At 46.5% G+C, this 143,714-nt stretch overlaps 8 protein-coding genes, 1 long non-coding RNA gene and 1 pseudogene across 14 annotated transcripts; 7 read left to right on the top strand and 3 right to left on the bottom strand.

Moving 5' to 3' along the window:
* Positions 1 to 30,657: 30,657 nt before the first annotated feature.
* Positions 30,658 to 31,836, top strand: LOC130384206 (uncharacterized). 2 transcript variants are annotated; one of them, XR_008895870.1, is made up of 5 exons: positions 30,658 to 30,845; positions 30,952 to 31,022; positions 31,339 to 31,516; positions 31,629 to 31,740; positions 31,820 to 31,836. It is a non-coding gene; the product is annotated as an uncharacterized LOC130384206 (long non-coding RNA). The 2 variants fall into 2 exon arrangements; XR_008895869.1 differs by lacking the exon at positions 31,820 to 31,836 and having other exon boundaries at positions 30,670 to 30,845; positions 31,629 to 31,741.
* Positions 31,837 to 32,701: 865 nt separating this feature from the next.
* Positions 32,702 to 43,750, bottom strand: LOC130384204 (BTB/POZ domain-containing protein KCTD9). Its single transcript, XM_056592308.1, has 12 exons — positions 43,183 to 43,750; positions 42,731 to 42,852; positions 42,582 to 42,625; positions 42,354 to 42,450; positions 42,209 to 42,267; positions 41,970 to 42,098; positions 41,766 to 41,833; positions 41,575 to 41,670; positions 40,539 to 40,688; positions 39,240 to 39,345; positions 38,710 to 38,843; positions 32,702 to 34,397 (listed from the first exon to the last, which is right to left on the bottom strand). The coding sequence occupies exons 1-12, from the start codon at positions 43,228 to 43,230 to the stop codon at positions 34,281 to 34,283; spliced, it is 1,170 nt and encodes a 389-aa protein (XP_056448283.1). The 5' UTR covers positions 43,231 to 43,750; the 3' UTR covers positions 32,702 to 34,280.
* Positions 43,751 to 43,772: 22 nt separating this feature from the next.
* LOC130384205 (ankyrin repeat domain-containing protein 39-like) lies at positions 43,773 to 47,736 on the top strand. The gene is made up of 4 exons (XM_056592309.1): positions 43,773 to 44,024; positions 44,163 to 44,266; positions 45,000 to 45,203; positions 45,903 to 47,736. The coding sequence occupies exons 1-4, from the start codon at positions 43,931 to 43,933 to the stop codon at positions 46,047 to 46,049; spliced, it is 549 nt and encodes a 182-aa protein (XP_056448284.1). The 5' UTR covers positions 43,773 to 43,930; the 3' UTR covers positions 46,050 to 47,736.
* Positions 47,737 to 56,745: 9,009 nt separating this feature from the next.
* LOC130384068 (fibroblast growth factor receptor 1-A-like) lies at positions 56,746 to 88,408 on the top strand. Of its 4 annotated transcripts, none has more exons than XM_056592069.1 (18): positions 56,746 to 57,353; positions 61,820 to 61,971; positions 66,051 to 66,299; positions 67,753 to 67,842; positions 68,817 to 68,989; positions 70,820 to 70,943; positions 71,581 to 71,771; positions 72,377 to 72,527; positions 76,386 to 76,582; positions 77,071 to 77,216; positions 77,380 to 77,501; positions 79,340 to 79,450; positions 80,320 to 80,510; positions 81,063 to 81,185; positions 81,838 to 81,908; positions 82,272 to 82,409; positions 85,312 to 85,417; positions 85,671 to 88,408. In XM_056592069.1, exons 2-18 carry the CDS (start codon positions 61,881 to 61,883, stop codon positions 85,872 to 85,874), a joined length of 2,478 nt encoding a protein of 825 aa, XP_056448044.1. In that variant the 5' UTR covers positions 56,746 to 57,353; positions 61,820 to 61,880; the 3' UTR covers positions 85,875 to 88,408. The 4 variants fall into 4 exon arrangements, with proteins under 4 accessions (XP_056448044.1, XP_056448045.1, XP_056448046.1 ...); XM_056592070.1 differs by having other exon boundaries at positions 76,386 to 76,576; XM_056592071.1 differs by lacking the exon at positions 72,377 to 72,527 and adding an exon at positions 73,586 to 73,730 and having other exon boundaries at positions 85,671 to 88,407.
* A 5,086-nt stretch (positions 88,409 to 93,494) lies between these two features.
* Positions 93,495 to 106,460, top strand: LOC130384350 (leucine-rich repeat LGI family member 3-like; annotated as a pseudogene).
* Positions 106,461 to 108,105: 1,645 nt separating this feature from the next.
* Positions 108,106 to 112,272, top strand: chmp7 (charged multivesicular body protein 7). The gene is given in 12 exon segments (XM_056592474.1): positions 108,106 to 108,298; positions 108,301 to 108,334; positions 108,433 to 108,604; positions 108,683 to 108,868; positions 109,154 to 109,244; positions 109,247 to 109,286; positions 110,022 to 110,070; positions 110,842 to 110,961; positions 111,130 to 111,228; positions 111,309 to 111,363; positions 111,462 to 111,704; positions 111,800 to 112,272. Coding segments are annotated over 12 exon segments (1,320 nt in total). The 3' UTR covers positions 111,838 to 112,272.
* A 244-nt stretch (positions 112,273 to 112,516) lies between these two features.
* Positions 112,517 to 119,945, top strand: LOC130384853 (ectonucleoside triphosphate diphosphohydrolase 4-like). 2 transcript variants are annotated; one of them, XM_056593230.1, is made up of 13 exons: positions 112,517 to 112,573; positions 112,873 to 113,000; positions 113,114 to 113,311; positions 113,395 to 113,600; positions 115,990 to 116,140; positions 116,655 to 116,758; positions 116,887 to 116,946; positions 117,085 to 117,239; positions 117,732 to 117,898; positions 118,385 to 118,697; positions 119,089 to 119,174; positions 119,473 to 119,634; positions 119,714 to 119,945. In XM_056593230.1, exons 2-13 carry the CDS (start codon positions 112,993 to 112,995, stop codon positions 119,943 to 119,945), a joined length of 1,842 nt encoding a protein of 613 aa, XP_056449205.1. In that variant the 5' UTR covers positions 112,517 to 112,573; positions 112,873 to 112,992. The 2 variants fall into 2 exon arrangements, with proteins under 2 accessions (XP_056449205.1, XP_056449206.1); XM_056593231.1 differs by lacking the exon at positions 112,517 to 112,573 and having other exon boundaries at positions 112,714 to 113,000; positions 117,085 to 117,215.
* A 1,686-nt stretch (positions 119,946 to 121,631) lies between these two features.
* Positions 121,632 to 128,148, top strand: slc25a37 (solute carrier family 25 member 37). The gene is given in 6 exon segments (XM_056592477.1): positions 121,632 to 121,864; positions 122,776 to 122,978; positions 126,191 to 126,419; positions 126,595 to 126,651; positions 126,726 to 126,865; positions 126,867 to 128,148. Coding segments are annotated over 6 exon segments (1,029 nt in total). The 5' UTR covers positions 121,632 to 121,854; the 3' UTR covers positions 127,257 to 128,148.
* Positions 128,149 to 133,395: 5,247 nt separating this feature from the next.
* nkx3-1 (NK3 homeobox 1) lies at positions 133,396 to 136,303 on the bottom strand. The gene is given in 3 exon segments (XM_056592475.1): positions 133,396 to 135,051; positions 135,053 to 135,108; positions 136,120 to 136,303. Coding segments are annotated over 3 exon segments (573 nt in total). The 3' UTR covers positions 133,396 to 134,718.
* Positions 136,304 to 139,287: 2,984 nt separating this feature from the next.
* Positions 139,288 to 140,552, bottom strand: nkx2.7 (NK2 transcription factor related 7). The gene is made up of 2 exons (XM_056592476.1): positions 140,396 to 140,552; positions 139,288 to 140,015 (listed from the first exon to the last, which is right to left on the bottom strand). Exons 1-2 carry the CDS (start codon positions 140,550 to 140,552, stop codon positions 139,408 to 139,410), a joined length of 765 nt encoding a protein of 254 aa, XP_056448451.1. The 3' UTR covers positions 139,288 to 139,407.
* Positions 140,553 to 143,714: the final 3,162 nt, after the last annotated feature.

Genomic DNA, 143,714 nt, shown 5'->3' on the forward strand with positions numbered 1-143,714 from the left:
TGGGTGGCTGGCTAGTGTACAAGAGAGGCTAGACATAGCCAAGCAGATAGACATAACATCACCGATAGATGTATTGCATGTGTCGCAACGTGACGAAGGGGATGGTGAGGGTTTTCAGGAACCCCTGGCGGCTGTAGGGGGTAGGACTGGTGACTCTATAGAGTCGAATATACAGGACGGTGGCGGGGGTGGTGGTGGTGGTGGCGGTGTTGTTGACGTTGATGGTGACGATGGCGGTGCTGATGTTGTTGGCTGTGGTGATGATGATGATGGTGGTGATGATGGTACACCTGTGCCTATGGCGGCGGGTGATGATGATGACGAGTTGCATACTAGATTATTTCCCCGCTTTAACGGTTTTGAGGTTAGACAGACCATTGATCTGAGAAGTATATCCCTTGAAAATGTACAAGAGGTCCCTGATTTGATCAGGGAGAGGCTGTCGGGGGTTATAACAAACTGTTCACAAAGTACAGCCGACGGTAGTGTCTTAAACGTTGTTTTGAGAGGGCCTTCATTGGCAGCTGATGTGCAGGCTGTGCTCGTGGCGGGTGATGATTACAATGCGGATTTGTTTATGGATCATATTAGCCATGTCATACAGAGTAACGACACAGGTCTGACGGATGATGTGTTAGAGCTGGTGGTCACAGGGGTCCATAACAAACGGGGTGGTGGGCGTTTGAAGTTAAAATCAATTCCCTATGATGAGATCATAAACAAGAAGAAATTAAATCTCTACACACCTAGTAACACACATAACAATTTGTGTTTCTCACTATGCATGATACATTTTCTGCAGGAGGGGGTAACTGGAGGCAGTACAGTGCCCGACGAGACTAATTTGGAGGCGGCTCGCAAATTACACAGGGAGCTGGGGTACGGTCCAGATCACTCTGTGGGTTTCTCGGATGTTTTCAAATTTGAGAGACATCTAGATGTTAAAATCTTGATATTTCATCATAATGATGCATTCAAGAAGCTGGAGATGTTCCAGACGCATATGGGCCAACATCCTAAAACAATATGGTTGTACCTGCATGATAACCATTATCATTGTATAGTGAACCGCACAGCTTTCTTTGGTACGCGATATGTGTGTGAATATTGCTACAAGGCCCACGAGACAATTCTATTCCACAAATGCCCGATCCATTGCAATGTGTGTCTGACAGTGTGCGATAGCCAGGGAGGTCGTACTATAAAGTGCACGGACTGTAGTCGTATATGCCGCTCGCAGGTCTGCTATGCCATACATAAGCAACATTCGGCCGTACATAAAATGATACCGTGTGAAAAGATCAAATACTGTAATCAGTGTTGTAGACAGTATATCATACCGAAGAAGAAAAAGAAGAGGGGGGAGGAGGAGGAGGAGGAGGAGGAGGAGGAGGAGGGAGGAGGGGGAGGAGGGGGAGGAGGGGAAGGAGGAGGAGGAGGAGGCCTATAAAGGGCATGTATGCAGCGTGTCAAAGTGTCATCACTGCGGTGAACCGATACTCAGCGACACTGTGCATGAATGTTTTATTCAGCCGTACGACCGCCTTAAGAAACGCAAGCGCAAGGGTCGACGCAAAGGTCGGGGGAACCGTTATACGACGGCTGCACCTGTAGATGATGATGATGATGCTGATAATAGCCGTTTATCTGATGATTACATATTTTATGATTTCGAAACGCGCGTGCATGAGGGTCGACACGAAGCAAACTTTGTGGCTGCTAAGACTTCTGAAGGCGAGGAATGGTATGCTAGCGGTACAGATTGCGTGGGAAAGTTTGTGAGACGCTACAGAACAGGGGCTTATAGGTTGTTTACATTCATTGCGCACAACGCATCAGGCTTCAACAGCTATCTCGTTCTGGAATACATGACCAAGCAGGGTATTGTACCCTTTATAGTCATGAAGGGTAGCAGAGTCGTTATGATGCGCGATGATGCCTACAGCCAGAGATGGGTCGACTCATTCAGCTTTTTCCCCATGCGGTTGGCTAAAGCACCGGAGGCGTTGGATTTTGAAGATATGGCGAAAGGTCATTTTCCTCATAAATTTAACACGCGGGCCAACGAGTCTTATGTCGGTGCATACCCTGAGATCTCATATTATGGTTATGATTCCATGACTAGCGATCAAAAGACAGATTTCGCTTTATGGTACAGATCTGTAAGGCACAAAAAATTTGACATTCAGAAACAGCTGCGCCGCTACTGTGTCAACGATGTGAGGATCCTGCACACGGCGTGCGGGATCTACAGGGAAAATTTCATAGAGTGTGCAACTATAGACCCCTTTGCATATGCCACTCTGGCTTCGGCGTGCATGGCCACCTTCAAAAAGTCGTTCTTGAAAAAATACGTCTTGGCGTTGACCTACGAGGGGGTCTATCGGAAAAAGCAAAAGTCGTTCTCATGTGCATCCATCCAGTGGCTTGAATATCTATCCCACTCCAATAACCTGGAGATTCAGCACGCTCTCAAGCATGGGGAGGCTGAATATGGTCCATTCTTCCTAGATGGATATGCCCCGGCTATAAACACAGCCTATGAATTTGCAGGATGCTTTTATCACGGGTGTGAACGGTGCTACAACGCTGGTCATAAGAATCCTGTCGTCAAAAGACCTATGGTGAATTATGGTTGCAGTTTCACCTCAAAATCACGGCCCTCAAAAGAGATCATGGCTTAAGAGTTGTGGTCATGTGGGAGTGTGAGTGGCACAGACTGAAAAAGACAGATGCTACAGTGCAGGCCTTCTTGGCTACTCTGAAGATACAACCCAGGATTGATCCTCGCGACTCTCTCTATGGGGGTCGCACCAATGCCATCAAAATGTACCACAAGGCCGAGCCCGGTGAGAAAATACGCTACTATGACTTTACCTCTCTCTACCCCACAGTACAGGCCCGCTGTCCATATCCTATAGGACACCCCAAGATCATTTTCAGGAATTTTGGTCCTTTGGACGGGTATTTCGGCATCGTCAAATGCACTGTGTTGCCCCCCAGAGGTCTTTACCATCCTGTGCTCCCTTACAGGTGTCATGGAAAGCTGATGTTTCCCCTCTGTGGTACATGTGCCACAGAGCTCAATCAGACAGACGCATGTCATCACGGCGACGATGAAAGGGCTCTGACAGGTACATGGGTGACTTTAGAGGTAGAAAAGGCCGTGGAAAAGGGGTACGTGATAATACAGATGCATGAAGTATGGCACTACCCCAAGCAGTCAAAGTCTCTGTTTAAAGGGTATGTCAAAACGTTTCTCAAGCGTAAACAGGAGGCTTCAGGATACCCCAGCACAGTGGATACTGCGGAGAAACAGCAGGCATATGTGCAAAACTATCTGGTTAAGGAAGGCATACAGCTGGATCACGACAACATGAGCGTCAACAAAGCCATGCGTAATTGCAACAAGTTGATTCTCAACAGCCTGTGGGGTCGCTTTTCGCTACGCCCAGACCTACCCACTTGTGAGCTAATTGCAGCACCTGAAAGGTTCACCCAGCTCATGTTCAGCGACAGCTATCACATTAGCCACTTTTGTTTTGTTTCTGATGAGGTGGCCCTTGTACAATGGAAACACAAAGATGCCCGTCTCGAAAGGGCTCGGGATGTTAACGTGATTGTGGGGGCTGTGACTACGGCCCATGCCAGGCTCATGCTCTATGACCTTCTAGACAAATTACAGGAGCGTATCCTCTATTGTGACACAGACAGCATCATTTTTGTTTCTAAGGAGGGTGATTGGGTACCCCCTTTAGGTCCTTATCTGGGCGACTTGACCGACGAGATAAATGATGGCGATCGGTACGGTACCGAGCAGGAGGATTACATTAGCGAATATGTCTCAACAGGTCCTAAAAGCTATGCCTACCACACACGTCAGCACAAGTCTGTAGTCAAATGCAAAGGGGTGACTTTAAATGCAGCAAATGCTAAAGTGGTCACCCAGCAGACACTGAAATGTCTAATCGATGATTTTGTCAACAATCGACCACAAACCCGCGACATCACCACCACGGTAGATACCATTCAAAGGAATAAGAATAAGCTTCTGCTTAAAAACGCTACTGTGGTTAAACGACTTAGGGTGGTTTACAACAAACGCAGGGTTTTTCCCGACTACACCACGCTTCCTTATGGCTATTAACCATTTTGTTTTATAGCGTCCAAATGATCCCTGTTTTTTCTTCTTCTTCTTCTTCCACATAGTTTTTTATGTCTTTTTATATTATTCATTTTGTATTTTGAGGTGGTATGCATATTGTGTTATGTTGTGTTGTGTTATGTTATTAACTATTTGGTTTTGATTTATTGTTTTCAAATTGATCCATGTGTTTTTCTCCTTTTAATCTTTTTTATTTGAATCATACATTTAACAATCATGTTAAATGTATATGTATCATGATGTATATGTATATACTTTTATACTCGTCATGCATTAATGATGAATGTGTTAATAATCATGCATGTGTTAATAAAGAATGTTAACTTTCACATGTTTCACTGTTCTATGGTCACAAGGCAGCCGGCCGTCAGAGGGGATGCACACAGACCGCAGAGATGGCTGTTGCACACGCTACGTTTGATCCTAGGCTACAGCACCCGTTCAGCATGGTAGTATCGGGACCGTCAAACAGCGGCAAAACCTACTTTGTCAAAACAGTCATTGAAAATATGGATCGGTTATTCTCAGAAAAGATTGAAAATATAGTATATATTTATTCATGCTGGCAGCCCATATACGATGATCTGCTTAAAATAAGGAACATTCACTTTATAGAAGGGATCCCCAAATCTCTATGCGATGATACAGTCTTACCAGTCCATACTAGAAATCTGCTCATTATTGACGACTTGATGAACGACGCATGCAATAATTTAGAGGTTCAGTACGTTTTTACCAAATATGTACACCATCGTAATCTCAGTTGTATGTATCTGGTCCAGAATTTATTCATGCAGGGTAAAACCAGCCGTACAATTAGTCTAAATACCAATTACATGGTTTTGTTTAAGAACCCACGTGACAAATATCAGATTATGCTGATAGCCAAACAGATGTTTCCGTGTAAGACAAAATATTTTCTAGAAGCCTTTAACGATGCTACCGACATGCCTTATGGGTATCTGCTTGTAGACTTTAAAGCCATGACCCCAGACAACATGAGACTTAGAACAGATATATTGTCGGACCGGCATGTTGTATACACTCAGAGAGTAAAGTGATTAGCCCCAAAAGACCATGTCCTCACGTATAAGCAGAAATCGTGAACGTCTTAAGCAACTATATAAAGCACCTCCAGCACAGCGTAAAGCTATCCTCAGGACAGCCAACACCGACTTTATCAACTCACTGTGTGAAATAGCCTTGAACATTTTACAAGGCAAAATACCACTAACCCCCCGTCAGCATACGAAATTGCGTAGACGAAAGAAGGACCTCAGAATACTCGCCAATAAAAATGTACTAATATCTAGAAAGAAAAGACTAATTAATCAGACTGGTGGATTTCTTCTACCCCTGCTGTCTGTGGCCGTACCGTTGTTTACAAGCCTGTTCTCAAGAGGAGGGTGATTATAATGGATCATACGCACAAGATGTATCTAGTTCCTCAACATCAACTCGATGCCTTAAAGCATACCCAACCCAGGGATTCTGTTAGACAGACTGCTGAAAATGAGCTGGATAAGGCCATTGCGACGGTGTTGAACACTCCCGATACAGACCTATATGAAAAAGCTGCCAGGTACGGAGCGGTCCTGCAGCGTTATCTATCCATGGTGAAACAAGGACAGCGTGAGCATGGAGAATTAACTCTGTCACTTGCGGATGGGGGCCCAGTTCATACACCTGTGGCGGCACAGCATGGTGTTGATGACGATGATGGCATCGGCGATCATATTTATAAGGATATAATGAAACATATACCCGTCAGAAGCAAGAGCAACACCAGACATATCCTGGACTCTTTAAAGAAATCTAAAAATGTCTCATGGACGGACAAGGGGGAACTCGTTTTACAAGGCGAAACTATTAAGGGGTCCCATATGTTTGATCTGTTAAAGAATGTTACCGCCCCATACCATGTTGTCGAATCTGTCAGACCACAGGGATGGAATGTATTTCTGAAATTTTTAGCCAGTAATAATATACCGCTATCGGCTATCCCTAATAAACAGCTCAGACAAACTGTAGACATGTATAAGTATACACCCTCAACTATGGGTGACTCTGCGGCGGCAGCTATGCCTGTCTCATCTGGTAAAAGGAGGAAACGTAATCAGACATTGCCATCTATTACCTCCCCTGGAATGCCTATGGCCGAGTGGATACCATTTTGATTTTCTTATGTATCTTTATGTATATGTTATAGCCGTAAAAATAAAAGAAAAAACAGTACGACTGGAAATGTAATCAAATCATTGTTTTATTTTTTATTATCATACCAAACACAACACATGTTACGTGCTACATCCGCATATACATGACTGCACACATGACATATCATGTTCATCACAGACACTAGGTTGTACACGGCCAACAAAATCATAAACCTTTTCATCATTACGGGGTAGATTATCTCCGTACATTTTCAAAAACTTTTGATAGGATACACCTTTTTGCATATTAAACAAGAAAAAAACACAATGTTGCCCACATGCGGTACTTGATGGATCTTGGACCTGTTGTGTAGAATGAACTACATCTATACAGTGCTGATCGAGAAAACGCTGTATGGTCTCAGGAAACTCAGAGTATGAGGGAGGGTTGCCGTAGGAGTCGAAAAAGTATCCCTGGCTCTCAGCCGTAATATATATAGCTAGCCAATGGGCCCCGGCCATGTGTGAAGGTTCGGTGTTGATCACCAGCATTGCAGGCCTCTGACGAATTTCCCGGGGTAGATGATTACACGGCAACGCACCAAGAAAATAAGCCTTGTGGGCCATTTTCTGACACACTGCTGTCAGCTCTATAGTATTCATATCGCAACGTCTTTTCAGTAATAGTCCAACAACACCTGCCGTCTATTTGATATCTCTATAACAGAATCATAAACTGCATAACATATCAAATTGACCGTTGTAGCCAGCGCTGCTCTAAATCGTGCTTCTAGCCTCACATTCCCTGTTCGGACTAGCGATACATGTTGTCCACAACCCTCGTCCGCCTCAAGGTTGAAACAAAATAATGCATACCCATCTCCAAATTCCTTATGATTAATTGCTATTTCTCTATCTTTGAGCTGACGACCTGTAGCCTGAATGAGCTGAAAATATTCTCGGGTGTACAGTCCGTTTCTAAAGTCAGGCTGGAAGGGTTTAGCAGGATAGGCCTGACCGTCGCAGTATAGGGATAAAAACTCAATGCCGAAATGCTGGAATCTGAAAGGATTCCTAGCGTAACTCCCTGTGAATGCTTCGTTATTCACAAAACCTATAATAACCATCTTGGGTATTTGTCCTAGAAATAGATTATCCTGTGTGCATATTCTGCTGCCTGCAGCAATGGATACATTCTTTAGACACACCCTATCAACGGGGTATTTGACATTAGCTTGGTTTAACGCCCTGGCATGGGCCAGCTTGATGCCTGGTGCTATCGCTACCTTTTTAATGAAAACATTTGCAGACACTATAGATACACGGTAGTCCGCAGCACCATCGGACATCAGACAGAAATTATTTTTTGCTCTAATGAATCTCATGCGTAGATCAACTCCGTTAATCAACAGTTTCTCCTGAAAAAACATATCGACGTGTATAGGGGCTATTAGTTCGACTATACGACTTCGACCCGTATATTCGCTCCTAGTCGTTAAGCCTAGATTGAGGCCTCCAGGAAGAATATCGTCCATATGACCGTGGGTGTCTTTCTGGAATAGACCACATCCAAATTGGGTGTCTAATGTCCCGTTTCCATAGTTTAGCAAGCATTCTATAATGCCTCTGTACGGATAGGTGTTTGACGACTGGGTGATAAGCCTATCACCCAGAGTAATATCTACTTGGGAGAATAACGTGCATCCTGGATAGTTAATCAGTCCCACGGGTGCCGCCGGAGCCAAGTCTGTTCCATCAGGATTAGTAATCTTGATCCTCAGGTGTAAATATGTATTGTTTAGGTCTATATAGTCTTCGCTACTGGCCGATACAAAGAACTCTATGGGTCCACCATCTGTTAGCGCCGATAGCGGGGGTATTTCAATATATGTACTTTTTTCTATCGAAGTCTGCGTCATCGGCAGGGAGAAGAGATCCAGTTCGCTCTTAATACATTCGTCTGACATGTTATGTAGCAACGCCATTGTTATTCAGCCCCTGCTATACTAGATGAATATATCGTTAGCCGCCCCTCTAAAACGACGGTTTGACACCTTCCTGATCCTTTTAGGTTTGGCTCTCTTTTTGATAGGTGCCGCTCTTTTATTCTGTTTACGACGTCGTGCCGGTGCACGGGTACGCCCAGCCCCTATAGGAGGATACTTTGTTGCTCTTCTGGCATATACCCTCATGCCTGACCCCTGCTGTTTGGGCGTAGATGCAGCATGGGCTATGTTGGTCATAACGTCGCCTATAATATGTTTAGCAGCAGTCTTCAGATGAGGCTTTGCTATGCTAACTCCTCGCCTAAGTAACGGAATAGCCATTCTAAAGAGGCTACGGAACATCCCTCCGATGCCGGCTCCATATTGTGTGCTGCTACCCTCATAGCCAGGTAGCCCACTCCCTGCTTGGTTTAAATAATACTGAACATATTTGTTCTCGTCGTAAGGCGGTCTATACCCCCTCATCCCTAGATAGAGCTATGAATTCTACTGTTTTACAGGTCTAAAATGCAGCTTGAGTATCACTTTACCATATGTGAATTTTATATTTGTATTCTGGTCAGACTTTAGATCGATTTCAATATCTCCAAGAGGGTCTCGGGCTACGTGTACGTAATGCGGCTTGTCGAACATGTGAATGCAGTGTCTCCTGCTGGTGTCGGTTATATTAATACTCCTTAGCAGGGGGACATAACTATCTCCGACCAACTGATGGTCGACAATGTCGCTATATATGAACATGTTGTAACACCCCCCGTGTATATCGGTGGGATGGGGGGCGTATGTTGCATACGTTTTATGGGCTGGTAGCTTGACCCCTGCATCGAAACCCAACATAGCAGCCAGTTTTCCTCTAAAGACGATAGATAAGTGATCGTCTCCTTCTACATAAATGCGGTTTCTAATACCTTCATGATGTAGTATAACGCTACCGCCAGGATCATATTTGGCCCAAGTCTTGTTGATTTGTAGTAATAACGATCCGATACTCTCATAAAGCCCACCAACTAATAGACATGATGTCCTATGACCCGTTTTACCATCGTGAACGGTCATCGTAGCGTCCTCGGTAGGAAAACTATGCCAGCTGCATGGGTACTGAGCTTCAATTAGGCCTACTTCATAGGGCTGCTTGGTGTGTATAGATTTTGCTAATTTAGTTCTAAAATTCCATATCTTATTTTGTGGGTAGATCCCTGCCGATGCATTACTCGCCAGAGTCACATAGAAACCCCCAGACACCTCCTTATCCATAGTACACTCTGGATATACTGGGTTGTATGTCTCTTACACGTCGACTAGTGTCTTTTCAGCTACCCATGAATTGAAGGCATCCGGCCATCCCAGCCATTTGACATATAATAGATTCTTAGACCCCGCCCTTTTTCTATCTATAATCTTTTCTATTTTATACACTTTGTTTTTAGACACTATAACTTTTTGTAGCTCTTTCTCATAAAATGTTCCATGGACAGGGGCACCTGCATAGTCTTGCAGCTTATAGACTGGAGGACACCTCGCTATGCGCTGCGATATTACAAAATATTCATCTGTAAATGTCTGCTCATACCCCTTTCGAAATGTAGCTCTGGCTTTTGAAATTCTAACCGTGTCACCAACATCATATCTAAACACCACCAACGGCTCTTGAGTGGTTTTGTATAGTGTGTTAAACACCATTTTCTCATTATTTTTATCAACACTGACAGGTGTCATTTTTATCGATCTATGGTATGAATGGTTATAAGCATGGACCATATCCTGTAGTTTATCCACATATCGTTTGGAGTTGGCAGCTGTTAAATATCTCCACATGCGGGTTTTCAGAGTCCTGTTGAAGCGCTCCACTATGCTGGCCTTGGTCTCGTTAGATGTAGAGAAATGGTTGACATTGTACCGCTCCATCAAACGCTGAAAGATCTTGTTATAAAATTCTTTGCCAGCGTCAGTCTGCAATTTATCGGGGGTACGCCCTTCGCTGAGAATATCATCAAAAGCTTTAGCGACGTCGATAGCCCTCTTGGACGGTAATGGACGAACCCATGCATGTTTTGAGAATACATCGATGCACGTCAACAGAAAATGCACACCATCATTTTCGGGTGCGTACTCTGACATATCCACTAAATCAGCCTGGAACTGTCTATCTACCCCACTAACCAATACTCTATTTCTGCGGAAATGTATCGGTGCAGGTACATGCAGAGTGTAGGGATCCTGTTTCAGCAGCCATTTCTTGATATATTTTAGAGGAGGTACTACACCCTCACTATGCGCGAGGGCTGTTTGTAGCTTATTGATACCTCCGTAACCCCCTGGTCCAGCGGGGTCATAATAAGTCTTATGCAGCCGTTTATCCATGTCTTATGACTGCAACAAAAACGAATACTGAAACACTGATCAGAGTTATCCATCCTTTTATTTAAAATTTCTGGCCACGCGATACAATGCGCAGATAAAGTTTACAGGCAGTTTTATTTCTCTGCACCATTTTACAAGACATCATTCTAGCAGTTCTAATACCCTCGGCGTTTGAGGCATTATTCGAGCTTCAAGACATCCGATACAAAAGCACATATACACATGACATGGCCGACGGTAAAACAGTCCCCATCGGGGAAATGGGTAAATATTTCAGCTAACATTTGATCAGTAGGTTTATCATACAAGAATTTCATGACCAAATCATTCCAACCCTTATGCATACATTTGATATGATACGTATGCTGGACATACGTATCATTTTCTATGGCAGCATACATCAAAACGGATAGTCTATCTGATACAATCTTGCTATCCGCATCATAGGCATAAGAAAACAACACCCCCATTATAAACGCCACCCACCACCACCAGGCTTTGGTTTGCCAAATGACAATGTAGGACGCCACATTTGTATGGCTTCATGTATCAGAAGCAGATGTTCATCGGACACTTCTACGGCAGTTATTTCGTCCAGTTTTTCGGTATCATAGGTGGTGCCCAATAAATCACATAGAAAACAATCGACCACACCATTGATTTTTCCTGGGGACACAGTCAACCCTATAGTCTTCTTTAAAACAGTTTCTAAAAGTAACAGGAATGGGGGTCTCTCCAATATATCACGTATGGTATCGTAATGGGATTCGTAGTGATGATGTGTCGATCCATGCATGCAGTAATGGCGTCGTTGACTTGGGCAATCACTTTGGCACCCCCAGCAGTCCGCTTGCTTCTGATGTTTGATGATGGCTACCACGCAGATACCAGTGGTAAATCGCAGAACACCCAGCACCGCAGGGTTTAAACGGATCTGTGTTGATACAGGCCATCCGTCAGCTCTCATAGCAGTGTCCACCTCCAGCTCACTGTCCTCTCCGAGGTGTAGGAAGGACAGATTCAATCCGGCCAGATAGACGGCATACTCCTGAAGCCAGTGTTGTACGGGTTGTACGGCCTTTAAATCACCAGCCTCCATAGCCACGCCCCCACTTTGTACATGTTCATCATTGTCCTGTGCTGCATAGCGTATCAGAATATACCATTAGAATATGAACAAAAACAAAAACACACAACGCATATATTATACACACTTAATACTACTAACATGTATCCCACTTTCTTATACCTCTAAGACATTTTCTAATGATAACATAGCCCTAAACATACTCAAACACACCATATACCCCCTCATCAGTACCAGTCGGCTCAAACAGGCGCATTCTGTATTCATCAGATGTGCACCCTGGCTCTTCATTCGTCTTAACCAATGAATCAATCTCTGCAAAAATTGCACGTAGTGTTGACAAATCAGCCCACTGTATGAAAAAGACATTATCAAAATAATCAGCAACTTTTAAAACACTGTTGCGTAGAGGAGAGCTACCGATACAATGCATATCATAGCACTGTGGTAGCTCGTCTGTATCAACACCGCGACTGAAAAAAATGAACTCCTGCGGTCTCTTCGTATGATGGTTTGCATCCATGCGATGAATCCTCGATTCATGCTGAAAAATCCATTTGATTACATGGGTTCCTGCATGCCAAGTGCCCCTGACACCGTCTAGCATGGGGCATAAAATCTCAAAGAAAAAATTCCACTCATGAACGTTCAACCGCCACTCTGTAGCACAATCTTTAACTCTCAAAATTATCCATCCATCGACCCTTGATATTACGTACTCCAAGCCGTATTCGCCAACGTGTGTGAATGAATCCCCAGCAGTCTGGTCTCTCAAGCCTGGAACAGGCCTCGTCTTTTTGAGCGGTGCATTTAGCAGTGCCTCATCTCCACACCTATTGACATAGTTAGACACAGGTGTACTAAAGCCGGACATACCCTCAGACAACTGGCTTTCATTGTCCACAATGCTCGATGCAGAGTAGTCCGTGGTGGGCGAAGACCGGGGCGACAGGGTGCGAGGGTCCCTATACATCCAGTTAGCGCTGTTTGATCCTTGGGTATCTTCTGATGAGCAGTCCATGTTTGAACGAAAAGAACACTGACGACAATCTGTTGAATGCTATGGCCCTACAGCAGGCGTCTCACCCCTTTTTAAACTATTTGAGGTACACACCCACAACACCAGCCGGAAGTGCCGTCATTAGAAACACCCTGCCCCCCTCCCCCCAACCGGATGTTGATGTTTTAAAAAACCTACCCAAGTGGTGGTAAGTATTAACTACTCTCGTGTGTCGCTGATGACATCATGGCTTTGCAGAAAGTGACAGAAGGAGCTGCAACTTTGCAAGCCTCTGCAACATCAATATTGAAAACACCATATTAGGACACAGAATTACAATTCTGCACATTGGTTTGAAATGCAGACGTTTTAAAAGCTACGCTTGGTCAACCAAACTAATGACTTAAAAAATTATGCATTTGTAAAATTGCAAATGTTTGCCTGCAGCTCTTGCGTGCATCATTCGGTTATAGCCCCATAGTTCAGATCTAGATAATGCTGTCCTATCAAATGTAGTTGTGCAAATGTGAAGTGATCTCAATCTATGGAGAGCTTATTAGTCCGTTTCTGCTATCGATGCTCGTTGTAGACTACTGCAATATTTTATATCGTAGGCCTATATATAGGCCTATGCGTTTATAAATGTATTGTGCCATTATTTAGACTTATTCACACAGCCATAAAAGAAAATATATATATATCAATTCTCAATATATATATTGCCCTACTTCCTCGTCCGCAGCCAGCCAGCTACACTCCTCACCAAATTCATGACCTGCAAGAAACACCAAACAGAACTTGTACTCAGTATACTGAGTGACAAGTATATGTAGCCATGTAGACTTTTTGTGACGTAGTGACACTTAGTGAACAAATGTATCCGTCATGAAGGATGACTTAAGTCTCAAAAGAGCCCTAAGGCCTACCAGCATAACTCTTAATTGAACTTAAAAGAAATGCAGATGTTTGAAATTAAAATCATCAATATGAAATTCTTCATATAAACCTTTAAACATACACATATTGCATTCCTCTCACCACATGAAACAGTCATCACCTCAGTAAACAATAAATGAATTGAAAGATTACAATAAATTCAATGGCAAATATTGCAAATTAAACAAATTATTTCCTATTAGTTTACTTGTATTTTGTGCTAAAATTCAAAGTATCTCATCTGTATTTACAATATAGCATGATTCTGCATCACCATTTACAGCTCATTAGTCAATGTCAATGTTTACTGATGCTATGGCAACAAGAGACTGCTGACGTTAGAGGCTGTAGAGCTACCTTAGCTAAATCATCTGAACAATAATAACCCATATTAATATCACAATTCGGCATATTTAAACAAAATCCACCACAACTACCAACAGTCACAGCCCTTCAACTCTGGGCTAATATGTTGTCACAAGTATGCAGTTACTTAGGTCACATCAATTCACCTAATTTCATTGTACAACTGAGAACATCTCTTTTGTGCATATGACAATAAACACTTTGAATTGAATTGAATCACATTCAATGTAAAAAGTTTTAGTTTGGACATGTCTCAAATGTAGCCTAGCTAGCCCCAGGCTAACGTTACTTAGCATATATGCCTCCACTCGCTCGTCTCCCGGCGCAGCAGCACCAGCTGGGGTGTTGACCCCGGCACCAAATAGATCTGTACATTTTGAACATTTTGCAGCTTCCACCTCCAGAGTCGCAGTTTTTCAGCGCCACCCGGGCTTTTCTTACGCTTATCCATTTTCAGCTCCGTCCCGACTCCCACGACTCCGGCCCATGCCATGCGGTCCAGCCCACCCTAGTTTCTGTTGTGATTGACAGCACTGTCAGGGCTCTCTGAGCCTGTCAGCCCATGATTGATTGACAATGACAAACATAGACCAATAATATGTGTTGATGCTGGCCACACACTGCTAGCCCTCTGTTGCCCATTGGCCGGCACAATTGGAGGGAATTTAGAGAGAGAAAAAAACAAAACATAGCGGACCGGCCCACATTTGGTCAACGGCCCACCGGGACGATGCCCAGTATGCCAGATGGCCAGTCCACCTAGGGGTGTGACGATACACTCAGCTCACGAGACGAGACGAGACACGATATTCGGTTCACGAGAACGAGATGAGATTTTAAGAAAACTACAATGACAAAATATGGACCGAGAGTTAAAGACTGGACCAACAGACTTTTATTTAACCGAGTTGCACATGCATTTTGAAATGTCTTATTATAACTCTTTACATGCATTAAATTGAAACTAAAACTAAAATTGAAAACTAAAGTAAAATACATTTAATTAAATAATTAAATTTTTTTCAAGTGCGAACAATATTATCTGCAAAACCAAATCAAAGTTCTACTCCGTCAATACAGAGTGCATATAGTGCAAACAGAGTCTGACCAAGTATGTCACTGACAACTTGGTATTGTCCGTGTCTTATCAGTCACTCTACTGCCATTCATCATTTCCGCCGGGTACCCAAAATGCTGCCAAACAAATGATTTAAAAGTGGCGGGGGCATCTTCGACGGTAATACGGGTATTTTCCGACGTCATTCTGACTGCCTATGGCTGCTTCCCCCATAGACATCTTATAGATAGACGGAGCATTGGCTGCTGGGACGCGAGAAATACGGCCGCCATCTTGGAGTGGTCAACCGGGAGCAGCAACAGCAGCAGAAACAGGATGCCGGGCTGTTGTTCAGCGTATTCCTGCTCAAATCGGCGGACAATCCATAATAGGAATCGGGGGATTACTTTTCACAAGCAAGATTTAACATTACCGTACTATTGGTATAATTAGTATTGAATAATAAAACACGCCAAACCATGTGGCCTTTATCATAGCTACACGTATGACAAATAACCGCATGAAAATCTGTGGTATTCAGTGAGGTATGATTAATTAAATGCGCTGACAGTTCATTGCTCCAGCCAAACGGATTACACTGAGTGGAGCGGATGACCACTCCAAGATGGCGGCCCGCGTCTCGTCAGCGCCAGTAGGCGGTAGCATTCGATGCTCCGTCTATCATATAAGATGTCTATGGCTTCCCCTGCTTCCCCTCCTGCTCCTCCTCTTCTTCTTCTATTCCTTCTCCTTCGTTAGGTTCTGGCAGTCTAGACGTAGCAAAGGCGCATTACTGCCCCTACAGGCCACAAATAGAAGTTTGGATAGCTCACAAATCTCGCGTGACAGATTTTTAACGCGACGGGTAATATCGTTGAGTTTAATCTCGCGAGATCTCGTGGCACGAGATCTCGTCACACCCCTACGGCTGCCATCGTCCAGAGACTCTGTCGAATGAAAATTACCTGGGATGAAGAGATTCCAGAAGATGTGGCAAACAGATGGTTCGCCTGGCTGTCTGATCTGAGCCAGTTCGCTAGCTGTTCTGTCAGGAGGTGCATCAAGCCAGAGGGATTTGGTCCAGTAACGTCAGTAACGTAATTTCTCAGACGCTAGCGAGAAGGGCTACGGCGTCGTCACTTACCTCCGCATCGAGAACAGCCACTGTCGAGTTCATTGCTCGTTTTTTCTAGGAAAAGCCAGAGTGACACAGCTTAAACCAGTCACAGTCCCACGCCTCGAGCTCACCGCGGCTACCATTGCGTTAAAAATGCATAAGATCATGAAGCGAGAGCTTCGGATGGACCTCGAAGAGTCTGTGCTATGGACAGATAGCACCACCGTCCTCCGATACATCGACAACGACGGCGCTCATTTTAAAACATTTGTTGCGAACAGAGTGCCAACAATCAGAGAGAACACAAGGCCAGCACAATGGAAGTATGTCAACACGACTTCTAACCCAGCTGATCACGCATCAAGAGGATTGAATGCAGAGCACTTCATAAAGGGTCAGAATTGGATTGAAGGTCCTGACTTCCTAGCCAAGAGTGAGTCTCACTGGCCTGTCCTATCAGGGTTCTCAAGAGAGATAAGTGAAGACGATGCTGATGTGAAGCGTACGACCAGTGTGAACATCATCAAGACTGTCGACTCAAGCACAGGCCCTCTCTTCAAGCTGACTCATCACTACTCCGACTGGCACAGTCTGAAGAAGGCGGTCACCTGGATGTTGAGGCTGAAGGAGCTGCTTCGAAGTCTGTGCGTAACAAGGAAGACGTAAGAGTCTCAAGACCAGTCTTCAGAAAGTCAAGATGTGAAAATCAAGACAGTTGAGAACCACATGCAGAAATGGAGATCCATCCTGAAAGGAAACCGTTTGACTGTCAAGGACGTAAGAAGAGCAGAAACTGTGATCATTCAGTTCAGCCAAAGTCACACCTTCCGTGAGGAGCTTCGCGCTCTGCAGAAAGGTGAAAAGATCAAGAGAAGTAGTTCTATCATAAAACTGGATCCCTTCCTCCAAGATGGGGTTCTCTGGGTTGGTGGAAGATTGCACCGGGCAGCCTTGCCAGAACACACAAAGCATCCAGCTATCCTGGCCAAGGTTCACGACATCACGACCCTGATCATCAGGAACGCTCATGAGGAAATCGGAAATGGAGGGAGAAACCTTACCCTTGCTCAGCTGAGATAAAGGGTCTGGATATGCAAAGGAAATGCAGCGGTGAGAAGTGTGCTTTCAAAGTGTGTGAAATGCCGGAAGAGCTGCTGTGAGTGAACAGAAGATGGCGAATCTACCACCTGATCGTCTACTGCCTGACCATCCACCGTTCACTAACGTCGGTGTAGACTATTTCGGCCCCTTTGAAGCAAAGCGTGGACGCGTGCAAGTCAAGCATTATGGAGTCTTGTTTACTTGCCTTACAGTCGGAGCAGGTCACATAGAAATCTCGCACTCTCTCGACACCGACTTGTGTATAAACGCAGTGAGACGTTTCATAGCCAAAAGAGGACAAGTGGAGGTTATGAGATCCGATAATGGAACGAACCTGGTAGCTACAGAACACGAGATCCGCCGGGCGATGAAAGAAGGGAACCAGTCCCAGATCCCTGAGGCTCTACTGCAAAGAGGAGTCACTTGGATCTTCAACCCACCTGCCGGGTCGCACCACGGTGGTATCTGGGAGCGACAGATAACAACAGTCGGGAAGATACTTACCAACCTTCTGAAGCTCCAGTCACTGGATGATGAATGTCTGCAAACTGTGATGTGTGAAGTAGAAGCAGTGATCAACAGCAGACCCCTTACCAAGTCATTTGATGATGTGGACGACCTAGAGCCACTGACGCCGAATCATCTTCTCTTGCTCAAGGGAAAACCAGCACTCCCTCCAGGTGTGTTTCAGAAGGAAGATCTATATTCAAAATGAAGATGGAGGCAGGTGCAGTATATCTCTGACATCTTCTGGAAGCGCTGGTCCAGAGAATACTTGCCCTGAAAGAAAGGCAGAAGTGGCTGGAGAAGAGGAGAAATGTCCAAGAGGGAGACATCGTACTAATCGTGGACGAGAGGGCTCCAAGAGGGTCCTGGTTAATGGGAAAAGTGGAGAAGACAATCCCCGATGCCAAAGGCCAAAGGGTTTGTCCGTTGGGTCCTTGTCAAAACAAAGACCAGCACCTTAGAGAGACCCATAGATAAGTTGTGTCTCCTGCTCGAGATGGAAGAATCTCATGGACAATAAAGGACATTATTATCGAGGACTTTATTATTTTCCATAGTTGCCCATCTTGTAGACCTCACCTAGATTGGTCGAGGTTGTTTATGTTGTTTTAGACCTATGAAAGAGGACAGAAGGAAATTAGAATATGCAAAATTATTCTTTAGTTTTAGTCAGGTAATTGTCATCCCCATGATGAGCAATTAGGGGCCGGAAATGTTAGTGCCATTTTGCCATGTTGTAATTTAGACTTACATATTATTAGGATTTAGATATTATATATTTAGATTAATATTTAGTGATTGTTTATAATATTGATGAACTAATTGTTTTGCATAGTTTTGCATTTTTGTTTAATAACTGTTAAGTGTGCTTTTTTTCATTGCTTATAACTATAAGAGATGCATAGGACATTGGTTGCTATAGAGGGCGCTGTTATGCCGTAGCATTGAGGGAGAGTAAAACTGTGTTTTGTATCATTTTGTGGCATTCACTAAAGACGAGCGAACGCACTGTTTTTCTACCGTCGTTTCAACAGGAAACACGTGTAGACCTCGTTCTTTCTGTCAAAGAGTGGTTTACGAATGCACAACAAGGGAGGTTTAGCCACTACAGACCGTTCATGGTGGAATTTAGTTGAGGGGGGGCTGAACGTTTGCATTCCAAACCCCTGTAGGGGGGTCTGGGGGCATCCTCCCCCACACGATTTTTTTTGTGATTTTCACAAACAAACGAAGCATTCTGGTGCATTCTGACAAAATAGTAAAGGCAAAAAAAGAACATTTACTTACAAAGACGAATGGGGCCAGGGAACTAAGTTTTAAGTGCATTTTTTGCCTTGTAGAAATCAGCAATATTAAGAGTGCAGATACATCAACAATAACTTTGAATTACACACAAGGTAACATTCTCTCTCTCTCTGTGTGTGAGTGAGAGAGAGAGAGAGTTAGAGATAATGGGTGAGTGTGCTACGGCCAAGCAATTGTGTTGGTAAACGTCACTCATAAATATGTCTACAGTCTGCATTAGTATGCATTTAGACAAATACAATGAAATATAAATTCCACAAAATTTATGTAAATGTGCAAACTTTTGTGTGTGGTTGTTGAAGACACACTTAAGGCATGATACCAACATAGGTTTGCAGAGGACTACATACAGTAAGAATATGCACACTGAAGGGCTGATGCCACCATGATTGCAGAGAACTATATACACAGTATGTACACTGAATAGGTTTGCAGAGGACTATATACAATATGCACAATGAGGCCTGGTCCCACCATAGGTTTGCAGATAACTATATACAGTACTATGGAAGCATATATGTAGCAAAATTCAAATGGCAATGCAATTTGGAATTACATTATGCATTTGACAATTCATTATGCAATTTTATAATGTAATTTGTAAATACGTTATTCAAAGTGTATTTTAACATGCAAAGTGACAATGCAATCCTCAATTAAATTTGCAAAAGTTATAACAATACAAATAGAATAACATTTTGTCAAATTCTTTGAGTTCCTTTATACAAATTGAAAAGCTATAGCGCCCCCTTGATTGCAATCCACTTCGCCACGCTCTGTGTGTTGCGATATTCAAATGACATTTCAATCCGCAAAACGGAATCCAAAACGGAATCCAAAGAGGAATCCAAAAAGTCAATATGCAAAGTGGCAAACGTATCAGCCAATCCGCGTCTGGGCGGGAACTACGTCACTTGCTCGTAATTTCCTTGTTCACTTCTAGTTCGTATGTATGGAAGCCCGTTTCCGCCACGTAAAAGAAAAAAAATGCAGGTCACAACTCATTATTTTGAGATAGTATCTCATTATTTTGAGATAGTATCTCGTTATTTTGAGATAGTATCTCGTTATTTTGACATAGTATCTCGTTATTTTGAGATACTATCTCGTTATTTTGAGATAGTATCTCATTATAATGAGATAACTTCTCAACAGGACCAGACCAGTCATTGTAGCCTAATTGTAGCTTATCCATAGGTGCTACATATAGCCTATTATTACAGTAGATTAGCTGGAGATGATGAACTCGATTATTAAAGATTATTTCAGACGGAGGTATACAAATGCTGAAATTTTGGCTCGATTATCTATGGAGCACAACATAAACATTAGTAAAAGAACTCTAGAAAGAGTGCTTCATAGAAATCAGCCGTACACCACCAGCGTTCAATACGTTGGTTCCCCGTGCTTGGACCTAGAGGGACAGTCTGGGGAAATGCCGTTTTCACTGCTGTGAATAAAACTTTGCATTGCGGCAATGTGTGTGTTCGCCGTCCCGCGATCCAATCTCACTTTCAATGGGCGACCATGCTGCATCACTGAATCAATGAAATACCCCGCTATAAGACGTAGGTCGCTGTTAGTTGAGTGGGTGTTTAGCCAGATCATCTTTGGCGAGAACCCATCAATGCAACCACTGATGCATATCCCATACGGCTTCAATTTGTCATATCCATCTATGTGCCACACATAATTCGGGCCACGACTGACATAGACTCTACGTCTCAGACGGTGCCGTGCACGGAGATCCACGCCACCACCATCCATTTGACGCAGCAAGAGACGAACGGTCTCTCTGTCCGTGATGATCCCTGCCATCCAACACTTATGTTGCATCCACCTGTAGCCATGTTGTTGGCCAGAGGACTGTAATTGGCGATGTATGAAATCGGCTACTTCTCCGATGTCCGCCTTATTGCGTCTTCGCCACAGCTGATTCCTATGAAGCACTCTTTCTAGAGTTCTTTTACTAATGTTTATGTTGTGCTCCATAGATAATCGAAATTCCCATCACTACTCCCACCCCCCACACATAAAACAGTCAGACACAATAGAAAGTGAAGTAGTTCCCGCTCAGACGCTGATTGGCTGATACGTTTGCCACTTTGCATATTGACTTTTTGGATTCCTCTTTGGATTCCGTTTTGGATTCCGTTTTGCGGATTGAAATGTCATTTGAATATCGCAACACACAGAGCGTGGCGAAGTGGATTGCAATCACGGGGACGCTATAGCTTTTCAATTTGAATAAAGGAACTCAAAAGAATTTGACAAAATGTTATTGTATTTTTATTGTTATAACTTTTGCAAATTTAATTGAGGATTGCATTGTCACTTTGCATATTAAAATACAGTTTGAATAACGTATTTACAAATTACATTATGAAATTGCATAATGCATTGTCAATTGCATAACGTAATTACTTATTGAATTGCAAATTGCAAATTGCATTGCCATTTGAATTTTGCTACATATATGCTTCCATACAGTACACTTCAAAGGGGTGGGGGGAGGGGTCTGCAACCAGTCTCCATCTCAAGGGAAATACATATAGGCTAGTGGAATAAATAGAAGTTGCTTACCTCTAGCAAGGCTAGCTGTCACACAGTTTTTCATATGCACTCTTGCTCGCTTGTGTTTTTTTAATCCGTTCTGACAGATGTTTCAGGTCTGTCAACCCTGTCTGTATCCACGAAGTATCACACGCACTTGTTTTAAAAAGTATACAAGGAAAGCAAAAAATTGCATTGGCATACACACAGCTATTTAGCCAAGCCTGAACCAAACTCTGGAAAAACTTCTCTTGTAGGCTCTATCCTTTTCTCTTGCTTGTTGGGTTATGTTCACTTTTGGCTTTTCTGCTCCGAGTTCTTTTACTTACTCTTTTACTGCAATTATTCTGCAAATGTTCTTCTTTCGAAGGGATTCATAAGCAAAGACTAACTGAATTTGGGGCTAGCTGAACTCACAGGGAAACAGTGGTAGCAGTACTCAAAGTCGCCATCTGGCTGATCTCTGAGGTAATGGCAAATGCGCGGTTACGCGCAGTGGACGGTGCACTGCGCTTGGGGCTATATCTTGAGCGCCCCAAAGCCATACAATTCGACTACGCTGATTGGCGAAATTATGTACTTTTCTGCCTAGCAACGGGGGAACCATTGGCTAATAATTCTGGCATGTGGGGCTGAGCGAACTGCGCCCCACGGAAGACGTCTACTTCACCAAAATGAACGTTGAACATGTAAGTGAATGAAGATTTAATAATGGGGGATTCTAAATATCTAAATAAATTAATAATGGGGGATTCTAAATATCTTCTATCTTCTAAGGTAAATGCATTATTCGAATGCAATTAAAATAGATTAATTCTCAAAATGAGAAGATTATTAAAAATTATACAACGGGGGACCTAAATCCAGCGATCTGATTGGTTCCCAACTGTTGTATAATGAGCGTATACATAACTGCTATGACGCCCGATCATTTTGTGAAAGTTTGCATATCACTCCGCGCCTGGAAGTAGAAACAGTTACAAAGTAAAACATATGTTGGATGATGGAGAGCGTGTAAATGTTGTTACTCCGGGAGTGAGCAAGGCGATTGAGAGACTAACGAAAGCTTAGGCACACGGCGAGTGAACTGCTCCATAGGATAAATTGCCGGCGAACCGCTCTATCGGAGCCTTCTCTTGGAGGGACGCTCAAGTGTGTTGCATAGCGACCTTCGATGCATAGCGGCAGCCAGGAGGGACTACTTTTTTGTATTCTTTAATTAAACGGCTATTTTGACATTCTTGGTTTCTTTTTAAATGTAGTGTGTCTATGACTTTCGTTTCGCCATAATAGTAACCGTTGTATAAAAGCAATAGATCACTTCAGTCAGTGGCATGTGCACAGCCATATCAAATAGTGACCTCTCCCATGCACTTTGGCCATATTGCCGAGACGGTTTTGCTTGTTCGATAAAGTGCTTCGACAACAAGTAGGACAGTGATTCCCCCCAATATAAAAAAAATCCTAAAATGTAGGCTAATTACAACCGAGAACAAAAAACCCTGCATGCTGTAGTAGTTGAAATATGTTTCACTGATCTGGATCTGCAAATCATGATCTGCACTCATTCGTCACATTCAAAACAAATAGACATTGGCGCACAGGGCTAATTTGCATACGTGCACAGGACTGGTTGGCTCCGCAAGGCAAATAATGGAACATATCTATCTATCTAGGCCTTTCTGTCTATCTATCTATCAACGCGTGTCTAGTTTTAATGTGATGTATTGTGTGAATGTCCAGTCAGACTTGTTCTGTGTGGTCTTGTGTGGGCCGAAACACCTAAATGGATTCCCGACGATATGTGTCGTTTGGTATTAATAAAGATTTGACTAGGCTATCTATCTATCTAGACTATTTAATTAACAATTATTCACCTCAGGCGATTGGTTGGTTAGATTGGTGGGATGTAGAGCAAATTAAAATGATTCCCGCTTAAATACGAACGTTCTAGATGTAGCCTATAAATACTCCCGCTTATCATCACTTGATATCCAAACCACTATGGCGTTTCGATCTCTGAACTGAAAAAGGGTGGGTTCGTACAACACCGGGTGCCCAGTTACAGCCGCGATTAATAGGCCTACTTCAGCCGACATTTTGTTCAGTGAGTGAATAAAGGAAGGTAGGAACCAAAGTGCCTGCCGATGTTCCCTGGGATCCACGCAAGCGAAGAGCGTCTACATTCCGATTGGCTGTCAGTGTTTGGCCGCTGAAGCGAATAATAGTCATTTGCATAAAGTTAAAAAGTTTTCAACTTCTTTTTGACGCTCTGGTCGCTCAACTTTGGCCGCTGGTAGCGTTGGTCGCTTTGGTCGCTTTGGTCGCTCTTGCCCATAGAAAGTGAATGACTTCCGGCGATTTGGTCGCTCAATTCGCTTCTGGTGTGGACGTACAAGCCCCATGCTGCCAGTGTCCTTACTTACTCTTTGCACCATGTTGGAGAAATCAGCCAGGTCTCTCCAACCCCCTGGACTCAGGCCATAGGACCAGTGCTGACCGACGCACGGCTACATCAACGCCCCCAGGGACAGAAGCCACAAGACCAGAGGGGTGTTCCACGAACGGAGGTTTAACAAACACTGAGTTAACGCTGAACTCTAGGTTGATTGACCCTGTGCCGACCAACCCAGAGTTTTCGGTTCCACAGCAGCGGTTATGCATTAGTTCAATCAACTCAGGGTTGGTTAACACAGGGTTGTGCGCGTCCACGCCAAACTTAAAAAGACGTGATGTATGGATCATGGAAACCCTGATCGATATGGCGAAACGGGCCGCTTATTTCAATGAAATGGAACTCCAAGTTCTGTTCACTTGAATGGACAGAGTCTCTGGTTCCTAAGCAACCTCAACGTCTTGGCGGGCTATATATCTGCTGATCAACACTACGAATGCTGGAAACACACCAGACACACCATGTGAAGTTATTTAACCCGATTATTATTATTTATATCCGAGATTATTTAACCTAACCCGATCTAAACTCTATCACCCAAACACGGCGGCGTTTGGGTTTCCTACCTCGGACTCCAGCGCAGCCACGGCCGACAACTTTCTTTATTCTGGGTGGAAATAGTAACAAAGTTACGCCATTAAATGCGTTTATGGAAACATTTTTAGCGAGAAATGTGCATTTTACTTTCGTAATGTTCGCTCGGTGAATGTGAAGGATGTTTGGTTTGATAGTTATGACGAAGAGGGAACGCTCCGTTCACTTGCATGGACATGGACTCATCTAGGCGAGTGACGTAGGCGCGTATGGCGCGTATGCGACCATTTTTGACACAAAATGGTCAAGCAACATTTTACGCGCGTATCTCGCGTAAAAATTACGCGAGATACGCGTCTGGTGTGGCCGCACCTTAAGCAACATTTTACGCGCGTAACGCGCGTATGAGGCGCGTATATTTACACGCTATACGCGCTATATTCGCGTATATCGCGTACATTTTAAGAGTTCAAAAAATTGAACTTTTTACGCTCATACGCATGACGATTAGCCGCGTTGCCCAATCAGCGTTGAGCTTGACCCGACGTCACTGGCAGAGAGTAGTGAGCTTGGACAGAAGCATACGGCCGACATCTTTCTTTATTCTGTGTGGAAATAGTAACATAGTTACGCCATTAAATGCTTTTATGGAAACATTTCTAGCGAGAAATGTGCATTTTACTTTCATAATGTTCGCTCAGTGAATGTGAAGGATGTTTGGTTTGATAGTTATGACGAAGAGGGAACGCTCCGTTCACTTGCATGGACATGGACTCATCTAGGCGAGTGACGTAGGCGCGTATGGCGCGTATGGCGCGTATGCGACCATTTTTGACACAAAATGGTCAAGCAACATTTTACGCGCGTATCTCGCGTAAAAATTACGCGAGATATACGCGTCTGGTGTGGCCGCACCTTAAGCAACATTTAACGCGCGTATGAGGCGCGTATATTTACACGCTATACGCGCTATATTCGCGTATATCGCGTATATCGCGTACATTTTAAGAGTTCAAAAAATTTAACTTTTTACGCTCATACGCATGACGATTAGCCGCGTTGCCCAATCAGCGTTGAGCTTGACCCGACGTCACTGGCAGAGAGTAGTGAGCTTGGACAGAAGCATACGGCCGACATCTTTCTTTATTCTGTGTGGAAATAGTAACATAGTTACGCCATTAAATGCTTTTATGGAAACATTTCTAGCGAGAAATGTGCATTTTACTTTCATAATGTTCGCTCAGTGAATGTGAAGGATGTTTGGTTTGATAGTTATGACGAAGAGGGAACGCTCCGTTCACTTGCATGGACAGAGTCTCTGGTTACTAAGCAACCTCAACGTCTTGGCGGACTATATATCTGCTGATCAACACTACGAATGATGGAAACACACCAGACACACCATGTGAAGTTATTTAACCCGATTATTGTTATTTATATCCGAGATTATTTAATCTAACCCGATCTAAACTCTATCACCCAAACACGGCGGCGTTTGGGTTTCCTACCTCGGACTCCAGCGCAGCCACGGCCGACAACTTTCTTTATTCTGGGTGGAAATAGTAACATAGTTACGCCATTAAATGCTTTTATGGAAAAAAAATTAGCGAGAAATGTGCATTTTACTTTCATAATATTCGCTCGGTGAATGTGAAGGATGTTTGGTTTGATAGTTATGACGAAGAGGGAACGCTCCGTTCACTTGCATGGACAGAGTCTCTGGTTAAGCAACCTCAACGTCTTGGCGGACTATATATCTGCTGATCAACACTACGAATGCTGGAAACACACCAGACACACCATGTGAAGTTATTTAACCCGATTATTGTTATTTATATCCGAGATTATTTAATCTAACCCGATCTAAACTCTATCACCCAAACACGGCGGCGTTTGGGTTTCCTACCTCGGACTCCAGCGCAGCCACGGCCGACAACTTTCCTTATTCTGGGTGGAAATAATAGTAACATAGTTACGCCATTAAATGCGTTTATGGAAACATTTTTAGCGAGAAATGTGCATTTTACTTTCGTAATGTTCGCTCTGTGAATGTGAAGGATGTTTGGTTTGATAGTTATGACGAAGAGGGAACGCTCCGTTCACTTGCATGGACATGGACTCATCTAGGCGAGTGACGTAGGCGCGTATGGCGCGTATGCGACCATTTTTGACACAAAATGGTCAAGCAACATTTTACGCGCGTATCTCGCGTAAAAATGCGCGTCTGGTGTGGCCGCACCTTTATGGTGCGGCCACACCAACCGCGTTACTCGCGTTGGACAACGCGAGTACCGCGCCTAACCTGACGCTTGACCAGTGTGTGGTGGTTCAACGCTTCCAACGCGTCAACGCGTGTACCGCGCCTAGACCAATGGTTCCCTATGCAAAAATGCCGATTTTCAACGCCCCTAACGCGAGCAACGCGGTTGGTGTGGCCGTACCTTTAGTTACACGTCAAAAGCATGATCATTAATATTTGAGCCATGAATATATAAATATCCCAGTTAAGCATTCTTAAAGATCCTACCACATAACCCCTTTCTTCTAAACAATATGTAGGCCTACTCCGATTGCTTCCAAACGGTCAGAGGATCGCTTCCAAACGGTCAGAGGATCAAGTATAAAAATGAAGTATAAAAAACATACAAACTGGTAAGCTTTTCCCACCATCGTATTGATAGCCTATAAATTTAAATAAGCCATTTGTTTAAGCCAATCGTGAAAAGGCCCACAGTCGGCAGACTGGATCTGGCCCTCAAAATTGTCTTGACCCCGGTGGAGGAGCTGTTAATAAACATAAATTCAGGGCGCCCTGGCATGGAGGGGGTACCTGGAGGTACCTACCACCTCAGAGAGTCATGGGCCATATACCCACACTGGTTGAATGTAGGTTTTTGTGTTTTCTTGTATTTTTGATTTTTTTTGCCTTCGAAGTAACACATGCAAACCGTGTGCTTGCCACAGCGCATACTATTCGAAATGTTTCTTTTTTTGGTAACCTGGTAGAAAACCTAAAAGTGACAATTCATCAACTTCACAGATCAAGATGGATCAGTGCTTGTAATGAAGCCGCCGGCTACGATCGAACATTCTCCAGTGGATGCAAGTCCGTTAGGACTATTTTATACTTTATGTTGTAAATGCCTCTCGGCATAGTACTCAGACAATATTGCTCTATGATAGGAGGCCGATACAAATCTTGGATGGGTCATCTGAAACGACTGTGATGTGCTCAGCATCTCCAGCATTATAGCCTAGATAAAACTACCATTGGAAAAAAACGGAGGGCTACGCAAATAGTCTGGAGTGAACTGAGGCCAGGTCCTCGATTGGTAGTGTTGGCTATAAGGCTATTAAAATATATTAAAGATTTGCGCGAGAATCTATACCTCTCCACTCCAGCAAAAAGTCATCCAATATGCCAAGATGTCGAGCCGTGGTCTTATCAATCGCTCCCGGTGGATTGCACGTATAATATGCGCTCTGATGTCAGCAGTTCTCGCATCAAAAGGGCATGCCATTGTGAACACATGAAATCTGCGGTGAACGCCGGTTGAAATACCCAAAACCGGGTTATGTTTCAAACTTAACCTGCGCAAAACCTGGTCCGACCAGGTTTGATTCAGAGCATATGTTGCTATAGCAACTAACATACTGTGATCCTTTTGGAACGGAAAACCTAGGGTTACAGCAAACCCTGGGTTAACTTACCCGGTTATGTGATAAAACCGGCTTTGTGGAACACCCCACCGGTACCTCTCCATTCTGAAACCCAGCACTCCGCCGTTAACAATAACAACACCATAGGCCGGTTCTTTAAGAGTCCACATTTGGACCTACCATGTCAAGGACACACCGGGGAGCTTATGCAGAAGGCTTTCTGTCTCAACTTGTTGGGTACATGGAGATCTTATTTGCCCGAGCCCTTTATACACACACACACACACACACACACACACACACACACACACACACACACACACACACACACACACACACACACACACACACACACACACACACACACACACACACACACACACACACACACACACACACACACACACACACACACACACACACACACACACACACACAGCCATCAGAGGCCTGTTTCAGGTAGCTGGTTTAACATACTCTGAGTTTAATCCTGCGCTCTGAGTTGGTTGATTCAGAGTTCAGGGTTGAAAAGCAACTCTGGGTTTTCGGTTTCAGAACAGTGGGGTGTTCCACAAAGCCGGTTTTATCACATAACCGGGTAAGTTAACCCAGGGTTTGCTGTAACCCTAGGTTTTCCGTTCCAAAAGGATCACGGTATGTTAGTTGCTATAGCAACATATGCTCTGAATCAAACCTGGTCGGAGCAGGTTTTGCGCAGGTTAAGTTGAAACATAACCCGGTTTTGGGGATTTCAACCGGCGTTCGCCGCAGATTTCATGTGTTCACAATGGCATGCCCTTTTGATGAGAGAACTGCTCATATCAGAGCGCAAATTATACGTGCAATCCACCGGGAGCGATTGATAAGACCACGGCTCGACATCTTGGCATATTGGATGACTTTTTGCTGGAGTGGAGAGATATAGATTCTCGCGCAAATCTTTAATATATTTAAATAGCCTTACATAGCCAACACTACCAATCGAGGACCTGGCCTCAGTTCACTCCAGACTATTTGCGTAGCCCTCCGTTTTTTTCAAATGGTAGTTTTATCTAGGCTATAATGCTGGAGATGCTGAGCACATCACAGTCGTTTCAGATGACCCATCCAAGATTTGTATCGGCCTCCTATCATACAAAGAGCAATATTGTCTGAGTACTATGCCGAGAGGCATTTACAACATAAAGTATAAAATAGTCCTAACGGACTTGCATCCACTGGAGAATGTTCGATCGTAGCCGGCGGCTTCATTACAAGCACTGATCCATCTTGATCTGTGAAGTTGATGAATTGTCACTTTTAGGTTTTCTACCCAGTTACCAAAAAAGAAACATTTGGAATAGTATGCGCTGTGGCAAGCACACGGTTTGCATGTGTTACTTCGAAGGCAAAAAAAATCTAAAATACAAGAAAACACAAAAACCTACATTCAACCAGTGTGGGGTATGGCCCATGACTCTCTGAGGTGGTAGGTACCTCCAGGTACCCCCTCCATGCCAGGGCGCCCTGAATTTATGTTTATTAACAGCTCCTCCACCGGGGTCAAGACAATTTGAGGGCCAGATCCAGTCTGCCGACTGTCGGCCTTTTCACGATTGGCTTAAAAAAATGGCTTATTTAAATTTATACCAATACGATGGTGGGAAAAGCTTACCAGTTTGTATGTTTTTTATACTTCATTTTTATACTTGATCCTCTGACCGCTTGGAAGCAATCGGAGTAGGCCTACATATTGTTTTAGAAGAAAGGGGTTATGTGGTAGGATCTTTAAGAATGCTTAACTGGGATATTTATATATTCATGGCTCAAATATTAAGGATCATGCTTTTGACGTGTAACTAACGCATTTACGCGGTCAGCGATCCGCTGCCAGGCTATGGTTCTCCGGGTTCCAGAGGTTTTAGCGTTCCCTTTTCTTGTGATAATGTCCTTCTCCTCGTCATAGCTCTCCAGGAGAACCTGGGGTTCCATTTCATTGAAATAAGCGGCCCGTTTCGCCATATCGATCAGGGTTTCCATGATCCATACATCACGTCTTTTTAAGTTTGGCGTGGACGCGCACAACCCTGTGTTAACCAACCCCGAGTTGATTGAACTAATGCATAACCGCTGCTGTGGAACCGAAAACTCTGGGTTGGTCGGCACAGGGTCAATCAACCTAGAGTTCAGCGTTAACTCAGTGTTTGTTAAACCTCCGTTCGTGGAACACCCCTCAGGTGATCAGCGTTGAGTTAATCAACTCTGAGTGTGTTCACGCTGGGTTGGGGGCGTGCCTGTTGACTATAAAGAGCCATCATCAATGGATCTCTGATAACATGATCAATATGGACCAAAAACGTAGATCCAGTTACTTTTCACCCACGGAATTGGAAATATTAATGCACGCATATGCCGAGCAGGAACACATTTTCACCAAAAAAAGCAATACCGCCGCGGCAGCGAGAGCACGAGAGAGAGCTTGGCAGGAAATAGCCAATGCGTGAGTCAAATAAAATAGTAAACTAAAATAAGAGGAAAGTTTAATATCTTCCACTTATTCAATATGTAAATTGTGTGTGTGTGTCTGTGTGTGTCAATTTACACAGGAACAACCCGAGTTGCCCCAAGAGGACTTGGCAGCAAATGAAAATGAAGTATAAAAATATAGTTCAAACAGGTAAACTAATGTTTAATTGAAATCAAATCAATTGTGCTGTTTTGCCTGCTCTACCTAATTTAACAGCTATATTCAACATGTGATGGGTCTATATTTAAGCAGTAAATGTAAGTAGTAGGCCTACATTTCTCAGCCACCCCAACACTGCCAATATTGAATAGGATTTAGATATATTAGAAGGCTACTCCTAGGCAAAATGCATTATATGTATGTATGTATGTATGTATGTATGTATGTATGTATGTATGTATGTATACATATGTGTCTTCAAAATAGCGCTTACTGAATATTAGGGTAACATTTTCCTCCACGTTAGCAAATCGAAAAAAAGCAGAGGCCCGGAAGACTGGAGGGGGTCCACCACCTGCAGCCCTCACAGTGGCTGAGGAGATGGCCCTCAGCCAACAGAGTATGCGTCCTGTGGCTGAGGGCATCCCTGGAGGGAGCTCCTCTGATCCCCCCCACCCCCCAGGATAGAAGTGCCTTTATCAGAGGTTGGTTATTCAAAATAATTAAATATGTACACGCAACCCAGCGCGTTGCAAATTAGATGGGGCAATATTCTGGCTCAAGTAATAATTTCACTGTCTAATCATCTTCTTCCAGTTACTGATGGCGTCATCGCCCTACTTGAACCAGATGCCCTCACCAACCTCCATGCAATTGTAACAATTCAAAGGATGCTTTGGAGATCCAAATTTTGGAACATAAGTTAAAGGTGAGTGAGGTGCAAACTGGGATACTGTTCCCTGCTCTAAAAACATACCCGATATGAATGACTTTTTTTGTGCTTTCAGGAAATAAAGAAATCCTCATAAAAAGTAGATTGTCTTTGTTAGAACACGGGCTGTGGTGGGACAAGTTATTTTGTTTCACAGTTTACTCAAAGGGTTTTATTTCAGTGAACAATGCAGACGATTATGCTGAGCATGTGCATGTAGAGAAGAACAGCATCTGGTTAAAAGCAGTACCAGGGTCTTTTCTGCCTTGCATTCTTAAAATTAGTTTCTTGACTTGCAGCAGTTATAGGTCCGTGGTTAGTCAGCTACTCTGATCATGGGAAAGCCACAACGTTGAAGTGACTGTAGTACAGAGCGGGTGGGATGCACGGGGCGGATCATTCTGCACATGCGTTAATTGCGATAAAAAAAAAAAAAATTAAACTTAAAGCATGCCCCCGGTGCGTTTGACAGTTAACATGGGGACTGAGAAGGTGGTCTAAATAAATGATAGATTGCGCTGAAAAACGATAGCGGTCGTGAAGAAAATTATCAGGAAAATAAAGTATATCCAACCGGGGTCTTAATAATCGTTCCTCACGGAGATTCCTTCTGAGGATCGCAGCCTCTACATCCACAGGCTCTCGTAGAAAAGGACATGCCATTTCTAACACTTCCTTCTGTCGGAGAGCTGCCTTCAGCCTTATAGACAACCAACTCAGAGTAGGTCTAACCACCTCCCGAGCAGGTTAGGTCCACGGCGTATGTTGCCGCAGCAACTAACTCTCGGTTGCGCTGAACCTGCTACCTGAAACGGAAAACCCAGAGTTTCCACTAACTCAGAGCGAACAAACTCGGGGTTGCCTCAAAACCAGCTACCTGAAACAGGCCTCCGGTCTAAATTCACCATGAAGTACAATGAGTTAATTCAAAATGAAATGTACACAATAAAGTAAAATAAAGTCACAAAACATTCAAATCCTTTTTGTAACCGTTTATTTATTTTTTTCCCACTTAACAGTCATTCATGGAAATCTATATTTCCATAGTCAAGTGAAATGCTTATAGACATGGTGCTTATATGACCCGTCTTCTGCAAACCCCGTGCCCCCATCTTCAACCCGGCACCATGTATGAAAATAAATATTGCAGCCTCTGATTCTACGCCCTCGCTGAGATATTAAGTCTGATTGCCTCGTCGATCACTCCCACAGGTAGAGTACCTCATGGTGAACACAGTGAATAATATTGCATCTGAAAAGCTTATAGCCAGAAGATTAAAAAGAGAGAATAAAAGAAAAGTCGCTCTTTAAATTGTGCACAGAGATGCTTTCCAGCAGCGACTGAATGGACGTTGCTAAAACGTCTGACCCCTCTGTGGGGCTTTGGAAGAACCGGACCCTTTACAACATGAGAAGACGTATGCTTGCTTTTTTTTTGGTGTCACATGTCAAGATATGATAGAATTATTTGTGCAAAGCGCAAGTCAAACGAGTACATGATATGCAGCTTTACATGTAGAACATTGCAACAATAACTAAAACATTAACACAACGGTGACATGACGAAAAATGAAGAGAAACTGTTCCCTAGAACATTGGAATCATAATAATTGACATACAATGGTTTAAAGTCCCAACCCCAGGTAAGTGCATGCGATACAGCCGGTCCCCCCCAGGACCCTGGAGGTAGGTCAGGTAGAGAGGTGGGCCACAACTTAAATTATTCAAAAAAGATAAAGATTCATATTGCATACCAACGTTGAGCTGGGAAGTATTTCTGCAGCATATTTTTAACCCAAGATAGCAGCCCGTTCAGCCTCTCTTTACGTCCTATTTAATATATAATATAGAATATGGCTTTGGATCACATATATCTGGCCACTGACAAAGTATGGCTGCAGTATGTTTCCAGCTTACCCCCTTCCATCCCTAAACGCAGGCCTACAATCCGTTCATATATGGAGAGTCCATCGCAATGTTTTCTTAACCAGGAAACCTTAACCTTAAACAGGAAATTACTTTTAAGAATTTCATATTTAGGACAAACTGATATATTTTCCTGAACTTTCTCAGGAATTACAGACGCATGTTGATGTCTAACAAAGCAGTCAGAATCAGGGACAACGTGTGCGTTGACCCTGAGATGACCTTGAGATGACATGTGATCACTAAGATGGAGACCTTACGGATTGTAGGAATACATTGGTTAGAAGTTTGACTACACACCGGAGCGTCCGGTCATGTGTGGCTCCCAGTAAAATGTAAAGTACGGTATAAGTAATGAACAACACAACACCAACACCCCTCACATGGTCTCCAGACGCACAGAACCACATGAGACATTACATTGATTCCTTGACAAGCACGAATATAGAGCTGAACTTCTAAAATAAAAATAACAGGAAAAAAAACAAGAACATTTATACACATAGAACCCTGGGTAAACTGTAGTGCAAGGTGTTTAAAGCTAAACTTAAGAGAGCTGGATGCATGGAGGCCCGCGTGGTACCTCCTGTATTCCAGGGAGGGAGGGAGAATCATCTGACGCTCTGGGACATGTGCAGAGGAGTGAGCATCTCTTCGAAGATGGCTCCTTTCACGTTGGACCCTCGGAGGTTGGCTTCTTGGAGATCACAGCCCGACAGGTCACAGTTCTGTCCAGAGATCAGGACATTTATATCAATGTTAAGTGGACTGCATTCATATCGCACTTTTCTTACCAGTTGCTATTCAAACTGCTTTACATATTGCCTCAAAATACATTCCCCAATTCATACACCCATTCTTACCAATCACACAGCGACGGCTGTATCAGCCATGCAAGGCCACAGCCAGCTATAAAAAATAAAAATCAAGTCTATGAAGAGATCTGGCTGTCAGGACTACATTCGGAAAGCTTTTCCATTGCAAGATCATTAAGATCCATTTACTGGAGTAGGAACAAGGGGACATTTTCATTCTATACGAGTTTCATATTAACTGACTGCATTCCAGACGTTAGTCAGACCCACATCTCTCAGTTGGACCATTTGAGTTTCCAAGAATACAACAAAAACTGAGAGTCTATTTTATTTATTGGTTTATTTCAGTTTAAAGTGGCAAAGACTTCCGTTTAGTCCAGTCTTTGGCATCCCTATCGACGATAAGAGGTAATGGTTCCCATAGATCCCAACAGTTTCACCACAGACACCCAGTTCATTCATAAAATCGTAAAAATCAATGTATGCTGTTTCCGCTTTTGAGACAGCATTAAACTAAATGGACGGTATATATTAACCATAAGGAGAACAAACAACTTAAGGCTTTTGTTGAGAAGAAAGAGTTTTTTCCACTCATGTTTCTTTTACACTGGGCAGCGTCACTCATTGATTATAGCCAGCCAGCCAGCCAGCCTGCCTAACACACACACACACACACACACACTCGACCAAGTCTGGACCTCTATTTCTGGTCATTTTAAAAATACTAAAACATAATACAAACATTAAACTGCAATACTGAAACTTAACCTTTACTTGTGGTTTTCTTTCTGATTATTACACAATTTATCAAGTAATGATGAACACGTACTGATGAATAAAGAAGTGAAACAATTTCAAGGCTGTCAAAAATTGCAGAAACGCAGAAATTGAGTTCGCATGAAGTGGAAGGCAAACAACACATGCAGCCTTTTTTTTTTTTAAATAATTGTTTAAAGGTCCCATGACATGCTATTTTATGTATTCTTTAATATAGGTATTAGTGGGCAACTAACACAGTATTCAAAGACGTTCCCGAAATTCAGCCGTGGTGCAGAGTTACAGCCACTCCGAGCCAGTCGCACATTGAGCTTCCCCCAAATGCGTTGTTTTGGCGTCTGTAGCTATAATGCAAATGAGGAGGAGCGAGGCGGGTCAAGGAGGAGGGTGGGGTTGTGGCCCTGAGGAGCTTGCAGCCACGGTACAATGCCCTCTGTTTACAGTGGATGTAACGCAATGGCGAGGCGCGCACAGCCTTTAGCCGTGTTCTGTAAATATTCTAGAACACACGGGAGTCCTGGAGCTCTATATTTAAATATTATCATATAGCCTACATAGATATCTATATCATATAATATAATATATATTATCACAGCCAAAAGCTGTGTGAGCCGATATTATGAATCTCAAATGACCGCGTTGGGTCCTCCGACGTTCCTGGTTCTTCCACGTCCACATCAATGTGAAATAGACTGAACCGCGACAAGGAGGAGAAAGGGATTGTTGCCGGGCAGCGCTTAGGCACTTCCGCCTCCGGCGGTGGTCCCTCAGCGGGGCTCAAGCGGAAGACATTTGCCGCCAACAATCCCTTTCTTCTCCATGTCGTGGTTCATGTTCTTGAGGGAGTCAAAGCCAAAGTTCCTTTCCCCCCCAATTCCTTCTCAACCATGGCTGAGATAACCCCCACTACAGTCTCGTTGTGGAAATACAAGAGACGTCAAAGAACCGATAAGAAACACTTGCGTTACAGTGTGTGTTTTCATTCACACACACACACACACACACACACACACACACACACACACACACACACACACACACACACACACACACACACACACACACACACACACACACACACACACACACACACACACACACACACGTCTCATTGGCGGGCCAAATTCTCTGGGCGGGCCAGGCAGAGTAAGGGGAGGAGCTTAGATGCTATGTGACGACATATAAAACCACATTCCAAATCAGCGCGCTTGAGCCTCCGTTTTTTCAAAGGCGAGCAGAACACCTACACCGAACGCAAGTTTTAGCCACTGGGGGACCATAGGCAGGCTAGGGGAACTCATATTACTCATAAGTTAGAAAACCTCATAAAGTGAGATTTTCATGCCATGGCACCTTTAACAATATTAATCTTATGCTTTGTAAACTGCCATTAATACTTTTAGGCATATTGTTGACACCTAAAATGTAGAATTGCCTTTATTAGTTGAGAGAAAAAAAAAATTAAGTTTAGAAATGTGTATTCATGTCCTCTTTTAAATAAAGCCATCCTCTAGCTGACTTGTCCATTGTATCTCAGACAAACTTATGATTTCTGGGCCTCTATCCTATATACCATGCTAAATTGTTCTCTGGCAATATCCAAAAGAACAAGTTCTGTTGCCCTGTAAGTTAGATATCTAAGGATAGCAAAAAGCTGCAAATACTGCTCACTCAAAAAGCCACAATGAAAACATTGTTGGGGCAACTTTACACACACACACACACACACACACACACACACACACACACACACACACACACACACACACACACACACACACACACACACACACACACACACACACACACACACACGACTGGTTTTCTTTCCAAGTAGCCTGTTTAACAGCCCTCTACAGTCTGACAGACCCTCTGGGAGGCCGTTCACACAACAGAGGAGTGTTTTGCCGCTTTTCCACCGCACATGTAGCTCGACTCGACACGGTAGCAGCGCGGGTCCTTTTCCACTGCAAATAGTACCTCCGGGACGTGGGCGGGGTCGTCTGCGTGAAAGGGTTGTGACGTATTTTTGTACGCGACGCAAACAACACCTACGTAACCCACACATGGACAGAACCCACATAACAACAATGGAGAACATCGATGCGATGGTATTCGTGTTCGTATTATTGGCTGGCATGTTGAAGAAGTGGAATATGTTGGCTGCGGCGCTGCTATGGCTGTTACCAGCATGGTTGCCATGTCGCTCTCGTGACTTCGTCACACTCTCTGGCCAATCAGTAGCCGGCCGTCTGCCGACGTCACCTTTTAGCATCGGCTCAGCCGCTTGGAACCTAGAGCGAGGCAGTACTAGAAAAAGCAGCCACTTGAGGTACTAGATCGCGGTGGAAACGCAAAAAAGGCGAGCTGAGTCGAGTCGAGTCGTGTCGAGCTGGTACCATGCAGTGGAAAAGCGGCATTTGAGGCCCCGTCCACACGGAACCGATTTTTTGGTGAAAACGAATAAGGCTTTGCGTTTGGGGCGACCGTCCAGACGAATCGGCGTTTTCGGTGCCCGAAAACTCACTTTTCTGAAACCAGGTACCAGGGTGGATAAGTTAAAAACAGACCTATGCGTTCTCGTGTTAGGATTCGTGTGGACGCCTGAAATGCAAACGATGACGTCATCGACCCCCAGCATCATTTTTTGATTTGTATTATTTTTGTAGATTTAAATACAGCCCCTTGGTCAATTTAATTACTAACTGTACATTAGTACAGTACATACAATTATTTCTGCTTAATCTAAAAGGTTAAACAACTGCTATCTCCTCCTCGACTGAATGCTTGTATACAGCGCGCAGGCAGGATGCGCGCAGGCTTGATGCGCCCCCACTTCTTTTTGTGGAGAATCAGCGCCTTGACTAGTGTTTCTACAGCGCGATGCGTTTTCGCAATGAGTCCGTCTTTATGGAGATACTCCTGTAAGCAACAAAGGAAAACGGAGGGGAAAAGATAGTTATCGCCCGTGTGGACGGGGCCTGAAGCGACATGTTTGAATGGGCTGCTGAAGTCCCAGCTCTGGCCAGCAGAGGCGCTGCCGACTATGGACTAAACACACACACTTTCAGGTCCCATCTTGGGAAAAGTTGAGTAAATGCTCCAAAATATTTTAGACATGTTTTTAGTTTGATTTAAAGCATGACTGGGAGGTCCCCTATTGGTGAGGTGTTATGACACCGAAGTCCCCTGTTGGATAGCTAGGCAAGTGCACGCACGCACGCACATGCACACGCACAGACGCACACACACACACGACGATGGGATTAGGAAATGGGATTAGGGTTGTGATTGGATAATGGGTGGGACGTGATTCGCTCGTGCGTGAATTCAATATTACATTAATAATTTAACTGTTTTTCTCCACTGTACACACTACTCCCATCTCTAGTGTACACAATGTTCTAGGGAGACATCCGTTGTCAGGACCATCGCCTTTGCTTCTCACCTCCAAATCTGTTCCGGCCAGAGTGGCGCCCCGCAGGTTGCAGTTCTTCAGTTTGGCGTTCTTCAGGGTGGCCACGCGCAGGTTGATGCCCGTCATCTGGCTGCCCTCCATGTCGACCCCCTTCAGGTTAGCACCTGAGGACAGGTTCAAGGGGAGCGGTCAAATCAGCACTGAAGACAGGCAGCACAGCGAGGTCCTCCAAAAACATCACAACAGTGAGTGTTCAATAAACGCACACCGAACGTTTGAGACAAGCACGTTGAACATTGGAGACAATGACACTGAACATTGGAGACAAGCACACCGAACACTGGAGAAAAAGCACACTGAACACTGGAGAAAAAGCACACTGAACGCTGGAGACAAGCACACCAAACGTTGGAGACAAGCACACTGAACGCTGGAGACAAGCACACTGAACACTGGAGACAAGCACACTGAACGTTGGAGACAAGCACAGGCAGATATACCCCTTGATACGAATCCTTAATGATGGGTAAAGGGGGCACGCCGTGGTCTCAGGTTCTTACCCTCCAAATTGGCCTTCAGACCCGATGGATCCTCAAAGTTGCACCCCCGGAGAGAAGCCCCCTCTGCGTTGGAGCAGAGCATCTTCACCCCTTGTAGATTACCACTCTTCAGAAGAAGAGATACAAAGAGCAATATCCGTTTAATTAAAAGAGCAACAGCAGAAACTACTGCACAATTATGCCCTAAGAAATGATTTCTATACGTTGGAGAACATGTAATTAGGCTGGTCTAATAATTTAGCCAGCCACCATTCTTGCGCACTTAACAGTCATGTTATTCCTTTAACATCTTAGTACTGAGTTGTCAGGGTTTAGAATTATATTCTTATGAAAAAGGCGTATGGATTCATTTGTTGTGCATTATTTGCAACCTTTCTGGGTTAGCTAAATGCAGATGCTAAATATCCAGATTTAGATTAAAATACAATTAGTAGTGTAGTGTCTAGGGATGAGACAGAATGTTCGATTATTCGTTCCCGAGGTGTTGGACAGGTGTCCAAGGGCATTATACCGCTTATACCATGGTCACTTGGCATAGAAAATAAATGAAGACCATTCATTTATAGGGGGATTATTTGTTTATCAACACGGCGGGTGTGCGCGCAGAATTATCGCCATGAGGAAATTAGTTTGACCGGTTGCCATGGATATCTCCGTGTTAACTAGCGATGTTGTCAGTTTACTGTTACATTAAACTGTAATCAGAAAACGCGGTTATATGCTAGACCATATAGTAGTATTACTGGTATTAAGGTTGGGACGAATTTCAAATTATAAATACGTACTCTTGATGTTGAAAGTATAGACCGTCGCGATTCAGCCTTTATACCACAGATATTATAGGGACTATAGCATATAACCGCGTTTTCGGATTACAGTTAAATGCATTTTTCACAATTTACCAGCTCTCGTTTTGAGGGCTGAACAGAAAATTTGACTGGAACTACTTAGCAGGTAGTTGTTTTTTTGAGTTTAAGATATTAAGTGATTTCTTGCCGATGATCCATGGCTGCCTTTGTGAATGTCGGCACACATCGAATAATCGATTATTCGTTCACACCACCCACCGACTATTCGACCATGAACAAATTGAGTTATTCACATCCCTAGCAGTGTCTAGAATAGGAAGAACTGCTCCTTCATGGCTGAGGGTAGAAATTCGATATGGAACCATTTTTGTGAAGATAGAAATTTCCATCAGTGAATAGATATCATGAATTGAATGCCAAATTAATCTTGAACAATAAGCCAATATGATTGACAGAGATAATGTTGAGGACCATCAGGTCTCTAGCTCACGTCCAGGTTGGCCCCAGAGAGGTCCGCCCGCTCCAGGTTGGAGCAGCAGAGGTTGGCCTGGGTCAGGTTGCAGCGGCTCAGGTTGGCCATCTTGAAGTTGATGTAGCGCAGATCCAGCCGAGAGAGGTCCGCCCCGCTAAAGTTAAGACCCTGAATAAGTGTGTGCAGGGGGGGTCAGAGGATCAGACTATAGCTCTACAGCGTTACAGTGAACCAAACAACACCATAACTTTACCTCTACACTGATACAGTGAACACATTTACATTTACATTTAGGTCATTTAGCAGACGCTTTTATCCAAAGCGACTTACAATAAGTACACAATAACTTTAGCTCCACAGTGATACAGGGAACACCATTACTTTAGCTCTACAGTGATACAGTGAACACCATTACTTTAGCTCTACAGTGATACAGGGAACACCATTACTTTAGCTCTACAGTGATACAGGGAACACCATTACTTTAGCCCAACAGTGATACAGGGAACACCATTACTTTAGCTCTACAGTGATACAGGGAACACCATTACTTTAGCTCTACAGTGATACAGTGAACACCATTACTTTAGCTCTACAGTGATACAGTGAACACCATTACTTTAGCTCTACAGTGATACAATGAACACCATTACTTTAGCCCAACAGTGATACAGGGAACACCATTACTTTAGCTCTACAGTGATACAGGGAACACCATTACTTTAGCTCTACAGTGATACAGGGAACACCATTACTTTAGCTCTACAGTGATACAGTGAACACCATTACTTTAGCTCTACAGTGATACAGTGAACACCATTACTTTTGCTCTACAGTGATACAGTGAACACCATTACTTTAGCTCTACAGTGATACAGTGAACACCATTACTTTAGCTCTACAGTGATACAATGAACACCATTACTTTAGCCCAACATTGATACAGGGAACACCATTCCTTTAGCTCTACAGTGAACATAAAAACGTTAGCTCTACAGTGATGCAGTGAACCAAAGAACAGGCTGAACCAGTGTGACCTCCCATCGGTCCGTACCTGACATCGGAGCTCAGACTTGGTGGGCGTGGCCAGTAGAAAACGAACAAACTCCTTGCGGGAGATGGGAGAGTGGTCATCTGGGGGCTGTGTGTTCTGGAAACAAGAGTCAAGTTTACTGCAATGAAAATCCATTCCAAACAATGTGGAGAGAAATGGAGTTTCTACACATGATTCAGGACTTTAGTTACCTTTAAAGCTGCTTCCAGCTGGTCGCCTAGCTGCTCAATCCCAAAGAAGCGAGCCTCTTCCAGGACACCTTGAGAACCAATCAGACAGGACTTAGCTTCTCCAGTATCATCCTCCATCACACACTCAAATCAATAAAAACCCAAACCAAACATACTTTTGTGAATATGAAATGGAAAGACTTGTGGGGCCAAACAACATTTTACCGCGGATATTAACTCCTTCGTTGATAATGAGCTGTCCATGTCGCAGGTAGTTGAGGATGGGCTCAAAGTACTCAGGGCTGCGGTCGATCAGGTAGGCTCCATGCTCATCCTGCCTGTTTCCCCACACACCTGAGGCAGAGATACAGACAAGCTGGGGTGACACACATCAGGGTTCACCTCATGACATGAAGGAAGACATGGTAAGTTACTGGTCAAAGTTGATCCAAAGATGGACTTACATTTGTCTCGGAACATGTGGGCAAGCATACTCTCTGGCTCCTTGGAAACCAGGGTGCTTCTGTAACAACAGAGGGGTACCATTTAATCCATTGATGAACAACAACTCATGAAAGGGTAAGGGTTTACCCATACATAGGCTCATACCGCGTGGTGGTGAACAGGCGACCCCCGATGTTCAGCGTCAGCCAATCAGAAGGGGCTCCAGGCTTGACCGACACGGCGTTGACCTCATCCTGAGGGTCTGAGAGGTTGACGTTAACACAATGAATACGAACGGACACGGCAGATAGGAAGAAAGTCTGGATTCTTATAAATGACCCAGCAGTTATACGCTACCCAGTTGGAGTAGGAAGAGGTTATTAAAACACTCACCAACAAACGAGTCTCCCTCCGAGACGTACAGCACGTCGTCATCTCTGGGTGGGGAACATTTAACAGAAAATTGAGCCAATGCATGCTTCTGTTAGAAAGGTACTATAGATACTTTTATAATAGATAGTGAACATTTCATTATAGATTACCTGATCAGAGAGATGTCATCAATCAGACCTCCTTTGCCGTTGAACAAACTGGAAGCTCGGATCCCTAACTTATTGCTCGCTGCGGACAGAAGGTCTGACAGGGTCCCGTACACTGCTACAACCTAGAACAACAAGTTTAAAGCATTTTAACAGCCACGGTTAACATCTGAACCAAAATGAAGGTTTCCTGGAATATATATAGAGACAATCCTGAATAACCGGGTCCAGGTCAGCGTCATTGTCTCAAGACCCCTGGTCACTTTAACCTGCAGCCATTTACATGCTTCGACCTACAGATCCTTCTTAACAACACAAGGTGCACTACTTCGACATGTATCATGAAACAGATATGATGATAGATGTTATGAAGATCATGGTCCAGGGGCATGGACTGGCCTCCAGGCTGAAGCCAGCCCATGATGAGCTATCTGTCCATGAGGCACTTCACCCACCTTCCCATTCTTGGACGTCCCGTTAACAAACAGAGTGACTCTTCTCATCCTTCAGGGTCTTCTTCAGAGTCGAGGATAACGACTCTGTAAGACAACAACACCGCCAAGCGAACTGGATAACTATCTCTCCCTAACAGGCTGGATAACTAGTTATCCGGAAAAGCTGTATAACTATCTCTCCCTGCCGAGCTGACTAACTATCTCTCCCTGACGAGCTGACAAACTATCTATCCCTGTCTAGCTGGATAACTATCTATCCCTGACTAGATTGTTAACTACCTCTCCTTGACTCGCTGGCCTGCCAGCTAGTTTAAATGAGCTAAACATCGACTGATGACGGGCGGAGGTTCGCTCGTTTCATCCTTCAGGGTCCGTCGTGGATCAGGTTGTCTGTGCGGAGCCAGAGAGCAAAGGCTTCATATCGTGGAAAGATAATGTTGGTGTACATATATTAAGAAATTCAGACTGCCCTTCCTTTAAACTAACCGATTTTTTTTTACTGATTTTTAACTTAATTAATTGTCTTGTTACAAATTAACTGATGGTTAAAGACGTGCGTAGCAAGACAGAAGGGGCGGGAGCTGCGAATTAAAGAACAGTAGAAGAAGAAACACGGAAGTGAACCAGTAAACAACAGGATATTCAGTGATTGGCCCCTAAACACTAGTAGTATATTTATGTATAGAGAGAGAGAATCTTACATGGGTGTTCCTCTCTGTTAGTAAAACCTTTTCTTTGAAAGTCCCTCATGGCGTGTGACCAAGAGCACAGTTCATGCTGCACCCATCCATGTTCTGCACCGAGTGTTTGTCAAACCTTGGATGAGATGGACTTTGAAAGAGGTTAGAAGGCAAGCAGTCAGAATACCAAGTTCCTAACCCAGGCAAAAAGATGTCGGACTACTAGTTAAAAACTACTAGTTAAGACAAACTGAATTTATCTAATTAGGACATAACTAGGTAAACTTTTTTTATGTACAGGTATCTGGTGTGCTGCAATGGACGGTGACATGGACAGGGTGAAATCCCTGATAAAGACGGGTGTTGACCCCAACCTGAGGGACTCCTCCAGATACACCGCTCTGGTGAGGATGCCCAGGGCCTCTACGAATTCTCTTTTTTGCATAGGAAATTTATTTTTCTAACGAGATGTCCCGGAAGTATTTGGAGGAAAGGTGGTTTGAAAAAAAAGATAATGGATACCAATTCGAGAAACATATCATTTTAATCGAAATGAACTCATTTATTGCTTGTTATTAAGCACACAATATACACCGTAAGAAAAGAAAATGCCGACTTCAGATTTAAGAAAGACTACTGGGGGCAGTTAATTTCAACATCAACATAAGTTGAGCCTATTTTCTTTCACATGTGAATTGGGATTCAAGTGGCCCAAAATATTTCCGTTGGCCAAGTCCGACCTAAGTGATTATCGCTATTGGTGACAAACTGATTGAAAGCAATACGACAAGAACTCATCGATCGAAAGAGCGCTTGTTGTAGTCCAACTTCGGAAAACTGTAGTTCCACACTAGAGTTCAGCAATACTCGCCGTCTGACGTTGGTTGGGAAAAGTGGAGCCGAATTAATTTAAAACAATGCTATCTTTTCCTATGTTCGAAAGGAGGCACCTTTTCATATCTCCTTGAACCGATGACGTTATTCACAAAGGTTAAGGAAAGGGGGCATATAGGTTAGGAGATTTGACTATTCATAGAGGCCCCCACTCTACTCTGTGCACCAAAGAGACCCCTTCCCTCTATACTATGAACAACTTGTGTATATTCATCTCAAGCTCTGCGTCACCCTGTGCTCCAGCACTACGCCAGTCGCAGCGGGCGCCTTGATGTGTGCGCCTTCCTCCTCCAAAGCGGCGCCTGCACGTCTCCCCAGACGCCAGGGGGCGCCACACCGCTCCACCGTGCAGCTTACTGCGGTCACCTGGACGTGGTGGGGCTCCTGCTCCGCCACGGGGCAGACCCGCGGCTCTGTGACGACGACGGAGCGTCCCCGCTACACAAGGTGATGCCGGCCCGCCTGGGGGTGGTTTGTGGGGCCGACTGTGTTGTCGGTCGGGGGTTTCAATCCGAGCAGAAAGGGGTTGGGGGAAGGCAGTCTATATACCAGACCCCCGATCTGCCCATTGCGGTGTCGATGCGTTCCGACATGGGCAATTGGCCATCGACTCACATCCACTGAGTACGTAGAAGGAGACCAGCCACTGACCACAAACCTTACGTTCCCACACTGAGCTAGTCCATTGGATTGGGAGGTTGAAGCAACACAAACTCCATAGTTCATCTGATAATCATTGATCGATGAATCAGTAAAGAACATCAAATAAAGAACTACTTTGATATTTTCACATTTGGGGTTTCGAGATGAACTAATATAATACTAATGTAGATTTCCACAGTTTGTTTCCTCACAGTAGAGTCAACGTCTTGGCCCAAGAGTACATTGCTGTAGTAGATCCATACCCTGTCCACGTCATTGGCTATAACTGCCCATGGCATCAAAGATAACATAACATTTTTAAAGTATTTTGGACCTGGTTTCAAAGGCAATATTTTCAGCTAAACATGGAAGTTATTGTAGAATCTTCGCCTCAACAGAACAACTGATTGACTCATATTTCCGTTGACGATATCATGAATAAATCGGTGGGCCTTTTAATATAATTTAAGCCTCTAATTAGTCTGTGTGTTGATGTGTGTGCAGGCAGCCGAGCGCGGTCACACGGACGTGTGTGAGCTGCTCCTCCAGCACTTCCCCGCACTCCGTAGCCTTGCCAACAAGAAGTTCCAGCTACCTCACCAGGTGGCCCTCGACGGCCCCCTGCAGGGGCTCCTGAGACCCCCGTCATGACCCCCTCTGCGCTGACCACTGGCCCCAGGGGGTCAGGCGTTGAACTAGAACCGAGCACAGAAGGGATGACCGGTGAAGAAGACAGAAGCAGGCGTCCGCGGCCCTGGAGGTGCTGGACTGTGATGGTGGTCCTGGAGCGAAACAGGATGACTGACAAACTGCTGCTATAAGACCCCTTAAACAATTGTATTTATTGAAAGTTGTTTCCATTGTGTTATCCTTTAATTCTACCCAGGAATTTAGTGGTTATTTTAATTAAATGACATACCTATAAAGTGTGAAAATAAAACCAATGTAGAGCAGTGCATGATTGAGGCCTAGTTTAATTTTGTATAAATTATAGGCTATTTTCAATAAGGCGAGTTGAAGGAAGGACAGCTCAACCCTTCCTGTTCATCCTCAGTTCTGCAGAAAAATACAAGTTTTCAGCTTCTTTGCAAAGTAGACGCTTTTTACGAAATTGCAGAACCATTAGTCAGCGATTAGTAAGTGAAATGTGCTCTGATAATAAGTTTTCAAGCAGTGTGTGCAGACAGTGCCGATGTTCTGCCAATTGTTTTTGGTAGCATATTTGATCGGTAGACCAATTGCATCTATCAAACGATGCTCCCACTACAGTATCACGTTATTTACACCATTACTAACTCCGTGTGTAAGAACAGGCCCGGAGTGGCTAATCGGGAGGACTGGGACAATTACAGGGCCCGGTGTTCAATTATTCTTATTATTATTTATTTATTTACCTCCTTTGAGAAGCGGTGTGAGTCTTACATGGGTGTTCCTCTCTGTTAGTAAAACCTTTTCTTTGAAAGTCCCTCATGGCCATGAGACATCATTGTGGACTGGTATGCAATAGGAAAATTTCCTTTGTTCCAAATTGCTTGATATTGAACATCACGTCTAAAATACCAAGGATAGCTCTACACAGTACATGATCAGAGTAATGCATCATTAATTCTTGACTCCGAGCAGCCCTTTCACTCATCAGAAGGGGGAGCTATCGTTCCAACCTTGGCTCTGGTTCCAAGTGGCTGGCCCGCTGTAATTGGAACTAGGTGTTTTACCAATTGACGATGTGCACGAAGCTGGCGGCTCTCCGGTTGACCTCGTGCCGCTTTTCTGTTGAATATAACTTGTTAGAAATGAGCAAGGTAAAAATAATTCTGCCACTACATTGAGGCTAAGAAAATGGCAGCTTGTTCCTCAAAATAGGCTACACTTTAATGTCGATGTCCGACTTAATACTAGCCTATCTCAATCACCAACTCTAAGAACAATATTTGTCTTTCTAATGTTGATGTTGAAGTCCTGAAGGATCGGACATTGGGGAGATTAAGTGGTCACATTGGCTTTGTTTCACATTTTCTGCGAAGGCCTCGGCTAAATAAGGGAAACAATGTATTCTACCATCTGGGTTTGTGGAGGATCATAACCGCCTATCAGGTCGCCCGCACAATTAACAAAGTTGTCTGGACACAGTCTATTGATTTGTTTTTTATTTGGTTCTGGTCTTTTTTAATCATTGTTTAAGCCTCAGCCCGTTTTGTAAGTGTACACTGACAACGGGATTGATCTCAAAGCGTTCCGTTGCAGCAGGCATCCAAACTCATAGGTTCAGCGCTTTTTCTTTAATAAACGTGATCAGGATTGTGCGTCTTGGCTGATTCACAACAGATGCGTCATTTGTGTTTTTTTTTTTAAAGAAATGTGTTCAAGGGACTGCAGCACGTCGTTGTTTCTGAAAGGACTAAAACGAGAGGAAGAACTTATAAAACAGTCACTGAAAAACAAAGTAAATGCGGGGTTCCCCTCCGTATTCCCCCCGTCTTTTGCCCTCCTTCCTTCTTTCTCCTTTGTTCATGCCATTTTCCAGACAGAGTCCAAGAACGAAAGGAGAAAAAAGGCAGCAAGCAGGCAGCACACTGCAGACTAGAGACTTTCATTGGGTCCGATGGTGGGTGGCGTTTCCATTGCAACCTTCCAACCACATCCAGTGCCGTGACTGGAGTGGGGCCAGCCACATCTGGAGCTCATTGCAGCTGACGCCACACTGAGGAGGAGATGGGGTAGGGTGGGCTTGTGTTTGGGGCACACGGTTTGGGGGTGGGTGGGTTTCTATGTCAGTTTGGAGAACCAGGCCAAGCTAGCTGTTTACACTCGTTTGACAAGCACCTCCTTCCACCAACACATGGAGTTGTTTGTTGAATTGTCTTTCTCTCTATGCCCCTACATTAATGATATTGAAACCTTTAACATTATGAGACCCACAAGCCTGAATGAGAACATTGTTGCTTGTCATTTGTTTTCAGAAAGGATGCTATTTCATTTCTATTGGATAGCGATTTTGATCCCATCGGGGCGACATCGATTGATCCTCTGCCAAAGTAAAATAATCAAAGTCGAAGTGATTTGCTGGGAGTTCAGCGTGCTAATGAAAGCCCTGTGTGGTGGAGCCTATAGCAGAATACGGTTCAAAGGCCTCACTGGAGCGTTGATAGGGTTTCATAAGCGGGCTTCAGACGCGGTCGCCTCCACTACGTGTTGGGGGGGGGGGAATGAGCTCAGGAGAAAAGCAGAAGAGAACTAGACATCTTCTCTCTCAATTCTCCTTGCAACATTGAAGATGAGTTGAGTTGGTCCGGACCTTCATGTTTCAGATGAAACCACGTTCTTCTCAATGTGTTATTGAAGGATTTCAGGACTCTGGGTTTTAAGGCTCCGCTGAAATGAGGAATTTGGATTGCTGCTCTGTTTGCTGAGGTTTATTTGGAAAGCAATGAAACTTCCTGGCCCTGAAACCCACTTCCACCATAATGAGCCCGAGTTGAACCAGGACTGATGTTGTTCCCTCAAATAGAAGGGGGTTTGAGCAACCCATCAGAGCCGGACCTGGAGCAGCAGCAGGCTGTGTTCAGGGGGGCCGGTGCTGTCAGGTTCCCCTGCGTGGCTGTAGTCTCCAGAGTGATGGAGACAGGAAGTCTTCCTGTCCTCACACACACATCATACCAGTGTTACGTTTCAGCTGTTTACTATACACATGTTTTCTTCTTCCTCGTTCCTTCCAAACACATGTGTTTCAATATTTCCATTCTAGGTTCATGTAATTGGGGCCATCATTTCTACTCCACCAAGTTCATTCAATGCTTTTTCTTTAGGGAATCAGTTTCTTTTTGGAGGTACAATATCTTGAAGAGATTTTTGTGGTAGACAGACCCTGTACACTGTCATCTTTGACACACACACACACACACACACACACACACACACACACACACACACACACTTAATTTGCTTGGTCCATCTTCTTTGATTAGGCAGCGACGGGGAAATTAGGTACAGGCCAGAGAACAGACCAGCAGGCATTAGGTGATCCAGACAGTATATAGGGCAATCCCCAAGTACCTCATCTAGATTGGGGAGGAGTGGGGTGTGGGAGGGAGGGTCATGACTGATTGTGTGTGTGTGTGTGTGTGTGTGTGTGTGTGTGTGTGTGTGTGCGTGTGCGTGTGCGTGTGTGTGCAAGGTTGGGAGAAGAGTCCATAATCAGATCTAACGCAAGCTAGTGAACGTCTGTCTCTTCCTAATTGAATGGCGGTCTGCGTCCACTTCAAAGGCGGGCGTGTTGTGTGATAAGCGAGGTGATGCTGAAACATTGGAGCAGCAGCGGAGACATCATGGGGGGAGGGTCTGCAGTGTGTCTTCTTTTCTAGCAACCAGCCCAGCAAAGACCCTCACACATGGTGAGCCGATCTCCCCAGTAAGCCCAGAACCCAGGAGGAACCCTCCATCATGAACCAATCCTATCCTGTATCGTCAAGAGTAAGCAATACAACTGTTCCCAAAGCACCTACTAGATGTCGACCTAGAGAGATTTTCAATGGGAAGCTTCCTTCAATTCACTGTATCAGTCTTGCATATGGACCGAATTATTACGGATAGCTGGGATACATTGTATTTTTTTGCATGATCCTAAATGCCTGGAATTCATTTTTCCTGTAGAGGATGTGGTAACTTCCTGAGTTCAAAAGAGCAACACCTAAAAGCAGTGACCAGGTACATATTACCCCCCCCCATGTCACCTATATAACAGATATCATGTATATTTAACTAGGCTATTAAAACACTATCCCTCTCTCTCTCCCTCTCTCTTTCACTCTATCTCTGTCACCCTCTCTGCCTTTCCATCTCTCTCTCTCTTGCACTCTCTTTCTATCTCTCTCACTCCCTGGGTGGGTATTTTTGTATGTGTATGTGCTATAGAAAAATAGAAAGAAAAGTTAAACAGGAAATGTGTGTGGTCATAGTTTAGTTAAACTCCTCAACAACATTTCTCAGCATGAGGGCTTGAAACCCCCCCTGTCCGCTTACTTTATGCTCCGTCCAAACACACATCTGTTATTATTTTTCATGGCTCTCGCCGTGCGTCCACTCTGCAGAGTATTTACGCTGGGAAAAGAATGTTTGTTTAGCTTCCTGAATGGTACAGTTTAACGCTCCGCAGGCCCGGGGCGAGATGCATGGGGTAGCAGCCCGCTTTATATTGATTATGGAGATGCAATCTCTTCAAGAGCATGGTCGGACCAAACAACGCAGAACCTCCAGCGCTCTCCATCCCCACTGGCCCAGGGATGAGGCTGTTAATACAAAGAATTACATATCTAGGTCGCTCCATGCATAAGTGCAACAGCATCAGCTAAGTACACTGGAAAAAGCCTTCTGTTGAACCAATTAAAAAAAACAAGGGTAATGGTTCACATCTATATTACATAACTTGAGCCAATGACAAATATATAGCTTGCCTCAAACAATATTTCCTATGTTCATAAAAACAAAATCATACAACTTGGCACCAAGTATAATTATATTCTTTGAATGAAGTTAATACATTTAAATCGTATGTTAAATCCTAAACAAAAAAATATGGATTCACTCCAACAATTGTTTCTCATTTAAGAAATATCTATCAGAAATAATTTGGTTTATCCAATCAAAAAGATTACAATTTAATCAAACAATTGTTTCTCATTTAAACATGAACATTTTTAAACATAACATATTTTTGTATACATCATCATCATCATTTTTTCCCGCTCGGCTCTCGCCGCTTCATGGCCTTGGGGCGCTTCTGTCTGGATTCGACATCACATCGCGACATCAGTCAGGGTTAGGTGCTTTGTCAAAGACACCTCGATACTCTGCTTGGTGAAGCCAAGGGGATCGAACCAACAACCTTCAGGTTTCCAGGCAACCCGCTCTACCACCTGAGCTACTGCCGCCACACAATATACAATATATATTAACAATCTGACTCTCCTAGCTCACAGAACCAGTGAGTCATCGTCACTCTGGTCAAGGCTAGTGCTTTCACCTCAAAAAGTCGCCAAAAGTCACCAATAGCAGCTGAAAAATAAGCTAGATTTGTCGCTTGTCGCTGTTTTGAAAAAAAGTCGCCAAAGGGGTCTGAAAAGTAGCTAAATATAGCGACAAAATCGCTAAGTTGGCAACACTGCGGTTTGGTCCAGTAGTCGTAAGCGTCTTTGTATTTAATGCGAATGCGCAGGCTTGTACGTAACCTTGAAATTGTACATTTGTCTGAACAAATATTTCTAAATTGAGCTCCTAATCAAGTATAACAGTGTTTTAGGAAGAAAACAAAAAAAAAAATTTGGATTGAATGACAAAATTATTAATCAGTTGAATACACAACCTTAAAATTTTACATTTGTCAAAATGGATATTTCTTAATTGAGCTCCTAATTAAAAATATCTATATTTCACAGTATTTTGAAATAAAAAAAAGTTATTTTAAAAATAAAACAAAAAATGTTTATTTGAATTGAATTACAAAATAATAATCAGATGAAGTACGGCTTAAAACCCTTTTTCCAGTGTATGTGCTGTTTACTATTTAGATGTTTAGCAGATGCTTTCATCCGAAGCTGCTTACAGTGAATTAGGACACTTCATCACAGAGGAGCAGCTCCATCTGACAAATCAAAAATCATTAACAAGAAATCAAGAAGTCTCTGTCATTTCAGATCCACTGCTTTTGAATACTTCTGTGCTGTAAGCTAACCTGCTGAATTTAGCATACGCTGTATATTATAACACACTAATAAACCTCTGGTTTATAGAACTCTGCATTAAAGTTGCCAGTTGGCGAGCTTTAGAATAAGGGTGGAGCACTTTTTAAATGAACCAGACTACACTACGTGTGTAGGCTACGCATTTAGCCCATGTAGCAACATGAATTCCCCTTTCAAGTCTACATACCATATGAAGCGGTTTGCTCTGATTGGATTACGGGTCCACATGGGTCGGCCAGTCAGGTGGCTGAGATATCAGAGGGCCTACCAAGGCCTCATGTTGACTATCTGAAAGAAAGCCAACAAAGTGCATCAAATAACTGAAACTATCTTTCTGTTTATGCTGGATGATATTATGAATGGATACTGTAAGAGCTCCACTTTTGTCCTTTGGTGATTGTATTTTTGATTGTAGAATACCAATAGAATTTGTTTATGGTTCATTATTGTACATAACTGTAACATAGAAATATCACTTAAAAATGACATGATATAATTTTGGAAACACATAAGGGAGAGAAAGCAACACACTTTATTTTTCTTCATTCTTGTATATTGCCTTAGTTTGTTCCCCACACATGAACTAGGCGTGCTCTACATGTGCAGACAAGATGCTGTCTGTATGTTCTTGTTGAGCCCCTCCCCCTCTCCCCCCCTCCTCATTTACATCAGATTCCACACTCTGTAGGACGTTATCCAGCAACATGGGAGAAGTGGCTGCATGACAATAGCCGAGCAGAGGTACAACAAAACCCCAGCCTCCCAACCAGAAGGAAGGAGGCTTCAGGGCTAAAACAATGGAGCAGGCGTGGCCATCCCCCCAAACAACCGTGTCCCGTCGCCCCCCCGGAACCAAACCTCCCCACAAAGGGAGCGACGGAAACCAAAACAAACGGCCGCCGTCACCCGGTGTGAGGGACGAGGCCGGACGCCCGCCCCTCGGTGTAACGGGCCGTGGCGACGACGTCGGATCCCCAGGCCTCGCCGGAGACGCGGCGTCCGTCTGTCAGCAGGTGGAGCGCCAGACACACAGCTCCATTCATACCGCATTCCCGCCCTCCACTCCGAGGGCCGCGTCAGCCCCCTCGCGGGACGCCTGCCGTGGAGCAGCACGGCTGGGCGGACACACACACACAAAAAAACACAATAATTCATTGAATTTATATAGCCCTTTTCTAGACACTCAAAGACGCTTACAGTGAAGGGGGGACCTCACTAACCACCACCAGTGTGTAGCACCCACTTTGGTGATGCACGGCAGCCAATCGGCGCCAGAACGCTCAGCACACACCAGCTCGAGGTGGAGAGTGAGGGAATTAATGAGTCAGCCAATAATACAGGAGGATGATTAGGGGCCAGAGTGAATGAGCCTGGTTGGGCCAGTGAGCCACAATGACAAACACAATCAGACACATAAGCAAAATGACACACAAACACAATCACACACAAGCAAAATGACACGCATGCACACTCACAATCACACACAAGCAAAATGACACGCATGCACACTCACAACCACATACACAAACATACATATACACGCGCCCACCAAAGCACATATGCACACAAAGTCACTCACACGCACATACAAACACACACACCCACAAAGGGGGTCTTCAATCTGCCTCAGACAACAGCCTGCATAAAGGCTCCTGAAGGCCACAACAGCGTCATGTCAAAGAGCTGGAAGAGGTAGGGGGGCGGGGGGTTTCTGTCTTTGTGTGTGTGTCTGTGTGTGTATGTGTGTTATTTGGGGGTGGGGGGGATGGGTCGAGTATAGCTGGAGTCTGCTGGTGGAGGTGGAGGTGGTGTTTTTGTGTGTGTGGCGGGGGGGGGGGGGGGTTGCAGGCCCCCATACAAGATGGGGGCCCGCTGATGGATGAATGAGGGGCTGGGCCCCTGCAGCGAGGGGCTGGGTCTCTGCAGAGGGCCCGTCGAGGCTCTGGGTGCACAGAGGAGGATATTTGTACTTCCAGGGTAACAATGGAATGCAAACAAGAGAGGGAAGGACAATCAAACAGACCACTCTGGGCTGTGAAGAAGCTGCTAGGGAAATCGCCATGCAAAGCCTCTGGGGTGATATTGTCCCGTCTGAGCCCAGCGCGGCCGGCTGTTTGTTCCCAGGCTGACTCGCGGCTTTGCCTATCTTCGGTTTGCTTTTGCATAAGGGCATTCTGGGCTCCTACATATTGTCCGGCAGATTTCCTTAGACTGAAAGGAAGAGAGGAGTGATCACAAGTGCCCCGCCTGATCTTAACACAGAGTGGAGTCTGTAGGATACAGCTTTTGTCTTCTCCGACGGGGTGAAGATTCAACTGACAGACACAGCCCAAAGTGCCAACAGGCTCAGAAAATAATGGAAACGAAGTCATTCATCTCCCTGTGAATGAATCCACCCCATCCATCATTTCTCTGACTTTTATGTTATGCAACTATTTGGCTTTGACTTCAAGGTCGATTACCTCATATGCTATTGCCAAACGAGACCTCATGTTAGTTTTTCCATATAATTTTATGCCCACCACTTCAATACTGATAGGGAGGCAGGATGCATAGCCTTGTACATCATCAGAAGCCATAACAAAATGAACTGATGTCCCTCTGTCTCAATAAACAATTTAGCAAAGAACTTGGCTGGTCAACCAGTGTTGGAGCATACCAAAAGTGGATTGTTTTCGTTCTCCTTCCCCGCCTCACTCCAGATAAGACGTCAATCCCAGTCCCACAGCACGGCCTTGTGCTCTTCTTAGGAATAGTGTGGAGGAACACATCCCAACACTACTTCGACGGCACATGTTCCTTATTCCTACATGTTTACTCTCTACTCTGGCAGTGTGGATCTATCTTCACCGCTCGCTGACACACACCCCCAGGATCACCCCATCAGTAAGACCAGAGAGAAGGAGAAGTGATGACGTTAAAGCGGCGCCTATAAAAGCGGTCACTGTGAAACCGTACCGAACATCAAAGTCTGGTGCTGTGCGCGCCTAGCCAATATCTGCTCCAATGAAACGGTAAGATGTGGTTGGTTTGTAGGCCTCCACTCTCCCTGTTACTGTTGGGCTCGTAAACATTGCTCGGTTTAGAATACCCTAGTAGTGGCTTTTAGACTTGCTGTTCTCCTTTAGTGCAAATGTTCTCTTTTAACTTTCCTGAAGGGGCTTGTTCAGAGTGAAACGACAGCCTTGGCATGTTTACTTGGACAGAAACAATTGTATCAATGTATGGCCATGTGACTAATCGGCCTTTTGAAAGAAATTCTGAGTTCTTTTTTACTGATAACCATGCACACTGCATGTGAAATGCTGCCCTATTTTTAAAAAGCTCAAAATGATTTGTATGGATCAATATAATTTTTTTCAATTGTTTGGTTCATCGCTTCATTCCTGAATCATGTCTGAAACGCTCACTGCATTCTCTAACGCCTCAGTGAGTCTCGTCTTTACAGACAGAGGTCAACGTCCCTGTTTCCTCCTTGGTGGGAAGCAGACTTGAGATCAGTGGGTCATCTGGGTAAAAACCTTGCAGTTTTACAGACCAAACATAACACTGTAGCTCCAGTGTTGTGTTACACACCTTCATTCATACTCTCCATACGTTCCATGCAAGGAACATGAATCACACTGCTTCATCTTGTGGACAATAATCCCGGGCTTGGAGTTATTTGAATCCATCAACCATGAAGGTTTATGTTTCCGGTATGCTGTAACCAACATAATAGCATTGGTTTGTTGTTTTCGTGTTGACTAACTAACAGATGAGTAACCAGGCTGGTTTGCTCTCTCAGGCTCTCTAAGGCTCTATCAGTTGGTATTGCAACAGATGTCTGCACAACACTGCCTTCAGTGGAGGTTGAAGAACAATGCAAGGTTAATGCAACGGTAAAATATGTTCAAGCGTCATTCCTCCACTCCCTTTTCCCCGTCTCCTTTCATCTGACTACCAAGCTGAGATTAATTTGTCAGTCAGCTGTATTGGTTATCAATCACTTGGAGACGTTGACTGGGTATCAAAGACCACATGATGATCCTTAGATATATATGTGTTTGATGAGGCACAATATTTTTAAGGGATTCATTTACTTGCCAGATGCATCTTCCACTGTTGAGGTCTTTGAAATGCTGCCAATAGCCTACTATCCTTATGTCACCACAATAAAGGCATTCCATAGCTGCCCTGGACGGCACGTTAATGAACTAAGTCAACCTCCTGCACACATATCAGCTCGTACATTTCTTATATTCTATATAATTTATATTTTTCACACAATTAATAATACTTTCTGTAAACATATCATTTGTGTAGCGTTTTGTAAACATCGACAGTTTATTTTGTTTATCTATTTCGTTCAGGTCATCCCTGTCCTGGTTTGTCCACCGTGCGTCCATATGTTATGTAAAGACACTTAATTTTGCCATCACATTCATTTTTGTGATGGCAAAAAGCTATTATCTATGAAGTAGGCCCACCATAGGACCTCGGAATAAAGTAAAACCAAGTGTTGCTCTACCTATGCTCTGGGAGAACTACAATCCCAGAATGCTCGGCCGGCCCGGGCCGGGGGGAGAGAGAGGCTGAGAGGGGTGAGGAGGGACGGGGGAGAGGGCTCTTCTAGCCTCCAGGATGCGCCTAGTCTGAGATCGGAGGGGGGAGGAATCCACAAGTCGTGCAGCTCGTCGTCTTGAAGCCCAGCGCCCGGAACGCTCCGAACAGTTCTACGCTGTAGATCACCTGGCTTTCACTTCAAAGAGCTCGAATTCTTCAACCACTTTTTGTGTTGTAAGTTTCCAAAGTTTAGGAAGTAGTTGGTCGGAGCTGAGTTGACTCCCCCACCGGGAGCGAAAGGATTTTGGATCGAGTCCTACAGCATAGCGAGGCTACACCGCGTCTCTTCCACCAAACGGATCTCTGCCGCCGGTTATTCTGATCCAGAGGAGCTCTGAACCGGAGAAGATCGCTCGGTAAAGCTTATTTTTTCCCGGTCCGCGGGGTCCACAGGTCCACGCTCGGCTGAGTACCGGGGCTTTGATGCTCGGTCGGTGAAACACGCTCCAGTCCGCCGGAGGGTTTTTGTTCGCTGTTTTTTGTTCGTAACTTGTCGCGGACCTCAGAACTGAGTTGGATTTTTATTCGTGTTTTTGAAAGTTTTCACCATCCCGAGCCGTGGAGTTTCTCCATCAAACTAGCCCGGGTTCACCCTGCAGAGCTTCGTTTAAAGGTGAGCTAATGGTTCAGGTATATAAAGTCCGAATTGTGATTTAAAGTTTAGTTAGATTCTGTCTGCTCAACGGACTGGAGGGTTTTGATTTCTTGTTTTAATGAGACCTAAAAGGCTTGGCTGTAATGCTAGGGTATGTGTTTTCAGATGTATTCAGGTAATCTATTTTTTGAACGATGAATCAGAAATCGACTATGTCCTGGTTCTTAACTATTTTTTGTAGGCTATTACTAAAAATTAAGGGAAACAATCCACGCCACCATGGCGGTGCTTTTGGGAAAACAAGTCCACCCCCAAAGCTCCCCCGGGGCCCCTGGCAGTAAAGCCCCTCTCAGGAGGAAAACACTAATGTCCTGCATGGTCTGAACTTCTGAAAAACAGTGAAACACATGTCACACACTTCACTCCATCAACGTTTTTCATGCTTATCTGATCATGATTTTTGGTGATTTGCAATAAACATTATATTGTGAGTGTCATCTTCTACATCAGCAGCACATTGCTGATAGGTCTATATTTTTACCCTGTGTGTTACACATCAGACTGATAAGCTGCTTCTTGAAATGCAGGTATCTAGTCTTACAGATGGCCATTGAACAGCTTCTATTTTATACATATACAGACACAAAATGAAACAGTGTGTGTAAATGTAATTCTTTGCAGGAAACATCATTATACAGTAATAGCGTTTTGAAATGTAGGTAAATGGAACATTGTAAATATTTTCGGTCACAATCAGATATTTTCTGACCTAAGATATTTTTGCTTTTTTAAACGTATACTGAAAGACTCCTAATTTTACTGAAATACCAAATTTATTTAGGTTTGACGAGGTAGCTAAAATAATAGTGTTACGTTGACTGGGACATATATTTAATCCATGGACATGTATTAAATGGTCTATGTAAATGGTTTGAGAACATGGCTTTAGGAAGAGTGTGTGACAGTGGAAGACAGATGTTATGAACCGAAGAGTGACTTGGCATGGTCATATTGTTTGCGATACACCAAATTCCACACGTAAGTCCATTTAATTTGCACGTCACTGCAAACCCCCCCCTCCTCATGGATCATACGAGCGGGGTGTGAACACTGGGAGGCAGTGATTTCAATTCCAAGTAGGGACCACCCAACAAGAACGATAAGCCCGTCTGCCCCGAGAGATAACTGTGTCCGTGAACCGTTCCCCGCAGTGGAGCACTGGCTATCCCAGGGATATATGTTGTTGTGCTGGTTACTCTAGTCAGCGGTGCTGGAGGATCCTTTGTAGCGCGATGAGACCACTGTGGCATGTTTGTTTTGTTTGGGCTGGGGCCCCGGGGCCCTGTCCAGTGCGGTAACACGAACTGCAGCCCTGAATTACACAGGGCTGGTGGAGGAGCCCGCAGATAGAGGGCAAGGAGCCGCCGCTGCTGAACGTGAGCAGGGGAGCGGAGGCAGGGAGAGCACTGAGCGCTAACGGTGCCTGGTCCTGTGGACCTAGCCCTCTGCCTATGGCACTAGACCTCTAGTGGGCCCCCATACCTCTGCCTGGGGCCCCAGACCTCTGCCTGTGACGCTATACCTCTGACTGTGGATTGGGTCTCTTGTATGACGTTGTTGAAATCTGGCTTCTGTTCTGTAAGGGCAGAGGAAGTTATGGCTACGATGTTCATCGTGTCAAATGACTAAAGAGACAATTTGGGAGAGCGTAAAATACTATGTTTGATGGGTATCAAATGATGTGCTCTTCCTACCTCTCACTGTCCTTTCAGGGAAGCCCCAGTTGGAGTGACATGAGTAAGGAGTGCTCTCTATCTCTGAGATCTGGTAGCTATGCCTCTGGAACTCCTTTTTCGTAGCTTGGGGCTATAATAACAACAGTCAGACTATAGGAAGCTTAATAATTTAGAATTCCAAAATAATTCCCTAACAGTGTTATGGATGCATATTGCGTTGCTGCAACACTGTTTAGGTTTTTATTTTTTTCGGTTGAAAAAAAAAATGACATGAATGATGAGCTCCAGCTTACACCCCTCTACTTCTGTTTTGGTCTTCACCCAAGATCAGCTCAACTTCTGCTCCGCCGGAAGGTGGAAACGGAAAGACATTCACTAGCCTTGCCAAGTAGCGTAGCGTGTTTGAACAAGACACCACTCTGCAAAACGGCCCTCACCGAGCTGCAGTGACACCAAAAAGCTAGGGGGCGGGGCTCCAGGTGTTGAGTGTGTGACCCCCCCCCAAAGGTGTCCTTAGTCAATTTGGTGTCTCCAAAGAAAACAAAGGCAGATTTGATTTGCTAATTCATTCTCTGTGATGCAAAGCATCTACATTTATCTAATTTTGTCGATATTCAATACTGACCTCTTCAAGTAATTACTTTCAGAGATTATTTCATTACTTGGTCCCGTTAGTTTTTTTGTTATTTCATTAGTGTCTCCAAGACGGTTCTTTAGATTAACAAGTGTGAATTGTGTTTCCCCTCACGAAGTTTGCTCTCTATGCATGCAGAGGCGGTCTTCATTAGCCAGACTTCAGCCATTGTTGCAAATGAAATGACCGGCCGTCCCTCCCTCTAAATGAGACGGAGTACGGTGCTAAATGGGGGGCTGCAGTACTTGGGGGCCCAATTTATACTGTGGCGCCTCAGCGTGAGCATGCCTGCGTGAGCTCTGGGGCCGACGCTTCCTGGCACTCGGATCCTCCTAAGACCAGCCTGGCCTGCTGCTCATGGGACATGCACTACATACTTTTTACACTTCATTGAGCATCCATCACTCTATCGTCCCACATGCTTTTCAGTTTACCTGATGAGAACCTTTTCTCTTCTCACACACACACACACACACACACACACACACACACACACACACACACACACACACACACACACACACACACACACACACACACACACACACACACACACACACACACACACACACACACACACACACACACACACACACACACAAAGAAAGCCCTGTTGTTTTAGTGGTACTGGTGGAAGCCGAGGGAATGTGATTGGCTGTTGGCTTTTTGCACTTCCTGATGCCTGGCAGCAGAAGTGGATTTCTTGGAACGTTACCAAACACTGACTCACTGCTCCGAGCCGGGATGACCAGGCGTCTTTATCCCTGCTGGACCCGGGCTGAGCCCACTCAGCTGTGGAACACTGGGCCATTCTTGGAAAGTGAAATTGAATTGGGTTTGAAGGGAAACACAATGAACCTTTGAATGATGGACACAACAACAACAATGGCCGTCCGGCGCAGAGCCCAAGCTGCGTCCTGCACACACAGGCTGGAGCTTCTTCAACAGGGCTACAAAGATACAACTCCTTCTCTCTAATGAGTTCATTCCTGCTGAACGTAGAGCAGGCCATTGGGGTTTGGAGGAAGGGTTTGTAGGGCATCAGGGCTGAGAGGGCTTCCAGCCTGACTGGTCACATGTAGAAGAGAGTAGGACACAGTAGGACACCGTGAGCGCTGGCCACTCCCAGCCTGGCGAGCGTGGGAGTGTGCGCTGGCGGCGGGGGTCATGTGGGGGCTGGGACCAGAACCAACTGCAGGGCCGTAGATCTGGAAGTGTGGAAATGATAGTTTGGCTGTCCCTCCACAGGGTGTCACGTAACGGACTGAGTTCAGTTTTTTACTCGTAACAAATTCCTCAAGAAGGATTATGCGGGTTAGGGGCGAGTGTTAACCTCCCTGGCCAGATGCTGCAGAGGTGATGATGTGAGCAGATGTGCCTCTGTGCACGTCACCACTAAACTGACGCTATGTGTGCAATGTCCTCACTGATGGCGTAATGTCAACAATATCAATAGGGTCACAACCAACATGTTCTGGATGGGTGGTGTGTGTGTGTGTGTGTGTGTGTGTGTGTGTGTGTGTGTGTGTGTGTGTGTGTGTGTGTGTGTGTGTGTGTGTGTGTGTGTGTGTGTGTGTGTGTGTGTGTGTGTGTGTGTGTGTGTGTGTGTGTGTGTGTGTGTGTGAGATCCATCTTCTAGTGTTATCTGGTTCTTTCCTGAATTAAATAACATGTATTTATTTATTCTTGCACTTAAAAATAGTAATTCGAATTGTGTGGCATCTTATCCTTGCCGGGGAATCAGGTAACCTTAAAATTTTTAATGCGTTGCACTTGTTTCTATGAACATCCTTAATGAACTGCGATATATTGATTATTTTTCTTCTGACAAATGTACTTATTGTAAGTCGCTTTGGATAAAAGCTTCAGATCACAATATTCTGACACGGGTAAACCAGTATTTACTTTGTACATTTGGACCAAAATTGTTTAGATCTAGAAATATAAAAATGGTCTAAAACTTGTTTTAGTTAAGGAATGAAAGAAAAATAAGATATGTAGTTAGCTTTTTCTTGTGGCTTGTGTTATGCACTAGAGGAAATAATTGATTAAATAGTGATGATAGTCCTATGATTTCTGATTTTTAAGTTGCCTCGTTTATTTTCTTCTTTCAGATTAGCACTGCCTGAATGGAGTGCCTTTTACAGAGGTGCCAGCAGATTTAGGTCCTGCTACATGATGGGGCCCAGCATGCTACTGGTCTTGGCTCTCTGTGCCCATGTGTTGCCAGCTCAGTCGCGGCCTGCTAGCGCTACTGCAGATGAAGGTAAGATCACTTTTCAAACCTTTTATTTCTCAAAATCTTTTCTTGCATGTCAGCATTTGTCGAATGCTACTTTGTATACTGTCCTATGAAATTATTGGAAACGGTACCCGCCCGGGGGGAAATGCCGAAGTTCCACGTTCCTTAAGTAAATCCCGCAACATTCCTGTGTCTTCTGCACCCCGCCCCCACAGGCTGGCCAACACCTCAGCTCTCCTTTTAGAACGCTCTTCTTCAGACCCAAATGTATACTTTCTCTCTAATTTCCCTGCTCACTAGAAGTATGCCCTCAAATGTAAATGTCTTTATTCACTGTCTTTTTCATAAAGTGGGTTTTAGAACTCCCCATTGGAGAAATTGCGGAAGAAAACCGTACCCTGATCTAATCACTGCACAAGTTCAGTTCCGAAACGGGGGAAGAAGACATTGAAATTGAAGCCCTAAAAATGCGTCTCTTGGACAGCTTCCAGCGGGGTAATGGCTGCCTGGACTTGCAGGAGTTTGGATGTTTACACTCAGTATTTCGGAAGTGGAGCACAGCAAAAGAATATGATAAAGCCCTGCATTATAATTAGAGTAATTATTCGAGAGGTTCTCTCCTTGGCAGCTAGCCCGAAAATAAAGTTGGCAGTGCTATGTTTAAAGCGGGAGTGGGGAAGGGAGGGGTAAATGAGTTCCATGTGTAGCCCAGGGGCCGCTCACTACCTAGCTACTCTCCTTTGTAATGAAAAGGTATTTGTTGTCACCGAGAGATAAGTTAACTGCCAGTGAAACCATAAATTAGCTAGGTTTCTTTTCTCAGGGAAAAAGGAAAGAAGAGGCTTCTCTGAGCACACACCCTTATCCACGAAGATTAGGTTCCAGGAGTCTTGTTTTCTGCTCAGGCTCAGGCGCTGGTCTGACTGGGTGGGGGAGGGATGGTTGATGGGTTTGTACCCTGCACCCGGTGCTCAATCACCAAATGGCCAGGTACTATCTATGCGCCGCTTCCAACCCCCCCCCCCCCCCCCCCCCCCCCCCCCGAGCCTGGGAATGCGCCCCCCCCCTCTGCAACACCCCACAGAGTCTCAGCTGTCCACAAACAATCACACAGGGAACATTTGGTCGCATTCTTTTTGTCTCGAGTGAGGAAACCAAATGTTTGTATGGAAATGTCTTTTTAACTAGTGTCCCCACTTACTTGTTTTGTTGTGTGGTTTAATAGAGAAGCTATGTTCTGGAATTGTGGAATTTTTTGTAGACAACATTCACCGCTCATGGCTCTGAGTTAGAATGAGGCGATTCAGATTTGAAGAACAGTCGAAGCCTGCTTGATCACCTTTGTCCTTTCTGGCTTGTCAATCTGGACTTTCTTCAGACAGGGCATGTCCACAGGGCAGATAAAGGGGTGTCAGTCAAACACTGAGCTATTGAAACATGTTTCTCCTCCCTCTTGTGTGTAAGATCTGCTGTCAGAGCAGACCAAAGGCTGACCCTGCAGCAGAGTTCTTTGGGGGTTTTGGGGAGCAGACCCTCTCAGCCCTGCTGGATATTAGAATGAAAGTACAACCTTTCAGCGAGACATCCTCGCCCTTCTTTTGTCCGGAGGAGACACCATATGGGCCCGTGAGCTGGTTGCCGTAACTCCCATTGAGATTAGAAATAGCGTTAAGCTAATTTGTCCCTGCAGGACCACTGTCGTTGGGTCCAGCGTGGCTCGTATGGGCTGAATGTCAATAGCCTGATTTGCTAGTGAAAGGTTTTCTACTGGAGTTCTTTCAGACCCGCTCATTGAATTCCTGCAGCTTGCTAATGGGCATTGTGCTATTCTCCGGCTACCCCAGACCCCCCCCCCCCCCCCCCCCCAGCTCCGCTGCTATTGTCACTTATCAATTCTTCTGTCTCCTCCCTGCCCCCCTCCCACCCCTTCACTCTGGTCTGACAGGGCTGTGGGGGGGAGGGGGGGGGCGCTGGCCAGCGTGTGTGTTTTTCGCTGGGCAGAATATCTGCGGCTCAAGCGAACCAACTTTGCTGCACTCAACCATCACTCTGTTGATGGCCAGGCAGGAAATCCCAGCAGTCATTCAACCAGAGTATTGCTTCCTATCTGCGACTCCCCAGCCCCCCTAGACTGGCGCCAGCTCGCAGGCTCCTGTTTTTTCTGTCTTTTTCTGGGTGTTATTTTTGCTCGGTTGCTTGTTTTACTAAACCGTGAACTCGCAGACCTGTGTGTTTTTGGTAATCTCTAACAATCTCTTTCATGATTGGTGTAATTAGGATGATTTTAAGGGATGTCAGTCAGTTCCCCCCCCCCCCCCCCCGGAATGGTGGAAGGGCTGCATTCCAGCGGGGAAACGCTCCCAAATATGATCCTTAATCCATGTTAATCCAATCATGGAGCGGGAGGATTAATCCCCAACAACATCCTGTTCAAAGGAAACATCCCCTGCACCTCAGCGACGCCCCTGGAAGAAAAAAAACATAAAGTGGGAATTACCGTGGAAAAACACTTGTTGAGCAGAAGTATTTTCTGGCAAACTTTAATATCCCAACATTTCTTTTAACAACCGACATAAATGTGATTTGCTGCGGTTATTTCTGGCACATGAACATCCTGTGCACGATACGAACGTCGTACTTTAGAAACCTGAGGCTTCACACGGTGACGCCGGCTCAGGGGCGGGTTTCAGGAGCAGATCCTCACCGCCTGCTCAAAAAAAAAAAACAGTCATCTTTATGGGGCTCAGTGGCTTTATGAGTCTGCTGCCAGATTAACAACCGGGATGATGACGCTGTCTTATCAGGGCCGTTCACATCTAAAGGGCAAGGGGCACACACACACACACACACACACACACACACACACACACACACACACACACACACACACACACACACACACACACACACACACACACACACACACACACACACACACACACACACACACACACACACACACACACACACACACACACACACACAGAGCGAGAGAGCGTAGGCTGGTGGTGTTCAGGATGACGCTAGCCCCACCCTACGCCCCTCTCCCCTCGGCTGGTGTTGTTTTGGAGGAGAAAGTCGATCTGTCCCTCTGGCCTCTTTTCCTGCCCGGATTAGGGGCCGACCGACGCATGTGATCCAGGAAATACCTTTACTAGACCCGACCGGGGTCGCCATAGCAACTGGCACTAGAACCTGCCGCTGCAGGCCCTCTCTTGCTCGTCCCTGTGCACACACGCTGCCTCGCTCTCTCATTTGCACCCCCCCACCCTCATTGTCTGAAGGCCTTTGTTGTGATGGAGGGAGGGTGGATTAATGTGGCAGGGTTTGCTGACGTTGTTCTGAGGCTGCGCCTAATATGGGCGCGTTTCCGGCTGGGTGGGAGGCGGCCTCACAGCCGCGTGTGTCAGAGCGACGGTCTGCTTGTCTCCCATGAGGTCCGCAGAGTACCGTCTCCCAACTGGGCTCTGACTGGTTGCACTGTCGTTGCTAAGAAACGCATTTGCTCAGTCATGTAAAAAAAATAATATTATATGCATATATAGTTAACTTTTAGCAAAAAAAAAAAAAAAAAAAAAGTTGGGGGTAGGGGCTCAGGTGTGTCTCTCGGCGCCCCCTCCATTGTGTCATTCCTCTGATTGAATCTCACCTTCCTCTCTCAAGTAGCTCCTGGCCGGCCGGCCGTCGCCGCGACCAATTTGGGCGGCGATTTAATTTGAGGAAGCGGTCGCCAAGATTGCGCCCTTCAGAACTTTTTAGGGAGATTATAAAAAGAGGTTGCTTGGTAATTCCTCTCAGCCCTCATACCCTGTCTCGTGTCCTTTTAATTTATCTTTATGGTCCCCTCATCCAATACTTCATCCAATTATTATTATTGAGAAGCCATCACCTAACCATTATACTTTTTTTAATAGTGTCGAGTTTCTATAGTCATGAAATGACAGATTTGATTTATTTTGGATTTGTTCCTTATTAAAGTTTTTCCACGGAGAATGTCTTGTGTCCGTAAAGACCCCAACACGGTGGTCTCCCACCCTCTGAGCTCTGCTAGCTGTGGTCCGTTCCTCCTCACCCCAACGGCCCCTCTCCCCCCTCTCCCCCAGGCCCCGCCCCGGAGCTCCCGGCCGAGCTCTTCACCCTGTACCCCGGGGACCGCCTGGACCTGGACTGCCCCTCCAAGGACTCCCTCCAGGCCGCCGTCAACTGGACCAAGGACCAGGCGGCGCTCACCGACGACGAGCACACGCGGCTCCACGGCGCGCAGCTGGAGATCGAGACGGTGGAGCCGTCCGACTCGGGCCTCTACGCCTGCACCTCCTTCGGCAACTACAGTGTGTTCTTCAACGTGTCTGGTGAGCGGCGGCTCGGGTCTGCAGGGGGGAAGGGGTTCAACCGTAGCCATGCGTCGACCCTCACCTGACCCAAATCTCGTCCAGGAGCTGGAAAAGTCCTGTTGTTGTTGTTGTTGTTGTTGTTGTTAATTCTCTTGGTCATCTTGCTAGGACGTGGAGTGGGCACAAGGGGCGTTGTTTTCTTGTGGGCACCTTGTGTGCCCTCCCCTTTAGTGGGCCCTCACTTAGTTGGCCCTCACTAAGTGTGCCCTTACTTAGTGTGACTTCAATTAGTGGGCCATCACTAAGTGGGCCCTCCCCTTTAGTGTGCCCTTAATTAGTGGGCCCTCCCTTTAGTCTGCCCACACTAAGTGGGCCCTCCCCTAGTGTGCCCAACCCCTTAGCGTGCCCTCCCCCTTAGCGTGCCCTCCCCCTTAGCGTGCCCTCCCCCTTAGCGTGCCCTCACCCTTAGCGTGCCCTCCCCCTTAGCGTGCCCTCCCCCTTAGCGTGCCCTCCCCCTTGGTTTGCCCTGCCCCTTAGTGTGCCCTCCCCCTTAGTGTGCACTGCCCCTTGGCTTGCCCTCCCCCTTAGTGTGCCCTCCCCCTAAGTGTGCCCTCCCCTTGGTTTGCCCTCCCCTTAGTGTCCCCTCCCCTTGGTTTGCCCTGCCCCTTGGTTTGCCCTGCCCCTTGGTTTGCCCTGCCCCTTGGTTTGCCCTCCATTAGTGGGTCTTCACAGTGGGGCATCACTCCAACCCACCAAAGCTGAAGACCAAAGTCCAGAAAGTTGAGCCAGAATAGCATTGCTAGATATTTTGGGTACAGACGTGTTTGTTGACTGTGTGTCTCAGTGTGCGGTCCAGATGTGGTTCAGACCAAACATCCTACATGCATGCACCCAGGATAGAAGCCTTCCTCACATCCACATCAGCCTCTAGCTCGTCTGCCTCATGGTTCTGTTTATGAGACAGTTGCGTTCTCCTAGCAGGTTGACCTTGTGTACTGACCAAGATTTATTTAAAATTAAACTGAAGAACCATTTCCCCTGCTGTGGCTGATATGACGGTGAGGGACGTTATGCTGTGTTTGGTCGTCAACCTTTCTGAATACATTTTGCGTCCTGCTTCGTAGACATGCTCTATTTATAGAAAAATCAATACAACATTTAGTTTGTAAAGCATGAGTGCATGTGTAATGAATACTGAATAAATGAAATCTGGAAACACTTAAGCTTCGAATGGATACATTTGACTCTGATCTAATAATTGCTAACTTACTTGGTCTGATTATTGATTTTTGGCATTATCTTCTATGAAGCTCAAAGCATCATGTGATGCCCATGCACACAACTCCAGTTTTTAGCCAAACATTCATATCTTAAAGGCGTTCGTTGTAGCAGGAGGGCCTTCTGCCTCGGTCTCCAGGAGAATATTCTGAGGTCCCCAATGATTTATTCACAATTCCTCCTCTTCTTCCAGTGGATACGCTGGCGTCCTCTGAGGATGACGACGAAGAGGAAGAGTCCTCCTCCGAGGAGGCTAAACTCCTGGGCAGTGGGAAACTGCTACGTAAGTGTTTGCTGACATCGCCCTCCGAATGACATCGTCCTGCTCTTCCCTCTTATTCTTCTGTTTCTGCAAATCCACTCGGCAGCAGCGAAAACACATGTTATCTGAGGACATGGAGCGTTTTCTGATGAATGAATGAATGAATGAATGAATGAGTGTTTGAACACCCCGGAGGGCTATGATTCAGCCGCTGTGGTTACGGCGTGCGTGCCGCTACAATATACGCTCCCTCATCTCCAACATCTGGATGAGGGATTTCACTTATGGTGAATCACAACTCTCTCGGGGTGTGTGTGTGTGTGTGTGTACTCGCAAAAGGAACGCCATCCAGTCAACCGCTGTGGTGAACCTTGGGATTTTTTGCTTATGAGTCTGCCGGGCCATTGAGTCACCCAGGCATGGTCAGCTACTAGCAATACTACTACTACTGCTCTGCCCCTCCCTAGATCTCCCCTCCTCCCTACCCCCGCCCAGAGCAAGCATCCTGAGCTAGCGCCCAGAGATAGCTTACTGGTCTGAACACGGCCAACTACTGGTTCTCTGGTTTTGACCCCACGTTGGATGCAGAGTTGAAAGAACAAAAAAATATAAGGGGTTTAGGAAATAAACGCAATGGATATTAGTGTTTTACTTTGAGTGCTATTCTGTATGTAACACTGGGTATTCTTTAAAGAGACACCGAAATAGTCCATAAAGTATTTGGCCTTTTTTTATGAATTAAAAAGGAGTTTATATTTAAGAAGAAATAGCTGTAACAGGCATGCTGTAATAATCATACTCTAATAAACATGAAGAGAAGCTTGTCCACAGCCCTCTGTGTGTGCCTGTTGCGTGTGTAGACTAATCTTCCGTCCCGCCTCAACGGCCAGCTCAAACGCATTTCCTCTCCAAGTGTGAAGAGTCGCACATCTCGGACATATGTTGTTGTTGTTCTTGTAGCGTGACATCTGGCTATCCCCCCCCCCCCCCCCTAGCAATGCCCCCCCTGTGGGCTCACCCTGAGAAGATGGCCAAGAAGCTCCACGCCGTTCCCGCCAGCAAGACTGTCAAGTTCCGCTGCCAGGCCAGCGGCAACCCCACCCCCTCGCTGAAGTGGTTCAAGAACGGCCGGGAGTTCAGGAGAGACCAGCGCATCGGGGGCTTCAAGGTGACCCCCCCCCCCCTCAGACCTTTTTAGGGAGTTCATCCTGCAGGTCCCGTGTCTGGAGGAGCAGGCCAGGGTTCATCCTGCGGCTAATGCTGACACCGTTATCCTGGGAAAGACCAGACATCTCAACCCCTGCTAGGCTAGCCGGTTAGCTTTAGAGGACCAGCAGACATCTCAACCCCTGCTAGGCTAGCCGGTTAGCTTTAGAGGACCAGCAGACATCTCAACCCCTGCTAGGCTAGCCGGTTAGCTTTAGAGGACCAGCAGACATCTCAACCCCTGCTAGGCTAGCCGGTTAGCTTTAGAGGACCAGCAGACATCTCAACCCCTGCTAGGCTAGCCGGTTAGCTTTAGAGGACCAGCAGACAACTCAACCCCTGCTAGGCTAGCTGGTTAGCTTTAGAGGACCAGGAGACATCTCAACCACTGCTAGGCTAGCCGGTTAGCTTTAGAGGACCAGCAGACATCTCAACCCCTGCTAGGCTAGCCGGTTAGCTTTAGAAGACCAGCACACATCTCAACCACTGCTAGGCTAGCTGCATAGCTTTAGAGGACCAGCAGACATCTCAACCCCACTATACTAGACGGTTAGCTTTATGGGGACCACCTCACGTCTCACAGAGCTCTATGAAGGTCTGGTTTGAACATCACAATATGGATATGAGTCCCACCGCTGGTCCGATGAGGAGGAGGGAGTTGGATGTTCTATGTGAGGGTGACAAGTCCTAAAACTATTCTGACTCTCCAGAGACCTGAGGACCCTCAGAGACCTGAGAACCCTCAGACTCCTCAGAGACCTGAGGACCCTCACACTCTCAGTGAGCCCATCCTCTCAAGCATCTGCATTTCCCATCAGGGTCTCTGGGCCGCTCCAGCCTCAGACCCACCCCCCCCCTCCCTTCCAGCTGGGACACATTTAGGAGCTTCCTCTCAGCTGCCCTCCCCCCTGTTCTCCACCTCACCATCTGGCCACTGCAAGTTGGATTTTATTTTATTTAGTATTTTTTTTTTAGTCTAGGTGGTGCGGAGGCCTGTTTTGGCGGCCCTGAGACGTCTGATATCACATGCACGCACACACGCAAAAACACACACTCCCCACTCCCCCTCCCCCACCCTTTCCTTTATGACCGGGCCTCTATTGTTCATATGGGCTATGTGGAAACGAGGGGGGTTTAATGTACACCACATGTATATGAAGCTGAGCACCACATACATCTGGCAATGGACAGCTGACACACACACACACACACACACACACACACACACACACACACACACACACACACACACACACACACACACACACACACACACACACACACACACACACACACACACACACACACACACACACACACACGGCCCCCTATCCACTCTCCCTCCACCTCATATGTCGGCTCAGGGCGGGGGGGGGGGGGGGCATAAGGCTTGCTCGGTGTTTGATGTTGCCAGGGCCTCTGAGGTTTTGTTGGTTTAATCACGCTCCGCCGGTCTCGGCAGATTTATGGAAGAAAAATTATAACTTGGCTCTGACAAAAAAGGAGAGTGCAACACTTTACTGCAGACATGAAGTAACCCTTACAAGTGTGTGTGTGTGTGTGTGTGTGTGTGTGTGTTGGAATGCTGTAATTGAGGCGATGGACTGAAGAATAATCTTTCACGTCTTCAGTATACTTAAGGACTTTTCATCCTTTCGGCCCAAGTGTAATTACTTTGTTTCAACAGTTCACCAGAGAAATGTGAAAGAACCTGTGCTGTTATTGTTCTCGAAGCCGTTGCCCAACCAAGGAGCTTCCTTTTAAAGTCTCTGTGTGACGTTTGGACCTCCAGGTGCGCGACCACATGTGGACCATCATCATGGAGTCGGTGGTCCCCTCTGACAAGGGGAACTACACCTGTGTGGTGGAGAACCAGCACGGCAGCCTCAACCACACCTACCAGCTCGACGTCGTGGGTAAGGACTGACGGGGAAAAACTAGGAAACCTAATTTCCAGCTTTGAAAAGCAATGCAATGTTCCAGCAAGCTGCTTCCTCCCTGCCCAATCAGAGACCCCAGGGCCCGGGTCCTGATCTACGCCGAGGTCTGGTAGGGTGCTCTCTATGTGACCTCACCAGACTACTAGTCCGCCCCTAGCTGTTGTTTGGAGCAACAAGTGCTGTCATTTGCCACTGTGGAGCTAGTTTGAGTTTACTGATCCCCCCCCATCCCCCCATCACACTCATTTTGAATATATCGTCTTCAAAATGACTTCAAACATTCCAAGGGTTGGTTCTAAATCTGCCTCTTGACTCCGTTTCTTGGTTAATCTCCGTAATTACGCGCAGCGTTTAGCGCTGAGGAAGCAGCCACGCTCACTTCCTGAGCTCTGCATGCAGCCTGCGTCTCTGGTGACCTCACAACCGATCTGATTCTGAACGCCAGACCTCGCCTTGCAATCTCAATCCGCCATCGTAATGTGGACCAGGTTTCATAGAAACGGAGGGCATTACAACGCGTTTGTTTGTGTGAGACCACCGTGGTCTGCTTTAACAGGGCTGCGTGTTGAACGTGTGTGTGTTCCCTCTCTGCCCCCCCCCCCCCCCCCTCCAGAGCGCTCCCCCCACAGGCCCATCCTACAGGCCGGCCTGCCCGCCAACCGCACGGTGGTGGTGGGCAGCGACGTGGAGTTTGAGTGCAAGGTGTTCAGCGACCCCCAGCCCCACATCCAGTGGCTGAAGCACATCGAGGTGAACGGGAGCCGCCTGGGCCCCGACAAGCTGCCCTACGTCCGGGTGCTTAAGGTAGGAGCACACCCTCCGTGGAGGGGGGGGAACACAGATGTTAGTCTGCTCGGGACAAACGTGCACAAAGAGGGTCTCAACTTTCGTGGATTGTTAAGAAAGACGTCTTTTTATATATTTGCTTTCATTAAACCTTTGCTAAGAATTAAGTCAAATGACTGCTAAGAAATGTTGAGGGTTGATAGAATGCTGAGAAAGGACTTCCGAACCTGCTTTAAGTGATGAGGAACAAGGGTTATAAACTCATTGATTGCTTATGAAGACCTTCTAAACTACCATTGGTTACAATGACGTCTTGGTGAAAACCATGCGATCACAAGCCAAACGAGAGGCTTAAGAAGCATCACATTGTTACTGATGTTGACCGCTATTCAACGAGAAAGACGTAACACAATGTTTTGTTAATTTATATGTAAGTGGACGTGGTGATTTTGCCTTGATGTTTATAAATGCTGCATGTACTGTTTACAATTTAGTGCCATCCCTTCTGAGAAGCGACCGCCCAGCACAACGACAGACCTGCTCATCTCTTACTGTCTCTGCCAGCGTTGATGTGATGTTGTGTCCGTGCTGCCCTGTGTCCCCCCCCCCCCCCCCTCCTCCAGCATTCTGGGGTCAATAGCTCGGACACCCAGGTGCTGACGCTCTACAATGTGACTGAGGAGGAGAGCGGCGAGTATATTTGTAAAGTGTCCAATTATATAGGCGAGGCCAATCAGTCGGCCTGGCTGACGGTCACCCGCTGGCACCCCACAGGTAAACCGGTCCGCTGGAGCGCACGCACACGCCCACACCGCGGCCACGCCCGCACCGGGGCCACACCTGGCGAGTTAGGGGCCCCACGCTAGAGACAACCTGCCCATGTGGCTGTTTCTCTCCTCCCTGCCTCCCTCCATCTTGCTCTGCCTCCCTCCCCCCCTCCTACCTCGTTTTTCATCCTGACTGTAAATGACGCTATGGAAAATTCCCAGCAGAACAGTTGAAAGTGTTTAGTTGCTGGTTTATGTTGGAGTCTGCTCTCATTCTTGCCCCGTGCCGGCGCAGTGCCCACCTAATAAGGGCCTCTCTGTCTGCCATCCTGCTCCATTACTCTCGCTCTCCTACCCCGCTCACCTCTCACACACTCTCTACCTAGCACTCTCTGTCTCTTGCTCTCTTTCTCTGCCTCGGTCTGTCTCTCTGTCTGTCTCTCTCTCTCTGCCGCCGTCTCTGTCCCTCTGTCTTTGCCTCTCTCTCTGTCTGTCTGACTTTCTTTTTGACTGTCTGTCTGTCTCTCTCTCTATGTGCCACCTCTTCCTCTTGTGGTCTCCCTCTCTGTCTGTCTTTCTTTCCCTTCTGTTCGTCTCCTCTGTGTTTCCCTCCAATATGGCAGCTTTTACTCCTGTTCTGCTGCGGTTCTTTCCATGCTGGCCGTCTCCTGCATGCAGAGATGGGCCCGGGGGATGGTGTTCATCTGGGGCTGGAGAGCAGCGGTGGTGGGGTGAGACTGGCGGCCCGGTGTAGGGTGAGACGGGCGGCCCAGTGAGGCATCGCGCTGCCTCGGCTTAACTCCGCTTCTCCTCTTACAGGGCTTACACCCCCACCCCCCCCCCCCCATATGGGGGGGGGGGGGGGGGGGGGGGCTCTGGGTGAAACTAACTTGTGGGCGAGTCGCTGTCGGACCCAGGAGTTCTGGGAAGGCTCTTGGTTCCCCCCCTGTTCCCTTTCCGGTATTCCCCTCTTCTCGCCCTTTCTAACGGATGACTCTCCTTTCCCTCTCCTCTCCTCCTCTGCTCCTGGGCCTCTTGGTTCGCCTCCTCTCGTTACGTCTCCAGACCGCTGGCCTTAACACCACGGACAAGGAGATGGAAGTCCTCCAACTGAGGAATGTGTCTTTTGATGACGCTGGGGAGTATACCTGCTTGGCGGGCAATTCTATCGGGTTCTCTCATCACACTGCATGGTTGAACGTCTTTGAAGGTATTGGTGGTTCTCCCTGCGCTCCCTCGCCTCTCCACCGCCTCCTCCTTCCCCCCCCCCCCCCCCCCCCCCCTCCCCCTTTGCCTGGCTGTCCCCCGTCACATGGGGCAGAGCAGGGCTGTCGTTGGAAACCCCTGCTCTGCTGGGTCATGTGACAGGAAGCCAGTGCAGGGTTACCCTGATCCCCTTCCTCTCCTGCCCCTCTCAACTGGACCTGTGCTCGGCCCAGACCCTCTGGATGGGAGAGCACGGCTCATGTTGGTTTTATTTAATCGAAACACAGGCTGCCCAACAACCCACTTGGTTACATCTCTTAGGGGTAGTAGAAGTCCTGTACGGGGGGGGGGGGGGGGCAATAACCAGGTTGTTGACCTGATCACTGCCAGGTGTAGCGTGGCATTTAAGAAAAGTAACTGATGGTTTGTTGGTCGGTTCTGCTGTGAATTTTATTCAAAACGGTGTCTCCCATTCTGCCCTTTTAATTGGTGTTTACATTGGATTTCATTCAGGGTTATTTTTAACGATAACAGCCTTTGACAAGCCCCGCAAATGACAGATCTCTGATGTCATTTCCTGCTGTGCACACAGCGGTCGGCTCTGATAATTGGCCCGCTGCGGTGTCTCCGAGCTGCCAGCGGGCATTTGTCCAATTATCAAGCGGCTTGTCACTCAGGGGCTGTTCACACAAGCGTGGGCCGCTTGTGTTGCCGTGTTACTTTGGGGTGTAGTGGTGGGCGGGAAGAGAGAATCCTCGGTGTGACCCCTTGGCCCTCGCTGCAGTTTGAATAAAGTAAAATCCATCTAAACATTGTTTACAAGTTGTAGCGTTGGCTTGTGAGGCATGGACTGCTTGGTCTGCATAGAAAATAGCTAACAAATATTAAGACTCTTTATTCCTTTACCTAGCTCTTCTTTTGGGCAATATATAATATATAATTTATATTTGTTATAACTGGTTAATATGTTTTAAATAACGTAATTAATACAGGATGACAATCACATGTTTATTTAAAGGTGTACAGAATAAAGTGGCATCTCTAGAGGAATGGACCTGGCAGAAATGTACTGTAATATTCAAAGGTATTTTAATAAGGGATAAATCCCACTGACTGTTACCTTAGGATGAGCCTATAATATCTACCTACTGCAAAGAGGGTCCTCTTTGACAGAGCCGCCATGTTGCACCACCGTGTTTCAGTAGAGAAGACGTGCTTCAGTCTTTTATATAATCGCTATTTTCCTTGATAGCTATGAACTATGACCCTTTGAGGGGGTATTCAGTTTGTTTCGGTCTTCAACCTCAGTCTAGATGCCACTGAATCATACTTCACCTTTAAAGATTCTGTTTTAAATACAGTGAGCTACTTATTTTGTTGCAACCAACATGAAGTTGCAACAAAATGTAAATAGTATAATTTATTTTTCCTTTTACCTTGTATTCATATATATATATATATAAGTATTTATATAACAACATTTCTGAAGACAACCTTACCAAGGGGCACACCCGATTCTTTCTATACTAAAAACTGCTACACCTTGAGGATAATGCAAATAAATGTTGGTGATTTCACCTAATGGGAGGAAAAAAACATTCTGGATTTGATTCTTAAACTGATTTCAAAAAAATTATTCTTATTTTAATTTATTCCAAATAAAATATATACAATATGGATCTTGTGACAAGCATTGTAGTCATGATGACGCAAACACACTCTTTTTAAGAAACAAAATATATTTTTATTTTTTTATTATGTTAAAGGGTTTCAGAATGGGACATTTGTTAGGCAAATAGTCTGAGCTGTAGTAGTATAGCTTGCTATGTAAGATAATAGTTGATACTATTCATTTAGTTATATTATTATGTTTGTGTGGATGTTTGTTGTTGGGTGTGTACCTCCGACACAGAACACCAGAGCCATTGCACATCTTTGGATGATTTATTGTTTGTGTTACCGTTGGTGACAGTCTGTCGAGCTTTCAGCTGACCTCTGATTCACATCGCTGGTGTTCAGCACAGAGAACGCTTCTTCTGTCCCCCGTACCGCGTGTGTCTATGGCTCTGGTCTTCTTAGTGTGTGTGTGTGTGGTCTTAGTGTGTGTGTGGTTTTCTTGGCGTGTGTGTGTTATAGTGTGTGTGCTTTTCTTAGCCCGTGTTATAGTGAGTGTGTGTGGTTTTCTTAGCGCGTGTTATAGTGTGTGTGTGTGCTTTTCTTAGCCCGTGTTATAATGAGTGTGTGTGGTTTTCTTAGCGCGTGTTATAGTGAGTGTGTGTGCTTTTCTTAGCGCGTGTTATAGTGAGTGTGTGTGGATTCCTTAGCGCGTGTTATAGTGTGTGTGTGAGGTTTTCTTAGCGCGTGTTATAATGAGTGTGTGTGGTTTTCTTAGCGCGTGTTATAGTGAGTGTGTGTGGATTTCTTAGCGCGTGTTATAGTGAGTGTGTGTGGTTTTCTTAGCGCGTGTTATAGTGTGTGTGTGTGGTTTTCTTAGCGCGCGTTATAGTGAGTGTGTGTGTGGTTCACTTAGCTTGTGTTCTCGTGTGTGTGGTTTTATTGCGAAGGCATTTCATAGCTGTCTGCAATGTTGACCCCTCCCCCCCCACTGACCCCTGCCTCTTCCCCTCCCCCCCCCGCCTGCCCCCCCCCCCCCCCACAGCGGTCCCCCACTACCCCCCCGCCAACCACACCTACCTGGAGGTGGTGATCTACTGCGTGGGCTTCTTCATCATCGCCGTGATGGTGGCCACGGTGGTGCTCTTCAAGATGCGCACCACCTCCAAGAAGAGCGACTTCAGCGGGCAGCTGGCCGTCCACAAGCTGGCTAAGAGCATCCCGCTGCGCAGACAGGTAACAGAAAGTAGATAGGGGGTTTGCAAACCTACTTCCTTCTCACCCCCCCTCTTCCTGTCTCCCTCCCTCCCTGTGCATCGTTTCTGAAAAACATTTTGGTTTTATGGGGTATGTTTCCATGGGAGTGTACCTGGTAGTCTGCATGGTAGCTGGGTTTGAATGAACCTTTATTCGTAGGGCTTCCCGATTCATTGCGAATCTCTGAGTTGGTTTGTGGCAGGTAGGTCAACCAGGTGGGTATGGATATTACATTATACATATTAACTCGTCATTGCTCAAATGTTTTGCCAGTTTAACACCCTCATCTCGTAAGCAGACTTCTTGTATCTTTCACAGTTGAAACCTTTCTAAGACTAAAGACATGATTCTAGAGTACCCGCCCCCTTCACCTCCATATGCCCCTCCCTCTTCTGCCTGTCACTCTGATAAGCCCCTCCCCTTGCGGTGCGGCCTCCCCGAACAGGAAGTAATGTGCGTGTTCCTTCCTGCAGGTGTCTGTGGACTCCAGCTCCTCCATCCACTCGGGGGTCATGCTGGTGCGGCCCTCCCGCCTCTCCTCCAGCGGCTCCCCCATGCTGTCGGGGGTCTCGGAGTACGAGCTGCCCCAGGACCCCCGCTGGGAACTGTCCCGCGAAAGGTGCGCACCGGCGGGAGGTGGCGGGGCTTCACTACACCTGAGGAAGCCGCTGCAGATCCATTCTGATTGGATAGGAACAAGATTGGGATCCAAGGGTCATTCCTGCAGTCCCCTGTAACCCCCCCGTCCCCTCCCTTCTTCCCCCTCTGTCTGCCCCATACAGGCTGGTGATGGGTAAGCGTCTGGGGGAGGGCTGCTTCGGCCAGGTGGTGATGGGAGAGGCCCTGGGCCTGGACAAGGAGAAGCCCAACCGCGTCACCAAGGTGGCCGTCAAGATGCTTAAGTGTAAGTGATGAGCTGCGGCTACTTGTGTTCACTAGCGGAGATGGATGAGCTGTTTGTTATTGAAAATAACAATTTGGTGTTACATTAGGTGCGAAATATTCTGGTGTACTTTGCAGGCTGTTTTTCTATGTCTGCTATAACTGGATATCGTGTGTCTTGTTTTTTTATCTAATGTAAGCCATGTAAAAAGTATCCTCTTCTGTCGCACTGTTTGATGGATGAAGCTGAGTGGAATGAGGGTTTGTAAAGTACTCCGTTTAAGGGTCTTGGTGACGACTCAAGGGATTCACCAGTGATCAAAATCAATCCTCACACATAAATGGGTCAAATAACGAGGATATTCCAAAAACAATGACTCTCAGTTGGGAGTCCCCAGATGTGGCCGTGGTGCCCTAGGAGGGGCCTGCTGGAGTCTGAGAGCCCTTGACATTTAATACGAGGGGAACGGCGTTCCTGAGCTCCCCCACACGGGGAGGGATTTTTTATGAGGCCGCTGCCTTTTGAGTGTCTGCTGCTGGGAGGTCGGGTTTCAGCAGCGCCACCTGAGCAGATCGGGAGGAGGTCTCCTGGAGAGACGTAGCCGGGTCTTACCCGCTGGCTTCATCTCATTAAGGAGCCCTCTTCTCTGCTTGGGGACTTTGGTTCTGGGGATCTAATGTTTATCTGATTGTAAGTGATGGACACCAGGATCATAAAACGTAGTATATTGTAGCAAAGTCAATTACTACATGCGGCCTAGGTGTCTGCCACACTCCACCTAGGTGACTTTCTGGGCTCCTCAAAACATGGGCCACAGGGGGATGGGGTTAAATCTGGTTTATTGCAATGGTGTGGAAATGAACATGGCAAGGGTGCTCCACTGCCATCCAGAAGATCTGCTTGAGTGTGTGTTGTGATGGCTGGTTTAGGCCACGTTTATACGTAGCAGGGTATTTATAGAAACAAATATTTCCCCCCCTCCGTTTTCAAAAATAACATTGTGCACACAACATCGTTTTCAAAAAAGTTGTCGTTTACATCAAAACGGATAAATACGCCGTTGGGACATTATAACTATGCCAAACCTATGGGCGGCAGTGTAGGGAGAAGGATAAAGCCATGCAAGCCAATCAGAATCATCAGAATCAACAACAACGAATAACACGAGCGTCTTCCTGTAACAAGCAAACTGTAAACATAGGGCGCTCATATGACGTTAAGCATTTCCTGGCGCATAATGTTACGTTTCAGAACCTAAAACCCCGTTTCTACCCGTTGACACGACAACACGTAACCGGCGTTTTCAGAAATCTCCACTTTGGCCGGAGTTTTTAGAAATGATCGTTTTCTGTGACAAAAACTGCGTTTTCGTGTAAATGAGAGGCCAAACCGTGTGAAAATATCTGCGTTTTCCCTTCGTGTAAACGGGGCCTTAAACTGTGCACACTGATTACTCAATGTAAAGCAGGTGTGCAGCCTCACCCAGCCCCAGAGTCAAATCAGACTCAGCCAGGTGAGGCTGGTTGAACCAGCCATCGTCCAAGCACACTCCCAAGTATGTTAATACTTATCTCAAAATGAGCTAAGCCTTGGAAAGTCTGTGCAGTGCTGAATGCTGCCCCCCCTCCCTTTTGGTTTTTTTATCGGTAGTCAACAAAATCCTTAAAGTCCTCAACTCCCTCACTTCATCGTTGGTTGGTCTAGCAGCCAGGTGGGTAATATACTCCTCCCATGAAATCCGCTTGAAGGAAGTCAATAGACTTAAGTTGTGTTCCCAAACCCTGACGACTCTTGATACCGTGTGGGTCTGTGTTGTCCTTCAGCTAAAGTTCTGCACTTCTCCTCCCCTCTGTGTGCAGCGGACGCCACCGAGAAGGACCTGTCGGACCTCATCTCGGAGATGGAGATGATGAAGATCATCGGCAAGCACAAGAACATCATCAACCTGCTGGGAGCCTGCACGCAGGACGGTGAGTGATAAGCTAGGGACGGGGAGACCCACTCGCGCGTTTACCCTCGTGTGTGCGTGACCTTTGGAAACTCCTCTCCTGAAAAGGACAGCGGAGAAGGAGCTGGCGTCGGGCCTTTGTGCACATGGCACGTTCGCAAAGCCAGCTCCTGATTCCCAGCACTTGTACTAAACACATGTTTAGACCATGAGCCTTCTGGCAGCCAGCATCTAAGCTCTGGGGTTTGATGATGAACACAGCTGCTTCCAGGGCTCCCATATCTCTGAAATCATCCCTGACAAGGCCTGGCACTGTTCTCCAGCCCCGGGCTGCCGGGGGGCGGGGGCGACTGACCTCCAGTGAACCTCCCGTCCACCCGGCACTATTGACCACATTCCTCCAGGCCTTATCTGCTGTCTGCATTGAAACGTCTTATCTAGAGTAAACAGCCCTGTGGCTTCGGTCACACTTTTCACTGCAGAGTATCAATGAGCAGGGCTGTGAAGGTTTGTGTTTGGGATCCTGCAGTCGTGCGGTGTCACCGTGCGCTACGGAGCAGCGCGCTCTGACTTAGTGTTCCCTTGCTGCGTTCTGACGGCAGCAAGGCCGCCCAACTCACATTCATATGGAGGCCTTCAGCAGATGTTCTGTCCAGGGAGTTACCTGAAGAGACGGACCGCAGGATCTGAAATCATAAAATAACCGTAACCTATCCCAGCGGGATGGATATTCTACACACTTACCTTATATCTAATTATAAAAGTATATAAAGTATCCATCTTAAAGTCAGCGAATAAATAAATGCAGGGGCACGATCGGGTGTCACTAGAGGAAGTGATCATCAGTGTATCGATTGACTCCCCTGCCCTCACGGACCCCCCTGTCCACAGGCCCGCTCTACGTGATCGTTGAGTTTGCGTCGAAGGGGAACCTCAGGGAGTACCTGCGGGCCCGGCGGCCCCCCGGCATGGAGTACTGCTACAACCCGGACCAGGTGCCCGTGGAGAACATGTCCATCAAGGACCTGGTCTCCTGCGCCTACCAGGTGGCCCGCGGCATGGAGTACCTGTCCTCCAAGAAGGTACACGCCCCCCCAATGTCATGTCCCAACACCTCACCCTAGAATAATACTGTCCCACTAAATCCCACTATAATAATACTGTCCCAGTGCATCCCACTATAACAATACTGTCCCAGTACATCCCACTATAACAATACTGTCCCAGTACCCCCCACTATAATAATACTGTCCCAGTGCATCCCACTATAACAATACTGTCCCAGTACCCCCCACTATAATAATACTGTCCCAGTGCATCCCACTATAACAATACTGCCTCAGTACATCTATAATAATACTGTCCCAGTACATCCCACTATAATAATACTGTCCCAGTGCATCTATAATAATACTGTCCCAGTCAGCCCACTGTAATAATACTGTCCCAGTGCATCTATAATAATACTGTCCCAGTCCATCCCACTATAATAATACTGTCCCAGTGCATCCCACTATAATAATACTGTCCAAGTACATCCCAGTATAATAATACTGTCCCAGTACATCCCACTAGTGACATCCCACTATTGATTCACGCCATTAAAGATTGTGTGTGTGTTTGTGTGTGCGCAGTGTATCCACAGGGATCTGGCTGCTCGTAACGTCTTGGTAACCGACGACAACGTGATGAAGATCGCAGACTTTGGCCTGGCCCGCGACATCCACCACATCGACTACTACAAGAAGACCACCAACGTGAGCTGACCCCTCTCTGACCCCCCTACTGACCAAGTGATCAGCAAGGGCTCCACACGTGAGTCCCGGGGACCTTCTCGGTCCCCGGGACAGGCTGTAACACTACTCTTGTATCAGCCCATCTGATCCTGTCCACTGTTGGTGTGCGATCAGATGTAAAATATTTGGTGGTTCCTCCAATTCATCCGGACCATGAAGGTCTGAAATATACTTGACGACGGTGGTTGACCCAAGTCTTCACATCAAGTCAGGCTACAAAGAGAAATAGATGAGTGGAAATGTACAGCTTGACGTAGATCAAAGAGCTTGCTTAACTACAGCGCCATAAGTCAATTTAAGTTCTGTTCCTTAAAAGTACGAATGGGATATGAAGCTAGAATCCCTAAAAATTATCTCTGTTCCACAAATGTACTTTTTGTGAGGTATTGGTTTAACGCCCCAAAGAATCCTTAGGGTCTACATGGTTTGTGTGAAGCTCCACATCTTCACCGTCCTTTAGTAGGCCTGCTGTCTGAAGCTGCTCATACTGCTGGTCCCTAGAAGCTACAAAAACCTTCTGTAAAACTCTGAGGATATGGAGGGAAGCTCCCGTGCAGAGGTTTTGGGCCGTGCTGGTCCACGATCTTCTGACTTGTCGTTGTTTATCCCCCAGGGCCGCCTGCCAGTCAAGTGGATGGCACCTGAAGCCCTGTTCGACCGCATCTACACCCACCAGAGTGATGTGTGAGTCTCCAGCACCGTAACACACTCGCAGTAACACACTAAACGACGGTAACACGCTGACCGTCACACACCAACCGTCACACTCCCACACAACCACACTGACAGTCACACACTCACAGTAACACACTAACAGTAACACACTACTCGTAATGAGTATAATACAATGTATTTTGCACTTTTCCAAAAATAACTTGCATCACAAAGTTTGGGGTCCAGTAACAGAAAATTCACTATTGTTGAAGTACAACAGAGAAATCCCACCCATATCCCCGCCTAGCATGAGGAGCTCTGCCTGTGGTGTGAGTCCAGACCCTGGTCAACTCCACTGTGTCTCTGTTTGACCTTTGACCTTCTGCTGGGCAGCTGGTCGTTTGGCGTGCTGCTGTGGGAGATCTTCACCCTGGGGGGCTCCCCCTACCCTGGGGTCCCCGTGGAGGAGCTCTTCAAGCTGCTGAAGGATGGGCACCGCATGGACAAGCCCTCCACCTGCACGCACCAACTGTAAGGCCGCGCTACGCCACCCACACCACCTCACACCCCCTACACCCCCTACACCACCTACACCACCTACACCACCCACACCACCTACACTATCTCACACCACCTACACCACCTACACCACCTCACACCACCTACACTACCTCACACCACCTACACCCCCTACACCACCTACACCTCCTCACACTTCCTCACACCACCTCACACCACCTACACCCCCTACACCACCTACACCTCCTCACACTTCCTCACACCACCTACACCACCTCACACCACCTCAAAGCACCTCACACCACCTACACCACCTCACACCACCTCAAAGCACCTCACACCACCTACACCACCTCACACCACCTACACTACCTCAAACCACCTACACCACCTCGCACCACCTCATTGGGATGAGAGGCTCTTGCATTTACATTTAAGGCATTTAGCAGACGCTTTTATCCAAAGCAATAAGTACATTTGTCAGAAGAAAGAGAAACAACATACCGCTGTTGGTACAGTACGGATGTTCATAGAACCAAGTGCCAAGTACTTACAATCGCTAGGTTAACCCCTTCCCCGTACACAACAAAGATAGCTAGGATAAGATGCTACACAATGCTATGTACCAGGGGCGTTGCTAGATCAAGAGCTTTACTGGGGCACAGGCCCCCAACTCCCAATACACTAATGTGCGCACAATATGAAATGGGCGGCTACAGAAGGGTATGTACGAGCTTCAAAATCCTTATCATCACTCACTGTCATACTGTAGGCTATATTAAGGCACTGATAAAGGTAAAGAATCAAAGATGATTTACAAACAATAAGATTGCAACAAATTAAGATAAGAAAGACTCTGATTATTAGCTACCTCAACCTCAATCCAGATTTAAAATAAGTATTTCAGGAAAATAAAGTAACTAACAAACAAATAAAAAAAAGTCTCTTCATGACCTACACCTCTTTATGACCTTCACCTTTTTATCTAAAGCAGTATTATGCAGGATGCTCCCTTTTAAGGAAAGTTGGGCCTTACGCTAACAAACTCTAACAAGATGGTAAAATCTAAAATGCACATGTATACTTATTTACAAGCTGTGTGGAAACAGCATAAATTTGGCAGAACGACATGGACTAGAAATATATCTCTCCTAGGTCACAGATATCCTCCTCTATATTCTGAATAGTTTTACGTCTAGCCCCCATCATGTCCTCATCCGATTCTTGCCTGCCTCTCCTCCTCCTCCCCCTGCCTGGCCCTGGACTGCCCAGCCTGTGCTCTTTCTCCCCTCTCTCCTCCTCCTCTTCCTTCTTCTCCTCCTCCTCCTCCTCCTCCTCCTCCTCCTCGCTCCTCAATTAGTGTAGCAGCCACTAGCCAGCAACATCCACATAGGCCTAAGTATACTCACTGCATGCATTTCATAGGCTTTCCTACTAAACAGGGAAGCTTACCGTTTTCCGTATAGAGAAAACTAAATAGGCAAAATTGATATGGCAAAATTGATAAATACAGTGCCACCACCGTCAGATAGGCGATTACAGGTTGTTTTTTTTAAATGATAAAACGATTGAACTTACTGTAGGGTCCTATAGTCATCTGATTTTGTAGATTATAGGCTACATTTTGAAATGCAGCAAACTTATTTAAGTTTGCCATTAAACCATTGATCAAATCACAGCACATCAAACTAGCAATTGTTGGCTATTACCAGCATAAATATCAATGTTAACGTTAATGTGGGCAATTATCATACCTCCCTCGTCCTTCCCATCTCTCCTCACTGCTCCTCTCCCTCTGCCTCTGTTCATGGAAAATTTCCTGATCTGAATCGTTTTTTCAGAAGGCTAATGTTTCGTTTACAGGACAGCTTCACAAAACAAATCCCTAAACTTTTACAGTGCTCTAATTTTCTGCGTGTGTGTGTGTGTGTGTGTGTGTGTGTGTGTGTGTGTGTGTGTGTGTGTGTGTGTGTGTGTGTGTGTGTGTGTGTGTGTGTGTGTGTGTGTGTGTGTGTGTGTGTGTAAGGCTGTAAAACTATCTAGCTGCTAAATTAAGACTACAGACCCTCAGTATTGAAAAACTGATGCAAATTATGTGGGCAACATTCTCTAACAGCAATCAAGTTGTCATTGATTATGTCAAACAAGTTGTGAATTTGTTGTAACGTTAAAACAGGGGATGACTTACTTTGTGCTGATGTTTCCAGCTGCCGTGGTTTCCACTGTGTTTACAACGTAACATTAAGAAGAATCACGTGAACGATTCCAGAATAACTGCTTTTTTCATGGGATGTTGCGTTAAATCTTACCTAGATACAGTAGTGCTATTTTCTGATTGGCTATTATGTATCCCTTTTCTTTTTTTGATTGGCTGGTAAGTGGCAGGCTCGACTCGGGACTCCCGAGGCAGCAGGAGATGCGCTTGATGAATCCTGCCGGTTCCTAACCCATTCATTTAATAATGGTCACTGGAATTTTACTGGGGCACGTGTCCCAGTAAAAGGGGCTGACATCGCCTCTGCTATGTACTATTTTTAAGTCCAAAGACAGTGTGTAAGAGGGGGTTTGGGGCGGTAAGGGGGAAGTTATGCAGAGTCTAGGTGAACTCTGAACCAGTGAGCCTTGAGTCTCTTGCGGAAGCTGGTGAGCAGGGAGCTCGTTCCACCAGTGCTGTTAGATTCTTAATCCCTGACACAAGCCCACATCCTGACCCAGCAGCCATCATCTCTGACACTCTGATGTAGTATTTGACACAAGTTGGCACATTAACGCACGCCCATGAGATCATTGAGGCTGGTGTGGGAACGGCTAGTGCGATCTTGGCTCGTTTCGATTGTGAAACTTCCTGCTCTAAATGTTTCTCATCCTGCCTCCACCCCCCACCTCCGCCCCCTCCCATACCTCCCACCTGCAGGGACATGATGATGAGGGACTGCTGGAACGCCGTACCCTCTCACAGACCCACCTTCAAGCAGCTGGTGGAGGACCTGGACCGCTGCCTGGCCATGACCTCCAACCAGGTCGGTCCTGCTGCCCCTGCTGCATCTTTCTGTCTCATCAGTTCTCTATGCAGTCTTTTTGATTCTCTACCCATGAATTCTCCCCATCTAGACACCCTTTAAAAAAGCGTGTTGAGATGTGAAGCATTCATTGGTCTATCCATGTTCGCGTTCCACTTTGTTGCTCTCCTTAAAACCGTCCGAGGGGAACGCAGAGCGAGGCTAAACCTGTGACCGTCTTCTCCCCCTCTCTTTCTTGTTGCCTTCCCTCCAGGAGTACCTGGAGCTGTCGGTGGGCGTGGACCAGTACTCCCCCAACTACCCGGACACGCGGAGCTCCACCTGCTACCCGGACACGCGCAGCTCCACCTGCTCCTCTGGCGAGGACTCTGTCTTCTCCCACGACGCAGGCGTCGAGGAGCCCTGCCTGCCCAAGTTCCCGCCACACCCCAACGGCGCCGCCGTCAAGAAGCGCTAATGCTAACACTAGCATTAGCACTAGCGTTAGCCTAGCGCTAACGCTAAGCGTGTGTCGGCATGGCGCTGACACATGCCACCTCCCACCCAGCCCCCTCCCCCCCACACCGCTACCCCCACATGAGTCCTTCCTGTCCTGCGACGGCCACAGAAGAGGCGCGGGCTGGGTGGGGAGGGGGGGGGACCACGGACCCAAGGGCCTAGGGGGGTCGATGCCGGAACTCTGGTGCTTCTTTGACTCGGATGCATGACTCCCACTACCTGGCTCCCCCCACACAGACTGAGGTGGGCTGGCTACGATGTCAATTAGGGGGGGGCACCGTGCTACTCGGTGGGCCAGCGCTGGAACATTAATTTTTCTACAGAGTGCTGCTCTGCCCCCCCCCCACTGGTCAGGAGAACCATAGGACTGACGATGGTGAAGGTGGTGCAAGTTGTGTTGCAGCTTATTGTTTGGTGTTACATTGCTGGTGAACTGCAGAGACTGTACTATTAGCAAGGCGACGGGACTGCCTTACACACAGAGGTCCATGTTTCATTCAAAAGTAACTTCTTGTAAATACAGGTAGAAAATTATAAATATGAATATATATTTACACTGTACTCTTATTTTTTAATATCATAATTGATTGCTTTTTTCTTTTTGTACAAGGATGCTTCAGTCTGATCCGTAAACAAAACGAAGCCCTTAGGGAAATACTCTGAAAATAATGAAATAATTGTACCATATTGTGGAAATGTTGGCCAGTTTTTGTTTTTCTGTCTTCTCTTCCTCCCGGCTTATTTTTTTGCGCTACATCGCTGCGTCCGTGAGTACGTTGACCAGCAGTTGTTTTGTTTCCATGGACTTGTATTTTTTATTACCTCTACAACACAACAAAGCTTTGTGTTTTAGTGTCCTTCAAAAAGTCGTGTGTGTGTGTGTGTGTGTGTGTGTGTGTGTGTGTGTGTGTGTGTGTGTGTGTGTGTGTGTGTGTGTGTGTGTGTGTGTGTGTGTGTGTGTGTGTGTGTGTGTGTGTGTGTGTGTGTGTGTGTGTGTGTGTGGGAGAGATGATATCCTGTATTTCTTGTCTTATTCCCAGAGCGGTGGTTGGTGACCCCGCTTGGTCTCCAGTGTATATACGTGTGGTTGTTGGCCGGTCAAAGGAACGCCACGTCTTTGTTTTATCTTCAGTCAACAACGTGCACTTCCATGTGCATGCCTTCAATGTGATGGACTAAACTTCGTATTGTAAATGCTTTGACAGCAGTTACACCGGCTGCCTTTCCAACTTGATGGAGTTGCAAAAAACCTGTAAGTCACCGTTTAAAAAAGGTTTACATTCAAATAAAATGCTATCGAAAATAAAAGAAATTAAAAACCAGCTGCTAAAGTTTCGGGTGATTTGAACTGAGCTTGATAAAGTCTAGTAGGTAAACATCAGCTGACATGTGTTACACGCTGAGGGCCGCCCTGCCACTACAGTCGTGGAGCAATCTAAACGCAGGTTGCCGGGAACGATTAAATATGATAATGCGGCGCTGGCTTGACGTTGAGCGGCTGGCGGCGCGGGCGCCCAGGCCGGTCGTAAACATGTCGTTTATGGCGGCGTGAGTGGCCCCAGCGCCCGAGGCGTTCATCCCCCAGGCCTCCAGGCCTGCCACGTTCCGGCTGGCCCCATGCCATTGGCTGATGCATCACACCAGAAGGCTGTAGCCACGCAACGGCCTACCACACAAGAGATACAGGCGCCCCCCCCTCCCAACGCTGTGTTTAATCACCAAGAGACGGACGGAGGGTGGGGGGGCCATGCAGCTCTCGGTCATGTCCAGGTTGAGAGGCCTGCAGGAACCAAGAGAGCATTTCTAGTGTTGTTGATCGTTTAGCTTCTCCATCCAACAACGACCAACAAGTATAATAATGTAAATTGATGAAAGTAATAATAAATGTATTTCCCTAGCAGACTAGATCATTGCTTTGATTTTCCCTGGAAACCTGTTGAATGTGGTGATACGTGTTTTTGTGAGCAGTGTTGAGTGATGAGGAGGGCTATATATATACATGTGTGTGTGTGTATTGAAACACAAATATACACAGGTTGAAGCAGCTTGGCCGTACGACCGATTAATGGCGTGTCCATCCTGGGTGCCATTAGAAGAGGAAGCATTAGCCTTGGACAGATGGCACAGGTACAGACTTTGAAAGAACAAAGGTCGCTGTCTAGAATAGATACAGCACTTTTATAAATGGAGAGCTGCACTTAATGGTAATGCTTAAAAACAGGATGAGGCTCACTTTATTGTGTCTTTGTGTTGGTTAAAGACGTACTGGGTGCGGTCTGGAAGTGCACCATGTGTGTTATGAGTTCATAACTGCTATTACAAAGTAAAACGTTTGGTATTCATTTTCACGTACAGAATCATTTAAGCTCTCTCGGTCTCCTCGCCTACCAAACTTTCAATGGTTAAGCTGCTGATAAAGTCTTTGCTTAATAAAGCCAATGGATCTATAGCTTTCAAAGACCTGCCCCCACTAAAACCGAGGTTTTTCCTGAGGATAATCTGACATCACTCAACAGTGAACAGTTTCCTCCAGACTGTTCTTGAAAAGGAGGCAGACGTCTCCATTTTTTCTTCTTTTGCAGAAGGATGTTCTAGCTTTTCTGTGTTGTATACAAAGCATGTAGGCTGAACGTGTTCCAAGTATATTTGTTGAACAGAGATATTTTTTAAGGATTCAAGCTTAAGTCCCGTTCCTTTAATTTGAAGGAAAGAGATTTAAAGTCATTTAAATAAGCATAACAACACACTGTTGGTCCGTACCCCTGTTTAATGTCTGATTTAGGTTGCTTTAATAAAGGAAGATTTTGGATCTACGTTAAGCTATGCATTTCCACTCATCTATTTCACTTCGTAGCCTGACTTGAAAATGTGAAGACTTGAGCCATTTCAGACCTTCATAGTCCAGATAAATAGGAGGATACACCAAATATTGTTAATCTGATCGGACCCACAAACGGGACAGGATCTAAAGGGCTGATACGACCACGCGAGTAGTTTGATTCTCCTTGTTCAAATACTCTCTGGGGGAGAATGATACTTAATAGGCCTACGATGTGATAAGATCAGTGATTTTAGCCTTTTAAAACAAATATATTCACCAAATATTACCAAGATGAACAAACTTGTAAAAGGATCTGACATGAAGTGCGCTGTATGGAAGGTGTTTTTATGATTCCTTTTGCAGATTAATGCATCAATCATTTCTTTCAGAGACCAGTGGGCTGGAGGTGTCGGCCCTGTGTTCTAATAAAGCTGTTTATTAGAACCGCGTTCCTCTGAACCGACGTCACCGAGTCGTGAGTGGTGAGCTGTTGGTGAAGGTCAAAGCATAGCTGGGATAAATTCAGAAGAAATATGTCATAATCCATGAATCAATCTGATGTCCAGTAAAAGTCCACATTCTCCTCAAACACAGAATAAGGGTTTTGAGTCTCCTGGCAATGTTCATGTTTAGAATTCCTATTAAAATCCGGAAGCTTCTGAAAAGCAAACCCAAATGGAGTGTACAATCTGGAGCTAGGTCAAAGCTTGAGCTTCCGTACTTCACCGAGTTGGTGGATAAGACAGACAGTTGTGATGTCAGTCTCCAAGCTCCCAGTCAGAGAGACTGACAAGACGACCTTCATCCAGATGATGCCACGCACGTGGAGGAGACTTAACATTAATCAAAGGCCTGCCCGTCCTCATCAGAGAGTGGCTCTGCAGCCAGCCACACTGCTATTGATGAGGAGGGGTGTGTGTGTGTGTGTGTGTTTGTGTCGTGTGTCTGTGGTGGGCTGTGTGCTTGTGTGTTGTGTTTGTGAATGTGTGTGTGTGTGTGTATGCATGTACGGGTGTGCATGCGTGTTGTTTGTTTGTGAGTGTTTTTGCGTTTATGGTTTTCTGGGAAGCGTCCAGAAAAAGCAGGAGAAGGTGACGTCAGTCTGTTTTAGTGTGTAGCCCCTGTCACCTCGCGGGGAACAAGTGGATATTTATGGAGGAGGCGGGGAGGGGGGGGGGAGAGGAGGTGAGGATATAGGGGGCAAGCTGTCACAATGAGATAAGGGGTATGAAATGAAAGACTGCAGCAGAGACAGCCATGTTGTACCCCAGGGATGGGCAGCATTTTGGGGGCTACATGGGGGGCTTACCCCCCCATGGTTGGGTAAACCAGCCTCTGCATCCTAAATGAGCTGTTCTCCAGCAGGGAGGGGGGTGCTCACTGAGAACCGAGATGATGTGCAGAACACTTCTTAGCATGAGGTTGATCAGTAAACCCATGCAGGCTTTTACAGCCCATTGTTTGCTAACTGTAACCGTGGCGCTCCCAGCCGGCTCACCAGCGGCTTAGCCGGAGAGCTGCTGTTTTGTTTACACGTGCGGCCGCTGAGGTTTAGGGCGTAGTTGGGGCCGTAACAGCAAATTATTCTGCAATAGAACAAAACTATGCATTGCTTTGTGAAGATGCAAATATCTAGTGAGCAGCATTGCTGGCTAAACGCTGGCTGGGAGGAGGGGTGGAGCAGGAGAGACGACGGCGGAGTCAAACGATAGCGAGCGCCCCACCTCATGCCGCTGCCCTCTGCTTGTTGACGGGCCCGTGCTCCGAGCTCCGGCCCCCAGCCCGGTCCAGCGTGTGACAGGGCCCGTAGAACGTCGGCAGCTCCGGGGACGGGTGTGACAGAGGGGGTGAGCCCGGGCCATGGCCTGTCACTCACTGCAGCCCTCCCCAGTGTCCCTCGATCCCTTCCTGCCCTCTTCCTGCCTCTCCCCACAGCGCTGCATCGCTTCACACTCAGGAATGCTGCTTTAGCTATTCCGTGGAGAACTGTCTGTCTGTCTGCCTGCCTGTCCGCCTGCCTGCCTGCCTGTCTGTCTGCCTGCCTGCCTGTGCCTAGTTCTCAACCATTCGCGGATATATACAAAAAAATAAGATTTCTATAGTCGACACGCAAGGGTGTGGTCAGTTAAATGAGATGAGCAAGGGTGTCATTGTTTCGCCCACGGTGAGACAGGTGTGTGTGTGTGTGTTAGAGTGTAAGGAGGGTGTGTGTATGTGTGTATGTATGCGTGTGTGTGTGTGTGTATGTGTGTGTGTTTGCACTGTGTATGAGTTTTCGTGTGTGTGTGTGCATGTGTGTGCGTGCAAATGCGTGTATGGGCTTTTGCGGGTGTCTGTGTGTGTGTATCTGTGTGTGTGTACATCCATGTGTGTGTGTGTGTGTGTGTGTGTGTGTGTGTGTGTGTGTTTGCGCTTTGTTAGTGTGTGTATGTGCGTGTGTATGCGTATGTGTGTGTGTGTCTGTGTGTGCATCTGCTCGACGGTGAGTTTGCGTCCCAAAAGCAGCGAGCCCGGGGGCAGGGCCCCGCCCCTTTCCCACCAGATCGACTTTCTTGGGCCGAGCGGAGAGACGGGGCTCCTCCAGGCAGGAGACACCTAATCCGGCCTGTCAGGGCCTTTATCAAACAGGATCAACGGGCGAGCCAAGCCCGCCCCCCCCCGCGACAGGAGGATACCTGGACACACATTCCTTCAACACATCCCGCTCACAGGGGACAGATCCTCTGTCTGTAATGGCAGCCCGCCCCACAGAGGGTGTGTGTGTGTGGGGGGGGGGGGGGTAACAGGGGGTGTGTATGTGTGATGTGTGTGTGTTAGCGTGTGTGTGTGTCCGAGTGTGTGTGTGTGTGTGTGTGTGTGTGTGTGTGTGTGCTTGTGTGTGTGTTGGCGTGTGTGAGAGAATGTGTGCGTGTGTGTGTGTGGGAGTGTGTGTATGAGGGTGCGTGTGTCGGAGGGGGTGTTTGTGTGTGCTTGTGTGTGTGTGTGTGTGTGTGTTTCCGTGTGTCTGTGTGTCTGTGTGGGTGAATATGAATATGTACATTATCATGCCTGAAAACCCAAATGGTGTCATCATGGTGGCTCTGGGAGTCGGCCGTCCTCCTGGCTTTCCTCTGGTTCAGCTCCATGCTGACCATCCGGGGAGACCTGGTCCTGAACCTCTGAGTCCTAAAGGTCTCATCTGCCCCACTGAGCCCACAGATAACTATCAGTGTGCGGTGGGTACTGGGCTGACCTGAGTTGAATGTGCGGTGGGTACTGGGCAGACCTGTGGTCAGTGTGTGGTGGGTACTGGGCTGTGTTCAGTGTGTGGTGGGTACTGAGCTGACCTTTGGTCAGTGTGTGATGGGTACTGGGCTGTGTTCAGTGTGTGGTAGTTACTGGGCTGACCTGTGGTCAGTGTTTGATGGGTACTGGGCTGTGTTTAGTGTGTGGTGGGTACTGGGCTGACTTGTGGTCAGTGTGTGATTGGTACTGGGATGACCTTTAGTCAGTGTGTGATGGGTACTGGGCTGTGTTCAGTTTGTGGTGGTTACTGGGCTGACCTTTGTTCAGTGTGTGGTGGGTACTGGGCTGTCCTGTGTTCAGCGTATGGTGGTTACTGGACTGTGTTCAGTGTGCGTTGGGTACATGGCTGTGTTTACGTTGCCAGACACCAACAGACATCCTGTGTAATGCCGCTCTTGAGAACCAGCACATGGCCTTCGGACGGCCTCTAGTGATAAACATGGGCTGTCCTGGGAGGACAACCACTGCCTTCTGTTGCCATCAACACCACTGGGATGAAACAATAAGTCTTCCCAAAACAATAATAAATAAGAGCGGACGATACCTGGCAGCCAAACAACAGAGCCTTAGCTTTCTAAGACTGAGTAACCCCCCAGCACCTTTCTCTGAGTGTCCCCACTTAAGGCCCTGTGCCGTCAGTGACAACGAGATAAGGGAGGGCATGAATCAACGCCGGCTCTCTAATCATATCACAGGCCTCTGAGCCATATGTCTTTGTACTCTCTTTAATTGAATTGAGCCTGGTGGGATGAGATTGCCTGACATACCTTCCCAATGTCTGAGCCGCCCCCCTCCCCACACCAGGAGAGGAAGCCAAGGAAACAGACAGGATCCACGCTGTCCTTCCCTGGGGAAACGGAGAGCACACTCAGTATCCAGCTAGCTCTAGCTAGGCTCACACATACTACCTCAATGTTTGGAGGCTGGTTCACTCTCGGCGAGGTTGACCCCCACCTCATCACGTACAGTAGCTGGCTAGAGACCTCCCCCCTAGGGACACCAAATGAGGAATGATGATGGGCATTAGGGGCCTGGTGACGACGTTACAGGAGCCTTTTACAGGTGGAATCGTCTATGAGGACAGATGAGTGCCGCGGGTCACACTGCGGGGACAAACACATGCTTTATTGAGTTTCCCTGTCACATGATGCTTGTCGGTGGCCCTGCATATAAAGTGGCTCTTGACTCATGCTCAGGCGGGTGATCGTGCCTTGTTCTCTGTGACGTCACGAGGAACCACAGGTGATCCATCAACGGGCGGCGGCTGGCGGGACCAATCCATCTCACGCTGTCCTTGTCTGTCCATGTTTGTGTTTACACTTTTCTAACTAATGATCATATTGCACAGAACTGCTGGAGATTTAGCGTACGAATGTCTACAACAACATACTATATTCACGCTGTCACTGTAGGTCTTAAGGCATGAATACAGAGTCAGCTGGAGGCTTTCTCGAAGAAGAAATCCCATGAAATATGACATGGTTTTTCCAAGCCCTGAAATCGTGCTTCTCCCAGAGTGGCCCAGAGTCCCAGCAGGTATGTGGAGAAACAAAAGCCCAACGGCCAACAGATGTTAGGGGCGGAGACAGAGGGTCTTTCTGGGCTCTTGGCCCCTCATGGGATGGCCACAGCCATCTTGGTGGTGGATGTGGGCGACCGTCCTCGCCCTTGACGTAGTTCCGCCACTAATCCAAACACTGAGTCTCCAGCATCGAGAGAAGAACCTGGAGCTGGTCCAGACGCAGACGTGAAGGCTCTGCTTTAGAGCAGCAAAGCCAGACAGAACAGGATACGGTGGGGGTGTCTGCTGCTAAGGTTTGAGAAAAGGCCTGTTTTGGTTTGATGACTCATTTGTGCCACCTCAACATGGCAGTCGCTGAATGCTACCTCTGCTAAGTCCTACCCCCTAAGTTCTGAGGAAGAGTGTTTTTCCGCAACTTGATTTTCACTCGTCTACGGCAATCTGGAAATAAAATAATCTGGTTCTAGGAACACAGCTGGTATTGTGGTTATTTTTTGAATGGACATGCACTATTAAAGGGAACATGTTGAATCTTTAGAAACCCACAAAGATTTCCATACAAACAAAAAAATATGTCTACCTCATCTTGTTTGTGCCCACAGAAGATTACAAAGACAGAATCTTTCTTTGCTTGATATCCCAAATCATTTTGGTTTATGAATAAATCCAGACATTAAAGTCGACCATAACCTATGTCCTATTTTTATAAAAAGATGGCCACAAGAATAATTTGTTTATATCAATAATAATAATAATAAAATAATAATAATAATAATGATAATAATAATAATAATAATAAAGTAATTGAATCATCCATTTTACGGTAAAGATTAAACGTTAATATATTTTGGGCTACCATGTCCTTATTAAAGAGTTGGCAGCCTATGTTTTCCAGCTGCTGCTACATGCTGTCCCTCTCTCTGTGCAATTAAACTGGTTCCCACCGGAGGTGAGCTGGGTGGAGCGCTTTCAGGAGTAAGCTGAAGCATTTACGGAGAAAAACAACAACCAACAAGCACCTCTTTAAGTACACTGAACTTCCTGGGAAATGTTGTCAGGCCCTAATGAATCAAAGTCAAAAGAAAAACATGCACACGCAAGTAGCCCAATTCTAGACGTCCATCATAACCAGACCTGTCGCGGCATGTGCATTTTCAGAAGAAAATGGGTGTGGAAGCAAACATGATGTGTGCCCAATATTCCATGACATGCTAATGCTAGCTAACAAGCGAGCATTCTGACATTCAAAATGATAGTGGTGCTAATGAGCGAGCACACTGACATGCTAATGCTAGCAAGGCTAATAAGTGAGCACGCTGACATGCTAATGCTAGCAAGGCTCATAAGCGAGCACGCTGACATGCTAATGCTCGCAAGGCTAATATGCGAGCATGCTGATATAATAATGCTAGCAAGGCTAACAAGTGAGCATGCTCACATGGGGGTCATCCCTATGTTCCCCGGGTCCTATGTTCCCCGGGACCAATGTTCCCCGTTCGGGGAACATAGGACCCTTTTTTTTAAAAAAGGTCCTATATTCCTCGTTTTTCCCAAACAGGGTCCTATGTTCCCCTGTAGCAATACATACCGGGGAGTATAGGACCCTTTTTCTGGAAAAGGGTCCTATGCGGCATTGCCAGACACAGGCAATGCTAAAAACGGTCCACTAACATAGGACCCTTTTAAAAAAAAAGGGTCCTATGATCCCCGGTCACGTACATATCGGGGAACATAGGACCCTTTTTTGGAATAGCGGGGAACAAAGGACCCTTTTTTAAAAAAAGGGTCCTATGTTCCCCAGTCTCATGCAAAGAGGGGAACATAGGACCCGGGGAACATAGGACCCGGGGAACATAGGACCCGGGGAACATAGACACGCTCCCCTGACATGCTAATGCTAACAGGGATAATGAGCGAGCAAGCCGATTTTCAAGTCCCTGGGCCGCTTTAAAGCCGACTTGCGATTGATCGAACAATGGGGCTGATTGTTTTTGTTTGGTTGTGAGTTATGGCGCCCCCATCACAGAAGAGGGACTTACGTCCAGTTTCTACACATGTAGCACCTTAAAAACCCTGAGTTGTTCGCCTTTAGAGTGGTTGAAGTCAGTGTTTTTCCTAGCCTGGTCCTACCAGAGTCTCGTACTTCATTTCATTTGCACAGAATGTCTGGACATACTCAATTGACAAACGTTAACTCACTTGAAGGCGGGTTTCTGTTGAAGTTCAAAACTATTGTATCTGCCCAGTGCCACTCTGGATCTGCCATAACCAATCGCTAACGTTTGGCCAGGAATAACGTTGCGCGCAGGCTGTAAACAAAACAAACACTGTGCGTAAAGATGTCCGTCAACGAGAGCTGACTTTAACGTCATTGTTCTCAGCCACTCTCTCTGTTCGCTGATTGGACGCAGAAAATTTGGAAGGAGGAAACCAACTAAAATACCGCAGACCAGGGGCCTCTACGAATAGTCAAATCTCCTAACCTTTATGCCTCCTTTCCTTAATCTTTGTGGAAAACCTCATCGGGTCAAGGAGAGATGAATAGGTGCTTCCTTTCGAACATAGGAAAACACAGCGCTGTTTAAAATGAATTAGACTCCACTTTTCCTAACCGACGTCATTGCATGACGGGGAGTATTGCTGAACTCTAGCGTCTCAACGGTGGAACTACAGCTTTCCGAAGTTGGTCTAAGAACAGGGGTCTCAAACTCGACTTACCCGGGGACCGCTGGAGGTAGAGTCTGGGTCAGGCTTGGCCTCATCAAGTATTCCCCAAACAAAAGAGCACAACTGACCCAACCTAAGTTAATGATCGGGCTATATTTAGATCACGTTGGCTATGTTATCGCTGACAACAGGGGACATTTCATAGCGGTTGGTGGAAACCAGGACATTTTAGCGTCCTTCGGCTTTTGTCGGGACTCAGGACACGCAACTCAAAATTGGGACTGTCCAGGCAAAACAGGGACATCTGGTCACCCTATCACAAGTGATAAAAAATCGTGGCAAGCCACTCAGCACAAATGTGCGTTGACAACATCGCGCGGGCCGCACTAACACTAAACTTAGATGTCAAGTAGGGGGCCACAAAATATCATTCCGCGAGCCTCAATTGGCCCCCGGGCCGGGAGTTTGAGACCCCTGGTCTAGAACAAGCGCTCTTTTGATCCATGCATCTCGTCGTACTGATTTCAATCAGGTTGTCGACAACAGTGACAGTGAGAATCACTTAAGTCTGACTTGGCCAACGAAAATAATTTTGGCCAATTCACATGTGAAAAAAAGGGGCTCAATTTATGTTGATGTTGAAATTAACTGCCCCCAGTAGTCTTTCTTATATGTGAAGTCGACATTTTCTTTTCTTACGGTGTACATTGTGTGCTTAAAGGCATATTGTACGGGATCCAGTAATATGCACTTTTTAATATGTTGTTGAAATTGTTTTTTACATCCTGCAGCAATAAATAACTTATGGGCAATGAAAAAGAAGCGAAAAAAAAACGAATTCTGTATCTGCTATAAACCTGTTAAAATGCTTACCAATCGGAGACACTGTACCCGAATCTAAAGAACCAATCACAAGCCTGCGTGTTCTCTCCCCTCTGTGTACGAGCCTGAGCCGGCCTGAGCGCGTTCACGGAGGGCAAAGAAAGCGTTGTTGTCATAGTAGTTCATGACAGTGGACTAGTGAGCCTACAACGTTTACACAATGGAAGAGAAACAACTGAAGTTACCACTGCCACCGTTACTTGCCCCGGTTCATCCTTTTAAAAAGGCAAGAAAAAGAAAGACAGAAACTGAAAAGGCAGCAACAAAAAAGAAGTTGGAGACTGCTCGAGGAAAAACGAGAATAAATATTGGATTAGCTTTTCAGGGATGGCGACAGCTGAGGGAGTTGAATGGCCTGAAAAGTGACGCAATGGTTGCCGTTGAAGTAACCCGTAAGCAGCAGCAGCGCTCGTGCACGGCTCTGTGTCGAGGGGTGGGGGCAGGGAGTCCTGAAGGGCGGGGGAGGAGTTAAACGGAACTCCGAAGAGAAGCTAATTTCAAATCATGCTAGCTCTCTCACATCGTACAGTATAGCTTTAATAACCAACAATAAATGATTTAATTTCGATTAAAATAATACGTTTCTGGAATTGGTATCCATTATCATCAATTGTATTTTCTTCTCTTCTATTCTTCTGGTTTACCGCGTCACTCATGCGTCTTCGCGTAGAGTCTGTAAACTTTGTCGGTGGCATGTTGCTTTAAAGGAGACATATTATGGTGTTTTCCCAACAAGTAGACATAGTATTTGAGTTCTAGAAAACATGTTTTTGAAGCTGTTTTTTCTGGAAATAGCTTTTAGGAAAAAAATTGTGCCTACCGCTATTCCCCCCTGTTTCAGTCCCTTCAGAATGCGCTGTTTCTGGTGTCTGTAGCTTTAATGCAAATGAGCTGCTGCCCATTGACCAATAAGCTGTCAGATAGAACCACAGCATGGAGGAGAAGGGATTGTTGCCGTTTGCGGTCTCCTGGAGCTCTATATCTATACCATATAATATTATAGTAATTATAATATAATATTATATAATAATTATAATATTATATGGGTATTTATATAATATTATATCTAATATCACGGCCAAAAGCTATGTGCGCCTCGGATGATATTATGAATCATAAAGACTGCGTCTGACGTCTCTGCCACTTCCACAACAAGTAAAGACTTGTAGTGGGGGATATCTCTGCCATGGTACCACCTTGTGATGAGCACACCACAATTTAGGCCTCTGGGGTTTCGGATTAACCCCTTGGGGTTAGGGTTAGGGGATTGGTTGAATAATGGAAGCTCCTTTGCATAATTGTAGCTCGGCCATTTATAACTTAATCCAAACCAAATTAATACCGTAAAGTCGGGCAGTATTAAGTAGTAGGCTACGTAATGTACCAAATCGTAAAGGTACAGTCAAATCTTCCCTGTAGGACCTTATGGTTCCTTGAGGCAAAATACACTGCGGGACAAACTTCTCCATATGAACATTTAATTCATTGAAAATTGGCTTTCCGTTTTAATAATTTTACCCCATTTCCCTATAAAAACGGTTTATTTTTTACATCCTACAGGCCTAATGGCCTGATGTTAATTTCAGACAGCAGACTGCTTTAAAGGTAGCGGCTTTCTGCTCGGGACAACAGCGTTGTTGTCCCCGCGAACTCGCAGTGCCTGGCACCGGGGCTCCGTCCTGCCAGCTCAGCTGCTATTCACCTCGTCTCCGACTTTCATCGCTCCTCGCTGAACGTCATGTTTTAGGCCACAGCACCTCCTGGTGTCGAGGACCGGGAGTGAGAACCACTGAACAGTGGCATCAAACGGGTGATTGCTTATTAATTGTTCAACTACATCTTGTTTATGTTCCTGTATACCCTTTTCGCAGAGGGGTCATTGTAGGACAAACGCTTATTATTGGATTGCCCTTTCTAAGTACCAGGGCCCGGTTAGACTTCTTATTCTGTCAGATAGATTCAGTCAGAATTAGAAGTCCCATAAGTAATTCTATGAGCGACACCTGTGTTTGTCTTACGGCATGAAACGGTCTAAGGTGTTTTACAATAAAAACTGTGGGGAATGTTGGCCTAATGGCTTAACACATTGTCGGCCTATATATTTATTTATCTTTGAAGAATTCGTTTTTTTTTCCTTATGATCATTGAATACTTATTATCCAACAGCCATTTTGATAGTGAATCAGTTACGCACACATTTACACTCACTCACACACACACACACACACACACACACACACACACACACACACACACACACACACACACACACACACACACACACACACACACACACACACACACACACACACACACACACACACACACACACACTCACGCACGCACTCACACGCACACGCACACACACTGAAGTTCCCAACATCCTTGATAATACTAGCTCCCATCCAGCGAGTCTCATCCCAACTTCTGTAATCAATGCAGTATTGCCTCAAACATAAATCTTGGAGGCAAGATTCCCTCTCCCCTCCCCCGCTCCCCCTCTCCCCTTCCCCCAGACAGCCACCACTGGAGCTATCGTTTATAGGTTTTCTGTGTTCCATATGAGGCTAAATTATTCAGTGTCAGCGGCACTGCGTACAGGTCCTAGTGCGGAGAAAGAACCCTCACTCTCCCCTCTTGCAGTAGAGAGAGATGAGAGAGGAGTGGGGGAGAGAGAGGAGAGGGAGAGAGAGAGAGAGAGAGAGAGAGAGAGAGAGAGAGAGAGAGAGAGAGAGAGAGAGAGAGAGAGAGAATGAGAGAGCACAAACCCAGAGAAGCTGCAGAGTACCCACAGAGGATAGGAGGACTACACCTCTTCTGTTCCTCGCTCAGACTCCAGCTCTCTCTCTCTCTCTCTCCCCCTCCTCCTTGTTTTACGCCTCGCCCGCTCACCCTTCGGTCTGCATCACCAGCGCTGCCATCGAGCTTCAGGAACACTACACTGCAGGAGTGCTCATCACCGGCTGCTCAGTGAGCCAATCCAACGGGAACAGAAGACACTTCCAGAAGTACCCCCCTCGCCTACCTCTCTGCTCTCACCCCGTCTTCGTGTCCCGCCTTTAGTTTAGAAGGAGAAGAAGGAGAAGAAGGAGATGATGGTGGACCGCGGCTGGGCCGGTTGTCCCCGGGGTCTGGCAGCCGGTGCGCTGGCCCTGGCTCTCCTCCTCTGCCTGCTGGAGGGGCCAGAGGTGGGGGGGGCCAAGCGGGCCCCCAAGATCCCCCGCTGCCCCAGCACCTGCTCTTGCACCAAGGACAGCGCCTTCTGCGTGGACACCAAGGCCATCCCTAAGAGCTTCCCCCCGGGGATCATCTCCTTGTGAGTACAGCCCCCCCCCCCCCCCCCCCCCCACTGAGAGGGAGCCGTGTGTGTGTGTTTATAGTCGGACTGTGATCATGTGGCTGTGGTGTGCTGGGTTGTCCACTAGTGTGGAGATGCACACACAACCACATATATGATGCTTTGACATAATACCAGCATCGCCACATGTTGTCTTGCTTCTGTTTTAGCTCACATAGCTATATCAACACAGTTATACGGTCATCGGTTATCTTACAGCGTAAAGTCACACAAGCAATGTGTGACATGGTTCAGGCTGGGACCTGGAGAAGGGGACGGGCCATGCTGCCACTCACATGCCACTCTGTTACAGATGATGACCCAATGGACAGATGATGCTTTGTTTTCAGCAGTCTCTGCTCATTCCTGGCCCGAAATCAGCTAGCTATAATAGCTATGACAAGAGCCCCACGATGCCAGTACATGAGTAGTGGAGCGTCGTCATCCTGTGGCCAGCTCCTGTGAGACTCACTAACAATAGCTCGCATATGCCTGCTAGCCAAGAGGTCATGCATTTCCTAGGGGGGATGTGTGAAGGAGAACAGAGAGATACACACTCTCTCTGAGGCAGAGATAGTGTCAGCCGCAGGCCCAGAGGTTTAGTGTGTGTGTGTGGGGGAGAGATTTTACAGTTCCTCAGAGTGTTCCACAGAGAGAAGGAGGATAATGTATGTTATTTTCGAGCCGTATCGATCACTGAACAGGGTCGGCCGGTGAAGGGGGGCTGGGATTGTGTTGGAGCAGCAGCCCAGGGAATTACAAGAGTGCAGGCAAGCAAAAGGGTCGCCTGGTTGTCACAATAGAGACAACAAGGGAGCAGGGCGCTGTGTGAGTCCTCGATCTGATAAAGATTTAGGCCTGGCTCAGATTCTAACTGCAGTAGCCCAAACTTTGGCAAGGAGACTGAGGAGTTGAGCGTGTCTAAGTGGCAGGTGCAATTCTCAGCAAACGCTAGTCCTATCTAGATTACCTCTAAAGACATTCGTCTTTAATCAAATTAGAAAAACAGGATCATGCTACACTTTAATCTGCATCCTGCTGGATTACAGAAGAGACCGCCAGGAACCACAGAGGAAAATACACAAGCACTTTGGGAGTACACACCAGCAGTGGCCCCTCATACGCAGTTACAAAACACAAGATCAGAAACAAAGTACCCATAACACCATGAACCAAATAAGCATTGTTACTTTTAACGTGTGAAACGTTATTAAATCGTTTCTATGCTCCAACAGGACGATGGTGAACGCAGCTTTCACCACCATCCCAGAGGGAGCCTTCTCTCATCTACAGATGCTGCAGTTCCTGTGAGTATTCTGCTCTCTGGTCTCCTCCCTGCACCACAGTGATCCTCAGCTGGTGGGCTGCGACCTAGGCGTTGGTCGGGAGGGCCTTTAGACAGGGTCCCAGAGCATCGGAAAGAAGGATTAACAAATGCTTCAATGGCATACTATGTTATTGGGTTAGACACAATGGTTGTCCCTCCATGTCTTTAACAGTAAGTGAAGGGCCCCTTTTATAACTCAAATATTGGTCCTTATTTATTTTTGGGCGACTATTGACACATTTGGGTCCTGATGCTAAAAAAGTTAAAAACCAGTGGTCTACCAGCATCTTACTGTTACAGTATGCCACCTACACACCCAGATGGGGGGCATCCCTCTAGCACTCAGGTCTTATATTACCGCTGTTCTTTCCCTCCTTGATTAAGGGAACACTTAACAACACATTTGTCTCAGTCCACTTATGCTTTCTTGGTTGTTAAAACTTTAGAAAGAGAAGGTTTATTTCTTCCCTTCATATGCCCTGCATCGTTCTTTAATCAAGACGGCGTCTCTCTTGGTAACGTTGAGATGGCAGGACGACAGCCACTAGAATAAATGGCTATTGAACACAGTGGTGAGATTGCAGTAATAAGAGTAAAGTGTCTCTGGACCAGTGTGAATGTTACCAAAGACTGAGTCCCTTCAGCTCCCTTACACTCACACAATGCCCCGCTTGTGTCCTCAGATGCAATCGAGTGTGTGTGTGTGTGTGTGGAGGTCCCCACGTGGGTGTGTGTGTGTGTGTGTGTGTGTGTGTGTGTGTGTGTGTGTGTGTGTGTGTGTGTGTGTGTGTGTGTGTGTGTGTGTGTGTGTGTGTGTGTGTGTGTGTGTGGGGGGCTATTAAGAGAAGGCACTGTGTGTTGCTTGTATTGTGTTGTGTTGCTGTTGAATCACACTGTTGAGCTACAGAAACCAGAACCTTTATGAAAACAGATTTGTTTGCACAAGGGGTCACCCAGCTCAAGTACCACACACACGTCGTTCCACCAGACAAGCAGTCATGAACGTCTGGGACTTGATCGGCTTGCTTTTGCTTTTCCACAGTTTACTGAACTCCAATACGTTTACTCAAGTGTCGGACGACGCCTTCGCTGGCCTGTCTCACCTGCAGTACCTGTAAGTGTTTCAAACTAACTACTGACCACAACAGTACCTGTAATGTTCCACAATGACCACTGACCAAAACAGTACCTGTAAGTGTTTCACACTGACCACTGACCACACCAGTACCTGTAAGTGTTTCACACTGACCACTGACCAAAACAGTACCTGTAAGTGTTTCACACTGACCACACCAGTACCTGTAAGTGTTTAACACTGACCACTGACCACACCAGTACCTGTAAGTGTTTAACACTGACCACACCAGTACCTGTAAATGGTTCACACTGACCACCCCAGTACCCCCAGACCCCAGTACCTGTAAGTGTTTCACAATGACCCCTGCCCTGACTACACCAGTACCTCTTAGTGCTCACACTGGCTACACCAGTAACTCTAAGTGATTCCTACACCAGTATAAGTGTTTCACACTGCTGCCCTACAGCCCTACGGCTCTACAGGCTCTGCTGTGCCTCCATCGTTGAGGGTTAAACGTCCACGTCTCACTAGAGGAACGTTAGAATACTCAGGCTCTGCCCCGTTTGGTATCAGAAGCGTTGCTAGGCTTTGGAACAGAAACGTTTCCTCATCCTTATCCTTTAAGCTGCACAAGCGGCTGAAAGCCCACAGGTTGAAGGCTTCACGGTGAACCGTTTGGCGATGGGTGTGCAGCCCTCCAGCAACACAGTCCATCAGGCTTTAAAGAGGGATTGGGCAGATTGTGCAGCAGCCCATTACAGAGCCTCTGCATTAACGGGTAGAACCCCAGCGACCCGCTGTGAATGCTAATAATATTTTCATGGCCAGCCTCGGCTGGATCGTCTGTGATAAGTGCACACGCTGTTATCCTCCATACACGACCAAGGCAGAGTGGGCTTCAATGATGACGTTGAAACTCATTTGATTATTTTTGTTTTGTTGAGTAGTTATAGTGTATGTGTTGGTATTAATATAATAACATTGTTTTAAATATATATGTATAGTACATACAGTATCTTTATCTAAACTAAACCAAATTTTATTATCTCTTAGATAATCTCTAATTATCTAATTTAAAAGTGTGCCCAGTTGTTTTGGTACTATTGGATTCTATCCTACTGCCTATTGACAAACTATTGATGTTCTCCATGTTTGTGAAACATGAGCGAATCTCTGAAGCTGACTCTGTCCCTCAGGTTCATAGAGAATAACGACATCCAGGCTCTCTGCAAGAACACCTTCAGAGGACTCAAGTCTTGACCCACCTGTAAAGTATCCCCTTCTATCTGTTCTCCACAATTTGATCAATTTAATATTGTATATTGTTTTTATACTTACATCAAACCAGACCAACTTTGATCAATGTAATATTAAACCAGAACACATTTGATCAATGTAATATTAAACCAGAAAACATTTGATCAATGTAATATTGTATTTTTGTTTTTATCTTTACATTCAACCAGAATACCTCTCATGGTCCGACTGTGTGTGTTATGGTTCAGCCGTAGTGCTAACAGCTGCTCTTTCCTGCTGATCCTCCAGGTCTCTGTCCAACAACAACCTGCAGTTGCTGCCCCCGGCAGCTCTTCCAGCACCTCGACATCCTCACTGACCTGTGAGTGTTAACACGCTGAAACAGACCCCGTGCCTTGACGCAGTACTGCTTTGAACACTCAGCGGAAAGCCAAGTTCCCTGTGGAAACATTGGCAGCATCACACTGCCATGAAACTGAATGTGCACTCACACAGCCACTTATTGGGAGTGTTTCTTAGGGAATACTAAAAATATGGTGGTTTTCCTTTACTCTAAATAACGCCCTTTTGACGCTCTGTCCAGAGACCTGCGGGGGAACTCGTTCCGCTGCGACTGTAAGATCAAGTGGCTGGTGGACTGGATGGAGCAGACCAACACCTCGGTGCCCGCCATCTACTGCGCCAGTCCCTTCGAGTTCCAGGGACGCAGGATCCACGACCTCACCCCGCGGGACTTCAACTGCATCAGTGCAGGTTGGCCCTTCCCTCCTTTACCTTTCATGGTCAGGCTCAGTGACTTCAAAAGGCATGGACTTGATTTCAATTTATGGGCAGGTAATAACTCTCTCTCTCTCTCTCTCTCTCTCTCCTCTCTCCTCTCTCTCTCTCTCTCTCTCTCCTCTCTCTCCTCTCTCTCTCTCTCTCTCTCTCTCTCCCCCACTCTCTCTCTCTCCCTCACTCTCTCTCTCTCTCTCCCTCACCTCTCTCTCTCTCCCTCTCTATAGATTTCGCAGTTTATGAACCTTCCGTTTCCAGTCGGTGTCTGTGGAGTCCTATGAGTTCAACGAGGATCACTTTGTGGTCTTTGCTCAGCCCGATACAGGCTCTGCACGCTTTACATCTGGGACCATGTGGAGATGCTCTTCAAGAACTTCCACAACATCACCTGTGAGTCCACGACGGGGTTGTTGTGTGAAGGGAATGTGATGAATGCATTATCAAGACATTTGAATAGGGTGCGTCTGTGTTTGTGTTCACAGCCCGCTCTGCCGTCTACTGCAAACCGGTGGTGATCAACAACACGCTCTACATGGTGGTGGCCCAGCTCTTTGGAGGCTCCCACATCTACAAGTAAGACTTTAAACCATGGAAACACTGCTGATCTCAAATCACAAGGTTTAGAAGGATGACTTAACTGAGCGTTAATTATACTGCCTATCATTAGTTTGTCGATAATAGAAACACTGTGGTTAAATGGTAAATGGACTGCATTTATACAGCGGTTTTCTAACAAGTAAACCGGGGATGGAACTAACAACCTTCCGGTTACCAGCCAACCCGCTCTACCACCTGGCCCCCTGCCGCCATGTTGTTGTCTGTAATGGTCAGTTCTCATGCATCGTTTCTCCTAGATGGGCCGACGACCCGCAGCGCTTCGTGAAGATCCAGGACATTGACACGACGCGCGTCAGGAAGCCCAACTTCATCGAGACCTTCCAGCTGGACGGGAGTGGTACTTCGTGGTGGCGGACAGCTCCAAGGCCGGCTCCACCAGCATCTACCGCTGGAACAGCAACGGCTTCTACACCCACCAGTCCCTGCACCCCTGGCACCGCGACACACACGTGGAGTTCCTGGACACCGGCAGCGGGCGGCAGCACCTGATCCTGTCCAGCGCCTCCCAGCCGCCCGTGATCTTCCAGTGGAGCCGCAGCCAAAAGCAAGTTCATCTTCTACTCCCAGATCACAGAGCTGGCCGACGTGCGATGTGTGAAGCCACTTCTGGGTGCGCAAGGTGCTCTACCTGTGCCTCACCACGCGCTTCATTCGGCGACTCCAAGATCCTGCGCTGGGAGGGCCAGCGCTTCGTTGAGATCCAGACGCTGCCGTCGCGCGGCTCCATGGCGGTGTACCCCTTCACGGTGGGCCCTGCGCCAGTACCTCCTGCTGGGCAGCGACTTCTCCTTCTCCAGGGTGTTACCTGTGGGACGACCTCACGCAGCGCTTTCCAGCCCTTCCAGGAGCTCAACATCAGGGGGCCGCGTGCCTTCAGCCTGGTCTCTGTGGACAACAGGACATCTGCTGGCCGCCAGCTTAAAGGGGAATACCTGGCCTACCAGCACCTGCTGGTGGACCTCCGTGCCAAGTAGAGACCACCTAACACCCAACCAGTAGAGATCCGCAGTAAAGGCCCCCTGTTAAACACAGGAGGAGTGTGATTGGCCTTTTGCAAGCTGTTGAGGATCTGCCTTTTCCTGTGCCAAAGTGACATCACAAGTGGCGTTCGCACCTGGATGTGTGCTGGATGGATCAGTCTACCAGCCCTCCCAGTTGACTGCAGCAAATGTTGCTTCTCTATCCAGCGTACATCTAGATGGAAATTCCCACTGTGACTGTCACTAAAACACAGGAAAAGGCCGATTTCCAAAGGGCTTGTAAGGGCTAAACTCACTCAGACCTGGTGGTATAAACGGTGCCCCTTAAAGAAACACGGCCATGCGAGGGAGAGGGACCTCAGCTTTCCTGAGCCAATCAGACTGAAGCCGTCTCAACAGACAGATGGAGACACTAACCAAATGATCTTTTTTTTAATATATTCTTATGCAATAATATTGGACACTAATTACATCCATGTGTATGTCGGATCCCTGAGCATCATGATCCATGTTTTGTAACGTATTATGCTAGATATTGTGTGCTCTACAGATGTGTGCATGTACATTAACTGTTCACATTGAATGGATTGGTAAAACTTTGGATCCTTAAAACAATTTAGCCCACATGTCGCATCAGCATGCCGCTTATTAACAGAAATCCAAAGTACGCTTGACTTGATAACAAACAAAGGAATGGGGATTTTCTGGACCTCTTTCTGTTTGTCAGTAATCCATAACTTTCCTGTAGGCTCTACTAATTTCAGTTTGATTGTATGGCGTTCATTGTTCTCAGCCTCACTTGTAAATCGATTTGGATTAAAAGTTTCAGCTAAATGTCTAAGTGTTCGGAAACGTATTACTTTTATTATCAAAGAAAGATATATTCCAAAACTGAAAATTCCGCAACGAGCAGACCTATGACCCCACGTTTCATGATCCTTTGACCTCACGGTTCCTCCTCATGAGAGCAGTTCATGTGCTTGCTTGTTCATACAGAAATGAATGAAAACCAACAAATATTTAAAATGATCAGCACTTGATAAATGCACTAAACTTCAATAAACTGGATTGAGTGTTAATTCTTGAAACCCAAACTTCATGAGTTTGACGGGACACTGTTAACATAGAATTAATAAAAAAAAAAGTAATGAAAAGTCCTTACATCCGTTGCGATCCGGCACCAGCACCACCTGCTGGTGTCACTGAAAAACGAAACGAAAAGAGGACTGTGGGTGCGCGTGTTTTTGTACACCAGACGTCCCTGAGGTTTCGTATGTAGTATCAAGAAGGGCGGTGCATTTAACCTCCCGCCCGCCCGCCTATACGCTTCGGTTTTCTAAACCAAGCAAGCGGTGGGTGTTGTTTAAGGTAAGCTCGCATTAATCAGAGCGAAGTGTGTGTCTTTCCACGTTATATTATAATAGTAATCCTTATCAGCTGCCAGTCAACTAGGCAGATCTTTTGAAATCGACGTAACTGTTTGACTGTCGCCATTCATCGAACCAGCTCGACGATATCTCTATAGACTCTCAATATCCCTTTAGCTCCTGTAGTCTATGGCACCAACAACTAGGGTTACGTTTTCGGATTCAGGGTCGGTTCATAGCATGGAGGCACACTAAGAAAACAGTTTTTCCAGATGCCTGGGAGGACGGAACTGGATGAACTCTTGTTCTCCGACTTCAAGGAGAACCGCGAGATCCCACCCTCCGACTGGGACAGTAAGATGGAATTCTGGACCTCGCTGGTCCTGCAGACTTGCAGGGACGCACGGAGCCGTGAGTCTGAGCTGAAGGAACTCGACGCAGCTTTCAAGAGGAACGGACGGCTTGCCGTGGGCTGACCACGGTCATCCAGAGCATGGCCAGGTAACCATCTCACCAATGGGGCATGTTGTCATCCAAAGCTCTTGTGTCACTGTTACTGTCACTGCACGGGTTCTCATCGCGTTTGTTTGACCTCTCAGGTGTGGGAAGCTGCAGAGAGAGTCTGAGTTCGCTGCCAATGTAGACTCAGGCTGGCTGTCCTGGGGTGTCGGGGTTCTACTGGTGAAGCCTCTGAAATGGACCTTCTCCACCCTTCTAGGGAGTAGCCTGGTATCACAGGATGAGTCTTTTGTTGTGATAGAGCTAGTAAAGGTATGTTGACTCAATTCTTCGAAATCAATGTAAATTCTGTGCGACACTGTGAGTAATGTCACGGGTTCCACCTTCCAGGAGAAGGCAGCGGACCTGCTGGAAGCCTACAGGAGCAGTGCCTTCTCCGGCCGCTCGCTCCTGTCCTTCCAGGAGCTGAGCGAGCTCTGTTCTGAGGTCTGCCCTGGAGAGAGCTCCCTGTGCCTGGCTCTGCTGCAGCTGCAGAGGGAGAAGAGGTGTACTGTCTCAGTGCACGAGGGGGAGAAGGTAAGGGTTGTGTTAGCAGGGCAAAGTTTATACAAATAACAGATATTGAAGTTTTCCTTGTTTTGACGTCCTAACAGATAGTGAAGTTTTCCTTGTTTGGTTGACCTAACAGATAGTGAAGTTTTCCTTGTTTTGTTTACCTAAAAGATAGTGAAGTTTTCCTTGTTTTATCGTCCTAACAGATGGAGAAGTGTTCCTTGCTTTGCCGTCTTAACAGAGAGTGAATTTTCCTTGTTTTCGTCCAAACAGAGAGTGTAGTTTTCCTTGTTTTTCCCGTCCTAATAGATAGTGAAGTTTTCCCGGCCAGGGCAGTGCCGGGTTTCCCCTGTGAGCGACGTGGATGTTGGGATCTACCAGCTTCAGTGCAGCGAGAACCTGTGGGGGAACGAATCAAAGTCCTCGGCCTGGAGGCAGACAAGTACGGGACATACACTTTATCCATACAAAAACAGATACAAATACAAAGACAAATTATCCAAACATACAAATACAATGCACATTATACATACAAATACACATTTTACATAGAAATACACTTTATACATATAAATATACATTATACATACAAACACACATTATACTTACAAATACACAATAAACATACAACATGCTTTATATACACTTTATACATACTATTACACACAATACGTACATGTGGCCCAATGGGTTTATCAGTTTCGTTTTTTTTTTAACTGATTCTATTCTATATGAGTGTGAAGGCGTACCTACCTAGTGTCCTGAGTCTATTCCATAAGGGATGGTTTGAGCCGTTTTCTTGCTGTATGGAACACAGCAAGATAACACTATAACTGCACTATAACTGCTGGGGGGAGATTGGGCTGCTGTCTTTCTGAAAGCGCCATTAGGAAGGAAAACGGATGTTCTGCAGCAAAGCAATATTTTAGGAAATTGTTTAGACCATGGAATAGAGATGTCACCACATCGGTGCAGAGCCTCAAAGCCAATGCTCTGTGGTATCACTTAACCAAAGCACTCTGCTGGATTCAGGGCCTCAGCAAACAGCTGCTTGACTTATTGCTGGGGTCAGACTGTTGGCATGGGGGGTGAAGCACACTGTACTGTGCTTCCTGTCCAAGGTCAGGTGGTCATCTCTAATGTCCTGCTAACGCTAGGACGTGTGATTTATCTGCAGGTGCAGAGAGGAAGCGAGGATGCTCCTGCGGGACAGGAAGAAATCTCAGGTTACACACACACACACACACACACACACACACACACACACACACACACACACACACACACACACATGCACACACAGAGATACACACACAGAGATAGACACACACACACACACACACACACGCATGCACACACAGAGATACACACACAGAGAGACACACACACACACACACACTCACACACACACACACACACACACACACACACACACACACACACACACACACACACACACACACACACCACACACACACACACACACACACACACACACACACACAGACGCACACACTTATTGCATCCTGAAAATCAACCAGAATTTCCTTTTTAGTTTCTCTTTATGAGTAAATGGTTTCCTCTGTCTGAGCTGTTTTCAGGGGGGAGGCTATATATACGCAATCGACAAGATTTTCTTTAGCAAAAAAACAATCCATCACTACCCACACCAGCTGGTTGAACAGCGAGTCTATTGCGGTAGCACCGCCCTCCCTCTCTGGCACAACGGGGTAGTGTCCCCACCGACACCCAGTTCCTACCATTCATAATACTGCAAAGGCAGGAGCTCCCATCAGTGAGCCATAGGCTCAATCACCATGTGTTACATAATGCAGCCAGGGATAGATGTTGAATTTATCGCAAGGTGATGATTGGCTCAGGGAAAATTAATGCTTAGCCGAGTGTCACTTAAGCAACCAACACTAGACACTGACCCGCAGAGCCTGGGCCAGAGCAAGGGTTTTTCTCATTCCCTGTTAATAAAATGTATTTCACAGGCCTTGAGATGTCTGAGGGGACGCAAGAGGGTTGAAAAGAGAGCGGACAACCTGTTTGCCCAACTTGAGACCATTCGAGGTATACTGGACAGAATCGCCCAATCACAGACCGATAAACTGGTAAGCAGTGGAAGGTTAATAACAATGTTATTGTGGGTGATGAACTGTTTTGAGTGGCAGTATTTCTCTCCAGGGTGACCTCAGCGTTCAGCGGTTTGGATAAATGCTATTATACGTATGTTCCACTGTGCTCATGTCTTTGCATGTCAATGTGCTGGTGACCTGAAGGTTATGCAGGCGTATCAGACTGGGGTGGCCGCCCTGCGACTGGCATTGAAAGACGTCACAGTGGAAGGGGCAGAGAGCCTCGTGGATCAAATCCAGGAGGTAGCTTTGAGATTTCAATTATTGGTGTTTGTCTTTGTCTCTATTCACAATGCCATACTAACATGTGTGTCTTTCACCAGCTGTGCGATGTTCAAGAGGACGTGAACCAGACTTTAGCGGGCGTGGCCACTTCAGGTGCATGGTTTATTACAACACAAGATATATTGTGTCGTGACTCATTTCTGCTGTTGCGTGAGTACTTAGAGATAATTAACATAAATATGTGTTGGCAGACGAAAATGTGGACGAGTTGGAGGAAGAGCTCAAAGCCCTGATGGAGGACGCTGACGAGATGACGGACCGCCTCCCGGGCGTCCTGCCGGAGGTGCCCCACAACCCCCTGGTACCGCCCAGGGAGACGGCCCAGGGAGGTAGCTCCCTGCTGGCCTCCCTGCCCGACGTACCGACCAATACCTTCAACATCAGCGACCAGCAGCTGGAGGAAGAGCTGAATCGTTTAACCCTCAGAGACTCAGGTTTGTTGCGGTCCCTTCTAGTTCTACTCCCTGCGAATCTGTCCTCTGATTCGTCCGTTGTAATGCGTATCTTCTCCGTTCCCCCTTCTCTTCAGACTTTGGACAGAAGAAGAGGCTGGAGCCGGCGCTGTGAGGAACCATGTTGAAACACGTTGAGAGAGTTTCAACAAGGCTCTCAGTCAACTATAAGCAGTTATTTTATTCTCTTAAAAAAATGCCATTGCTGAGTCCTCAAAAAATTACCACAAGCTGAAATTAAGGGTTCAATGGATGTTAAGTTTAAATACAAACACTGTGGCACTTTGATCACTGAACTGAATATGGTATTATTCCATCATGGGGTTTTAAGTGACTTGTTTTGAATAGTGAACCTGTTATAATGTTTCCCATTCATTTTCAGCATGGACAAGGTTTCCATGCATAAAAAGTAATAGCATTTAAGTGATATTATCTGTGATATACTGTCTGCAATATTGTATGAACAGTACTTTTGTATTGTAAGTGGCCTTCATAAATTCAGATATAACTTAAAATAAAGATACATTTCATGCCAATTTAGGTTTTGATTGCCAATAGAAATAAAAATATTTTAAACATTTTTCTCTAACACTACTTAACTATTTAATATTTGTACTGCACTTCTCATTTAGATTTGTATTTAAAAAGTGTCTATAGTCATATTTCACAACACAGCAAATGCAATGTTTGTCTAAGATATGAATCTGAGGACCGGCACCGCCTAGTATACTTGTGTTGGTTAACACCGGGTGGCAAATCGAACCCACCCGACACAGCGCATGCGCCACGTCACTCAGCGGAGAACTGCGACGGAAGAGCAGAAGGTTCACTGCTAGCATCTGGCTGTCCAGGTAAGCTGAGTTTAACTCATCAATGAGGGCAAAGAAAGAGACAACCGTTCAATACTATTTTGGGATGTGATGTCTACCAGCCTCGTTTATTCTTATAAATGGTTTGTTCCACGTGTCAAATCCCTGTTATTTTCCCGTAGCTAGTTAGCACTAGCCGCTTCAGGAGTTCATGTTTACGCATGACGTATAACATCTCATCTCCTCCTGAGAGCTGAGGTCTGTCCGTCCAGACCCCAAGGACCTGTCCGTCCAGACCCCGATGACCTGAGTCTCACTGACCAGACTGTCATTGTCATCAGGTCCGGATCATGGCTGGCGATGAAGAAACAGAGAAGGTTATCTGGACCGAGTCGACACTCGCCGCTACAGTCAGCTGCTCACACATCGCTCTATATTAAATAATAACACCATCCGTCGTCATGGGAAGGTGTGTATTATTAGGGCAGCCCCTGGTTCATGACTGACACATTGATGTTCACACTCCGCATAGATGTAGCTTTCCTTTACTCAACACAACCGCCTTCCTTCTGTGTTTGACAGGATCAGCATCTCCTGCCTGTTCCCAGCCTCCTGGCATTTCAGCCTTTCGTCCCATGTACTTCCACGGATCTTACAGCCTTCCTTCAGACAGCTGCTCTTACTTGGCCTGGTTTTGTGCCTGGTGGGACTGCTGTACCTGATGTTCTTTATTGGAAAGGGACACACCATTTGGACTAAAGAGGAAAGCCACTTCCACAGGTACGCATGGTCGAACTCTGTAACCACTCCACTTCCTGTTTGACCGAAGCACGTAACAAATTGTTTGTTTTGGTCCTCTGAAGACACTTGGCTCGAGTCACAAACGTGGAGGCGACGGACACGAGCAACCCCACGCTGAACTATGGCTTAGTGGTGGACTGCGGCAGCAGCGGCTCCCGGGTGTTTGTGTACTGCTGGCCGCGCCACAACGGGAACCCCCACGAGCTCCTGGACATCAGGCAGATGAGGGACCAGCACCGCAAGCCGGTGGTGATGAAGATAAAGCCAGGCGAGTCCTACACACTCACAATTTACATTTGGTGCATTTAGCAGACGCAAGACTATCCGGCACCTCAGGAGGGGGAAACGGGGAACCGTCCAAGCTGTGTACAGTAAGGAGGGGACTCTGTTGACCTCAACTGAGGAGGTCGTCGGACGTTGGAAGGAACACTTTGAGGAACTCCTGAACCCGAATAACACGCCCTCTATGTTGGAGGCAGAGCTCGAGGTTGATGGTGTTTCGTCGTCAATTTCCCTGGTGGAGGTCACTGAGGTAGTCAAACATCTCCGCAGTGGCAAAGCCCCAGGGATTGATGAGATCCAGCCAGAAATGCTAAAGGCTCTGGGTGTTGAGGGGCTGTCATGGTTGACACGCCTATTCAACATCGCGTGGGAGTCGGGTACAGTGCCAAAGGAGTGGCAAACCGGGGTGGTGGTTCCCCTGTTCAAAAAGGGGGACCAGAGAGTGTGTGCCAATTACCGGGGTATCACACTTCTCAGCCTCCCTGGTAAAGTCTACTCCAAGGTACTGGAAAGGAGGGTTCGGCCGATCGTCGAACCTCAGATTGAAGAGGAACAATGCGGTTTTCGCCCCGGACGTGGAACTACGGACCAGCTCTTCACTCTCGCAAGGATCCTGGAGGGGGCCTGGGAGTATGCCCATCCGGTCTACATGTGTTTTGTGGATCTGGAGAAGGCGTATGACCGGGTCCCCCGGGAGAAACTGGGAGGTGCTGCGGGAGTATGGGGTAAAGGGGTCTATCCTCAGGGCCATCCAATCCCTGTACTCCCAAAGCGAGAGCTGTGTTCGCGTCCTCGGCAGCCAGTCAGTTTCGTTCTCGGTGGGTGCTGGGCTCCGCCAGGGCTGCGCCTTGTCACCAATCCTGTTTGTGATATACATGGACAGGATATCGAGGCGTAGTCGTGGTGGGGAGGGGTTGCAGTTCGGTGGTCTGAGGATCTCGTCACTGCTTTTTGCGGATGATGTGGTCCTCATGGGATCATCGGCCTGTGACCTTCAGCACTCACTGGATCGGCTGGCGGCCGAGTGTGAAGCGGCTGGGATGAGGATCAGCACCGCTAAATCTGAGGCCATGACTCTTAGCAGGAAACCGATGGATTGCTTACTCCGGGTAGGAAATGAGTCCTTAGCCCAAGTGAAGGAGTTCAAGTACCTCGGGGTCTTGTTCGCGAGTGAGGGTACTATGGAACGTGAGATTGGCCGGAGAATCGGAGCAGCGGGGGCGGTATTGCGTTCGCTTTACCGCACCGTTGTGACGAAAAGAGAGCTGAGCCGCAAGGCAAAGCTCTCGATCTACCGGTCGATTTTCGTTCCTATCCTCACCTATGGTCATGAGGGCTGGGTGATGACCGAAAGGACGAGATCGCGGGTACAAGCGGCCGAGATGAGTTTTCTCAGAAGGGTGGTTGGCGTCTCCCTTAGGGATAGGGTGAGAAGCTCAGCCATCCGTGAGGAACTCGGATTAGAGCCGCTGCTCCTTTACTTAGAAAGGAGTCAGCTGAGGTGGTTCGGGCATCTGGTAAGGATGCCCACTGGGCGCCTTCCTTGGGAGGTGTTTCAGGCACGTCCAGTGGGGAGGAGACCTCGGGGAAGACCCAGGACTAGGTGGAGAGATTATATCTCAACACTGGCCTGGGAACGCCTCGGGATCCCCCCGTCAGAGTTGGTCAATGTGGCCCGGGAAAGGGAAGTCTGGGGCCCCCTGCTTGAGCTGCTCCCCCCGCGACCCGACCCCGGATAAGCGGAAGAAAATGAGATGAGATGAGATTTAGCAGACGCTTTTATCCAAAGCGACTCACAATAAGTACATTTATCTGAAGAAAGAGAAACTATATATCGCTGTTGGTACAGTCAGGATGTTCATAGAACCAAGTGTCAAGCACTAGCAATCGCTTGGTTAACCCATTCCCAGTAAACAATCAAAGCTAGCTAGGTCAAGATGCTGCACAATTCTAAGGCTGATCTAGGTGAACACTGAAACCTTTTAAAGCTCTTCTATCATCACAAGCATATGATGAATTTCCGTTGTTGTATTAATGTTGACAATATTGTTGTCATAATTGTAATAGGTTTATGACGGATTTCCAATAGCAATAAAATGTGTCCTTAAACTTTCAACCCTTTAATCATGAAGCTGACTAGTTAGCTTCAAATATATCGTAAATATTTGGCCTGTTAAGTCCTTTGAGACTGTTATGGGCTATACAAATAAAATGGAATTGAATTGAACTCACTGGTTAACTCACTTGTTATAGAAGCTTTAACTGGTCCATTCACACCTGGTTCGACCAAGGTTTCCTTAAACCTGAACCTCGGTGGCTGATGTTAACATTGTTGTGCAGTGGACATCTCTAATGTGGACCTCTTTTGCTTTTAGGGATCTCTGAATTGGCCACATCACCAGAGAAGTCTAGTGACTACATCTACCCCCTGCTGAGCTTTGCAGCCCAACACATCCCCAAGAACAAGCACCAGGAGACGCCCCTGTACATCCTGTGCACCGCTGGCATGAGGCTCCTGCCTGAGAGGTATGATGCAGGCCCACTGGCGTCTCAGGGGTGGCGGTTTATTACTGCCTTGAAAAGTAACTCCTCATTCAAAAATCATTGATTAAGCGAGCTTGCTCAGAAGGCATTGGTTTAATTAATTCAAAATAGAACAGGCATTGATATTGGCGCCTGGTAACCAATCGTATGCCTACCACAACACATCTCTGCGTCTGCACGCTCTGCGCACGATGCCTGATCCAAGCTCGATGTTTTCATTCGCTTCAGCTTTATGTGTCTTTTAAGTGAAAGGCTCTACTTAAAGTAAAACAATATGACCTAATTTGATCCTACAGTTTGGTTACACTGCACTTGCTTTTTGATCATTACAAATTATAGTGCCAAATGATCACCTTAAAATAAGAAGATATACTGTTTCTCTAGCATCACACAACAATTGTAAACAGTCTGAGTTGCCGAGCCTGCAGCCGAATGTTGCTGACCTCAACATCAAAGCCTGCTCAATGGTGTTTCTGGTTTGATTTTGTTATTTTAGTCAACAAGAAGCTATTTTGGAGGATCTGCGGACAGACATCCCTGTCCACTTCAACTTCCTCTTCTCTGACTCCCACGTGGAGGTCATCTCTGGCAAGCAGGAAGGTAAGCAAACGGGATTCACCTACCGGGAGAAGTTGCAGACACTAAGAGTAGTATTCTCGTCAACACAATAAGGTTTCAAATATAAAAGGATTAAATTCTGATTACTAATCTTTTCTCTTTCATTCCAGGTGTCTACGCATGGATCGGAATAAACTTTGTACTGGGAAGGTTTAACCATGTCCACAACGGTAACGTTTTTCACGTTGTCTTCCTCTAGTGTTGAATGGTTCTCTTCTGAAGACAGGAAGAAGGTGATGGAGATCTTCTGTGTGACGTGTCATGGCCAGTCTGATGCCTATGCTAACGTGCTGCTTGTGTTCCTCCAGACGGCCAGGCCGTAGTGGAGGTGCAGCTCCCAGGAGGTGACCAACAGGAGGCGCTGGTGAGAAAGAGAACAGCAGGCGTCCTCGATATGGGGGGCGTGTCCACGCAGATAGCGTACGAAGTGCCCAAAACCGTAAGCTTTGCTTCTCCACAACAGGTTATTATCCACCAAACCAATTCAGTTTTATCCCCCGCTCTCTGATTTCTTTGCCACTTACCCTTCTCGTTGTCTCCTTCCCTCCCTCCCACCTCCTGTCTTTACCCGGTTCAACCGGTTTGCATCCTTTATTTTGGCCTGTGATGATGGTGACGTGTTCTCCATTCAACTCTATTGATGGCCTGCTGTAAGCCGTCTGCATCCATTCATAGCCGGATACAAAGTCCAACACATGGAACTTACTGAGAACCAACTTGAAACGTACATAATGTTCCGTGCTGGAAAAATACAAAGAAATCTGAAATGGTTCTGTTGTAGTCGTGTTTATTGTGTTGAAAGCATTTTTCGCATTGCAAATTCTAGTTTTTTCCACCACATCCTGTTGATTGATAGTTGAGCCACACATGAATCTGACATTGTGTAGTTGACTTGTACTTAGTAGTGCTCAGGTCAGCGTGTGTTTCTGCCGCTGATGTCCGCTGTGCCGTCTAGGAGGAGGTCGCCAAGAACCTCCTGGCGGAGTTCAACCTTGGCTGCGACGCCCACCGCACAGAGCACGTCTACCGCGTCTACGTCTCCACCTTCCTGGGCTTCGGGGGCAACGCGGCGCGCGGGCGCTACGAGGAGAGCCTGGCTCAGAGCACCGCTACCAAAAACAAGTGAGAACCGCTTTGGATCAACAGCCTACCTACTTTCTTTATTTTACTACTTTTTTTTTTTCTATACCTCTCATTTCCAACGGGACAGCCTTATTTCTCGTATGGGTTCAACAAAATGCATCTTACTTTCTCTGGATGTAATATCACCAATACCATTTGTCGAAATCTCTGTCATTCCGGAGGGCGTTTAGCGTGAAGACGCCTTCTCAAGGCTAAACAACACTGCACTTATGTCTTTTAAAAATGAATGTTTGTTTGGTCTAGTACACGTCAAGTACCTCACAAAATGTCTTATCACAGAGATCAAAGTACCATATTTCCCTTGTTTAAATACGTGGCACACAAAGCTCTCTGGGAGAATCGGCACAACAAAGTGACTTTGAGTGAAGGCCGATGACCATGGTTAATCTGCAGACCGATTCCGTCCTTCATGCGTCCATTATTATATTACGTGACATGTGTGTGTCCCCCCGTCCCCCCCCCCAGGCTCCTGGACCAGCATGCCGGGGAGACGGCCGAGTCCCCCCTGCTGGACCCGTGCCTCCCCTCCCACCTGCAGGACCAGGTGGGTGCGCTGCACCTCCGGGGCACCGGGGACTTCGACCGCTGCCGGCTGCTTCTCCAGCCGTTCCTCAACCGCACCGAGGAGAGCCACACCTCGCTCAACGGCGTCTACCAGCCCGCCATCGACTATGGCAACAGCCAGTTCTACGGCTTCTCCGAGTTCTACTACTGCACGGAGGACGTGCTGCGCATGGGAGGGGACTACAACGCCAGCCGCTACGCCCAGGCCGCCCGGGTAGGAGGAGGAGGCAGAGTGTTGTTTGCACCGCGTCTCAGATGAGCACGCTCACCCACCCGACCCTAGAGGCTCATTACTGTGAAGGCTAAGCGTCTTATCAGCCAACACAACATCAGACTGGTGGACGCTAGCTCCCAGCTGTTATTAGTGGCGATGAGGGCATTTTCTTTATAATTTTGCACGGGAAATAAGTGAATGCCAGTAAGAAAAGAATTGATGCCATTTGACGTTGACACAATACATTGTGTGTGTACATACGTGTTCACGTACATTTCTAATCACGCTGTGATTGCCAAGCTCTTTCCACTGAGCCTAGGACAGGGTCCCTTTAGTGATGCTGTGATGTTGTTGTGGGACCTGCTGGACTGAACTGGTTTGTGTTCCCCAGAGTTACTGTGCAACGCAGTGGAAAACCTTGAAGGAGCGCTTCGACCACGGCCTCTACGCATCGCACGCAGACCTTCACCGACTGAAGTAGGTCAAGCAAGGAACTGGAAACTCAGTCTAAGCCTAGCACAACTTAATTTTTGCCAGTTGTACAATAAAAAACAGGTTTTAGGTTATGCTGACCTTTTAAGTGCTGTAGGGATGAGTGTAGCTCTTTAAATACATCGGTTGAATGGCTTTTTAACGTTTTCCTTGGCAGCAGCCACAACAGCGTAATGCAATTTTTATCTACCTTTTGGTTTGTCTGTGTATTCCATCACTTCCAGCGCAGGGACCAGTGTTTTAATCTGCATGGTTTGTCTCTGTGTTCCATCACTCTGCGCAGGTACCAGTGTTTTAAATCTGCATGGATGCATGAGGTTTTCCACTCGGGATTCTCCTTCCCGGCAGAATATAAAAACCTGAAGACGGCCCTCCTTGTCTACGACAAAGAGGTGCAGTGGACTCTGGGAGCCATCCTCTACCGGACCCGCTTCCTGCCCCTAAGGTAAGGCGTGGTCCTCTGTCCTCATTGCCTTGTTTCTGGCTGAGTGCTAGGCTTATAACGCGCTCTCGGTGCCTCGTAGGGACATCCAGCAGGAGGGGCTGAAGGCGGTCCACTCCCACTGGCGCCACGGCTTCTCGCTGTTCAACAACCACTACCTGTTCCTGGCCTGCTTCATGGTGCTGCTGTCCATCGCGCTCTACGTGCTGCGCCTTCGCCGCATCCACCGGCGCGGGGGGGAACGCCGTATGCCGTCCTCTGTCACCTGGCTGGAGGAGGGCCTCCTCTCGACCCCCCTCCCCATCACACTCTGAACCCCTCCCCCCCCCCCTGGAACATCGACGTCTTCGCTCGCATGTCTGACCCATCCTTCTCCAGCACCTCCATCATGATGCTGCTCCTTATGACCCCGCCCCCCATGGAGAGAGACCCCGCCCCCCATGGAGAGAGACCCCGCCCACCATGGAGAGAGACCCCACCCCCATGGACAGAGACCCCGCCCCCCATGGAGAGAGACCCCGCCCCCCCATGGAGAGAGACCCCGCCCCCCATGGAGAGAGACCCCCCCCCCATGGAGAGAGACCACCGTCCCCCCCATGGAGAGACACCCCGCCCCCCCCCATGGAGAGAGACCCCGCCCCCCCATGGAGAGAGACCCTGCCCCCCCCATGGAGAGAGACCCCGCCCCCATGGAGAGAGACCCCGCCCCCCCCATGGAGAGAGACCCCGCCCCCCCCATGGAAAGAGACCCCGCCCCCCATGGAGAGAGACCCCGCCCCCCCCATGGAAAGAGACCCCGCCCCCCATGGAGAGAGACCCCGCCCCCCCCATGGAGAGAGACCCCGCCCCCCATGGAGAGAGACCCCGCCCCCCATGGAGAGAGACCCCGCCCAACATGGAGAGAGGCACACAGACCTCCATCGTGCTCCTTCTGTGCTTCCTGGACCAGACTGAGAAGGACTAGAGACACTGCATAGGGGGGGGGGGAAAGGAGTGGTATCTGGGATTTGACTTTGGGAAGGGATAATTTATTGAGCTATTTAATGCCTTTTTTTTGCCCCACGTGTGATTAAGTTACCAGTAGAAGTCAGTTTCCATGAGCATCCGTTACAACAGGACGGCTTAGTGACTGCATTGCACACAATACACGAGATGTGTATTTCTTTGGGTGCACTCGCCTTTTTGCCTTGTAAGGTGCATGATCACTATGATAATATTCATCTGTCTGTCATACCTTCTTCGGGATTTTATGTATTTTTATTTCTTGAGGCCACAAATACAGCATATTAAATATGGGCAGTAGAGGAAATTCTTCAGAATGTTAGGGACTGCGATTTCTATTTATTTTTTTGCGTTTCTTTGTGCAGTTATGTTCTGCCGTTACTTTCCATTGCAGGACAGGGATTCTAAAAACTTCAAACAGTGCAATATTTGCCCTTGTCATATCACTGTACCTCGTCTAATAATGAGCATCACTTCTCTTGTTCTCTTGGTGTCTTTTGTAAATCAAGAGAGGTCATCTACAGGAGGTCCAAGGGAGCTGAAGTTCAATGCCGCAAGTTGATGGTAAACAAAAGTGTGTGTGTATGTATGTATGCTTGTATCGGTGTATATATATACGTATGTATAAATATATATTTATATGTATATATATATGTATATGTATTTTACACTGTTTACAAGGATGGGGACGAAAGTGTTGTGCATTTCAGTGGAGTAATAAAAGTTTTATCGTACCAAGTTCTGTTGCTGCATTTTACAAGTAGGAAGTGAGTGTGATGTTGCGTAGGATTTGCTTTGCTCAATAAAGCTCCTTATTGAGTAGTATGCCTCTGCAATGCACTCTAGCCCAGCCAGAGTTGTATGGTGGTTCACTGTTTCTCTGACAATCCTAATAGCATATCAAGCCCTGGTATATGGAGTTCTGACACGTTGGCCAATCAGAAGAACCGTTGTATCTGCATGTTCTCTGCAGAGAACAAAACGGTTGCCATGTTGCGGCTGTTACTGCCACGCTTCCCCCAGGATCTTCAAGCCGCTGAGGCAGGGCTGCTTGCGCAAGGTGTTTCAGCGGCACATCTATTTTGCACATGGGACGGGAAATGGTTATTTCATGTTCCTGTTTTTTGATCAGCGTCAAGTCTTCCTTGTGATTGATGGTAATCTTAATCATAAACACTTTCTTATCAAAAGATCTGATGCAAAGGGAGATTAACCTGTAGCATGAGATGGGGTGAGTGTTATTGGACACGTTTAAGTTTGTTAAGCACACGCTGACCTGCTGTATAATGAATACTGTGTGGTTTCGGGAAACGAGACCCCAGACGCGTAACGCATGAGTCATTTGAGTGCTTTTATAAAGTTTGACCAATCTTGTTTTGACAGTTTTCTATCCAAATATGTAGAAAACTAACACTGAAATCAATTGTTTATCAACTAATCAACCAAAACGGAAGTGAAAGAAATAAAAGGTGGATCTTGACTATGTTTAAAAATAAAACCCCATTTAATCTGAAGGTGAAATGCACACTTCTAGCGTGCAACAAGAGAAACGGCCGATAAATTATTAAGAATCTGTGATGAATGAAGTGTTCCAGTCATTCAACCAACCCAAGATTGTGTATAAAAAAACGTCATTCTCACAATAGATTAATTGATTAATTGAAAATTGCTCGTCAACACACAATCATGGATCTAAATTAATAGACAATGGCTGAGCTGCAGGGACACAAGAGCACAGAGAGAGACAGTGTTAGTGTGGTTGGGTGGGGGTGTGTAGGGTGTTGCTAACCCCATTAAGCAGATGTTACTCGATATGTGTACTTAATCCACTTATCTTCCGAGTCATGCATGTGCCATTTGCAGTATGTGGTCGAACCCATAGATGGAGGGACAGATACACTGCTGGAAAAGTCGATTGAACTGTCAGGTAGGGCCACGGTCATTTAGAAGCCAAACTTTCGATTGGACAACAGAGTCCAAAGACCCGCCTCGCTGTTCGAAGCACGGATTACTATTGGTCCACAGAGCCAGGATCCAAACGCATGCTGCTGACGTCGCACAGGCGCTGGGACTCCTGTGGCGATGTTGTGGTCATACACGCCGCCGGTTTTAAGAGTCTTATCTTGCGCACACTCCTTGTAGCCCTGGTCCCTCACATGCATGGAGTCAAGAGCCCACCGTGCGTGGCCACACTGGAGATGTCGGGGAACGAGGGCCGAGAGGACGAGGGGGACGGGGACTACGAGAGCCTGCCGCCTCATGTCTCGTTGACGACCCACATGACAGCGGGGGCCGTGGCGGGCGTGCTGGAGCACACGGTCATGTACCCCGTGGACTCGGTCAAGGTAGGCTCTCTGGAGACGCTATGGGGGGCTTCACGCGTCCTCACAGACCTGCCCACTGACCTTATACACACACACACACACACACAGATATACCCACACAGACACACACGGTGCATGGCTGTGTAGCTGGATGGCTAACGTTAGCTCCTTCATCAAGTCCAGGCGTCGAGCTGATTCAGAGCTCTTCATGTTGCATGGATCCCTCGAGTAGACCCCAGACCGTCCTGGGACCCTGTGGCCCCAGTCCCGTCCTGGGGTCCCAAGACGGGAGAAGTGATGGGTTATCTGATTGAACTGAGTCAGACGGACGCCGATCAGAATGAAACATCCCGTATTGACACCTCATCTTTCTGACGTGGGGAAACAGACTCCCCTTGGGACCCGATCCACAGGCACATGTGTTGAAGATGCACGACCTTGATTCCCCGCTCAGGAGGGGTTAGTCGGGGGTAAATGAGTGCCAAAGGGCTTCGTTTACTTCTATCGGCCTCCTTCCTATGTGCGAACAAACCTTCAATGTGGCTATCTAGCTTTTAGATCATCTTTTTTATTTGATTTATTTTCTTACAACTTGCTTGGTCGCTAAAAGCAGATTGTACTTGACTTCTATAATTACTGGACAGCTGACCCACTGTGAAGGTGCAAGGGATGTGTTAGAGGCCTTCAGCCAGTTCTATTCCTGAAAAGTTAAGATTACCCCCTATCATGGTCACCACGACCGGACCAGCATAAACAGAGCACTGGACTTGCTATAGTCCAAGTTTTCATCACATCAACCGAACCTATGAGTTTTGTATTATTAGTATGCTATTCAACCAAGGTGAGGTGAGTTGTACCTGCACCCGTGTTTGTGGTCAGCGAGTCGGAAAAGAAGCTTACTGGTGCGCCGTACATCTGGGAAGCTTCTTTATGAGGGAACTGTTGGACATGCCTAACCGGTTTGAGCGGTCATTAGAGTGGACTAGTGCGTGTGTAGCCATGCGATGACGTGAATATGATACTCCTCAACGCTACTACAACCCCCAAGTTATCACAACGGAAACCTCTTAAACATCCTGAAGTGGCTTGCATTGATGTAGTGTAGTACTAGTTTATGAGATAACTGGTTCTACTCTGGCATTGCAAATATACTTTTCATGTAGCCCGACGTCTGTATGTTTAGCATACAACATGCAAATTACCACATTGTTGTTTCATGTTTAACAGTTGCTAAGAAATACATTTTGGGCTTTGAGTTGTACATTTACATGTGACTGTACTTTTTAACTTAAAACTGTTGCGCTTGAGTTAAAGGTTTAATTTATTGTTGCAAGATGGTTAAACTAAAGTGGTGTTGATCCTAAGATGTCCTCGGGTCATAAATAAGGTGAGGGGATGTGATGTCAAAGAACCTAAGGGTGTTGGCTCCCACTAAGGAAGCAGGGGAGCTTATCAGCGGGGGGCAGAGGAGGGAGGGCACACAATTGGATATTGATGAGTACTGATAAGTCAACTGTCAGGGCGCCTGTGCCATCAGTAAGTTGTGGTTCAATTGCCTTCATTGATTGCATTGTTGGGTTTCTATTTCAGAGACTCCAAATCATAAAAAGTGTTGGTGCAATAATGAAAATATTGTTTGCTTCGCTCGTAAGTAATAAGTAACACTTTTATTTCATTTATTATGTATGAAAAGGAAATTAAATCTCTTTCATAGTTGAGAGAGCGGGGAGGAAGCTTAGGGGAGGATACAGCCCCACAGTCTCCCTCCGAAAACAAACACGCTTTGTTGCGTCCAGATAACTTGGCTCTGTGAACTATAACAAAATGACCATCATAGCCAACATCAGATCACCCAAAGTCCTCTATGCTCATTGTGTCCTCAGAAAGGTAATTGGCACACGTTAGCATATGATGAAGGAGTGCCCAGAGGTCTGTTACCTTCAGGCCATTGTTTCTACTGTCCTTCTCGACATTTTGAGAACAACACACCCTGTTAGCCTCATTTTATTACGTGAACGAGTGAATCATCAACAGATCACAAAGAAAATGTTGGGATGAGACTAAAACCTCTCCATGAGGCCAGCATATATCAGTGGAAGCTGTCCTTAAATGAGGTCCTGACATTAGAAGCTTCAGTGTGCTCAAGCACAAAGAACAGAGACGGAAACCATCCCTCGTGTTCAGCTTGTGGCTCAGTAGGTCTCACCAGTATTCAGAAGGTCAGAAGTCTCACCAGTACTCGGGTCAGAAGGGCTCATCAGTACTCACTCACCAATATGTTTTTTTTTTAGGGCTGATACAGATTATTATTTTTTTCATCAGCCTTAGCCAATGACCGATAGACTGATACCGATTTTCTTGAGAGCCGATATTTGGAGCTGAAACTGCTTTTGCTCCTCAAATTACACAAATTAGAACAAAAGGTTACAAGTCTCAATTTAAAAAAGGAACATGCATTGAACTGCCTGTATCATGCCGGGAAAAAATATGTAAAAAATATAAATAAAATAAGATTGGCGAAAGAAATGCGATGGCCAATGCAGATAACTACTCAGTCTCAACAGTAGGTCCCACAAGTACTTAGAAGGTCAGAAGGTCTCGCCAGTCTCAGAAGTTCTGACCAGTACTCAGAAGGTCTCATCAGTACTCGGGTCAGAAGGTCTCACCAGTACTCAGAAGGTTTCGCCATTACTTAGGGCTCACCAGTACTCAGGAGGTCTCACCATTACTCAGGTCTCACCAGTACTCGGAAGGTCTCACCAGTACTCAGTCAGAAGGCCTCAGCAATACTCAGAAGATCTAAACCGTACTCTAGCTAGGATGTGTGAGACTCTAGCTAGGATGTGTGAGACTCTAGCTAGGATGTGTGCAGTACTCATGCTCGCCATGTAAAAGCTGTTGCAGGCAGGGGAAGGGGAGGGAGCACCAACACGGATTTATTTTGAAATCTCTCTCTCTATTATCTAATGGGCCGACATGGCAAATGTGGAAATATGGTCACAAATAACACGAGAAAGTTGAGCAGTACTGTAAATTAGATTTATTAGATTTAGATGTAAGAAAACATACCGCTTTATGTAGCAATTCTCTACTAGAAATTGGCATAGAAGGTGTTACAAGCTCCTGAACATTGTACTGTGTTTGTATAACCTCATGTATAACCTTGTTGACTAAAGACACACGTTGTTGGGAAGAACACGCAATGACATCCATCTTCTCCTCGTCTCCCCTAGACCAGGATGCAGAGCCTGCAGCCAGATCCCAAGGCCCAGTACAGTGGGGTCTACCAGGCCCTGAAGAGGATCATCCAGACTGAGGGGCTGTTCAGACCGCTGAGGGGGCTGAACATCACCATGCTCGGTGCCGGCCCCGCCCACGCCCTCTACTTCGCCTGTTACGAGCAGGCCAAGCACTCCCTGAGCCACACCTTCCAGAGCAAGGGCAACAGCCACTTGGCTAACGGTCAGTACGGTTCCAACGCCTCTTTGAGCTGACTGCACAGTGGGATCCGGTCCCCAACAGTGCTTTGAGGACACTCAATTTCCTTGACTGTCTCGTTAATTCTTGGATGATGTCTGGCTTTCCTTTTGCACGATCGTGTTGATTGAGCGGTTGCTTCTCCTCTGAATACCAACAGGTCTAGCAGGAAGCATAGCAACTGTCCTCCACGACGCCATCATGAACCCTGCAGAAGGTAAATCCTCAGGAACCCCGTCTTTATCGAGCCCCCTGTGACCCTGTACCCTGACCCTCCCTGTCCTCCTCCAGTGGTGAAGCAGAGGATGCAGATGTACAACTCCCCGTACCGGGGCCTGTGGGACTGCGTGCGGACCATGACGCGCGCCGAGGGCCCGGGGGCCTTCTACCGCAGCTACAGCACGCAGCTCACCATGAACATCCCCTTCCAGGGCCGTGCACTTCATCACCTACGAGCTGATGCAGGAGCGGCTCAACCCCCAGCGCCAGTACAACCCGGGCAGCCACGTGGCGGCGGGCGCGCTGGCCGGCGCCGTGTCGGCCGCCATCACCACGCCGCTGGACGTGTGCAAGACGCTGCTCAACACGCAGGAGAACACGGCGCTGGACTCCATGCGCGTCAGCGGGCACCTGACGGGCATGGCCAATGCCTTCAGGACGGTGTACCGGCTGGGCGGTGCCGCGGCCTTCTTCAAAGGCGTGCAGGCCCGCGTCATCTACCAGATGCCGTCCACGGCCATCGCCTGGTCGGTGTACGAGTTCTTCAAGTACTTCATGACCCAGCAGCAGCTGGAGCGAGAGGCGTCCAAAGGCTCCCGCTAGCCGGAGGAAGCCGCCGCGAGGGATGCCAAAGAACGGAGCGGGAGAAGCAGAGAGCGGCAAGCGTGACGGTGGGACGACGGGCGTGTCCGGTGTGACGGCGTGGAGCAACCTGAGTGACGGCGCCTTACCGGTTTTCCTGGGCCTTGTTGCAAAGGCCTTCCAGGAAAAGGATTTGCAATGTGACACTGCGTGGCACTACCTACTTCCTACACAACCTTCACTCTTTTTGTTTCTGTTCCCACCGAGCGCTCGTGAGTGGCCCTTCAGAGAGGAGCGTCAGGCGAGCAGGCAGCCAAGCGAGAGAGAAAGGCCTATTCTTGTCTGTTTACCTCCTCCCTCCACAACGCTCACAGAAGTCACTTCTGCTCATTGTGTGCATTGATTGTTTGCCTTCACTTGGGTGTTTATAGTTCTAATATGGGAACTTTTTATTTATACTATCATTGCATTCTTCTGGCGTTTGTATTTATGTGTGTGGAACAAACACAGGGCTCTCTGCTTGCATTCCTTCTGAGTGTTTTATAACAAACTGCTTTTGGGGCATTATTTTATTCTCTGTTCCCAAAGGCTCTTACAGGGCATGTCAACATTTTATGTCTTTACAATATTTCCTACTGGTTCCTGTAGCTGTCATTTGAACATGGAGATAAACTCTTCTATTGGGCCCCTCCTGATGCCACACGTGTCAGATCTCATAATGAGGGGTCAGATATTGTTAGCGGTGGTCCTCTTGTTGTCAGGATTATGAATAGCTGAAAATTATATTTTCGTCTTTCTGAGAGCACCGCACGCACTCTCTCAGTATCAGAGCTGTAGACCGCAGCGGTCCTCATATCGCCTTGTTTTAGGTGCAGTACTGCATTGTTCCAATCACGCACAACGTGTGTGTGTGTGTGTGTGTGTGTGTGGTGTGTGTGTGTGTGTGTGTGTGTGTGTGTGTGTGTGTGTGTGTGTGTGTGTGTGTGTGTGTGTGTGTGTGTGTGTGTGTGTGTGTGTGTGTGTGTGTGTGTGTGTCGATATGCAGGTCCAAGCCATGGGTCCAAAGTGAAGTATATCTATTGCCATCCTCTCTTTCTAGGATAACTATTGTTCATGGGTGAGACTTCTTACATGCCACGCCCTTATGCATTCGTACCCTTTGTTTGGCAGTGTGCGTATGGCTACGGTTGTGATGTCACTAAATCAGCCTTGCGTCCACACCTGCATTCAGCGGCACAGTCCTGTGCTCTCTTTGTAGGCAAGGCTCTACAATTTACACTCCATTCCCCTCCCAACACAACCCCCTCAAAAAGGTTAACCCATCGTAACAATTAACGTGTAAATTGTTAAGTGATTTAAAGGGGCGTACCTTTTGTGAAGGAAGATTCCTAATCTCATTCTGTCCATGATTTCCTCCGTGGTCCCCATTTAGCCTCCTCTACGTCCTGAGTGTTTAGCTGACCGTGGTGGTCCGTATGTCCCTCAGGCTTCAATCCTCCTGGAGGGACGGAGATTTTTTTTTTTTTCTCGGCACTCAATGATTAACGCACAATGTAACATATGAGACTAGAAATATTAGGGTTATAATTACGTCATTAATGTTATTTCATACAATCAAATTCCTTGGTTTTTTTATACCCCTTAATCACAGTCCCAGTCAACGTGCTGAACAGGCCTTATTTTATGACACCACTCTGACACTAGCCCCCCAGCGCACACAAAACATGTTCATCTTGTGCCTACACATACACCATCTACTCAACCATACAACATTCACCCATACTGACATAAAACACCATCCACACAGCCAGAACCATTCACCTAACTGACACTCACACCATCCACACAACCATAAACATTCACCTATGCAGACACTGACACACAACCATAAACATTCACCTATACAGACACTAACACGCATCCACACAACCAGAAACATTTACCTACAGAGACATACAACCAGAAACATTCACCTATACAGACACTAAAACCATCCACACAACCAGAAACATTCGCCTACAGACACTGACACACAACGAGAAACATTCACCTACACAGCCACTGTCACACAACCAGAAACATTCACCTACATAGACACAAACACTATCCACGCCACCAGAAATATTCACCTACAGACAGACACCATCCAAACAACCAGAAACATTCCCCTACACGGACACAAACACCATCCACACAGCCAGAAACATTCACCTTTACAGACACACTCATCCACCCACTCCGCAGCAAACAAGGAACACTCCATCATTGCCCCTTAAATATGTCCTCTGCTCAAGACACTTGGTGGGTTATCAAAGTTTAGACATTTCTTACATACTTCTCTTGTAACATTTGATAGGTCCACAAAATACATGTCTACTTGAATACACCAAAGCTAAAGGCCCAAAATACATTGTATTTGGGAGAACATTAGTTTGACATGTCCCAACTTCTTACAAATGTAATTATGGGATGCATATATGTACATATATAAACATAATCTAATGCCCACACTTATTTAAATCAACCAGAATTATGTTCTTTTGTTTTCAATTAAATTTACATTTTTTTAATGTTAGAATGAATTTGTTAGAATTGTAGCCTATAGCTGTTTCGTGTTTTAACAGCAGGTTCAATCGACATCTTATGCAGGGTTATAATTGTGTAAATTACCTGAAGCTGTATACGCACATACAACAAAAAATGGGAATGATTTGAGTGCCATCTATAATGCAAGACTGTCTGGAATCAAACAAGAATGTGTCGCTGCTACAGTATGCAACACTGGAGCTAAAATAAAATACTTAATCTACTCCTCTTTTCGAAATTGCTTTTCTCTCATTCCAACTGGTGCGTCTTGTAAGACCAACAAAGTGTTGGTCTTGGAGATTCATATGAGCTCAAAATGTACTAGTTTATGAACAAAGCAATCTCCCTTCTGAATATTTGTAACCTTTAAATATGGATCCATGCAATGAGCAAACAATTCCACCAGAGGGCACTGTAGATAAAGTTATCCCCTTTCTAGAAGAATGAATTCCTACCAAGGAGGAAATACCTGCCTTTAGTAACTTAAACCACATTTAAAATGAACGTTAACATTAATTGAAAAATATAAAATGTTTTGCACTAATGGATGAAACAATTTTTTATTTTTTTTATGGAAAGTAGTAATATAGGCCTAGTTGAGAAAGAAAGAATTACATAAGGATGCGTCCATTATACGGCGGCGTGCTGTTGGACACGTAGGCCCTCTGGGGGCCCCTTCTCCTATGTGTTTGGCTGTGTGGCCCCTGCCTCCACGAGGCTGTTTATCTGAGCTGTACAATAATCAGCTCCTCTTCTACGTCCCTATCTGAAGCAGCCGTAATCTCAGCTGAAATGTCTCTATACATGTGATGGGAGATTACAGATTGGTACACAACAGGCTGTTGTGGACAGACCACCACACACACAAACAGACTCACACACACTGACTCACACACATAGACACACCCAGACACACAGAAAGACAGACAGACTCTCACACACACACACACACACACACACACACACACACACACACACACACACACACACACACACACACACACACACACACCACACACACACACACACACACACACACACACACTCTTGGGGAGAGGGAGAGGATGAGAGAGAGAGATGAGATGGTTGTGATGCGTCTGTATAGTCTCTCCACCGCTGTACCAGTGCTGCTACATGTGGGATCCAGTTACACTCTCTGAGGAAGTTTACGACTCGTCCTGCAGGGGTCATAACATCCGGGCCGTTATGCACATCTTTTTCAAACCGTCATATCAACTCAGTGCTGTTAGCGTGTCATGGCACATTGGAGCCCCGACAAAAGTCTCTTTGTAGCAGAGGTTTCTTCAGCTCGCCCATCTCCACTGAACATCTGTCTGTTTACCAAACAGCAGGGTGGGATGGCCCTGCGACCACACAGTCCCCCGGCCCACTGGCCACCACTAAACCAGTTAGACCAGAGAGAGAGAGAGAGAGAGAGAGAGAGAGAGAGAGAGAGAGAGAGAGAGAGAGAGAGAGAGAGAGAGAGAGAGAGAGATATTCAGAAAGGCAGAGGAATGTGCTCATCGTCTGTGTTTCCCCGTATCTCTTCCAAGCCCGTGGGGAAGGAAGCATTATTACAATGTGTCAGTGTGACAGACAAAAGCTCCAACTCTCAGCTCAGCCCAGCTGGTTTATCTGATGTACTGTAGCTGACGTACGATAACGTCAGGCCCTCAGAGCCGTCATAACAGATCCTATCCTCTCTCTCTTCAAGTCTAATTACCTGTTTACCTCTGAAAGCCTCCATCAGCCCCTCTACTGCTGCTGGTGCTGACAGCGGCCCTCTTAAGGTTTACATGTTTTTTTGAGATTTACTTTTGTTTGTTCCTTGATTGTTTGTTGATATTTTTGTCCTGGTTTTACGTTTATAATTCTTCAGAAGAGACTTGATCTAGTGCAGTTTATAACATATATCCAGAAATGTTTACAAAAAGCATTTCAGTTGAAATATATGTCATGGGGTTAATAACTGATTGAGTGAGTGGGTGGGAATGGTTAAGCACACCAGCCACCCAACAGTTTGATTTGAGCCTATGTAGTTGACACTTGTCCGTGTCCTATGTGCGTGACTGAGCAGCAGTCTGAGGTAAACCAAGTATACTGACCCTCAGTCTGTCTCTCCCTCTCACCCTCTCTGTCTGTCTGTCTGTCTGTCTGTCTGTCTGTCTGTCTGTCTGTCTGTCTGTCTGTCTGTCTGTCTGTCTGTCTGTCTGTCTGTCTGTCTGTCTGTCTGTCTGTCTGTCTGTCTGTCTGTCTGTCTGTCTGTTTGTCTGTCTGCCTGCCTGCCTGCCTCTCTCTCTCTCTCTCTCTCTCTCTCTCTCTCTCTCTCTCTCTCTCTCTCTCTCTCTCTCTCTCTCTCTCTCTCTCTCTCTCTGTCTCTCTCTCTCTCTCTCCCTCTCCGTCTCTCTGTCTCCCTGTCTCTGTGTCTCTGCTCTTGTCTACTAGAGAAGCCTGGGTTCACCTTCACTGTCGGCATCCTACAGGAAGAAGACATACGAAGGTCAGAGTGCAGATATTGGGCTCTGAACACAGAACCTCTGGCTGGAAATCCTACAACCTCTTCTGTAAACTATAGTTTACTTTTTGACTGTAGAGGGTATAAACATTTGGTTGGAATTCTAGTTATTGCATCGAAAGGCTTCCCCATTTGTATTGATAATCTTGAAGCAATACGTTAATAACCAGTGAGTTGTTTTGTTCTGCTCAGTGAGTTCATGGCTGGAGATTAAGGATCAAAAACAGGCTGTTCACACAGGCCTCCCAGTCCTGGGGTCATTGAGTCACATCGTGTTGGACAGGTTTACTGACGCACTGCCAATCATGGCTCCATCCTTATCTGCCGTCCATCACCCCTCCCCCCGCTCACACTTCACTGGTGCTCCTGTAAACATGACCTCTGTAAATATGTTCAGCGCCAAATCATAACTGCACCTTATCTGGTGGGCCGTGAGGAGGACAGACTCAGACCAACCTGCATGTCTGTACACACACACACACACACACACACACACACACACACACACACACACACACACACACACACACACACACACACACACACACACACACACACACACACACACACACACACACACACACACACACACACGTACTATAATGTAAGTAGATATTGTCTCATAATCGACCCACATGCATAATACATCAAATAATGTCAAGATGTCTTCTAAAGTCAGAGCCAGAGTTTATTATCTATTATCTTTTAAAAATGACTATTTATCTCTAGATCTATATACGTTGTTAACACATGATATGTGGTGATAGTGTGTTCACATCAGGGAGACGTCAGTGAAGCTAACACATGATGAGTCCACTTCACTAATTCACTATTCACTAGTTCAAATGACTGGGCGGCGAGTAACAGATGTGTGTCATGTCATCATGTGTCACCCCTGAAGAAGAGCAGCAGGCTCTGAATCATGTTGGAGTATAAGAGATGTTTCACATCATCATGTGTCCCCAGACTGATGTGTTGGATGGAGAGTAAGGTGGGTCACATCATCATGTGTCCCCAGGCTAATGTGTTGGATGGAGAGTAAGGTGTGTCACGTCATCATGTGTCCCCAGGCTAATGTGTTGGATGGAGAGTATAGGAGATGTGTTACGTCATCATGTGTCCCCAGGCTAATGTGTTGGATGGAGAGTAGGAGATGTGTCACGTCATCATGTTTCCCCAGGCTAATGTGTTGGATGGAGAGAGTATAGGAGATGTGTCACGTCATCATGTGTCCCCAGGCTGATGTGGACAGTCAGACGGACAGAATACTGAAACACCCAGGCAGTGTGAGAACACTGTGGTCCTCTGGGAGGGAACCAGTGGTTCATTAGTAATAGTAGTTCATATGATATATGTAGGAGTATCGTCGTGTTAATTAGAGTGTGTGCAGGGGATGGAGGATCGGGTTCGTTGACACTGTGCAGAATCAACCTTTGGCGAACGGTTCACATAGCAGGTCATGTTTGTGATTCAGAACTTAATAATTCACTTAAAAGACAGTTTATTTTTTCTCTCATTTTTAAGTTTAAATCATTTTTTCTTTGTTAATCACGATTAAAGTTCAAAATACCTAAAAAAACAACCTTAGTGTTAGAGCTGCCAGCCCAGACCGATGTACATGTTTGACCATGTGTACGTGTATACGTGTTGTGTCTATATCTGCAGCTTCAGCCTCAACCCTCTTGGGGAGATGCTTAATAAGAAGATATATTAGTTCAGGTGAGACATATGGCCCTATTGCTTATCGTTTGAAATTAAGAATCTATCATGATAACATGTATGACAACAACGAAATGAATTACATGATAACGCAGATTATAGATCCATATTGGTCTATTCATAATGGTATCATAATTATGAGAACTCAGACTTCTCTCTTCTCATTTTTATTAGACATTTTCAATTCCCGCAGTTATAACAGTTATAAAATAAGGCCATTGTAACAGCTCCCATGCCATAAATAGAAATATGGCGCAATATTAATTGAACAATTATGGAGACTGGAGACAAACGGTCGAGGGAAAAGGAGAAGCATAATCCAATAAAAAGATAATAAAATAAAATAAAATTATATTACAAATGCTGGTGAACTGTAACACATGGAGCTTTACCTCCGACCCCTCTGTACCGTATCCATGGTATATCAGGAGGACCCGAGATGAACCACTGAAAGTAGCCAATGTTCGTAATTAAGTTCAGATTATGTTAATATGCATTCTTGATAAAGAGCGTTTCCTCTCTCCTATCGATTTTAATAAAATCATGTAAAAAAAAAAATCGAAATAGAGGTGTTCTTAAAAACAATCAAAAGTTTTTTTATCGCACAATATCCGAAACTATGCGTTAAGTGCGCTCACGACTGTGCTGGGCATGTTTCCATCATCACCAGAACGGTGGCCCCCACAGCCCGCCCAGCTCCCCGGGGAGAGGTCGGTACAGACAGGACCGGTAGAAGGAGCTGAGCACGGAGGAGCGGAGGATGTCCTGCTCCTCCACCCCGCAGCTCTCCGGCTGCTGGAAGTCTTTAGTCTGCTTCCTCTTAGTCTTGTATCTCCGGTTCTGGAACCAGATCTTCACCTGGGTCTCGGTGAGTCTCAGGCATGTGGCCAGGTGAGCCCTCTCCGGGGCTGAAAGGTATTTCTGGTGGTTGAATTTCTTCTCAAGTTCAAGGACTTGTAGATGCGAAAACGCCGCGCGGGAGCGCTTCTGTTTTCCCCGCGGCGGTGAAGCGGCTGTCCTCCTCGAGGTCGTCGGACTCTAGACATTGCGCGTCTGTAAACGAGAGGTCTCATTAGCCAACGATCGCTGCACACCGCTCACCGCTGTCGGCTCACTGCACACTGCTCACTGCTCATTGCACACCTCTCAATGCTCATTGCACACTGAACCACATCAACAAAATGCACTCAATTACCTTTGCGCACTCCGAGGTAGGACTGCTGAAAGTGTTGCTTGGAGACTTCTCCGGGATATTTGTCCCACTGTGGACCCGTGTCTGTCTTCTGTGTCCAAAGCGTAGACCTGTTTAAACGTGAACTTTCATCCGTAGAAAGAATGTCTTCTATGAGGAAGGAGGTCAGCGGTCGCGGTCTGTGAGACATGTCCGATGTTCCCCCGAGCAACAGATTGAACACTTCTTACTTAGGATCCCTTCTCCTCGTACTCAGTGCTTCGGGCTGAAGTCAGTGAGACTTGTGTCCTGTACCCTCGAAGTGCCTGGAGCCTAAACGTATCCATTAAAGGCAGCAGGGGAGGGCCCCTGGTGACAGCTCTGAGGAGCCGGGAGGTGGGGCAGGTACTTAACCAAAGCCCTGAGCAGACAAATAGATCTGGAAATTACCTTTCACTTCCTCAATACTACACACCAGTTATTAACAAATTGTTTTAACTAAATAAATGGGATTGAGTATATATATATATTTTTAAATAGATCAAAATATAACACTAAAGACATGAATTGTTGTGTACGAGGAATGCGTTAACCTAGCAATGTACTTATTGTAACTTGCTTTGGATAAAAGCGTCTGCTAAATGCCCTAATCGTAAATTTAATGAATAATTAGCAGCCTATTGTTAATATCATCAGGCTATGGATACATTTGGTTCATGTATCTTCTGACCTTTTACAGGAGAGAGAGATTCCTCCCTAGAGCTGCTGGTTCGGTTTTGCGACTCGGGAGCCAACATTATCTGATCATGATGCGTCTGATAACTCACGACTCGAGACAGAATAGTGTCCTGCCGTGGGACCAGGCCTTCAGCGGGGCCCACAGAGGCCCTGACCCCTGGTAGTCCTCACCAGGGGGGGGACGGGGACGGGGACGGGGACGGGGGTCAGGGTGCAGGGTGGGTGGCCAGACCTTTGGAGCAGGGCTAATGCGTTCTGCACATTAAGTTGGGACGGACACACTGACATCGTCCCCATGTGTTTCTGTGCTGTTGTTCCACACTCCAGCATGCCAGACATCTTTCCTTGTTAGTTAGGGGGGGGGGGGGAGGGGAGCACTGATATCCCACAGACAACCTCACCTCCTCCACACCCCTCCACCTCCTACTCCCGGGCCGTAGGGGTGACCAACGAGCTGCGTCTCCGGGCCCCTGCCCTGTTTACCCCCATTACCATGGCCCCCCTGTTTACCTCCATTAACACAGCCCCCCTGCGGATAGGAACAACGTTGGCTGAGGCCGTGGCGACCCTGTAACGGGAGCCGATATACTATCCCTTTCACACCTAAACCAATAGCTGAGCTGAGCCGTAACATTCAAGCGTTTTCAGGCCTCAGACTTCAGGCCTACGTTTCCGTTTTCCCTCTGACATTTCTAAACTCATATTCAAACACTTAGAGCAAAATATGAACTCCCAACGGTCAGACGACGTGCCGGCAGAAAACTGGTCTCAGTCACGTCAAGGTGCTTAGCCCTCCTCTGCGGCGTTAGCCTCTGCCCTGTCAACATGGTATTAAGATGCTTCCCGTGATAGGATTCACCTTGACTCGTCCGTCTGTCTGCCAGTGCTGGCGGCTCCTCTAGGTATGCACTGGGGCCTTTATCTCTTGCTAAGCCTCGGCTTCATTAGGGTCACGTGTGAACGTGGAAGTATCATGATGAGCGGTATCCAGAGGTAAAGGAGCTGGATAATATCTGTAGCTCTAGATGAGTGTGATTGGTTAGAAAGGCCGCAGCCACCCGGCTGCTGAAGTGAGTGCAACGCCCAGGGCCAGTGGACCGGGCCTGAAGCAGTATGGTCACTCTTTATCTAAGACCGATTACGGATCAGTTCTGACCAATCTGGGAACCTTTTCTCTGGTTGTTTTGATGAATGTATCTTGCCTGTCAATCAGGTGTCAATCACTTCAGGTTAGCGAGGGAGGGAGCAAAAGGTAGGAATCTCTTTTTGGGGGTTGCATATTTTCCAGATCATGCTCTATTCCACACTTTATGCCCTCTTTAAATATCTCCAACGTTACTGGCCCTTTAATGAAAGACAGCGACAAAAAAAGCCCTTTGTGTGTCGCAGTTACACAATGCACGACAACTCAAGGAATCCACGGAGGAATGAGGAATACACTTTCTAAACCCCTTTGTTCCGAGACATAGCTGTCAAACACACTTCCCGCCAGGTGCACGTCCAACCTCAGATGTGAGGGTTCACACCTTCACTCACACAAGCACATGACTGTGTGAGCGCTGATGTGTGCGAGGAGTGATGCCATTGTCAGGTCCAGCTGGTGTCTTTATAGTGGGGCCCGTGGAACCTTATCTACACGGCCTGGAAAGCTATAAGTTCACGCTGGCTGGCCTACATCACCTTGAAGCCGTCTTCCTGTCAGCCTCTATGATGTGAAGGCCGATAGCTATGTGCAGTCAGACAAATTGTTTCCTCTCTGATCATCTCCTGTGTACTTGCCCAGCGCTCATAACAGCGTTGTTCACGTGTTGTTCATTCCTCTGCTGTTGATTTTTCACTAGACGCTGCTGTAGCACACTGTCCGACCCCTGACCCAGGAAGGCGTTTGTCTCTGCCAGGCCCTAATGTGTGCTACTGTTTTGCTAGCGACGTGTCAACATGTCTTCCTCTGAGCCATCAATCTTCTTTTGCCGTTGCTTTCTTTCAGTTTCTCCTTCTTTGTCTGCGATGAGTTCAGTTTTTTCTGCAGTTGATTCTGCGCTGTCTGGGTATGACATGGATGACATTGAAATCCCAGCAGCTTTGATGTGCTTTGGAGGGCGAGCCTGTTGGCTCACTCGTGTTTGTGTCTGAGTTTGCCTACAGATTGTAAACTAAACCCTTGTTTAACCCTTCTTTTGTTTCCTTGATGGTGCTGACATGCCGATTAAAGCAGTTTGAGCATTGGTATGATAGATATTTATACTGTACTTCTGATTGTTGTGTTGTTTTAATATGAAGTGATTAAGTAATAGGAAACCATAAAGGGATATCGTTGCGGGTGTGTTTGCCTAAATGTCTACCATAAACTAGTCTACACACAGTAATACACACAGTGTGTGTATTTGTGTGTGTGTGTGTGTGTGTGTTTGTTTTTTCCCTTTTTATCTTGGTATTATTGGGTAGTTTTAGCATTAATTTCGGTGCGTCTATTGGTATTAGTATTTTATTAGTATCATTATCTTGCTCCTATGGAGCCAGTATATATTAAGTAATACTTATCAAGGTTCTCTTTATATAGATGTAAAGGAAATATATATGTCATTAGCTATGGCTATTATGTATGAGCTCATATAACAACTTAGAATTTGTTAAGTTGCTGATTCAGTTGTGCATGGTTATAAAAAAAATCGACAAATAAAAAATCAATCTGCCGTAATTAATCCCATGTTTCATTGGGATATTGTGACTATGAAGACTGCAGTGTTATGAGCAGCCTGATTTCTGACGGGCCGATCCTCCCCTATATCTGAGTCTGATCGATCGGTGACCGCGATGAGTTGGATCCTCGTTTGATGGAGCGTCAGAAGGCGAAGAGCCACTCTGTCTGCGAATGTGTTTCCCCCACAGAACGAGCCGCTCAGCCTTATCGCACCAAGTGTTCCGAGGCTTTGTCGAGGGCACAATAATGACTCGGGTTTGATAAGGCACTTAAGATGGTTGTCTTGTTGGGTCACATGCCATTTAATCCAGAAGTATTCGATGGGTGCCTTGATAAAACATTTCTCAAACATAGCCTGGGGAAGGTGTGGTATCAACCATGAAATCCCAGTTCAAAACTGAACTAAGGTAAATAAATTCAGCATTTATAGGTATATGTAAGATTCCTAAATATCCTTTTAATTTAATTCACAATAATACGCGGTAGGCCTAATTCATTTCGCTCAAAGGACAGATCTAGGCCTTCAGATCAAATTCAATATCACGTGCAGGCCTAGCCTACTCGATAAATGGAATTTAAGTAATTTCAAAGACAATTAACCAAACATTATTTATATGACATGAGCAGCCCCCTTTGCGTCGTTTTATTTCAACTAATTTGCAAATTAATATTTAAAAAAGCAAAGCAATTAAAAAATTACAATGAATATTCCAAATCGATGCTAGATTTCTATGAACTCATTCTAATCGAGCCAACCTCTTGACGGCTGAATGTGTCCGAAGCTGAACGTCCCGTTGGAAGGTCCGTAACGAGTGTCCATCAGGCCCAGGTCAGCCGGGTGACGGTCAGCCGTCTGAGCGGCGGTTAGGTGGGTGAGACAAGCGACAGACACGTTGTTGTTGTTGTTGTTGTTGTAGCCGTACAAGGCGTCGGAGTGGCGGTAATATCCACAGCCGGGACCGGAGGGACCGAGGGCCCCACCGCTCTGCCCTGCCGCTGCACGGGCCCCTGCGGCCTGGCAGACGAGCTGCCCGTCCCGGACCAACACCGGGACCGACACTCTCCTCGGGGGGTGTGAGAGGGCCGGGTAGCCCGCTAGCTCCAACGACTGGTCTTGCCGTTGCCGCTTGCATTTGTACCTCCTGTTCTGAAACCATATCTTGACCTGCGTGGACGTCAGCTCCAGCAGGTGCGCCAGGACGTTCCGCTGCTCCGCGCAGAGGTAGCGCTGCTGCGTGAAGCGCTGCTCCAGCTGCGCCACCTGAGCCGCGGAGAACAGAACGCGAGGCCGTGGTGGCGGTGCGGCCTTGGGCTTCACGGGGCGAGGAGAAATGTAGTGGCCGCTTGTTTCTACACACAAAAACATAGAAAAGAACCATAACTAAAAGTGTACATTTTCAATAGCCCGTCAATGACAGAGATATTGACCGGTATTTAGACCAAAATATGTCTTTAACTATATGTTCGCCAATTATATTTTCATCAAGGCCTCTCACCAAGGCCTGTGTGTGTGTGTGTGTGTGTATATGTGTGTGTGTGTGTGTGTGTGTGTGTGTGTGTGTGTGTGTGTGTGTGTGTGTGTGTGTGTGTGTGTGTGTGTGTGTGTGTGTGTGTGTGTGTGTGTGTGTGTGTGTGTGTGTGTGTGTGTCTGCGTGCGTGAGTGTTTGCGTGTGTGTGCGTGTGGTGGTTGTGTGTTTCTGTGTTTCTGTGTGTGCAAACTGCTTACTCACCCCGGTCATTAGCTTTAACTTCTGGTAACAACAGGGTTCTCCGGGTATCGAGGTTCCCGGTGCGTTTCCACGGCGTCCCCGAAACGAGCTGATCCCCGCAATCACTTTCCAGCCTGGCGAGCGCGCCTTCCGGTCGGGCGACGTCCAAACGGGGCATGGAGGCGGCACGAGCAGACAGCAGGAGCCGGTCCTCAGATGTGTGATAAAGGTCCAGCTTAAGTATGTCCTTGACTGAAAACGGCGTTAACGCGACGGTATGGAAACTCATCCCTTTTGCTTTTGAATGACGGAAGAGTTCCAGTTAAGATGTAAAGACCACTATGGGTACCCTTGGCTCTAACCAGTGGCGTCATTGGGAGATGAGGTGTCTCACTGCGTGAACCCGGAGAGGTGGATTACCTGTTGGTCCTCTCAGAAGACCTCCCCAGATCGTGGGCCAATGGGCCACTCGGATTTGGATTGGTTTGCCCTCTGGACTGATCACTAACTACTGGTCTCATCACAACACTCTGAAGGAGCAGGCCTACAGCAGGATATAGGGCCTATACACCACGTCAACACTGTAGACTCTACAGCGTTGTGGAGTGTGGAAACAGGGTTGTACAGTGTGGATGTTTCAGTAAAATGTTCCTCTACACTTAACATTTGTTACTTCATTTGATGACGTTAGACCTCATACATATTTATGAAGCTTGACCTTTTTCTTATTTTACTTACTATTGTTCTTATATTATTCTGACACATTAGGCCCAAAACATACAGTAATACTACCCCCCCCCCTCCCTCTGAACACAGCAAACAACATGAGGACACACATTTACGAAGGCCTGGGTCTATTAAATGGCCAATGCAAGAACTTTTACTTTGTAACTTCATTTTGTACTCGTTTTCATTTGAAAGTTCTATTGATTTTAGATTTTCTTCTCATAAGTCTTAAGAAACAGATACACAAAGATAAGATAAAGGTCTATGGTCCATGTGTTTGAGTCTGAGTCTGTTTTAATTAGGTTGAGAAAAAACTGCAGCTACACCCTACAAACACTAGTCTCTGTTTGACCTTTAGTTATACACTATATCTGTGTGTTTGATGAAACCTTTGTTTCTATATTTTATAACAACTATTATTATGTATTAGCTGTTGTCTTACATGCATTCTGAATTAAATGTATGCATGTGAGTTTTGTTTTTTAAAATTCAAAATATCTGAGCGCTTGGAATGTGATGCACAATTGGAAAGAGTCCCTGTGAAGACAATGTTGGAAACAAACTCCATCTTGGGGAACAAACGCCACAAATTTCCTCTTCCACCTCCACCAGAGGTGACAGAAACGTCAGCCACCAGAGCTGTGTGGCTACAAGGTGTCAGTTTGATGGCTAAATGGCTCAATGATCCGATATGTCCTCTCAGCTCGGAGCAATACTTACGTCCCTCCCTGCCTCCGAGTGGCTTTCATCAAACCTCTCCATTGATTCCACCATTTGTCCCCACACTGTAACTCAAGAAGGTAGCTAAGTACTGTTTACCACAAACTACCCCTAATTCATCATACAGTCAAACAGGAGGATGATAGCTTCTGAAAGAGGATCCAGCCCCCACGCACATTCAGGTAACAGACCACCGCTCTCTTATGACCAATTTGCTGCTGAAGACTCTCATCAAAACGTTACGTGAGATTGAAACGACCAGCAGTTCAACCGAACCACTTTGAGGAGGTGAAGAGTGGTGCAACCTAACACCCCACACAGTCACAGACACAGAGGCACTCTGACAAGGGCCACTCCCTGTTCTTAAGGGGCCGGCGTACACATATTAATACAGTATAGCTCGTATTAGTGTTTATGAATGGTAAACAAGGAGCTTTTGCAAAAGTGAAGCACTGCACTCAATGAACAATCAGTCCGTTGTACTCTGATAATCCCTGCTGGCCTTTATGTGAGCTCTGAGGGCGATGGCGACCACAGAAATAAAACGTTTTCTAACAGGCAAAAAATGAATAGAATATCTAGGGTTTACTGACACATACAGTGTGAATACAGAAATAACATTGATGACCATTACACTTATTATCATACTCAATATGTAGGGTAGCATTCTTTGGAATGTGTTTATTTTCTATCTACAATAGCGTTTAAGTAAGCAGTAAGCAAAGAGGAATATAACATTGTAATTATATGTAATTATGATAATATATTCATCAATGCGTGCACACACAAGCACACACACACACACACACATACACACACACACACACACACACACACACACACACACACACACACACACACACACACACACACACACACACACACACACACACACACACACACACACACAGACACAGAAACATCCCCCCCCACACACACACACACACAATGGCGTGAAACATGTACAATGAGGTGAGGTAAGGAGCTGTTGAGGTGCCTCAGGTGTCTTGCTCATGAACACCTGGACATCGTTGTCATGAGGAGCCCAGCATCCAACCAGCACCCCTCCTGTTGCCTGTTAGCAGCACATGTTGATATAATCCTATAATATCCAAGCAGCTAGCTACAGCTGCTTGGGTATAATAGGATTATGTCACCATGTGCTGTTCAACCACTAGATGTCGCTGTCACACTGTGGTGATCCAGAGGGCCTCAACGAGAGGTCTTGCATGCGCTCTAGGAATCTTCTTCATTTTTCATTTATTGGACACCAAGTATCCCTAAATTACCACATTTGTCACAACTGCATGAAATGTGTTTCTTTTTTGTTGTATGATGCCATATGGGTGCAGTGTTTCACACATGTTATGATGGTACATTATACATTTCTTTCGTTTTCTTAACCTGAATCAAAGCATACGTAACAATGCTGTCACGTATACAGTGAGATGAACAGCGTACTGCTGCTCTACTACTCTGTCCTATGGTGGACAGACAGAGTTATCAGTGATGGCGTGCACATCCATCTATCTGTCCCTCATATATATATCCATCTGTCTATCCAAAGAGCTGGCCCTGCAGAACATAGACTCCCCTCTCCTCATCTCTCTCTCCGTCTCATTTTCCTTCAGAATTGACAGGATGGTGGAAAGATCGCTGGTGTGATTGGAGTGGATTTAATCCTGCTCTGTTCCAGTCAGACTCCGTTTCACTGCACATCTGATTGGTCACGCTGCTGGTGAATAGACGCTAGCTTCACGGGAAAGCGGAGGTCATAATTAACACCCCGTGCAGAGTGAGAGGGCCCATGCCACACTACCCACAATGCATTGTTCTTCTGCCCCGTTCAAACGGCGTGCTGCGGGCTGGGGTATGGGTGTTGGGGTCTGGGTGC

Source organism: Gadus chalcogrammus, chromosome 6 (genome assembly GCF_026213295.1).
Source record: "Gadus chalcogrammus isolate NIFS_2021 chromosome 6, NIFS_Gcha_1.0, whole genome shotgun sequence".
NCBI lineage: Eukaryota > Metazoa > Chordata > Actinopteri > Gadiformes > Gadidae > Gadus > Gadus chalcogrammus.

Bases quoted from the DNA above. Each gene is read 5' to 3' on its own strand.
- LOC130384068 (XM_056592069.1), top strand. From the start codon at position 61,881: ATGATGGGGCCCAGCATGCTACTGGTCTTGGCTCTCTGTGCCCATGTG. The intron at 61,972-66,050 runs GTAAGATCACTT...CCTCTCCCCCAG, and splicing joins TAGCGCTACTGCAGATGAAG to GCCCCGCCCCGGAGCTCCCG. The intron at 79,451-80,319 runs GTGAGTGATAAG...CCCTGTCCACAG, and splicing joins GGGAGCCTGCACGCAGGACG to GCCCGCTCTACGTGATCGTT.
- LOC130384204 (XM_056592308.1), bottom strand. From the start codon at position 43,230: ATGAGAAGAGTCACTCTGTTTGTTAACGGGACGTCCAAGAATGGGAAG. The intron at 42,268-42,353 runs GTATGAGCCTAT...CTGTTGTTACAG, and splicing joins CGCCTGTTCACCACCACGCG to AAGCACCCTGGTTTCCAAGG. The intron at 34,398-38,709 runs GTGAGAAGCAAA...ATCTCTGGACAG, and splicing joins TGGCCGGAACAGATTTGGAG to AACTGTGACCTGTCGGGCTG.
- LOC130384853 (XM_056593230.1), top strand. The intron at 119,175-119,472 runs GTAGGTCAAGCA...CACTCTGCGCAG, and splicing joins GCAGACCTTCACCGACTGAA to GTACCAGTGTTTTAAATCTG. The intron at 119,635-119,713 runs GTAAGGCGTGGT...GGTGCCTCGTAG, and splicing joins ACCCGCTTCCTGCCCCTAAG to GGACATCCAGCAGGAGGGGC.
- nkx2.7 (XM_056592476.1), bottom strand. From the start codon at position 140,552: ATGCCCCGTTTGGACGTCGCCCGACCGGAAGGCGCGCTCGCCAGGCTG. The intron at 140,016-140,395 runs GTGAGTAAGCAG...TTTTGTGTGTAG, and splicing joins AGTTAAAGCTAATGACCGGG to AAACAAGCGGCCACTACATT.
- LOC130384205 (XM_056592309.1), top strand. From the start codon at position 43,931: ATGGCGTGTGACCAAGAGCACAGTTCATGCTGCACCCATCCATGTTCT. The intron at 44,025-44,162 runs GTTAGAAGGCAA...TTTTATGTACAG, and splicing joins TGAGATGGACTTTGAAAGAG to GTATCTGGTGTGCTGCAATG. The intron at 44,267-44,999 runs GTGAGGATGCCC...CCTGTGCTCCAG, and splicing joins CCTCCAGATACACCGCTCTG to CACTACGCCAGTCGCAGCGG.